The sequence below is a fragment of the Mobula birostris genome, chromosome 10 (assembly GCF_030028105.1).
Source record: "Mobula birostris isolate sMobBir1 chromosome 10, sMobBir1.hap1, whole genome shotgun sequence".
NCBI lineage: Eukaryota > Metazoa > Chordata > Chondrichthyes > Myliobatiformes > Myliobatidae > Mobula > Mobula birostris.
Window position 1 is genome coordinate 20,034,377 of NC_092379.1, and position 144,179 is coordinate 20,178,555.

Genomic DNA, 144,179 nt, shown 5'->3' on the forward strand with positions numbered 1-144,179 from the left:
GGGGAAAAGCGGGGAAAGAAATTCAGAAGTTTTGCATGGACTATTGGAGGGAAAGCAGAAAGGACAGGAATTAGTAACAAGGCAGCGAGTGATACAGTACCTTTTCCTGGGCTGACTCCATGACTGTGTGAAGCACCAGAGGTGGATCATAAAGTATTCAAAAAGAGACAGGAAAATAAAGAAGTGAGCTTAAATCACGATATTGTTGAATGTTAAGTAAATAATAATTATTATGGATATTTACAAAAAGGATCACAGGATTATTGCTTTAAATATATAGTGCAGTTCCTTAAGAACTCAGGTCCTTTTTTTCATATTTGATACAAATATAAATATGGGGTCAAGATATGTTGACCCAAACTCCAGTCAGAAGGTGGTGGTAATGCATCTTAAAGCTGTTTGATGACTGCCATCAAACCTTAGAAACCTATCAACTATGGAAAGGCCCAGATGGAGTTCATGTGGAGAGGGTGTTTGCGAGAGTGTAGGGATGTAAACATACACAGGCCATTTCCATCCTGCTGAAGGATCTCAGCCCTAAACATCGACTGTACTCTTTTCCATTGATGTTTCCTGGCCTGCTGAGATCCTCCAACACTTTGTGTGTGTTCCCACCATAGGCTGTTTGCTGAAGGAAGACAGAGAAGGAAAACATCAGAGTAAAAGTCAGGCAGACACAGTAAAACAGACCTTCCATGTACCTGTTCTATCCCTGCCGTCATTGTTTAAAGGGCCTGCCGGACCTCCCACCTGTCTTTCATCTGGTTAGAGAACCATACAGATGGCCTGTCTCAATTGGTTGGAGGTCTGCATGTTCCCACCCTCCCTTTATATCTCCATTGGTTTGTGCATAGGGACGTCATATGTATTGCCCTACCATTGGTCAAGATTTTTTTAGTCATGGTGGGGGTTGAAGAGCATGAAAATCTTTCAGAAAGGTCCATTTGGTTCAAAAGATTAAAGTTGATGTTTCAGCAAAGCTGAAAAATTGTCAAGGGAAATATTTTTAAGATTAAACACAGAAAACCAAGCAACACACACACAATGCTAGAGGAACTCAGCAGGCCAGGTAGCATCTATGGAAAAGAATACAATCGACATTTCAGGCCGAGATGAAGTGAGGCCTCAACAGTGCTTTATAAAGTCTCAACATTACATCCTTGCTTTAATATTCCAGTCCTCTGGAAATGAATGCTAACATCGCATGTGTCTTCCTCACCACAGGCTCAACCTGCAAATTAACCAACACAAGGTCTTCCAAATCCCTTTCTGCCTCAGAGTTTTGTATTTTCTCTCCATTTAGAAAATAGTTAACCCTTTCATTTCTTCTACCAAATGGTATGACAATACACTTCCAAACATTGTGTACCATCTACCACTTCTTTGCCCATTCTCCAAATCTGTCTAAACCTTTCTGTAGCATCTCTATTTCCTCAAAATTACCTGCCCATCCACTTATTTTCGTATCTTCTGCAAAGTTTGCAAAAACACCATCAATTCCAACATTCAGATCATTGGCAAATAACGTAAAAAGAATTCGTCCCATCACAGACCCACATGGAACACCACTAGTCACCAGCTCACTTTATTTCCTCTCTTTGCCTCCTGCCAATCAGTCATTGTTTTATATATACTAGGATCTTTCCTGTAATACCATGGCTCATAAAATGTTAGGCAACCTCATGTGTGGCACCTTGTCAAAGGCCTTCTGAAAATCCAAGTACACAACATCAACTGATTCTCCTTTGTCTATCCTGCTTGTTATTTCTTCAAAGAGTTCCAATGGATTTGTCAGGAAAGGTTTTCCCTTGAGGAAACCATGTTAACTTCTGCCCATTTTATCATGTGCCTCCAAGTACAGTACCCCAAAACCACATCCTTGTAAATTAAGTCCAACATCTTCCCAAACACTGAGGTCAGACTAACTGGCCTATAATTTCCTTTCTTCTGCCTCTTTCCCTTCTTGAAGAGTGGAATGACATTTGCAATTTTCCAGTCTTCCGGAACCATTCTGGAATCTATTGATTTTATAAAGATCATTAGTAATACCTCCACAATCTCTTCAGCCACCTCTTTCTGAATGTTGTGGCATACACCGTTTGGTCCAGGTGACTTATCTACCTTCAGAACTTGCAGTCTCTCAAGAATCTTCTCTGTAGTAATGGTAGCTTCACACATTTCATGACCTCTGACACCTGGAACTTCTACCAAATTGCTAGTGTCTTCCTCAGTGAAGACTGATGAAAAATATATTTATTCAGTTCATCTGCCATTTCCTTGTCCCCATTACTACCTTTCCAGCATCATTGTCCAGTGGTCCGATATCCACATTCTCCTCTGTTTTACACCTCATGTTTCAGAAGACACTTTTGATGTCCTATTTAATATTATTGGCAAGCTTACTTTCATATTCCATCTTAACCTTCTTACTGACTTTTTTAGTTGCCTCGTTGGTTTTTAAAAGCTTCCCAATCCCAGTTTCAGGTGAATTTGATCATATTGTGATCACTTACCTTGAAGGATTCTTTTACCTTAAGCTCTCCAATCAATTCCAGTTCATTGTACAACACCTAATCGAGAACAGTCAATCTGCCTGCAAGGATATTGGACCCCTTCTGGTCACCTGTCCCTTTTGTACATGTCATACCTTCTCTAGAAGAGATCCCAAAGATCCATATATCTGAACCTCTGCCCCCTGCTCCAGTTCCTCAGCCAAGTATTCACCTGCCAAGTCACCTTATTCTTACCCTTACTGGCATGTGGCACAGGCAGCGATCTGGAGTTTACTCCCCTGGAGGTCCTGTTTCTCAGCTTTCTCCCTTGAAACCTAAAATCTTTCCTTCAGGACCTCCTCACCTTGATAACCTATGTCACTGGTGCCAGTATATACCAAGACTGTTAGAAGAGTCCTTGATGAGGATGGTTTGGACCCAATTGCTTGGCTATCCAAAGCAAAGTTTGAGACACAGTATCAAATCAGATCTGAGCACAAAACCAACACTAGACGATATCAAGAGTAGGTTGATGATTGAGCACCGAACTTCTGTTCAGCTGTTCCTTAAGTACTCAATTCTTGGTGCCCAAAACTTGATTCCCAATTTGCGGGACTATCCTGAACCCTTAAAGGGTCTATCTGTACTCTGTCTTGTAACGGGCACCCCTCCACAATGGCTGTCTGCTGATGGCCATGGCTGCTCGGAGAGGTATGATGATAGTCATGGATGAGGGCCGAATCTAAGATGTCTCTATCAGGCACCCAGCACCTATCCTCAGCTCTGAATCCTTCCCAGTCCATGAGGTATTTCCGAAGACCCCAAACAGTATACGAATCCAAAAGTCTACTCACTGTGAAGACCTGTTCCCCCTCAATAAACCTGGGTGGCAGTGGGGCTGATGATGCTGGGGATAAGGGGGTTGATGCAGACAGGGTTTAATTTAGGGATGTGGAAGGTGGGATTGACCTTTCGGGTCTTGGAGAGCTGCAAGGTATAAGCCACCGGGTTTACTTTCCTCAGGAATTTGAAGGGTCCAACGAACTTGGGCACCAACTTTCTAGATTCCACCTGGAGATGCAAATCATGAGTGGACAGTCAGACCTGTTCTCCAGGCTGTAAAGCGGGTCCCTGTCTTCTCCTTCGGTTCAACTTGGTCTCCGCCCTCTGGGTAAAGACGAGCAAAATTTCTCTTTCCCTAATCCATCTCTCCTTTCAGCGTTGGATAAAATATCCATCTGCAGGGATCTCAACCCCGTCTTCCTGTTCTGGAAAGACAGGCAGAGGATAACGAAACTGGCACTTGAACGATGACATTCCATGCACTGAATGCTGTAAAGTGTTGTGGGCAAACTCTGCCCATGTCAAATGGTCACACCTCTCATTAGGTCTTTCTGAGGCCAGGCATCTTAGGGTATGTTCTAAATCTTTGTTGGTCCTCTCCGTCTGAGCATTGGATTGTGGATGAAACCCAAAGGAAAGGCTTGCTCTTGCCCCTGTCTGTTTACAGAATGCCTTCCAGAAATATGATGTGAATTGTGAACCACAATCTGAGACAGTGTCCACCAGGAACCTGGATCCGGAATACCTGGTCCAGGACAATTTCAGCCGTCTCCACTGCAGATGGTAGCTTCTCCAATGCAATGAACTTGCAGGCTTTTGTAAACCGATTGATAATTACCATGATGACCGACTTCCCTTTAGATGGCGGGAGACCCGTGACAAAGTCCATGTAGATGTGCGCTCAAGGTCTTCCAGGACAGGTAGGGGATGGAGGGGCCCTTGAGATCAGATTCGGGGCTCCTTGTTCTGGTTGCACAGCCCATATGCCTGCAGGTACTGCCAAAGCTCTTCCATCATTCCAGCCACTAATACCTTCTCTTGATAAACTTGAGGGTCCTACCAATCCTTGGGTGTGTGGTCATTCTCGACGAATGTCCCCATTGGAGTACCTGGGACTGGACGGAACTTGGGACAAAGAGCTGACCCGGAGGGCCATTCTTCGAAATCCCCCCTTGCGCTTAGGCCTTGTGGACAAGAGTGTCGATTCCCCAACAAATTGACGCAACCACCCTGACTTGGGGCAAAATGGTGGTCGGCTGCTCCTCTCGTTCCGTTTCATCAAACTTGCGAACAGGGCATCTGGCTTCTGGTTCTTTTACCCCAGTCGAAAGGTCAGGATGAATTCAAAATGGTTAAAGAACAAAGACCACCTGGCCTGCCTGGAATTCAGCCTCTTGACCTCCTGAATATAAGCCATGTTCTGGTGGTCAGTCCAAACAATAGAAGAGTCCCTAGCCCCCTCGAGCCAGTGACACCATTTCTCCAAAGCTAACAACTGCAGGGAGCCTCTTGATTCCTTTTGCCATAGTTCCCCTCTGCCAGGGATAGCTTCCTGTGGAAGAATGCACATGGGTGCAGTTTACTGTCTGAAGGCGATCGTTGAGACAGGACAGTATCCACTCCGATGGCTGAGGCGTCACTTCCATGAGAAGGGGAGTTCTGTGTTAGGAGAAATCAAGATGAGAGCTGCTGTGAAGCTCTGTTAGGGCCAACAAAAGCAGCCTCTGCTTCAGCAGTCCAGGCAAAAGGGCCCGTAAAATTCTTAGTCAGTGACATCAGCGGAGCTGCCACAGAGCGAAATTCCTGTTGAACTTCTGGTTGAAGTTTGCAGATCCGAAGAATCGCTGGACTCCTTTAATTCTAGATGTTGGTGGCCAATCTCTGACTACACGGGTCTTGGTAGGTCCATCTTGAGATTGTCGTTGGAGATGATGAATGCCAAAAATGAAACAGCCGTAATGTGAAACTTGGACCTCCAACTTGAAATAAATCCATTCTCGAAAAGCCTTTTTAAAATGTCTCTGATGTGAATGGCATTTTCCACCATGGGCTTTGAGAAGATTGGGATATCATCCATGTAGATGAAGGAATACTTATGGAGAGTATCTCGGAGCATGTTGTTTATAAAGGCCTGGAAAATGGCTGGAGCCTTCACAAGGCTGAAAGGCAAAACCAGGTACTGGTAGTGCCCCGTCAGTGTATTGAATGCAGTCTTCCACTCATCACCTTCCCTTATATAGACCAGATTGTCTGCACACCGTCATTCCAGATTTGTGAATACGCTCACTCTTGGAGCATCTCGGACGTATTTGTGAGTGGTAGGGGGTTGCGATATTTGGCCTTCATGTGATTTAATCCCCTATAATCAATGCATGGCCGTAGGCTCTCATCCATCCCTCCCCCTCCTGTCTTCTCCTGTCATTTTGGATCTCCCCCTCCCCCTCCCACTTTCAAATCTCTTACTAACTCTTCCTTCAGTTAGTCCTGACGAAGGGTCTCGGCCTGAAACGTCGACTGTACCTCTTCCTAGAGATGCTGCCTGGCCTGCTGCATTCACCAGCAACTTTGATGTGTGTTGCTTGAATTTCCAGCATCTGCAGAATTCCTGTTGATCTCATCCTTCTGTTGTACAAAGAAGAAGCCTGAACAGCAGGGGAGTTGGAGGGTTGAGTGAAGCCCGTGGCAAGAGCCTCCTTAATATACTCTTCCATTACGCTACTCTCTGGGCCTTAAAGCATGTACAGTCAAACTTGTAGGGGAAAAGTACTGGGCTGCAGGTCTACAGACAGTTGTATGGTTGGTGCGGTGGTAGAGTCAAGGCCTTTTCCTTGCTGAAGAAGTCCTTCAAGTCCTTGTAGATGGAAGGGAATTTGACCAGTTTGGGTGTTGCTATCTCCGTCTGACCTTCTTTCAGGGATGACCCCTGAGGTTTTTTAGGCAGCAGGAGGGATTCAGCCAACCTCAGAGTCCGCTCCCTAGGCTTACAAAGCTCATTCATGGAAATGGGCCAATTCAGAGTTCAAATCCCTGTCAGAATCCTCAGGCGATGCAACAAAGTATTACAGAGGGTTCTTTGTCTCCTGAAAATAGGCTTGAAGGTTCAGTGTGAGGGAGTGTTTTCCCTTCCTTGATAACTGGTGGCTGGATTCCTTAAGCTTGTCTGCAAGTTCCCCAGACTGTTCAGGCATCTCCTTGGTCCTCTCCTGAACTAGAGATTCCTTCTCTCTAGTTCCTGTGGGATCCTGACTAGATCGTGTCCCATTGGCTGGAACCGGCTTGTCCGTCCCTGAGGGCAGGAATAGTTCTCCAGACAATCTCAGGTTACCTCACACTGAAAGCTGCCCAGTCTTTCAATGACTGGACCAAGCAATGATTCCCCACATCCCCAGTCTATGGATGGGTTATGCTGGGACAGCCAAAGGTACCCGAAGATCAGGGGTATGAGTGGAGAGTCAATAATGTAGAAACTAATGTCGTCCACATGATCCCCGATCCTCATCTGCAAATCCACAGTCTGTTGCTGGATCTGTCCGGAACCTAGTGGGTGAACAGTCAAGACATTTGTGAGCATGGGTTGCCCCAGAGTTCACAGAAGCCCTCACCTGCCTTAAGTTCTTACCCCAGGTAAACTCTGCCTTCAGCACAAACCCAGAATCAGTGGGATTGGGAATAGTGGCTGCTACCATCACGGTCCTCTCGATACTGGCTGGTCTTAGCAGTCCTAATGATTGCAGCCTGGGTCTGTCAGCTCACCGGTGACATAATCCCCTACAGTCAAAGCAGCGACCTTGATTCCTACCTCAAGAGAGTCTAGTGCAACCGACCTGCATGGGTTTGACTGGATCTTGAGCAGGTGATGGGCTGGTTATGGTTCGAGATTGTGGAGAGGAACTGTGAGACATAGGGACCGGGCTTGGATTGGCTCTCTTTGATCTCCTGAAGTGGTCCTACTTTTGCTATGCCAGATGATTATCAAGACGGATGGACTGGTCAGTCAGAACCTCAAAGTTTTCTGCTGTCTCAGCCACAGCGAGGGCATTCTTCAGTTCATCTCAAAGTCCAAGGTGGTATAGCAGGGCTAAGGCCTCCCCATTCCAACCACTCTCTTGGGGCAAGGTCCAAATTTCGATCGTGTAGTCAGCCACGGACCATCTCCCTTGCTGAACCTTCATTAGGCGATCTGAGGGTCGGCTGGCTTTGGCAGGTTGATGGAACACCTTCCTCATGGGGACCATGAACTCCTACGAATCCAAACAGATCTCTGACCTATGTTCCCAGTGCGCAGTAGCCATGCCAGGGCTCTTCCAGGTAGGAGAGAGATAACGAAGGCCACTTTTCCACACTCTGAAGGGAACCGGGATGGCTGTAATTCAAACACTAATGAGTATTGGGTGAGGACACCGTGGCAAGAATCCGGGTCACCATCGAACCTCTCCGAGGCTGGAAGATGTGCTGGCTCCCCTGAGCGACCTTGGCTTGCTTCTTGTGAAAGTTGATGAACAGGTACCTAGAGGTCGTGAATCTCCAGGCCTCATCTGGAAAACCTTTCACTGTGGCTGGCCACAGCAGACAAAAAATTCTGATATCCTGCTGGGTCCATGTTGGCTCAATCGTACTGTGACGACAATCCTTGATAAGGATGGCTTGGACCCAATTGTTGGGGTAAACGAGGCAAGTTTCTAAACATGGTATCAAACTTGATCTGAGCACAAACAAACGCTAGATGATATCACTAGTAGGTTTATCATTGAACACCAAACTTCTGTTCAGCTGTTCCTTAAATACTCAATTCTTGGTGCCCAAAACATGATTACCAATCAGTGGAACCATCCTGAACCTTTAAAGGGTCTGCACCAGCTATCTGTACCCCCGGAAAGTTCGAGTATCTAAAACCCAGAAGCCGGTGCAGTTGGGTGTGTCTCATAACAAAGATTTCTGGCTGCTCACCCTCACTATTGAGAATTCCATGGACACAATCTGTGACATCCCTGTTCTTGGCAGCAGGGATGCAACATACCATCTGTGTGTCTCTATCGAGCCCACAGAACCTCGTCCCTGTTCCTCTGACTAAGGAACCTCCTATCATCACTGCATTCCTCTTCACCTCTCTCCTCTTCTGAGTCACATCACCAGACTTAGTGCCAGAGACCCGGTCACTCTGGCTCCCCTTCAATATTATCTAAAGTTAAATACTTATTATTGAGGGGAACAGCCACAGGTGTTCTCTGCACTGGCTGTGCATTTCCCCTCCTTCTCCTGACAGTCACCCAGTTACCTGCAACTTTGGGGTAACTACCTACCTGTAGCTTCTGTCTCTTACCTCCTCATTCTCCCGTATGAGTTAAAGGTCATCGAGCTGCAGCTCCAGTTCCTTAATAAATTCTCTCAGTTGCTGCAACTCAGTGCACCTGGTACAGATGTGTTCACCTGGGAGACTGGGGTCTCCCAGACTTCCCACATCCCACACAGAGTGCAAAACACTGCCCCTGGAGCCCTAATAGATGAGGAATGAACAAATATGAACAGAAAGAGAGAAATGTTATGATCTTATGGAAGGTGGATCAGGGACTAAACAGAGGAAATTCATGAGACATTATCTCCCACACAGAGAGCCTTGCTCACTAATCCTAATCTACACCAGTTTTCTGAAATAGCTCTTAACCCTCAGAACTCCTCCATTAAGACCATAAGAGATTGGAGCAGAATTAAGCCATTTGGCCTATTAAGTTTGCTCTACCATTTCATCATGGCTGATCCATTTTCTCTCTTTGCCCCAATCTCCTGCCTTCTCTCTGTATCTCTTCATGCCCTGACTAATCAAGGATCTATCAACCTCTGCCTTGAATATATCTAAAGACTTGGTCTACGGCCACTTGGTGCAACAAATTCCACAGATTCACCACTCTCTGCCGAAAGAAATTTGACCTCATCTCCATTCTGAAAGGACACCCTCTATTCTGAGGCTGTGTCCTCTGGTCTTAGATTCTCCCACCACAGGAAACACCCTCTCCACATCCACTCTATTGAGGCCTTTCAATATTCCAGTGGTTTCAATGGGGTCTCCCCTCATTCTTCTGAATTCTGGTGAGCATAGTCACAAAGGCATCAAACGCTCTTCATATGACAAGCCTTTAAATCCCAGAATCATTTTTTGTGAATCTCCTTTGAACCCTCTCCAATGTTAGCACATTCCTTCTGAGATAAGAGGCCCAAAACTGCTCACAGTACTCCAAGTGAGGATATTGTATAGAATTGTTTCCATGGAAATTCCATTGACAAGTTGTTTCTGTTTGTATAAAACCACATGTGATAGAATTCCCTCAGATAGGGTATTGGGAGTGACTCTGCCAATAATTGTATTGGTCAGTCCTGCTTACACATGCACTCCAGGTTATGGGCATGGGGAATCTCCACAGGATCTGGTCCCAAGTTGTCACCTGTTCCTGCGATAATTTCCTCAGTATCTGATTCAGTGCCATGCCCCTCATGACCTGCTCTGCACTCCAGGTTATGGCACTCTCCTCCAATCTGTGATTTTGAGTGCAGTCTCCAAAATCTGCTCCATATGTATTTTCCCATATGACTGAACATGGTGCATTCCTGAGATGTGAGGCTGGGAATCTGATTTTCGGATTCTTCCAAATAACTAATTTTAAATTGTTTCTCATACATGGGAATCACAACCTTCCCTAAGATCAATCGTGCATTCCCAAGCTCTGTCATATTCCCTCATAAATGACATTGAGAATTAACCACAATTTCTGGTCCTGTGAAGGGGTATTTTTCCCATTGTCTGGTCCTTCACAGTTTTCCCCAATGTCTATTCCTGGAGTATATTCCTTCAATGTCTGGTCCTGTGTGCCTTCCTCCAATGTCTGTCCCTTGGGCTTGCTCTGCTCAAATCAGGTGCTGGTGCCCATCACCCAAACCCCTGTTGTATTCTATTCTATTCTCGGTTTGCATTCATCTAGTACCCGTTTATGTTTTCTACTCCTATTGTGTTTTACCCTAGTATCTGGTGTATTTTCTTGCACTGCCATATTTTCTAAAATTGTTCTGTCTTGCTGACATCACATTAAAACACTTACATGGTTGATATCCAGTTCTGTCTCAGCTTTACTTGTACCAACAGCTCCACACTCTCTGATGGGGGATGCTGCAGGATGCACAAAGTTTCCTTCAGCTAAGCACTGGGAAAAGCAAAAGCTTTGGGCCCCACAGTGAGTTCTGTTTCAGGGCACTGATGCTGTTGTCCGTTTTCAGTGACCTGAGAACAGAAATTCAGGCTGACTTGACTGTTCACTGTAGTACAGAGGGACAAAGGTACTACCTTTCAGCTGAGACATTGAGGGAGATTGTGTGTATAATGGAGAAGCTCCTGTACCGACGGTTTTATAGGACATGGAGTGTGGAGAATTCGGATAACGTATTAAAATATGGATTGGGACACTCATTAGGAAACATTCCACCAATATCTGGCTCTGGGATGTATAACAGGTTTCTGAGAAACTCTTCCAATGAGCCCCTGTGTTTTCCTGAATATTTTTCTCGGGGTGCAGCACCCGAGTATTCCCACTGTGGGAAATCCCCCATGAACATGATCAGTATGTGTGGGGCTACACTCATATATTACAGGCTGGAAATCTCTCTGATATTTGTCCTGGGATGCATTACCCACTCGTTGTACGTGGAGGCAGGTGAAGTCACTGCAGTGATGAGGGAACAAAGATGGGCAACTCCAGACACTTCATTTTCTTTTTCTCTTTGTTTTTAATGAATACAATTTCAAATCATGACATAAACTCTAGCAGAAAATTGAAAGAAAAGCTACAGGCAATGGTTTCCACAACATCTGATTTACAAAATATGACAGAGCAAGATCCCAAAACCACTTTCTACCACACTCCCCCTCCCCACGTCACCTTCTTGCTCCATAACAATAATAACCACTTCCTCACCTCCCACCTCTCCATCACAAACTACTCCCCCATCCTCTGCTCCCCATTCCCAAGCCTTAATCTTGCCTTCCTCTCCCCTCCTGTATACCCCCTCCAGTGTCACATATCCTGCCATTTTCCCAATGTATCATCCACTGCTGTCCCTCCGCCCACCGAACCGGCTCTGTGCCCCCATTTCCCATCAGGCATCCCCGGTACATTTAGAGGTTTATTTTCTGAAATGAGCAGTTGCAGTGCAGTAGCCTCAGATTGCCGAGTGAGTGAGATGGAGACTCCATTTCCAAACATCGCAGCCACAGGAGGATTTCTTCATTGAACGTGGGGCGCGTATCTGCTGGTCACTGCTGAGCCTGAAATATAGACAGGAGAGTATGATATTGTGTGTGACAAGGTGCAGCACAGACCTTAACCTGTGAGGACAGGTGAACTAAATAACAGACGGTCTGTCCTCATTCCAGGAGATGGAACCCCATGACGAGGTGTCTGTCAGTATTCTCCAAGGTCACCTCAGAACAAGAATCTGAATACCTGTTCAAACCTTTAGGATGATCCATAGATGGGCTAATGTTTTCGGTCCTGAATAAGACCAGAAGATGAGATATAGAAGCAAAATTAGGCCACTTGGCCCGTCGAGTCTGCTCCAGCATTTCATCATGGCTGATCCATTTTCCTCTCAGCTCCAATCTCTTGCCTTCTCTGAGTATCACTTCATGTCCTGACTAATCTAGAATCTATCAACCTCTTCCTTAAATATATCCAATGACTTGGCTTCCATTGCTGACTGTGGCAATGATTTCCACAGATTTACCACTCTCTGGATGAATAAATCCTCCTCATCTCCATTCAAAATGGACGACCCTCTATACTGAGGTTTGAAATCATCCTCTCCACATCCACTCTGTCGAGGCATTTCAACATAGTATAGGTTTCAATGAGATCCTCCACTCATCCTTTAGAATTTCAGTGAGTACAGGCCCAGAGCCATTAAACATTCCTCATATGATCAGCCTTTCAATCCTGGAATCATTTTTGTGAGCCACCTTTGGTCCCTCTCCAATGTCAGCACATGCTTTCTTAGAAAAAGGGCCCAATACTGTTCCTAGTGCTCAAAGTGAGGCCTCACCAGGGCTTGAGAATGTCTCAATATTATATCCTTGCTTTTATCTTCAAGTCCTCTCGAACTGAATGCTGACATCGCATTTGCCTTCCTCACCACTGACTTAACCTGCAAATTAACCTTTCGGGAGTCCTGCATGGGGACTCCTGAGATCCTTTGGACCTCAAATTTTTGAATTTTCTTTCCATTTAGAAAATACTCTTTGCTTTTACTTATTCTACTAAAGTTCATGACCGTACACTTCCCGACACTGTATTCCATCTGCCACTTCTTTGCCCGTTCTCCTAATCTGTTTAAGTCCTTCTGTAGCCTCTCTGCTTCCTCAACTCTATCTATCTTCATATCGTCTGCAAAGTTGACAACAAAGTCATCAATTCTGTCATCCAAATCACTGACAAATAACAGAAAAATCAGTCCCAATAAATGCTCTTTTCATGCTGGTATCTTTCCTGTAATGCCATGGGCTCTTAAGCAGCCTCATATGTGGCACCTTCTCAAAGGTCTTCAATTCTGCTTTGTCTATCCTGCTTGTTATTTTTTCGAAGAATTCCAACAGATTTGTCAGGCAAGGCTGTCCTTTCAGGAAACCATGCTGGCTTCGGCCTATTTTGTCATGTGCCTCCAAGTACCCCAAAACCCCATCTTTAAAATCTTCCCAACCACTGAGGTCAAGTTAATTGGATGATAATTTCCTTTTGTCTGCCTCTTTCCCTTCTTGAAGAATGGCGTGACAATTACAATTTTCCAGTCCTTCAGAACCATGCCAGAATCTCGTGATTCCTGAAAGATCATTACTAATGCCTTCATATTCTCTTCAGCCACCTCTTTCAGAACCCTGGAGTGTAGACCATCTGATCCAAGTGACTTATCTACCTTCAGACCTTTCAGTTTCCAAAGCACCTTCTCCCTGTGAATAACAACTTCACTCCCTTCTTCTCCCTGACACTCTCGAGTTTCCATCATGCTGCTAGTGTCTTACCCAGTGAAGTCTGATGCAAAGTACTTATTCAGTTCATCCACCATTTCCTTGTCCCCCATTACTACCTCTCCAGCATCATTTTCCAGCACTCCAATATCTCCTCTCACCTCTCTTTTACACTTTACATATCCGAAGAATCTTTTGGTGTCCTCTTTAATATTATTGGCTAGCTTACATCTTTTTATTTCTAACTTCTTTAGTTGTCTTCTGTTGATTTTTAAAAGCTTCCCAATCCTTTAACTTCCTACTAATTTTTGCTCTATTATATGCCCGTCGTTTGGCTTTTATGTTGGCTTTGACTTCTCTTATCTGTCACGGTTGCGACATCCTGGATTTTGAATACTTCTTCTTCGGGATGTATCTATCTTGTGGTTTCTGAATTGCTCCCAGAAGCTCCAGCCATTGCTGCTCTGCTGTTGTCCCTGCCAGTGTCCCCTTCCAATCAATTTTGTCCAGCTCCTTTCTCATGCCTCTATAATTCCCTTTATTCCACTGTAATACTGATACATCTGACTCTAGCTACTCCTTCTCAATTTGCAGAGTGAGTTCTATCATATTATGATCACTGGACCCTCAGGGTTTCTTTACCTTAAGCTCTCTAATCAATTCCAGTTCATTGCGTAACACCCAGTCCAGAATAACTAATCCCCTGATGTGCTCGACAATGACTTGCTTTAAAAAGCCATCTTGTAGGCATTCTACAAATTTCCACTCTTGAGATCCAGCACCAACTTGTTACTCCCAATCTGCCTGCATATTGAGATTCCCCCATGACTATTGTAACATTGCCCTTTTGATGTGCATTTTCTTTCTCCTGTTGTAGTTAGTAGACCACATCGTTGCTACTGTTTATCGGGTCTTTTTTTATCCTTGCAACTCCTTAACTCTACCCACAATGATTCTACACCTTCTGATCCTATATCATCTCTTTCTGTTGATTCGATTTCATTTTTTTTACCAACATAGCCAACCCACCCCTCTACCTACCTGCCTGTCCTTTTGATACAATGGATACCTTTGGATATTAAGCTCCTAGCTGTAATCTTCAGCTATGATTCAGTGATGCCACAACATCATGCATTCCAATCTGTAGCTGTGCCACAGGTTCATCTACGTTATTCCATATACTGTGTGCATTGAAATGTTACACCTTCACTTTTGTATTCATCACCCTTTTCTATTTTGTCCTCCTTTTACATTGCAATTCATCCCACTGACTGCAATTTTGCCCTATCATCATCCCCTGCTTGCTGGTAGTCTCACCACACACTGTTTCTGTTAGTAAACCAATGACTCAATCCTCCGCCCTATCACTCCATTTCCCATGCCCCTCCCAAATTAGTTTAAACCCTCCTGAACAGCTCTAGCAAACCTGCCCATAAAGATATTTGTCCCCCTCAGGTTCAGGTGTTATCCATCTCTTTTGTACAGGTCACACCTTCCCCAGAGGTGATCACAGTGATCCAGAAATCTGACCCCCTGCCCCCTACACCAGTTCCTCAGCTATGCAATCATCTGCCAAATCATCCTCTTCTTACCCTTACCCTGCTGTTCTCTCAATACAACTCATGCTTGATTTCCTTGTTTAAATTCAGGATTATTGCCCCAAATACCCTTTCACATTCTGCCACCTCCTGCAAGTTTGCACCTTAACAGGTGGGGGACCAGCATTCTGGCAGGCAGGTTTGCCATTGCTACACGGGTGTGTTTAAACTAAGTAGTGGAGGGAAGGAGAGGAAATATAAGGATGGAGTTAAAGGGAAAGAGAAAATAAGGAAAGTTAAGAAAGACAACAGAATTAACGGGGCAGGAAGCTCAGGAAGTGATCGGAGAGTATGGCCAAGTGCAACAGGAATCGATGTGAAAGGTGAGGGGAGTAATGGATTAAAAGTATTATATATGAATGCATGAAGTATAAGAAATAAAGTGGATGAGCTTCAGGCACAGTTGGAAATCGGCAAGTATGATGTTGTAGGAATAACAGAGACATGGCTGCAAGAGGACCAGGACTGGGAAATGAATATTCAAGGTATACGTCCTATCGAAAGGACAGACAGGTGGGCAGAGCGGTTGGGGTGTCTCTGTTGGTGAGGAATGAAATTCAATCCCTTGCGAGGGGCGACATAGAATCAGGAGATGTAGAGTCAGTATGGGTAGAGTTGAGAAATTGTAAGGGCAAAAAGACCCTGATGGGAGTTATCTACAGACCCCCAAACAGTAGTCTGTATTTAGGGTCCAAGTTGAATCAAGAGTTAAAATTGGCATGTCACAAAGATAATGCTATGGTTGTTATGGGGGATTTCAAAATGCAGGTAGACTGTGAAAATCGGGTTGGTACTGGACCCCTAGAAAGGGAGCTTGTGGAGTGCCTCCGAGATGGATTCTTAGAGCAGCTTGTACTGGAGCCTACCAGAGAGAAGGCAATTCTGGATTTAGTGTTGTGTAATGAGCCAGATTTGATAAGGGAACTCGAAGAAAAGGAGCCATTAGGAAGTAGTGACCGTAATATGAAAAGTTTTAGTCTACAATTTGAGAGGGAGAAGCAAAAATCAGAAGTGTCAATATTACAGTTGAACAAAGAGGTCTATGGAGCCGTGAGGGAGGAGCTGGCCAAAATTGACTGGAAAGATACCCTAGCAGGGATGACAGTGGAACAACAATGGCAGGTATCTCTGGGAATAATACAGAAGGTACAGGATCAGTTCATTCCAAAGAGGAAGAAAGATTCTAAGGGGAGTAAGGGGCGACCGTGGCTGACAAGGGAAGTCAAAGACAGTATAAAAATAAAAGAGAAGAAGTATAACATAACAAAGATGAGTGGGAAGCCGGAGGGTTGGGAAACTGTTAAAGAGCAACAGAAGTTAACTAAAAAGGCAATACGAGGAGAAAAGATGAGATACGAAGGTAAGCTAGCCAGGAATATAAGGGAGGATAGTAAAAGCTTCTTCAGGTATGTGAAGAGGAAAAAATTAGTTAAGACCAAAGTTGGGCCCTTGAAGACAGAAACGGGTGAATTTATTATGGGGAATAAGGAAATGGCAAACAAGTTGAACAGGTACATTGGATCTGTCTACACTTGGGAAGACACCAACAATCTCCCAGATGTAATAGTAGCTGGAGGACCCAGGGTAACGGAGGAACTGAAGGGGATTCACGTTAGGCAGAAAATGATGTTGGATAGACTGATGGGACTGAAACCATAGAAACTACAGCACAGAAACAGGCCGTTTGGCCCTTCTTGGCTGTGCCGAACCATTTTCTGCCTAGTCCCACTGACCTGCACACGGACCATATCCCTCCAAACACCTCCCATCCATGTATCTGTCCAATTTATTCTTAAATGTTAAAAAAGAACCCGCATTTACCACCTCGTCTGGCAGCTCATTCCATACTCCCACCACTCTCTGTGTGAAGAAGCCCCCCATAATGTTCCCTTTAATCTTTTCCCCCCTCACCCTTAACCCATGTCCTCTGGTTTTTTTTCTCCCCTTGCCTCAGTGGAAAAAGTCTGCTTGCATTCTCTCTATCTATACCCATCATAATTTTATATACCTCTATCAAATCTCCCCTCATTCTTCTATGCTCCAGGGAATAAAGTCCTAACCTATTCAACCTTTCTCTGTAACTGAGTTTCTCAAGTCCCGGCAACATCCTTGTAAACCTTCTCTGCACTCTTTCAACCTTATTTATATCCTTCCTGTAATTTGGTGACCAAAACTGAACACAATACTCCAGATTCGGCCTCACCAATGCCTTATACAACCTCATCATAACATTCCAGCTCTTATACTCAACACTTTGATTAATAAAGGCCAATGTACCAAAAGCTCTCTTTACGACCCTACCTACCTGTGACGCCACTTTTAGGGAATTTTGTATCTGTATTCCCAGGTCCCTCTGTTCCACTGCACTCCTCACTGCCTTACCATTAACCCTGTATGTTCTACGTTGGTTTGTCCTTCCAACGTGCAGTACCTCACACTTGTCAGTATTAAACTCCATCTGCCATTTTTCAGCCCATTTTTCCAGCTGGTCCAAGTCCCTCTGCAGGCTCTGAAAACCTTCCTCACTGTCTACCACACCTCCAATCTTTGTATCATCAGCAAACTTGCTGATCCAATTTACCACATTATCATCCAGATCATTGATATAGGCTAATAAATTCCCAGATCCTGATGGTCTGCATCTCAGGGTACTTAAGGAGGTGGCTCTAGAAATCGTGGACGCATTGGTAATCATTTTCCAATGTTCTATAGATTCAGGATCAGTTCCTGCAGATTGGAGGGTTTCTAATGTTATCCCACTTTTTAAGAAAGGAGGGAGAGAGAAAACAGGCAATTATAGACCAGTTAGTCTGACATCAGTGGTGGAGAAAATGCTGGAATCAATTATAAAATATGAAATAGCAGCACATTTGGATAGCAGTGGCAGGATAGGTCCAAGTCAGCATGGATTTACGAAGGGGAAATCATGCTTGACTAATCTTCTGGAATTTTTTGAGAATGTAACTATGAAAATGGACATGGGAAAGCCAGTGGATGTAATGTACCTGGACTTTCAGAAAGCCTCTGATAAGGTCCCACATAGGAAGTTAGTGTGCAAAATTAGAGCAAGTAGTATTGGGGGTAGGGTAGAAAATTGGTTGGCAGACAGGAAACAAAGATTAGTGATTAATGGGTCCTTTTCAGAATGGCAGGCAGTGACTAGTGGGGTACCGCAAGGCTCGGTGCTGGGACCGCAGCTATTTACAATGTACATTAATGATTTAGATGAAGGGATTAAAAGTAACATTAGCAAATTTGCAGATGACACAAAGCTGGGTCGCAGTGTGAAATGTGAGGAAGGTGTTATGAGAATGTAGGGTGACTACCCTCCAATCCGCAGGAACTGATCCTGAATCTATAGAGCATTGGAAAATGATTACCAATGCATCCACGATTTCTAGAGCCACCTCCTTACCCTGGGATGCAGACCATCAGGCCCTGGGGATTTATCAACCTTCAGTCCCATCAGTTTACCCAACACCATTTCCTTCAGTTCCTCTGTTACCCTAGGTCCTCTGTCCACTATTACATCTGGGAGATTGTTTGTGTCTTCCCTAGTAAAGACAGATCCAAAGTACCTGTTCAGCTCGTCTGCCATTTCCTTGTTCCCCATAACAATTTCACCCGTTTCTGTCTTCAAGGGCCCAACTTTGGTCTTAACTAATTTTTTCCTCTTCACATACCTGAAGAAGCTTTTACTATCCTGCTTTATATTTTTGGCTAGCTTACCTTTGTACCTCATCTTTTCCCCCCATATTGCCTTTTTCGTTATCTTCTGTTGCTCCTTAAAAGTCTCCCAATCCTCTGGCTTCCCACTCATGCTTGCTATGTTATACTTCCTCTCTTTTATATTTATACTGTCCTTGACTTCCCTTGTCATCCACGGTCGCCCCTTACTCCCCTTAGAACCTTTCTTCCTCTTTGTAATGAACTGATCCTGCACCTTCTGTATTTTTCCCAGAAGTACCTGCCATTATTGTTCCACTGTCATTGCTGCTGGGGTATCTTTCCAGTCAGCTTTTGCCAGCTTCTCCCATCATGTGTCCATAGTCCCCTTTGTTCAACTGTAATACTGACACTTCCGATCTTCCCTTCTCCCTCTCAAATTGTAGATTAAAACTTATCATATTATGGTCACTACCTCCTAATGGCTCCTTTACCTCGAGTTCCCTTATCAAATCTGGCTCATTACACAACACTAAATCCAGAACTGCCTTCTCCCTGGTAGGCTCTAATACAAGCTGCTCTAAGAATCCATCTCTGAGGCATTCCACAAACACCCTTTCCTGGGGTCCAGTACCAACCTGATTTTCCCAGTCTACCTGCATCTTAAAATCCCCCATAAAAACCATAGAATTACCTTTGCGACATGCCAATTTTAACTCTTGATTTAGCTTACACCCTATATCCAGGCTACTGTTTGGGGGCCTATAGATAACTCCCATCAGGGTCTTTTTGCCCTTACAGTTTCTCAGTTCTATCCATACTGACTCTACATCTCCCGATTCTATGTCCCCCCTCGCAAGTGACTGAATTTCATTCCTCACCAACACAGCCACCCCACCCCCTCTGCCAACCTGTCTGTCCTTTTGATAAGATGTATAACCCTGAATATTCATTTCCCAGCCCTGGTCCTTTTGCAGCCATGTCTCTGTTATTCCCACAACATCATACTTGCCAATTTCCAACTGAGTCTCAAGCTCATCCATTTTATTTCTTATACTCCGTGCATTCATATACAAATGTATAGTACTTTTGATCCATTTAAAGTAATACTTTTACTCCTCTCACCTATCACATTGATTCCTATTGCACTTGCCCATACTCTCCGATCCCTTCCTGATCTTTCTGCCCCTTTAATTCTGTTGTCTTTCTTAACTTTTCTTATTCTCTCATTCCCTTATTCCCTTTAACTCCATTCTAATATTTCCGGTTCATCCCCTCCCCCCCACGACTTAGTTTAAACACACCCGTGTAGCAGTGGCAAACTTGCCTGCCAGAACGCTGGTCCCCCGTCTGTTAAGGTGCAACCCGTCCCTTCTGTACAATTCATCCTTACCCCAAAACAGATCCCAGTGGTCCAAGAATCTAAATTCTTGCTCCCCACACCAGCTCCTCAGCCACACATTCAGATCCCCTATCTCCCTGTTCATGTCCTCTCCAGCACAAGGAACTGGAAGCAAACCCGAGATAACCACCCTGGAGGTCCTGCTTTTCAGCCTTCTTCTGAGTTCTCTGAAGTCACGCTGCAAAAGGCCACAGTTTGAGAATAAGGGGTAGGCCATTTAGAAAAGAGTTGAGGAAAAACTTTTTCACCCAGAGAGTTGTGAATCAGTGGAATGCTGTGCCTCAGAAGGCAGTCGAGGCCAATTCTCTGGATACTTTCAAGAAAGAGTTAGATAGAGCTCTTAAAGATAGCGGAGTGAAGGGATATGGGGAGAAGGCAGGCACGGGGTACTGATTGTGGATGATCAGCCATGATCACAGTGAATGGCGGTGCTGGCTTGAAGGGCTGAATGGCCTACTCCTGCACCTATTGTCTATTGCTTACCAAGGCTCAGAGGCTAGGAGTAAAGAGGATAGGTGTAAAGTCCCAGGGGTTGTGAAGGGCCTCAGACTGCATTGTCTGGTGATTGTGTTGTCGTTGGGATTGCAGTGTCAGAATGCAATGTGGTGAGATGGAAGGTGAAAGTTGGGCTTTATGGGATGCTTCTGTTAGTCAATTAGTTACCTTGACAATGGTGACGAAGGTGCTGTAGAGGAAACTGATGATGAACAGAATGGCAAAGGCAACAACTGTAAGCACATTGTCATCTCCATCCACGTGTCCCTGATCTTCCTTCCCCTCCTCTCCTGTCAAGTCTGTGCAGATTTCTGAAAAAAATGAGAAAGTGAGGCGGTTAGTTTCTTGTTGATGTTTCCTGAAGATCAACAACATCCCAATCACGTGAAGACAACAGGAGGACAGAAACACAGGAGACCTGAGCCAGTTCCACTATTCAATGATATTATAGTTAGTCTATGACTGACTGCATTGACCTGACTTTTCCCCAGATCCATTAATCCCTGGGATTGTCAAAACCATTCAATCTCATGTTTAAAATGACCTTCAGACCTGACACTGTAGCAGACTGTTCCAAACTTCCATGAACCTCTTCAAGTTGAGTGTCTGTATTTCTTTGCAGTAATGTCTTGTTTTGCACTGTCTTTTTTCCCTCTTCATTGTCTTGTATGATTTATGTAAAATTAGGATTTAGTGTGTTGTCTGAAGCTACATGCCTGTGATGCTGCAAGCAAGTTTCTGATTTTACCTGCACATCAAGGTACTTGTGCACATGACAATAAACACGACTTAACTTGGTGATTAGAGTCATGTTTCCTTACAGCATATCATGTGTAACTTGGGAGCCCCTGGGCAGAAATAAATGAACTAGATTCTCCAAATCGACTATGTTCACTCCGCCAAAAATATTGACCAGATCTTCCCTTAGCATTCTTCATTACAGATGCTACACTCTCATTTAACATCATCCCATCTTGTAATTTGCACTGGGGAGTGCACGTATGTTCAGCACCCCCTCCAAACAGTATGCCCTTTCCTGGATGTGGTCGCAAGCCCTTGAATTGGTTCTTGCCAATTCATTTCGATTATTATCTCTGTAGTTAAAACCTTACAGATTGCTGATAGATTTGCCAGCCTTGTGTGAGTGGCAAAGTTGTCACGTGGGTATCTGCCCAATATCAGCGCCGACTGCCTGTCTTTTGATCGCTGCTGGAGATGGATTCTGTGAGCAGCCTGTTGCTGTGTGTCTCGCTGTGACAAGCGGGTCGGCCTCTCTGCCTCGTGTGGTGTCCCTCTCCTCTCTTTCAATGAATGTTGGTGATATCGGAGATGGTATCGTGGTTCAATATTTATGGATTGGACGATTGTGTTTATGGACTGTGGACGTTTTCAGGTTTATGGTTTTTATATTCTGTATTTTTAAACGCCTGTTCCTTTTCAGTTTTGTTGTGCGAGGGGAGAGTGTTTGGGAGTCGGTGTTCTGTTAGTTTTTTGTGCGGGGAGGGGTTACTTTTTGGTGGTCGATGTTTCTGTTCCATTTTGTGTGGGGGAGGGTGTTTTTGGGGGGGGTTGATGATCGGGTGCTGTTCTTTTTCATACAGGAGGTGGGTTTGCTGTCTCTTTGAATGACTCATATTCTTTCTTTGTTTTCATGGCTATCTGGAGAATCAAATTTCAGAGTTGTATATGGATATATGCTTTGATAATAAATGAATCTTTGAACCCTTGATCTAGTGAATCACTTTGGCACTGAACATATTGCTGTAGGTCACAGGGGGTCACTGCCTACATATCGTCCCTTCTTTCTGTAACTCTCCACTTTCAAAATGAGTTCACCAAATGTTATCACAAAGTTGATAAAATACCTTTCTCTGTCAATTAACTTTGTATATATGAAATTGTGGACCAATCTGGAATGTTCTATTATTTGCACAGTGGAAACTATAATGCACATATACATATATATATATATATATATATAATGTATACACACAAACGCATACACATATACCTCCCTGCTCACTGCAAAAACGGAGACACCTCCTTCTCCCTTATTAGGAAGAGAGAGAACCTATGGTATGTCGAATGCTGGGTGAAATGCCAAGTCTTTGGGGTAACTGCAAGCCTGTGTCTTTGCTACTGCTTTACTCATGCTTGAGTGCTCGGTGGCGGGTGCCGAGGTGCTTTTTTTGCTGGTGGGGGGAGGGGGGATTGTTGCTTGCTGCCGCTTATGTGTGGGAGGGGAGAGCTGGAGGGACTTTGGAGTTCTAACATTTGACTGTTGTTCATTCGTTGGGGCACTCCTCTGTTTTTGTGAATGGTTGCAAAGAAAAAGCATTTCAGGATGTATATTGTATACATTTCTCTGGCATTAAGTTTGACATTTGAACCTTCGATATCTACTTGAATGTCTGTCTGTCCATACAATGAAGGACAGAACCAACCAGGCAACACTTCCCACCACTCATGTTTAAGTCACACACATGTATCCCAAAACATACCGGCACAGAATACTGGCAGCCGAAAGCTTTCCATACCTTCTTTATTGGAACTTTGATTACACAAACACAGGCTGACATGTAACCTGTCAAGTAGTCTACACAAGTTTCCAACAGGATCAGACCTGACACAAGGAAGTTTTAACAAGAACTGCAGGATCTCAGAAATGTTAGTAACTTATTTCTAATTTATGCCTGCTTTGTTGCCGCTGCTACTGTGCGATCGAGAATCTCTGGAGGGGAAGGCCCCAGATCCTCAGCTTTGCTGATTGCCTGTTGCCGGGGCTGGGGTTGAAGCGCTCAGCAGAGATGGTGCTTGGTGCTAGGTGTTGGAGGGCTGGTCGGAGGCTCGAAGTTCTCGGACGGACTCAAGAGTCGGCTGCGGTCAGGTGCTTCCAGGGTGCTGCATCGGCAAGTTTGCGGCGCTGGAAGTTCATGGCAGGGAGAGTTTTTCTTCCTTCTACCGTCTGCGTGAGATGATGGGACTTTCAAGAGACTTTGAGACTTTTTTTTACAGTGCCCATGGTCTGTTCTTTATCAAGCTACGGTATTGCTTTGCATTGTTGTAACTATATGTTATAATTATGTGGTTTTTGTCAGTTTTTTTAGTCTTGGTTTGTCTTGTGTTTCTGTGATATCATACTGGAGGAACATTGTATCATTTCTTAATGCATGCATTACTAAATGACAATAAAAGAGGACTGCGTGTCCTCATAATCTAATCTAATTTTTGTATTTAATCCTGAAATATGTATTTCCATTTTGAGCTTATGAGAAAGGACTTGCAGGTAATCTTGCTTGTTTCAGTGACGTAAACCACACTGTTGTTGGATCAACCATCAATTGAAGGTTGACAATTGGAGTTGTTGGCCACTCTGTCCATGGGAATCTCTGCTGCAGAGAACCCAGTGACACAACTTCTTTCCATCTCACCTGGTGAGGAAGGGTAACTTTAGAGGGTTCCTACTGGGACTTTTTTATTCAGATGACGTTTACCTGGAATATTCTGCTCTTACACCATCCAGCCCAAACTTTACACCACTAGTAATCTCTCCACATGTAAAAGGCAAAAGATTTTTATTTTTCGAAAGGAAACAGAAAATGTAGAAAGTGTTCAGCATGCTAGAGAACACTCGTGAACAGAGAAAGGGATAACATTGAGATAGCATCACAAGTGTACTCTGTACCATTGCTTCAGCACTAGTTCTGTGCCTGGCTGAGTACTGTGCATCTCTCTGGTTTACTGGAATGCAACAACTGTCTGATGTCCAGTTACATTCCACAATGCCTGCTCCAGTGGAACTGAGTTCCTCCAGTTCTGCTGACAGACAGACTTGCTTCATGTTTCTGAGACGCTGGTGTGAGAACATTGACCCTGCAGTCATTATTTCATCATTCCCTCACTGACAAGGCCGGCATTCCTTGCACTGCTCCAGCAGGCCCATCACAGAGCAGTGAAGAGTTTGGTGTGGGACTGATGGATACAGGTAAACAGGGTAGGAAGTTCCGCCAGTGTCCTTCACCAAAGAACATCAGTGAAATAGTTTGTAATCTAAAACTAGCTTGAAGCATTGAATGAACTCTGATTCTTTCCCACTCTCTGCCTCTGCATTATTAATCCACTCACACAACTACAACAATGCCAGACTTGCCGTTACCTATTGACCTTGCTTGTCCCTGGGTTGTGACTGTGGCAGAGGATGTCAACAGTGGAGTGAATCTCAGAATCATACCTTGAATGTTTTTCACATCCTGCCTGACACTGGTGTTGGAGGGGGGATGAGACACTGTGCATCTGAAAACTGAGCCTTCCTTCCACTCCTCTGTGCTCACGCTCAGGACGTAGCTGGCAATGAAAGTCCCTGCCTGTTCCAGAGCAGTTGGTCTCACACTGGTGCTGGAAGAGATCAGAGAGTCCCCTTTCTCCCAGGTGACGGTTATTTGTTCCGGGTAGAATCCAGAGGCAACACACTCGAGGGTGACCGTGTTCCCACTCTTGGTCTCTCCCTCTGGCGGCAGTAACAGTCTGTCTTTGGGACTTTTTATCTCCACTGGAACAGATAGGCAAACAATGGAAATATCACACATTTTTACTGAGGTAATCAATGTTGTCCATTTTAATTGCTGACCTCTTGCCCACCTTTGGTACTTTTTGTTCGTGCTGATACTGGTGAGGTTGAAGAAGGTTGATGGGCAGAGCAAGTGTACTCCACCCCACTGGTCCACTCCTCCACACTGATCTGGAGTTGGCTGATCGCTGTGTCTTGGGTTCCTTCCTCTCTTGCTTTTTTGGTCACATTTGCTTTGACTTTCTCCCTCTCGTTCACCTGCCAGTGGATTTGGACCTGGCTCAGATCAGTACCCACAATCATACACACCAGAGTAGCGGTCTGGTTGATCCACATCTCTTCAATGGAGGGATTTTGGATAAAGACAGACAACTCTAGATTCGAAACAGAAAACTTACAAACTGGACAATATCTATTGTCAGCTGGCTTGACAACTTCAGCTCAGACTTATCCTGTGCAGAATTGTACAACGGAATGAAATCAGGTTTGTTTACAGAGTGGGTTGCTCATCTCTGCTTACAACCTCTGACTGAGAAAACAAAATCAAACATCAAGGAGCTTATTTCCTTGGGACCAAGTCGGGTCACAGCAGGGACTACAGGACAGTCCTCCAGCTACATCACATTTAGCTGCTGTAAAGCCAATAAAATACACTATTTGAGCTGCAAATTGTGAGAAGAGATGCAGTTTCTGATCAAAGGCAACATTTCCTGAAATCTTCCTGTCTCAGGAAGGGAATTTGTGGGAAGACACACCAGTCTTCATTGAGGGATCAGCAGTGGAAAGGCTGAGCAGTTTCCAGTTCCTGGGTGTTAATATCTCTGAAGATCTATCCTGAGTCAACATATTGATGCAATAACAAAGAAGGCACGACAGTGGCTGCATTTCATTTGGAGATTGAGTACGTTGGTATGTCGGTAAAGACTCTCTCAGATCTCTACAGGTGTACCATGGATAAAATTCTAACTGTTTCACAATCGGAAAAAGCTGCAGGAGGTTGTAAACTCAGCCAGCTCCATCATGGGCACCAACCACCCCAGTGTTGATGACATCTTCAACAGGCGATGCCTCAGGAAGGAGGTGTGGTGTATTTGCAACCTATCTTAGTATTAATTAGACAGTGCATATATCGATGCTTTATGCTCTTGACCTGTATTTATTCTCATTCTCGCTTCCATGCTCCCTCAGTCATGTGTTGTTCTGTCCCAGACTGATGACCGAACTTGGCAAGTGTCAAAACTACATTAACTGACCTTACCATTTCAATACATGATATTGCTCCTTTCCTGAGAAATGAACTGCAGTGTTTTAGAACACATTCAACTCACAGATTTAATTATTTCAATTCAGCAGTATTCTCTGATATGCATGACTATAACCAACACATTTTCTGTTTCAACCTAATGATAACTCTGGAACTGAAAACTTCATTTTTAACTTACAACTGTTTACGTTGTTTCAAACCCACAACTTAAAGCTCTACTTCAATCCAAAATCGTTAAACTTCAGTGGTTGTTTCCTAACCCTTTGAGGTTTCTCTTTGCTTTCAATGTCTTGTAATGACTTTTGCTCACGGTGAAGCTATACTTGTCTGTAACTGTCCATCATTTTGTCCTCCTGTCTCGGTACCTCATTGTGAAATCCTTGAATTTTCTCCTTTTTGCCAAAAGTCTATCTTGTGTTGAACTTTTTCACGTATTCTGTTCCTTGCATACTGCACTCCAATGGGAAATTCAACTACCTTTTGAGTTCCTGTTCTCCTCATCACCCTGTGATGTGTGCTGTTGAACGGTGCGCTGAATTTCTCCACTTTTTCTTGCTGGATAAGCACAGTGTCCCCAACTTTTGCAGTAGACTCCTGTGCTCCTCTGTGGTCGTCTGCATACAGCTTGTACTTTCCTTTCTGTTCTGCATCTTGATCTCCAACTTCCAGTTCTGCTGTCTGTACCTCCTTGATGTCTGGTAACCCATCTCTGCAGCATTCTACTAGTCACAGGTCTCCAGTCAGAGAGGTAACCATCTACAACCAGTCTCTGGCTTCTCTCACAAAGCCAAAATCTAATCCAATTTACTACCTTATCTTCAATGCTGAGCAGCTGACCTTTCCTGACCATCCTTCCATGGGGTGCAGATGTAGATGTAGATACACCCTATCCTTGTTATATGTGGGGGATACGTTCCTCGCAGTCGATGCGTAATATGAATAATTATTTAAATAGAGAAAATAGGGATGCGTTCCAGAGGGCTTCCTAAATATGTTTTATCTGTAATTTGTTCACATCTTCATACTAATAAAACACAAAAGCAGTACCAGAAGGCAACATTTGTATTATATTTCATCAGTTTAAGGTAATATTCAGTGTAATAAATCACAGAAAGTTAACATCCTAGGGTGTACAGTACTCACCAACAGTGGCAGGTGTGTTCGCTCCAGGAGATGAGTGGTTGTTGTGGTGTCGGGCAGCTTTACATAGATAAGGTGGATGGCTGCGGTCGTCAGGATCATATCAAGCACCGCAAGGGGTGAAGGAAGACTCACAGAACTCTTAGAACTGCTGGCAGCAGGAGATGACACCGATTTGAAGAAAGTGGTGAGGGCTGTTTTTCAGCTTAAATTTGCTTTTAGGGAAGAAGGGTTCACGGCAGGGAATGGCTGAAATGCTGACTCTGTTCTAAACTTGGGTCCATGTCCATTGCCATTTGTGCCAAGTGTTCCGACTTCCACCATTCCCTCACTGTTGGTAAAGTCTCAGGATTTTCAAAATCATCTGTAGCTTGCAGCATCTGAGAGATAGTTCGCCGTAACAAAAAAACACCTTGAATGTGGATCACACCTTGGTCGAGTGGTTGAATCAGCGATGTTGTGTTAGGCGGCAGGAAATGCACTGTTATGTTAGGATGAATGTTGTCCAAATGTTTAGGATGGGCTGGCACATTGTCAAGCAACAAAAGAACTTTAAAGGCAAGATTCTGTTCCTGGCAGTAGCGTCCCAGATCTGTGTTACCCTCAGCTGATGCTGTGCTGTTTATAATTTCCAACTTTTTTCCAAGTGTTAAAGCGGTTCTCTGCCGTGTGGCTGATGGCCTAGGACATGACATCGGACGCTTTGGAAGCATAGTTAAATATTTCAAGTACAAAATCACTGCACCATAGATAAAAGAAACAAAAGTTTAAGAGCACAAGATCACGCATCCACACCTTGCCAAAACCAATGCGAGAGTGGCGGGAGTGAGATTGTGAAGCACGCGGACCTGACTTGTATTGGCGGGAAAGCGGTGCTTCTCATCCCAACAGTGAGACTGTGAGATGTGCACACGTGTCTTGTATTGGTGGGAAGGCAGTGCTCCTCGCACAACTGTGAGCTTTGGACGCATATAAGGAGACGTTGGTAGAAACAGGTTCCTCGCATAACTGTGAATCCGCATTGTCTGAAGATGCATATAACGAGGATAGGGTGTACATACAGTCCATGTAGATAACTTCTACTATCTTCCCTTCATCAAATTTCCTGGTAACTTCCTCAAAAAACTCTATAATGTTGACTATACTTAATCAGTCCATGTCTATCCACATACTCAGATATCCGGCCCCTTAGAATACCTTCCAATAACTTTCACACTACAGATGTCAGGCTCACTGGCCTATAATTTCCTGGTTTACTTTTTCAGTCTTTTTTAAACAGTGGAACAACAACAGCTATCCTACAATCAGCTGGGCTGTCAGCTGCCGCTAAAGATGTTTTAAATATCATTGCTAGGGCCCCTGCAATTTTTGCATTTCCTCCCACAAATTACACCCTAATTTGCCTCAAGACAGCAAACACCTTCTCCTCTGTAATGTGTATCAGGAGCATGTTCACGCTGCTGCTTTGCCTCACTTCAATGGACTGTCCATCTCCCAAGTAAATACAGATACAAAAAATCCATTTAAGATCTTCTCAAACACGAGGAAATCTGCAAATGCTGGAAATTCAAACAACACACACAAAAAATGCTGGTAAACGCAGCAGGCAAGGCAGCATCTATAAGAAGAGGTACAGTCGATGTTTCGGGCCGAGGCCCTTCATCAGGAAGATTTAATACATTGTGCAGTCCTACACAGGGTTGAAATCCATTCAAACGTGGCAGAAGAAGGTCTGAGAATGTACACACAAACTCAGAGATTTGTGGTGAATCATGTTTGTAGTTTAATTTGGTTCTTGATCTTAATTTCATTTTTAATTATTTTAAAAGGTCCAGGCTTTTATCATGTTTTAATCAGTTAAATAATCCTCTGTGGTAGTTAATAATCATAAAGCTAACAAAAGTAGGGTTTCATGGATTGAATCACACAGTATTGCACACAAGATTTAAAACTATCGGTCAGAACGAGTGAGACATTGACCAGGGTGGGTTTACTGTGAGATTTATTGATGCTTCGGAACAGGTTGGTTGTGAGCGACTCATGACCCACCACACAGGAGAAAGTGGTGCCGCTATTCCACTCCTCAGGAGAAACCTTCAGCTGACTGGTCATTATGTTCCAGCCTTTTCTGGGGTCCTTGGTCACTGGCTGGTTCACAAACCCTGTCTTCAGAAGGGTGTCATTGGCCATCTAGGCCACATAGATCTCTGCGGGAGAGAACTTGGTGACCAGGCACATCAAGGTCACAGTCTGATCAGTGACTACCTCATTCAATGAAGGGGGAAGGAGGATGAGTCACAACACCACCTGGAACAGAGAGAATCTCAGTTAGAATGAATCTTCCAATAATTCCTTACTTACCCAACAGATTCTGGTCTTGCACCAATATGAACAGTTTCGAAATCTGAGAGGCTTCACTTTATCTGAAACTAAAGGCTTTTCCCTTTCTGCTCATTGTTGGGATTGGTGGAGCGGAAATCTTGAATCTTTCTTTATCAATCTCTTTATTGATTTAAAAAGAGCACATATACAAACAAGTGGAGAATTATCTCAAAAATATATATCTCTAACAATACAAACAGAAAGTGAAATAAACATTATCAAAATCATACATTGTATTAAGCTAATATGTAGTATATAATAAAAAAGAGGACAGCTAATTCTCCTGTTATCAGTTCATAAAGAGAGAAAAAGAAACTTTAAATTTTAATAAAAAGAAAAAAAACACTGCATTATGTGAAAAAAGGAAAAAAAAAAAAGGGGGACTGGGCAGTCCATTCTGAGGATACGACCAAAAAAAAAGGAAAGACTTTCTGATCAAATCTAGAACTTTGAAAATAAATAATTGGAAGAGTAATAAATCAAATCAAATGAAAATATTGAATAAAAGGTCACTAGATTTGCTCAAATTTAAAGGATCTATCTAAATGTCCGACTTCTTATTTTCTCTAAACTTAAACAGGACATAATGGAGGAAAGCCAATAAAAGACAGTAGGTCGATTAGAACCCTTCCACTTCAATAAAGTGGCTCTACTAGCTAATAAAGTTGAAGAGGCTATCATACGTTGAGCGGAAACAGGAACATTTCCTGCTTCCGATGGGATAATCCCAAAGATTGCCTTAGGTAAATTAGGTTGTAGGTCCAGATCCAAGACTCTTGATAGCGTTTTAAAAACATCTGTCCAAAACTTGTCTCGCTTTATGCAAGATCAAAAGATATGAGTTCAAGTGGCCACCTCAATATTACATCTGTCACAAATAGGATTGATGTTGGAAAAAAATCGTGCTTGTTTATCCTTTGACATATGGGCCCAATGCACTAACTTGAATGGTACCAAGGAATGGTGGGCACAAATAGATGAGTTATTAACGAAATGAAAAATTTTATTCCATTGATTATCTGAAAATGACTGTTGAAATTCCAATTCCCAAGCATGTTTAATTTTATCATTAGATATCATTGGTAAATTCAATAACTATTTATAAATGATAGCTATCAACCCTTTTTGGAGTGGTTTAAACTGAAAGAGAGCATCTGTCATATTAGGTGGATAAGCAGAAGGGTAATTTGGCAGCAAACCATGTAAAAAATTCCTAATTTGTAAATATTTAAAAAAGTGTACATTAGATAAGTCATATTTATCCACTAACTGAGAAAAAGACATTAAACAACCTCCCAAAAACAAATCTGAAAAAGTTATTATTCCCCTGGTTTTCCAAGTTAAAAAGGCCCTATCCAAAATTGATGGTTTAAAAAAATAATTGAAGTGGATATTACTAGAAAGAACAAAATTATTTAACTCAAAAAATCTACGAAACTGAAATGTCTGTTGCAAAAATGCCATCCCCTTCTAGCAATTCCTCCATCTCTGCCACATCTGCTCTCAGGATGAGGCCTTTCATTCCAGGAAGAAGGAGATGTCCTCCTTTTTTAAAGAAAGGGGCTTCCTTTCCTTCACCATCCACTCTGCTCTCAAAAGCATCTCTCCCATTTCACACACATCTGCTCTCACTCCATCCTCCCGCCACCCCACAAGGAATAGGGTTCCCCTTGTCCTCACCTACCACCCCGCCAGCCTCCGGGTCCAACATATTATTCTCCGTACTTCCACTACCTCCAACAGGATCCCACCACTAAGCACATCTTTCCCTCCCCTCTCTCTGCTTTCTGCAGGGATTGCTCCCTACGTGACTCCCTTGTCCATTCGTTCCCCCATCCCTTGCCACCGATCTCTCTCCTGGCACTTATCCTTGTATGTGGAACAAGTGCTACACATGCCCTTACACTTCCTCCCTCACCACCATTCAGGGCCCCAGACAGTCCTTCCAGGTGAGGCGATACTTCACCTGTGAGTTGACTGGGGTGATATACTGCGTCCGGTGCTCCCGATGCGGCCTTCTATATATTGGCGAGACCTGACACAGGCTGGGAGACCATTTCACTGAACACCTACGCTCTGTCTGCCAGAGATAGCAGGATGTTCTACGAGTCTGTGATGACCAGTGCTATCATATTTGCTGTTGTGTGCTGGGGCAGCAGGCTGAGGGTGGTAGACACCAACAGAATCAACAAACTCATTCGTAAGGCCAGGGATGTGTGGGGATGGAACTGGACTCTCTCATGGTGGTGTCTGAAAAGAGGATGCTGTCTAAGTTGCATGCCATCTTGGTCAATGTCTCCGATCCACTACATAATGTACTGGGTGAGCACAGGAGTACATTCAGCCAGAGACTCATTCCACCGAGATGCAGCACTGAGCGTCATAGGAAGTCATTCCTGCCTGTGGCCATCAAACTTTACAACTCCCCCCTTGGAGGGTCAGACATCCTGAGCTAATAGGCTGGTCCTGGACTTATTTCATAATTTACTGGCATAATTTACATATTACTATTTAACTATTTATGGTTCTATTACTATTTATTATTTATGGAGCAACTGTAACGAAAACCAATTTCCCCCGGGATCAATAAAGTATGACTATGACTATGACTATGACTATCTCCCAGTGACCATACATTTTAATTCCATATCCCATTCCCATTCTGAAATGTCTATCCACAGCCTCCTCTACTGTCAAGATGAAGCCACACTCAGTTTGGAAGGACTACACCTTATATTCTGGATAGCCTCCAACCTGATGGCATGAACATTGACTTCTCTAACTTCCGTTAATGCCCCACCTCCCCTTCGTACCCCATCTGTTATTTATTTATCTTTTATTATTATATATATATTTTTTTCTCTCTCCTTTTTCTCCCTCTGTCTCTCTCACTGTACATCTTGCCCATCCTCTGGGCTTTCCCCTCCCCCTTTCTTTCTCCCTTGGCCTCCCGTCCGTCCCATGATCCTCTCATATCCCTTCTGCCAATCAACTTTCCAGCTCTTAGCTCCATCCCTTCCCCCTCCTGTCTTCTCCTATCATTTCGGTTCTCCCCCTCCCCCTCCCATTTTCAAATCTCTTACTATCTCTTCTTTCAGTTAGTCCTGACGAAGGGTCTCGGCCTGAAACGTCAACTGTACCTCTTCCTATAGATGCTGCCTGGCCTGTTGCGTTCACCAGCAATTTTTATGTGTGTTGCTCCAAATTCTTAACGTATGTTTAACAATGGAATTAAAGTCTTGTCTACTAATCTTAGAAAACAAAAAGGGAAGAGGAGCTTCCAGTAAAGAGGCCAAAGAGAACCTCTTCACTGAGTTTTCCTCCAAATCCAACCATGAAGGACATTTGAATAATGAATCCAAAATTAATATATCTAATATTAATTGCCCAATAATACATTCTAAAATTTGGCAAAACCATACTACCATCCTTTTTTATTTTCTGCAATACAGCTTTACTCAATCTAGGATTTTTATTATTCCAAATATACGATAAGATTATCGAGTCTATTCTGTCAAAAAATATTTTAGGACCAAAGGAAGGAAATATATATAAAAATTTCGGTAGAACTATCATTTTAATAGCATTAATTCGACCTATTAATGAGAATGTCATAGGTGACTATTTAGAAAGCATTTGTCGGGTGTAATCAATTAATGGGAGAAAATTATATTTATACAGGTCCTTTAAAATTTTTAGTAATTTTAATACCAAGATAAATAAAGTAATATTTAGCAATACTAAAAGGTACTTGATGTTATTGATCCGTGTAACTATTAATGGGAAATAACTCACTTTTATGTAAATTTAATTTATATCCAGAAAAACTACTGAATTCAGAAAATATAGACAACATAGAAGGAATAGATTTCCTAGGATCTGAAATATAAACTAACAGGTCATCTGTATACAACGAAACCTTGTGTACTTTGTCCCCTCTCTTAATACCCGGAACAGTATTGGAATCTCTAAGAGCAATAGCAAGGGGTTCTAAAGCCAAGTTAAATAATAAAGGGCTTAGAGGACATCCCTGCCGAGTGCCTCTGTATAATCTAAAGTAAGGAGAGTTTTGATTATTGGTTATAACTGCAGCCATAGGGGCTTGATAGATCAATTTGATTCAGGAAATAAATCGTAGACCAAAATTAAATCTTTCCAAAACCTCAAGTAAGTAAGACCACTCCACCCTATCCAAGGCTTTCTCTGCATCAAGAGAAACAATACATTCAGATTCTTTTGATGAAAAAGAGTGAATAATGTTTAATAATCTTCCAATGTTAAAATGTGAATATCTATTTTTAATAAATCCAGTTTGATTATTGGAAATAACACTAGGTAAAATACTCTGAAGTCTATTGGCCAAGATCTTAGAAAGAATTTTAAAATCCACATTCAGTGGAGTGATTGGTCTACAGGAAGCGCATTCAGATAAATCTTTTTCTTTGGGGGGAATTAATGAGATTGATGCTTCATAAAAAGTTTTCGGGAGATTCCCAGAGATATAGAATCAGTGAAAATTTGACATAAATCAGATGAAAGTATTTCAGTGAAAGTCTTATAAAATTCCACTGTATATCCATCTGGTCCCGGAGCCTTACCTGGTTGGGAAGAGGATATAGCTCTTGCTATTTCCTCTTGTTTAATAGGTGCATCTAATGTATTCATATCTTGGATAGAAATTTTAGGTATATTCATTTTTTGCAAAAATCTATTCATAAAAGTAATATTGCCTGAAAATTCAGATTTATAAAGGTTAGAGTTGAAATCCATAAATACCTTATTAATTTCATAAGGATCTACCATTTCGGTTCTATCAGGTCTTCGTATTTTCAGGATCTGTCTTCTAGCTATATTTGCTTTTAATTGACCAGCCAATAATTTGTCTGACCTGTCCCCATGTATATTAAATTGACTTTTAGATTTAAGAAGTTGTTGCTCAATAGGAAAAGTCAAAAGAAAATCATGCTGTGTTTGGAGTTCCACCCTTTCCTTAAATAGATCTTCACTAGGCATTACTGAATAAACTTCATCTATTTCTTTAATCCTATTAGTAATCACTAGAAGTTCAGCCTTGGTTTTCCTTCTTAAACCTACTGAGTATGAAATTATCTGCCCCCTAAGAAAAGATTTCATCATATCCCAAATAACCAAATTTGACATTCCTTCAGTTGTATTTAAGTCAAAAAATAGAGAAATTTGCTCTTTAATAAAATTTACAAAGGTTGAATCTTGTAACAATGTAGCATTAAATCTCCACTGAGGTATCTTCAGAATATTATCAGAAAACTTCAAAGTTAATTTCATGGGTGCATGATCCGACAATGCAATCACATCATATGCACAATCAGCAACAGAGGGCACCAATCGCATGTCCAGCAAAAAAAAAAAATCAATTCTTGAGTATTTATGGTATACATGTGAAAAAAAGAAAAATCCTTATCTTTAGGATATCTAAATCTCCAAATATCAACCAACCCATATTCTAATAAAAAAGAATTTATACAAGTCGCAACTTTATTAGGAACATATAGAACATAGAATAGTACAGCACAGTACAGGCCCTTCGATCCACAATGTTGTGCCGACCCTTAGACCCTGCCTGCCATATAACCCCCCACCTTAATTCCTCCATATACCTGTCTAGTTATCTCTTAAACTTCTCTAGTGTATCTGCCTCCACCACTGACTCAGGCAGTGCATTCCACGCACAAACCACTCTCTGAGTAAAAAACCTTCATCTGATATCCCCCTTGAACTTTTCACCCCTTACCTTAAAGCCATGCCCTCTTGTATTGAGCCGTGGTGCCCTGGGGAAGAGGTGCTGACTGTCCACTCTATCTATTCCTCTTATTATCTTGTACACCTCTATCATGTCTCCTCTCATACTCCTTCTCTCCAAAGAGTAAAGCCCTAGCTCCTTTAATCTCTGATCATAATGCATACTCTCTAAACCAGACAGCATCCTGGTAAACCTCCTCTGTAGCCTTTCCAATGCTTCCACATCTTTCCTATAGTGAGGCGACCAGAACTGGACACAGTACTCCAAGTGTGGCCTAACCAGAGTTTTATAGAGCTGCATCATTACATCGCGGCTCTTAAACTCTATCCCTCGACTTATGAAAGCTAACACCCCATAAGCTTTCTTAACTACCCTATCCACCTGTGAGGCAACTTTCAGGGATCTGTGGACATGTACCCCCAGATCCCTCTGCTCCTCCAGACTACCAAGTATCCTGCCATTTACTTTGTACTCTGCCTTGGAGTTTGTCCCTCCAAAATGTACCACCTCACACTTCTCCGGTTTGAACTCCATCTGCCACTTCTCAGCCCACTTCTGCATCCTATCAATGTCTCTCTGCAATCCTTGACAATCCTCTACACTATCTACAACACCACCAACCTTTGTGTGGTCTGCGAACTTGCCAACTCACCCTTCTACCCCCACATCCAGGTCGTTAATAAAAATCACAAAAAGTAGAGGTCCCAGAACAGATCCGTGTGGGATACCACTAGTGACAATCCTCCAATCTGAATGTACTCCCTCGACCATGACCCTCTGCCTTCTGCAGGCAAGCCAGTTCTGAATCCACCTGGCCAAATTTCCCTGGATCCCATGCCTTCTGACTTTCTGAATAAGCCTACCATGTGGAACCTTGTCAAATGCCTTACTAAAATCCATATAGATCACATCCACTGCACTACCCTCATCTAAATGCCTGGTCACCTCCTCAAGCGACAGATTGGTGGACGATCTGTCAATCGACGGATTGAGACAGCAGTTGAAGTCACCGCCCATAATCAACTTATATTCATTTAAATTTGGCAGCACAGAAAATAGCTTCTTAAAAAATTCAGGGCTATCTATATTAGGTGCATAAACACACACCAAAGCCACCTTTTGACCAAATAACAGACCAGTAACAATTAAATATCTTCCAATTAAATTAGTAACAGTATTAAAATGTACAAAAGGGATTTTAGAATTAATAAAAATAGATACCCCTCTTATTTTATTTACTGATAAATAATGAAATAAGGGTTCCTTCCAAAATTAAATAAACGATTTTCATCCTGCCTATGGATATGAGTCTCCTGCGCAAAAATAATATCTGCATGAAGTGTTTTTAGTTTCTTAAAAATCTTTCTGCATTTAATAGGTTGGTTCATACCATTCAGATTCCAAGATATTATGTTAATTTTATTAAGATCCATATTTAAAGTTTAATTTAAAATTTTATAAAGTAAGCTAATCTGCAGGCGCAGACTAAATCCGAAGAAAGGACAAAGCATGACTCGATCAGAAAGAAAACCAAGATAATTGACAAAAAAACCTCTCAGGACTGCCCAGCTGAAAAAAAACTCTAATCTAATAGACCCACCCCCCCTCCCCCAGAGACCTCGAAACCGTCCAATAGGCAGGCAGTATGCCACTCTAATGACCCTTGACACGGTCTCTAGTTAGCAGCCCGTTTACAAAGTAATACGTTACCACCACCAAAAAGACATAACAAAGGATACATAAAAAAAAAAGTTCCAAATATTTTCGTATTACGTCTAACCATAGTTAACACCTTACTAACAACGGCCATCTAAAAGTCATTTAAAATACGTGACCATGTATTCAAAAAAAGATAAATCCAACCAACTAATATACTACAACTAATGTTAAAGACTTACAAATCAAAGAAAAAATAAGTAAATATATATAATCCAAACTATATTAACTACTAAAGCAAACAACAACAAATCTAAGTAAGTCAACCAAGTCCATGTCTGGGGACTCATAAAATGTGGAGCAGACTTTCATCGAAGCCGTTACAAACAGCTCCCAGCTAAGGATTAACTTTTCAAATTGCTTGTGAAATAGGCTTAAACTCCTTTATAAATTTCCAACCGTCTTCTGGGGAGTCAACCCGTTTTGGACGAGTATTAGGTGGAGTAATTATCAGTTGAGCCGGAAAGCGCAGAGAGGGACAACAGTTAATCTTACAAAGTTCAGCCACGACTTCCCGATATTTAATTCTTTCAGCATAAATCTCTGGGGTAAAATCTTCAACTGTACGAATCTTTACGTCGTTATATATTAGCTTATCCCTTTTGCTTACATCCTAGACAATAGCTTCTTTGGTTGTAAAATAATGTGAGCACAATATCACAGGACGTAGTTTCATTTCAGCTGAAGGCTTAGGACGTCGAATTCGGTGGGCTCTGTCCAGTATCGGACAGGCTTCAAGAATAGCACTAAAAAGTGAATGTAACAAGTTCGAAAAAAACTTTAATGGCTCATTGGTTTCCGTATTTTCAGGCAAGTCCAGTATGCATAAATTCATCCTGTGACCTCTGCTTTCCAGATCGATCGTTTTCTTCTTAATTCTTGATAACTCCGAAGTAACCTCATTAATTTTCTTTTCCATAAGAGACATCTTCAATTCTTGTTCTTTAATAGTTTGACTTATTGACTCCTGTTCTCTTTCCATTCTATGAGTGCTCTGTTCAAGCATCTGATATTGAACTTCCAGATTCTTCAAAGATTCCTGAACAGCGAAAGTGATTTTTTCAAACTTTTCATTAGCGTTCATCAACTTATCGATTTTGGTGTCCACCGTACCGATATTCGCATTAATAGCTTCTATTAAAGACAGCATTCTTTCTGAAGTAGAGACTTCCTCTGATTTCTTTGTTTGTTCAACTTCAGGAAGAGTTTTGCCACCTCTTAATTCGATTCCAGCTCGAGTATCAGCCATTGTAATTAAATTGTAAATCCTTCAGCAAAAGTAATAAATCTTCAAACTTTAAATTAATCTAACAGTAAGTTGTGAAAGATGGACCCGCGACAAATACGTCTTACTCCATGAGCTGTCAAGAGGAGACTGGAAATCTTGAATCTGCTGCATTTTATAGCTTCCAGTGACGTTAATCTATTCAGTTTAATCAATGAGAGTCGCTGAACACAGCAACTCGACAGAAAGTGGAACCCAGTCCCTGGACTTGCATCATCCTGTGCTGTTTGTTCCATCTCCCCTGGAGCAGGGGGTGGCAGTCTAAGCTGTGTACGTGTGAGAGGGGGTGAGAACCTGTGGAACTCTCTCCCACAGAAAGCACTTGAAGAATTATCACCTAATATTCAAGAATGGGTTGTATATACTTCTTCGGGTGAATGGGACAAAGGATATCCGGAGAAAGCAGGAACAGGAATTGAATTTGGATGATCAGCCGAGACCAGATAGAATGGTTGAGCAGATCGAGAGACCCAGTGACCTGCTCCTGTTCCCATTTTCTATAGTCTATCACAGTGCTGGATGGTGATAAATCTGTCCAATTTCTAAGATCAGACTCACACTAAATTCTGTTCACACGTACCTTTGTTCTTCCTGATGGATTTCTTCACCGGTGTTGGCAAACTCTTGTCCTCTATCACACACGAGTACTCAGCCCCACTGTTCCACTCTGCAGCAAGGACTGTCAGACTGCTGTTGATCACCTCTTCACCTCCGTTGCTGTCTTGACCCAGAGTCCTCACCCCATCTTCCTTCTTCCTTCCGTCCATCTCTCAGGTGACACTGAATCCCTGTAAATCACTGTGAACCACCTCACACAGAATGGTCATTGCCTCTTTGTTCAGATCTCTTTGAAGGAAGATATGCTTAAAGTGACTGAGGGTGGGTATCTGAACAGTCATCTGGGAGAAACATCACAATCTCTGGTCAATTATTTTCCAGTCCCATTAAGATAGATGAGACCTATCTACACTGGTAAAGAAAGGAATCTCGCCTATTGAGCAGACAGGGTGAACACCCTGAATGAAGATAAATAAACAAGATTTCCCTTACATTGCTTTTGCAGTTTCATGGTCTCCTAAACTGTACAAATATAGAAAATACCCAGCCTTTCAAAGTGTGTCTGTGGAACGGGAAACAGAGCCAAGACTAACTTGAAAATATTCCAGAAAATACACATCATATTTCAAAACTTAAATATCAGAAATATTTAGTTTTTGTCACAATTATTTAAATGCACTTTTTTTCTCTATGAGATGTAACTAAAATTAGCCAGTGCTTTGTCAGAATATTGTGTGTTCAGCCTGCCCTCCAGAGGCTTCTACACATTGTACAGGCTGACTATTCCCACACAGGAGCAGAAGGAGAGCTGCTCTGCTGGAAATTCAGTCACATCTGAGGCTGGGATATTGTTCAAACGCAGAGGGAGACAGCATTTTGAACAGATCTCCAGAGTGCCTCTCCAGTGAAATAGTCTGGATTCCTTTCAAGTTATCAACGTATTTTCTGAGATAAAATTATCTCTACGGTGAAGCTTCTGGATTATGCGGGTTGAGAGCGAAAAACAAATGGATCATTGGCCGATTTAAGTGCCATTCTAGATTAGAAAGATTAAGACGAGAAGAACTAAAGAGAAGGCCGAACCAACAATTGGCCAATTTAAGTGCTAATTGAGATTAAAAGGATTAAGGCGTTGAGGGTGAAGGTGAAGTAGGAACCAGTATTCAGCTCACGACTCTATGAGGCTTCACTCGCCTCAGTACTGAACTGACTCTGCAGCTGCGGCCTGCAGCCATCGGCACTCACCTCAGCACTGAGCCTGGCTCCACGGCCGTGGCCTGCAGCCATCGGTCTCCTGGACCGGTTGCAGTGCTGAACTGGCACCTGGCTGTGGATTTACTTCAGGGGGCTCTGCAGTTCAGTTTCTGTGGGTTGTTTGTTTGAAATTTTTTATTGTTTGCACAATTTGTTCTTTCCTTTTCACACACTGAATGTTTGACTCTGAATTCTATTGTGTTTCTTTGTTTTGTGGCTGCCTGCAAGAAGAGAATCTCAAGGTTGTGTATGGTGCACATACTTTGATAATAAATGTACTTCGAACTTTACCAGTTCAGTCACATAACTAAACCAGGGCTACACTGTGACTTCGTGCTGACCTTGAATTCATAGCACAATGTAAACAATTTCAATAATGGGTTGAGTCCCAGGACCCTACCGTGGACATTCTTCACTTGCTTCTTGATACTGCTGTTGGAGGGGGGATGAATCACTGTACAGCTGAAGCCTGATTCTGACTTCCACTCCTGTAAACTCACGGTCAGGAAGTGTCTGGCACTGAAAGTCCACCCCTGCTCCAGAGCGGTCGGTGTTGCGCTGGTGTTGGAGGTGATCACGGTGCTGCCTTTCTCCCAGGTGACATTTATTTGGTCCGGGTAGAATCCAGAGACCACACACTCCAGTGTGGCCGTTTTCCAATTCTTGGTCTCTTCCTGTGATGGAGGCAGCAGACTGACCTTAGGATATTTTATCTCGACTGGAGCAGACAAGAAAACAAAGGAAATATCAAACATTTTGACTCAGGTAACTAATGTTGGCCATTTAATCGCTGGTCTCTTACCCACCTTTGGTACTATTGGTCCGTGCTGACACTCGGGAAGATGAAGGAGATTCCTGAGCGGAGCACTCATACTCCACCCCACTGAACCACTCCTCCACACTGATCTGGAGTTCACTGAGCACTCTGTATCGGGACCCGTCCATCTCCGCTTGATGGGTGTCAATTCCTTCAGTTTTCTCCTTCCCGCCCACGTGCCAAGAGATGTGGATATCTTTAGGATCTGTACAGATAACCGTGCACTTTACAATAGCAGTCTTGTCGATCCACATCTCTTCATTGTCGGGATTTTGAATAAAGACAGACAATTCTGTGGATAAGAAATAGAAATCTTCAGAATATTCCTGGAGATATTTCCATTGGTTGTGTTAGGTCAAGACAGATTATAAGTACAGTTAATGCATACAGAATAACAGAAACATCCAGGGCTGAATCATGTACGTATATTCCTGTTAGATTTGATTGAGAAAAGAAAATCAGAACAAGTGATCTGCTGACTAGGTTTCGATTCTCTTTCTAATAACTGTACCAATTTTTTCACTGTGAGGCAGAGAAGCATACAGGTTTCTCAGTGGAGACACAGCTCAGTATATTCTTTGCTTGGAGACTCAGTGCCATTGATTAGTAATGAGCACTGCGAATCAATGAGATTCCCTTTCTCCATCTGGGCGGATCCTGGGATTCACTCAGTTTAATAACTTCACATCCCGACATTCCAGTCTCACTGTGGCTGTGGCTCTCCTCATCTCCGTAACCTTCACCACCCACACAAACTTCAGAAAAGATCATGTTGTTTCAACTCTGCTCACTCATACACCTGCACTACTTCTGCTGGTGCCTGTGGTTTTAGCATTCTTGCTGACAGACACTGAAGCCTCTGTCTCACTTGAAATGAGCAGCCATGGTCAGAGTGTATCCATAAGTTAGGGACTGATGAACTGGCAACATGGGTTCAAATCCCAACCCGGTGGATGGGAGTTTAAATTCAATTCATCAATGCATTTTGGAATAAGAAGAAGACTACGGAGGGATTTATAGTGTTATTCTCTGTGGTAACTTCCGGAGAGAAGTCTGGTCTGGTCTGGCTGGTTTGTGACTCCAGACTTGCAGCAACACAGCTGGAGCTGAATCACCATCAGGAATGAGGCAGCAAGTCCCTCAGTTCCAGAGAGATCAGTGATTGACGGGAAATGATAAATGAATAAAACAGCTCTTTGATCAAGTGTTGGGTCACCTGTCCTCTGGGTCGGAGTCAGGTTTGTGTGATTGCACTCAAGTGACGTTGTTGAGGTCATCTCCCAAAGCACTGTTTTCCAGAAAGAACTACAGTCTATAGATCAGTGAATTTGGATGAATCAGGCACAGTGGAAGCAAACAGAACAATTGTCTTTGTTCTTGCCATGTGGGCGAAGGTATGGAGGCTGCCACTTTATCAAGAGACTCTGTGACTTCCATTTTGTGAGATGAAGTTGCTTGGCATGATCAGTGTTTTGAAGGAGACAAAATGATGCTCCAGCTAATCTGCTGGACCAGGGGTCATTTCCAAATAATAAGATATATGTGAGATGTTCTCTGGTTGGACATAACTTGCAGATTTGTGACTGTTGGGGTCTGTCTCTGCCCTGCGTGATCAGGCTGGTTGCTGATTGAGAACTATGAGCCATAGATTACCAGTTGTTATTTCTTGATCAGAGCCAGTAAGTAGGTGTTAGAGGTCATTCTGTTGACTATAGCCAATAACACTGGACTGTAACATTTGAATTGGTAAGGAATGAAATTAAAAGCAGATGCTTCAAGTGTGCTGGCAGCAATGGCTCTGTTGGAGATTCACAACTGCAGATATGAGGTGCCTCATGGATGTGGAGATTTTAAACGGGGATACGAGGAACATGTGGCCAGCAGTAAAGTCTCCTTTTTAACTGGTATAATCTTTTCAATCTTTGACTGTTCGTGGAAGGTCAGGAAAACTCAGCAGTTGTGCACACCGGTATTGGTTGTTTAAGTTCACATGTTCTTACATTGAGACAATAAAGGTACTTGTCGGTAAATAGAGAGTCTCCCTGGGCCTCGCTGATCATTAATAAAAGGGGTGATACTTATAACATCATTATCATCAGTTCATTTACATTGCAGCTCTCTGCACTTTGTGTTATTTACACACATTTAGACACTCGGTCACCTTCAGGCATGTGGGGTGTTTTTGCTCTTTGACATTTAGTGTGGAGGCTGATTGTGTTTGTGTCATGGTTGAGTCCTTCAATGAGACTGTGAGTCAGTGTCTTTGTCTGAAAAAGGAGCAGATGTAACACATACGGTTCCAGTCTGACTGGGACAGATCATCTGACAAAGTGTGATGTGGATTTCTTAACCTTTCCCATTTCAGTAAGATCATGAGCAATTTTCTTTTAAAACAGAAAGTCTGTGGAAGTAGTCTAGATGATCATTGTTGTCATGTAATATCACAAATATGCAAACCTAGATGTACACTGAAGGGTCACTAAATTGTGAATCTCGGTTTAATCAGCACTGTGATGTTGTTAAACATGTTTTCTGCAGGTTTCTCAGTTATGTCCCATATCAGCCTGGTCTGGATGTTCAGCAGTCCCTGGGAAATGCGATCCCCTCATAAAACCTGACATATTCAGGATCGCTCCCCTTATTGCTGAATGCTGGTGCTATTCCACAAGAAGCATATAATTCTCTCAATGCTTGGGTAGTTCTAACAAAACATTCTCCTTTCTGACATTCCTTGGGATCATTGAGTTTCTCTCTTGGACTGAATTCAGTGTCTGGCAGGTGGATCAATGTAACTTTAGCAATTTGTCTGATCCAGGATTTACACACAAAACATGTCAGGTTGGGCATGAGATTGGTTAGACCCCTGTGTCTTGTCTCACCAATTTGTCTTGTGCCCAACATTATCAAAGGGTCATCCATCCTTTGACTGAGTCAATTTGGAAATTCAGCCCCGTTCACCTTCATCACCTCGTGCCTCACGGCCATTGGGTAAAAAACATGTTCCAGTTCTTTCTGACTGGAGTCAGTCAGGTGGGAATCTGGCCAAGGAAACTGGAATTGGGATCTGAGTCACACTGAAGCAACAATGTACACAAATGAATGAGTGTATGGACAACCAGAAACACAAGAGTTTATGCAGATGCTGGAAATCGTGAACACGTACAAAACGCTGGAGTGACTTAACAAGTCAGGCAGCATCTTTGGAGAGGAATAAGCAGTCGATCTTTCAGGCCAGGAGACATCACTGGTACTGGAATGGAAGTGGGCAGAAGCCAGAATAAGAAGGTGGGTGGAGTCGAGAGGAATATGTACATGGAGTTTAGGAAAATAGAGGGCTATGGGTAACCCTAGGTTCAGTACAGCTTTGTGGGCCGAAGGGCTTGTATTGTGCTGCAGGTTTTCTCTGTTTCTTCTATGCTTCTATGAATACATTCCATCAGATGAGAGGTGAGACCAGGTGAGGGGGAAAGTGTGTGGATGGGGGAGGGGTATGAATTAAGAAGCTGGTAGGGGACAAGTGGAAGAGATAAATGGCTGAAACAGAAGGAATCTGATCGGACAGTAGACCATGGAGGAAAGTGCAGGAGGAGGGGAGACAAATGGGCAGGTGAGAAGAAGTGAAGGGATGTGAGGATTAGAAAAGAAATAATAAAGGAGCAGGGATTGGGGGAGATTACTGGGAGTTATAGAAATCAGTACTCATGACATCAGATTTGCAGATATCTGGAAAGAATATGAGGTGTTACTGCTCTAATCTGACGTTAGCCTCACCATGGCCATGAGGCCATGGACAGAAATGTCAGAAATAGGAATGGAAAGTCAAATTGAAATATGTGGCCACGTGGATAATAAAAAATCAAATTGAAATGTGGAGGGGAGAGATAGTTAGTTTGCATCACATGTTTTCCTCTCTCTGTGTTAAACCCAAGTCAGAGACATGTCTGGAATGCAGTAAATGGATTGTAATAAAATTCAATGACAAATTGTATACACAGCCAATCACTTTATTTCACACGTTCCTGCTGAGCAATGATACTGTCGGATTGAACCATCTGAGAATGTTGCATTGAAATTACTCATGAGAAATAGCATTGGCACACACTTCGAAAAACAGCGGGGACATTTTCCACCTGGAAATAGAAGATTCATAGATTTAAGCTTGGAAAAAAGGGAGCCCCACATATTCCCATTCTCTATCCTCTGTACATCACATCCTATCGGGATGAGGTTATGTCAGCCATGATAAATGCAGGTGCTCTCTGAACCTGGTCGAGGATCTGAGGACACAAGGTCACAACATTCACTCGAGGATTGGGCATTAATTCAAAAATAATCTCGGCACCTACATTTCAGTGAGTGGACAATCGACAGAAGAGTCTCTCAGGAAACACTGGAAACAGGCTCTGGAGACTGAAGCAAATACAACATTGCTGAGATATTTTTTGAGGAACTAACACTGAGAAGACAGTGAAAAGGAGAAGGGGAGATTTTCTCCAGATGGTAAAGCATGGGATGTGAGCTTTGCTCACTAACTTATTTTCATTATAACTGCAAACAGAGACAACTAAAATTACTTAGGACAGAATGGACAGGTGACATAATCTTACACCTTCCTGCCCAGTAGATGGGGTTAAAGCTGCTGGTGATCTGAATTGATTCAAAGTGTAAAGATCATCTGTACATCACTCAACAAGATTGACCGTAGGGACAGGAGTTGGGTGGGAGTATCAGTTAAGTAGTCTAGTACTGTAGTAAATTAATTATTCTTCAGACATCACTCTCCCTCTTGATATGTCATGTTGACCTCGCTATAAAACAGGAAGGTGCGTTTTGGTCTATTCCAGCCAGGCACTGTCAGGCAAGTGATTGTTTCAAATCCACCATCAGATCCCTGAGTGGAAGGGAGAACGGTGTCTTCTTGGGCAGATCCATTGTGGAAGAGATGTGGATTGACAAGACCTCTATTTTGAAGTGTACAGTCATCTGTACTGATCCAGGAGATATCCACATCTCTTGGCCTGTGGGTGGAAAGGAGAAAACTAAAGGACCTGTCACCCATTAACTGGAGTTGGATGGGTCCCGATACAGAGTGCTCAGTGAACCACAGGCTATGGTGGAGGAGTGCTACAGTGGGGTGGAGTTTGAGTGCTCTGCTTAGAAATCTCCTTCATCTTCCCAAGTGTCAGAAATGACCAATAGTACCAAAGTTCGGGAACAGACCAGCGATTAAATGGCCAGCTTTAGTTACTAGAGTCAAAATGTTTGACATTTCTTTTGTTTTCTTGGTCTAGAATCCTTTTCTAATAACTGTACCAATGGGTTCACTGTGAGACAGAGAAGCATGCAGATTTCTCAGCAGAGACACAGCGCAGTATATTCTTTGCCTGGAGACTCGGTGCCATTGTTTAGTAACAATGAACACTGTGAATCAATGAGAATCCCTTCCTCCATCTGGGCTGAGCCTGGGATTCACTCAGTTTAATAACTTCACATCCCAACATTCTACTCTTACTGTGGCTGTGCCTCTCCCTGTCTCTGCAACCTTCACCACCCACACAAACTTCAGAAAACATCGTATTCTTTCAACTCTGCTCACTCATACACCTGCACTACTTCTGCTGGTGCCTGTGGTTTTAGCATTCTTGCTTACAAACACTGAAGCCTCTGTCTCTCTTAAAATGAGCAGCCATGAGTGTATCCTTCAGTTAGGGACTGATGATCTGGCAAAATGGGTTCAAATCCCAACCAAGCGAATGGGAGTTTAAATTCAATTCATATATGCTTTCCGGAATGAAAAGAAGGAAATGGAAGGATTTGGAGTGGTATTTGTACCTTCGGGGAAAAGAATCAATCATCCATATCAGGCCTGGCTGGTATGTGACTCCAGACCTGCAGCAATACAGCTGAACCTTAATCATCATCAGGAATGAGGTGACAAGTCCCTCAGCTCTAGAGCGATCAGTGATTGATAGGAAATGATAAACGTATAAAACAGCTCTTTGATCAATGTTTGTGGCACCTGTCCTCTGGGTTGGTGTCACTTTTGTGTGACTGCACTAGGTGAAGTTGTTGAGGTCGTCTCCCGATGCACGATTATCAGTTCACTTACATTGCTGCTCTCTGCACTTAATGTGCACCAGTGATTCCCAGCTGCAGCAGAACTGTGCCAAAAGGGGGGCAGGAACATGTCCTAAGGGGGCATTTAGGGAAATAGAAGTCATCAGGTGTTCAAGATTCTTTGGGGCACCGATAAGCTAACTAAGGCACAAGAACTGACTGACCATTAGTAGAGCAGGCACTTCAAAAGAAAAGATGAAGCACTGGAACACAGGAAGAACCATAGCTCTGCAGGCAGTGAACACTCATCATCACAACGTGTTTGAAACTCAGCAATCTCATCATCCTTACCAGCCAAACAGATATTATTGGGGATGCATAAATTAGCAACCAAGGTTCCCAACAGTTCTGCTTGACTTGCAGTATGGAACAAGTTCAGGCTATTTAGTAGTTCAGGTACACACTCTCAACTTTGTCCACAGATGTACGGAAAACAGGTCGTGCAACTAAACAGTGCTGGCTGGAACCAAGTGGTGAAATAGAGCCAGTCAGTGAACCTGCTGACCCCAAATAGCATATGTACTATTTATCAAAAATGGAAAAGTTTATCAAGAGTTTCTCTTTTGTAAAAAGCTACAAACAAATTCAATGAAGGATCAATCTACTGTGAGCTCAAAATGTATATTGAGGATAAAAGGTATTCTGATTGGGAACATAATTTTTGTGCAACAGATGGAGCACCATATATGACAGGTCACCATGCTGGTTTAATGGAAAAAAAATTCCAAGTCTGTTTGCAATCCATTGTGCAATTCATCGTCAATATCTTGCAGCCAACAACTTCAGCCAGCGACTTTTTACAAGCATGACTCTTGGTAATATCTGCTATCAACAAACTTAAAGCTCATCCATTAAAATAGCAGAATATTTTGCCAGTTAAGTCAAGAAATGATGAAGAATTTGAACGCTTGCTTCTTCACACTGAGGTGCATCGGCTGTCAAAAGGCTGTTGCTTAAAAGTTTTCCTTGAGCTTTTTGACACTGTGGTTGAATTTTTGCCCAAATTCGACAACAGCTTAGGAAACAAGATTGAACTTCTATGTGGAGATGTGGCATACCTAGCTGATCTGTATGACAAAATGAACGTTCTAAATATGAAACTGCAGGGTGAGAATTTCAACTTGATGCAGGCAAAAGTGCAGTGTCCACTTATATCGGCAAATTGGAACTATATAAGCAAAACATTGGGAGGAAAATGTTCTCACAGTTTCCCCACAAAGAAAGTATGGCACTCTCTATCACAGATGGTGATTTGCAAGAGTACCGCTTACACCTGAAGTCACCGAAGAAAGATTTTCAGATTGATTCGAGGATTTGAATGATCCAGAAATTCCAGACTGGGTAATTAACCTAATTCTTTGCAAGGTGGGAGAACAGGAAGAGAGCTTGCAAGAAGGAACTATCAAAATCCAGAATGATGAAGAGGCAAAAATGCTTTTCAAAACTGTCGGGTTTTGTGGTATGTGGCTGCGCTGTCATAAGAGATTTCTTGGTCTTTGGAGAAGAGCCAATCTGCTTTTCATTACATTTCCATCCACCTACCTTGCTGAAAAAGGCTTCAGTGCAGTGAACCACATACTCAGAAAAACAGAAACCACTTGGACATTGTTACATATGGGAGCCTAAGGTTTTTGCTGTCATGCCTTGAACTAGATATTTCAACTCTTGCTAAAAGCCATCATACTCAAGGATCACATTGATATTGAAGCTGCTGTATGGCGCACAGGTACTGTGTAAGCTAGGATTTAAGACAAATAAAAATTTAAAGCAGAATAATTTTTCTCATGTTAACACATGGTAGACATATTTTTACACTCTGGGGGTGCCAGAAAGTATATTATGCTTAACAGGGGCATTGGCAAGTATGAAGGTGTTTTAGAGAGGCATTGGCAAGTATGAATGTGCTTTGGGGGCAATGCACTAAAAAGGTTGGGAAACTCTGGTATACACCATTTATACACTCAGTCACCTTCAGGCATGTGGGGTTTTTCCTCTTTGACACTTAGTGTGGAGACTTATTGTGTTGTGTCACAGACGAGGCCTTCAATGAGACTGAGTCAATGTCTTTGTCTGAAGAAAGAGCAGATGTAACACTCACAGTTCCAGTCTGAACGGGCCGGATCATCTGACAAAGTGTGATGTGGACTTCTCAACATCTCTCATTTCAGAAATATTATGAGCAATTTTCTTTGAAAGTAGAAAGTCCGTGGGTGTAGTCCAGGTGATCATTGTTGTCGTGTAATATCACAAATATGCAAACCTACATGTACACTGTAGGGACACTGAATTGTGAATCTCAGTTTAATCAGCACTGTGATGTTGCTAAACATGTTTTCTGCAGGTTTCTCAGTTATGTCCCATATCAGCCTGGTCTTGATGTTCAGCAGTCCCTGGGAAATGCGATCCCCTCATAAAACCTGACAGATTCAGGATCGCTCCCCTTATTGCTGAATGCTGGTGTTATTCCACAAGAAGCATATAATTCTGTCAATGCTTGGGTAATTCTAACAAAGCATTCTCCTTTCTGACATTCCTTGGAATCACTGAGTTTTCCTCTTGGACTGAATTCAGTGTCCAGCACATGGATCAATGTAACTTTAGCAGTTTGTCTGATCCAGGATCTATACACGAAGCATGACAGATTGGACAGGAGAGTCATTAGACCCCTGTGTCTCATCTCACCAATTTGTCTTATGCCCAACATTACCAAAGGGTCATCCATCATTTGACTGAGTCAATTTGGAATTTCAGCCCCGTTCACCTTCATCACCTCGTGCCTCACAGCCATTGGGTAAAAAACAGGTTCCAGTTCTTGCTGACTGGTGTCAGACAGGAGGGAATCTGGCCAAGGAAACTGGAATTGGGATCTGAGTCTCACTGAAGCAACAATGTACACAAATGAATGAGTGTATGGACAACCAGAAACACAAGAGATTCTACAGATGCTGGAAATCTTGAACAACACACACAACGAGCTGGCGGAACTCGGCAAGTCAGGCAGCATCTATGGAGGAAAATAACAGTTGATCTTTCAGGCCAAGTGGCTTCACTGGTACTGGAAAGGAAGTGGGCAGAAGCCAGAATAAGAAGGTGGGAGGAGCAGAGAGGAATACATTCTGTCAGATGAGAGGTGAGACCAGGTGAGGTGGAAAGTTTGTGGATAGGAGAGGAGGTATGAAGTAAGAAGCTGGTAGGGGATAAGTGGAAGAGATAAATGGCTGAAGCAGAAGGAATCTATCAGGGCAGTAGACCATGGAGGAAAGTGCAGGAGAAGGGGAACAAACTGGAGATGATGGACAGGTGAGGAGAAGTGAAGGGATGAGGGGATTACAAAAGAAAGAATAAAGGAGTGGGGATTGGGGGATATTACTGTCAGTTGTAGAAATCAGTACTCATGACATCAGATTGGCAGATACCTGGACAGTTTCTTCCTTCTGCCGCCTGCTATCGGGTACTTTCGGGAGTCAATTGGAACTTTGAGACTCTTTTTACCATTCCCATGGTCTGCTCTTTATCAAATTATGGTATTGCTTTGCCCTGCTGTAACTATATGATATAATTATGTGGTCTTGTCAGTGCTAGTCTTTGGTTTGTCCTTTTTTTTTGTGATATCACCCTGGAGGAACATTGTATCATTTCTTAATGCATGCATGCATTTCTAAATGACAATAAACAAGGAATGAGTGTCCTCATAATTTAATCTAATCTAAGAATATGAGGTGTTGCTGCTCCAATCTGACATTGGCCTCACCAATGGCAGTAGAGGAGGCCATGGACAAACATGTCAGAATGGGAATGGGAAGTCAAATTGAAATAGTTGGTGACAAGGATAACAGGAAGTCAAATTGAAATGTAGAGGAGAGAGGAAGTCATTTTGAATCACATGTTTCCCTCTCTCTCTGTTAAACCCATCCCAATGGATACCAGAGACAGATCTGGAATCCAGCAAATGAATTGTAATAAAATAGGTAAAAAATGAAAATAAAGGAGTTAGGAGAGATTACTCAAAGTTGTAGTAAAAAAGATTCCTGCCTTTAGATTGGTAGATATCGGAATGGTTCATGTTCAGTGGATTCGTTGTAGGAAATTGTTAATGTCTGCACAAATTGTTCTTTATTTTCTGCACATTGGATTTTTAACTCTGAATTCCACTGAGTTTCCTTTGTGGCTGGCTGGAACAGGAGAATCTCAAGGTTGTATATGGTGCAGATACTTTGATATTAAATCTACTTCGTACTTTGAAATTTATCAGTTTACTCACATAACTAAACTAAGGTTGCACTATGATTTCGTATTGAATTCATCGCACGATGTAAATAATATCAATAATGGACTGAGTCGCAGGACCCTACCTTGGATGTTCTTCACTTGCTTCTTGATACTGCTGTTGGAGGGTGGATGAGTCACTGTACAGCTGAAGACTGATTCTGACTTCCACTCCTGTAAGCTCACGGTCAGGAAGTGTCTGGCACTGAAAGTCCATCCCTGCTCCAGAGTGGTTGGTGTAGCGCTGGTGTTGGAGGCGACCACAGTGCTGTCTTTCTCCCAGGTGACATTTATTTGGTCCGGGTAGAATCCAGAGACCATACACTCCAGTGTGGCCATTTTCCTATTGTTGGTCTCTTCCTGAGGTGGAGGCAGCAGTCTGACTTTGGGACTTTTTATCTCGACTGGAATAGAAAAGAAAACAAAGGAAATGTCAAACATTTTGACTCAGCTAACTAATGCTGGCCATTTAATAGCTGGTCTCTTACCCACCTTTGGTACTATTGGTCCGTGCTGACACTCGGGAAGATGAAGGAGATTCCTGAGCAGAGCACTCGTACTCCACCCCACTGAACCACTCCTCCACACTGATCTGGAGTTCGCTGAGCACTCTGTATCGGGACCCGTCCCTCTGCGCTTGATGGATGACATGCTCATTAGTTTTCTCCTTCCCACCCACGTGCCAAGAGATGTGGATATCTTCGGGATCTGTACAGATAACTGTGCACTTCACGGTAGCAGTCTTGTCGATCCACATCTCTTCAATGTCGGGATTTTGAATAAAGACAGACAATTCTGTGGATTAGAAATGGAAATGCTCAGAATCTTACTGGTTGTGTTAGGTCAAGAGAGATCATCAGTACATGACAGATGCATTTAATGCAAACAGAAAAACAGAAACACCCAGGGCTGATTTGTGTGTCAGACTGCTCATGATCATGTTTTCACCTCTGTTGTTTTCTCGACCTAGAGTCATCATTCCATCTTCCCTTTTCCTTCCATCCACCTGTCAGGTTACACTGAATCCCTCTAAATCACTGTGACCACCTCACACAGAATAGTCACTGAGCTCTTTTCTCTTGATCTCTTTGAAGGAAGGTTTGCTTAAAGTGACTGAGGGGCGGGTATCTGAACAGTAATCTGGGAGAAATGCTACAATTATTATTTCACTATTCCCCAATGGACGAGTTTGTCACTGACAAGACCAGCATTTCTGTTCATCTCTGGTCAATGATTTGCCTGTCCCATCAAGATAGATGACAGCAAACTACATTGAAGAAGAAAGGAATCTCCCCTACTGATCAGACAGGGTAATCTCCCTGAGAGAAAGTAAATGAACAAGATTTGTCCTTACATTGTTTTTGCAGTTCCGTGGTCACTTAAACTGTTACCAGTCATTTATTAAAACAAATACAGAAAATACCCAGCATTTCAGAGTGTGTCTGTGGAATGGGAAATGGAGAAAACATTTCACAGAAAAATATTTCAGTAAATGTGGATTAAATTTTAAAACTTACACCACATATATTTCTTTTATTGACACAAATATTTAAATACACCCTTTTCTGTGTAAAGTGTAAAGAAACTGCAGCTTTGTCAGAATGTTGTGTGTTCAAACTGCACTACAGAGGCTTCTACACATTGTCCAGGCTGACAATTCCCACACGGGCAGAGGGAGAGCTGCTCTGCTGGAAATTCAGTCACAACTGAAGCACTCATCGGAGGCTCGGATCATGTTGGTTGAGAGCAGAGAACAAATCAAAGATCGGCTGATTTTATCACTGAGCCAGATTAAAAAGATTAAGATATTGTCACCAAAGGCGAAGGAAGATCCAGTTTTCAGCTCACTTCTCGACGAGGTTTCACTTGCCTCAGCACTGAACTGACTCTGCAGCTGCAGCCTGCAGCCATCGGCACTCACCTCAGCACTGAGCCTGGCTCCACGTCCGTGGCCTGCAGCCATCGGTCTCCTGGACCGGTTGCAGTGCTGAACTGGCAACGTGGCTGTGGATTTACTTTTGGGGGGCTCTGTGGTTCAGTTTCTGTGGATTGCTTGTTTGAATTTTTTTATTGTTTGCACAATTTGTTTTTTTCACACATTGGATGTTTGACTCTGAATTCTATTGTATTTCTTTGTTTTGTGGTTGCCTGCAAGAAGAGAATCTCAAGGTTGTATATGGTACACATACTTTGATAATAAATGTACTTTGTACTTTGAACTTTATCAGTTCACTCACATAACTAAACTAGAGCTACACCATGATTCAGTGTTGACCTTGAATTCATAGCACAATGTAAACAATTTCAATAATGGGATGCATCCCAGGACCCTACCTTGGACGTTCTTCACTTGCTTCTTGATACGGGTGTTGGAGGGGGGATGAGTCACTGTACAGCTGAAGACTGATTCTGACTTCCACTCCTGTAAACTCACAGTCAGGAAGTGTCTGGCACTGAAGGTCCACCCCTGCTCCAGAGCGGTCGGTGTCGCGCTGGTGTTGGAGGTGATCACGGTGCTGCCTTTCTCCCAGGTGACATTTATTTGGTCCGGGTAGAATCCAGACACCACACACTCCAGTGTGGCTGTTTTCCAATTCTTGGTCTCTTCCTGAGGTGGAGGCAGCAGTCTGACCTTGGGGCTTCTTATTTCGACTGGAATAGACAAGTAAACAAAGGAAATGTCAAACATTTTGACTCAGGTAAAATGCTGGCCATCTAATTGATGGTCTCTTGCCCACCTTTGGTACTATTGGTCCGTGCTGACACTTGGGAAGATGAAGGAGATTCCTGAGCAGAGCACTCGTACTCCACTCCACTGAACCACTCCTCCACACTGATCTGGAGTTCACTGAGCACTCTGTATCGGGACCCGTCCCTCTCCGCTCGATGGATGACATGTTCTTTAGTTTTCTCCTTCCCGCCCACGTGCCAAGTGATGTGGATATCTTCGGGATCTGTACAGACAACCGTGCACTTCATGGTAGAAGTCTTATTGATCCACATCTCTTCAATGTCGGGATTTTGAATAAACACAGACAATTCTGTGGATTAGAAATGGAAATCTTCAGAATCGGACTGGAGATATTTCTACTGGTTGTGTTAGGTCAAGACGGAATTATCAGTACATGAGAGCTGCATTTAATACAAACAGAATAACAGTAACAACCAGGGCTGAATCACATGTCTCATGTCCCCGTAAGTTTTAGTTGAGAAAAAGAACTCAGGACGAAGTATGTGCTGGACTGAATCACGTGTCAGTCTGCTGATGATCATGCCTTCACCTCTGTCACTGTCTGGACTGAGTCCTCACCCCATCTTCCCTCTTCCTTCCTGCCAGGTGACACTGAATCCCTGTAAATCACTGTGAACTGCCTCTGCGTCCAGAGCTCTTGGAAGGAAGGTTTGCTTAAAGTGACTGAGGGGCGGGTATCTGGGAGAAATGTGACAATTATTATTTCACCATTCCCCAATGAACGAGTTTGTCACTGACAAGATCAGCATTTCCTGTTCAACTCTGGTCAATGGTTTGCCAGTCCCTTCAAGGTGGGCCGGCTGGCGGTGTAGTGGCATCAGCACTGGGCTTCAAGGCAGATGGTCGTGAGTTCAAACCCAACCGGGTCCCAAACTGGGCAGCAGCAGCATCTGCGTGGAAGAAAGGTCCGGCAATCTACTTCCGTATCTTGCCGTGAAAAATCTATGGATCCTAAGGGCCATGAGAAAAAAAAGAGTCAGACTCAACTAAATGAACAACAGCAAACCTCCGTTCTAAAAGTTCGCCCCTCATTTTTGGGCGGAACTGAATGCACTGGTGAGGTCCACGTACCAGAATTTCAACAACCGGCTGCTGGAGGACGGCCGGTTCTGGAATTCGTTCCAGCTGTTCTGAGAGTCCTCACGCGAGGAGCAGGGCAGTTTCCCCTCCCTGCGGTTCTGGTGGGACATGGGCAAGATTCACGTCAGTCTTTTCTGCCAGGAATATGTGTGCGGCTCAATGTCCGGGATCGATCGGCTCGAGAGGGAGCTAGTCAGGGCTGGAGCCGACCGATTGGGACAAGTCCCTCTTAGATGAGTACCAGCGAATGAAGGAAGCGCTGAGGCACCTGCAGCTGGAGAGGTCCCGAGGCGCTTACATGAGGTCGCGGGTCCAGATGCTGCAGGATTTGGACCACACCTCGCCCTTCTGCTACTCTTTCGAGAGTGGGAGGGGTGTCCGCAGGCAGTTAGTGGAATTGTTGGCAGAGGATGGCTCTTCTCTTCTCTTCTCGCCAGACCCGTGCAGTGAGGATGCGGGAGGACTAGCCGAAGGTCACCCCTGGGGTTGCTGAGGGGCTCAATGCACCTCTATCTTTAGTGGAGCTGACCAGTGCCCTCAGACAGCTGAAGAGAGGCAAGTCCCCAGGACTAGATGGGTTACCGGTAAAGATTCTCTGGGCCTTCTAGGGCATCCTAGGGGCTGATTATGTGAGGGTATTGGGAGAGTGCATGGCGACAGGCGACAGATCAGATGCTCCTTTCTTGGCGCAGAGCAGTCGTGGCCCTGATGCCTAAGAAGGGGGATCTCCATAGCCTGCGCCCAGTAGCGCTCCTCAGCGCGAATTACAAGTCTTTGCCCGGGTAATGGCTGATTGTCTGGGCACTGTACTGGCGGAAGTGGTCCACCCTTACCAGTCTTACATGGTCCCGGTACGGTCGATCCAGGACAATATCTACCTTGTCCGGGATCTGATCTACCCGTGCCAGGAGGCTGGCCTATCGGGCGCCTTTCTCTCTCTCGACCAAGAGAAGGCGTTCGATAGGGTGAACCATAGGTACCTTTTTGGGACTCTGCGTGCATTTGGGCTCGGCTAACGTCCAACTGCTGTAGGCCACCGCGGAGTGCCAGGTGAAAGTGAAAGGGTCCCTGACAGCGCACTGGTGCTTTGCGGGGAGGGGGTGCACCAGGGATGCCCCATGTTGGGACAGCTGTGTTCATTTTGCGTGGAATCATTCCTGTGCCTTCTCTGCAGGAGGTTAACGGGGTTGGTTCTGCACGAACCGGACATGGAGTTCGTCCTGTCGGCCAACGCCGACAACATCCTCCCTATGGTCACCAACCCAGTTGACATGCAGAGGATGGGAGACTGCTAGCAGGTTTTCTTGGCCGCGTCTTCTGCAAGGATCAACTGGGAGAAGAGCGCGGGCCTCTTGGTGGTGAGATGGTAGGTGGACATCCTACTGGAGGGGTTGAGGCTATTTGCGTGGAGCACCACGCACCTCCCCTGCTTGTGAGTCCACCTGAGCACGACGGAGGAAGCCTCGCCGGCGAACTGGCGGGAGTTAGAGGTGACGATCTCTGCCCGGCTGGGGCGCTGGTCGGACCTCCTTGCTGCGGTCTCGTACCAAGAGAGGGCTTTACTGGTCAATCAGCTGGACACCTGCAGGCTGTGGTACCGGCTATCTGCATTGGTCCCACCCATAGCGTTTATGTCCAGGATCTGGAGGGGGCTGGTGGCCTTATTCTGGGGAAATAGGAGACATTGGGACTCTGCAGCGGTCCTGAGTCTTCCGATTGTGAAGGGCGGTTAGTCCTCGGTGTGTGTTTGCACCCAGCTGTTGCTCTCCACCTCTGGGCCCTGCAGAGATCCCTGTACTGTGACCACCCTCTGACATGGCACGCACTGGTAATGCATTTTCTCCGCGGGGGACACTGCCGACAGGAGGATACGTGGATCCCGGCAGACGGCGTCGGCCGTGCCACTCTGAGGGATCTACCCTGCTTCTTTCGGGAACTGTGGAGGGTGTGGGGTCTGCCTCATCCAGGTAAGGTGCTCCTGCGCCGTTGGGGAACGGCGCTCTAGCTGCTAGGGGGCTGGTTGTGAACCTAGTGCAGTGGGTGTCGTGAGGGCACGGGGTAATGGAGAGGTTCCAGCTGCACTAACACCCGATGCCCAGGTCTCGGTAGACCACGCGGGAGAGGGTCCCGCATAACGTGAGCCGCCTCGCGGGGATGCCCAGCGTGCCCTTCCGCGACGCTCCGAAGCGCTTCTTGTCCGGGCTGCTCCTGCACTCCTTCCATGTCTTCGCCTTCGTCTGCAGCCCAGACACGCCTTGGCATGCCACCATACGGCAGCGGAGGAGGTCCCCAATATAAATCTCTTTACGGAGGGGTGCTTCCCCTGTACATTGGGGAGCTGGGGTGGAAGGTGTTGCATCGGGCAGTCCCGTATAACAGATTCCTGAGCATGTTCACTGACACCCCATCCAGCTATCCATTCTGCGGGCGGGAGGAGTCGGTGAACCACGCATACACGGAATGCGAGAGGGTGCAGCCGCTTTTTGTGTTTCTAAAGGGGTTGCTGCTGAGGTTCTGGCTGCACTTTACTCCCCCACTCCTCAGATACCGGCACCCAGTTAGGAAAGAGGCGGGCGAGAGGAGGATCTCCTGGTGGGCTTGGTTCTGGGCCTGGCCAAGATGGCCATTCACAAGTCTAGGTAGCAGAAGGTGGGGGGCGCTGCCCGGGCCATCTGCCTACCCCTTTTCCGAGGATACGCCTGTGCCTGACTGTCCTTGCAGAGGGAGCACGCGATTGCGGCAGACACACGGGGGGATTTCCATGAGCGGTGGGCCCCCTGCGGTATAGACTGTTTTATACATGGTGGTAACCATATTGTAATGTGAGTATAAATACAGTCCTGGAAAGATTGATTGTCTTGTTTCTATGTGTGTAAAAAAGGAATCTCCCCTCCCCTACTGAGCAGACAGGGTAAACACCCTGAGGGAACGTAAATGAACACGATTGGCCCTTATATTGTTTTTGCAGTTTCGTGGTCACTTAAACAGTTACCAGCCACTTATTAAAACAAATGCAGAAAATACCCAGCATTTCAGAGAGTGTCTGTGGAACGGGAAATGGAGAAAACATTTCACAGGAAAATATTTCAGTAAATGTGGATTAAATTTTAAAATTAACACCACATATATTTATTTTATTGACACAAATATTTAAATACACCCTTTTCTGTGTAAAGTGTAAAGAAACTGCAGCTTTGTCAGAATGTTGTGTGTTCAAACTGCACTACAGAGGCTTCTACACATTGTCCAGGCTGACAATTCCCACACGGGCAGAGGGAGAGCTGCTCTGCTGGAAATTCAGTCACAACTGAAGCACTCATCGGAGGCTCGGATCATGTTGGTTGAGAGCAGAGAACAAATCAAAGATCGGCTGATCTTATCACTGAGCCAGATTAAAAAGATTAAGATGTTGTCACGAAAGGCGAGGGAAGATCCAGTTTTCAGCTCACTTCTCGATGAGGCTTCACTTGCCTCAGCACTGAACTGACTCTGCAGCTGCGGCCTGCAGCCATCGGCACTCACCTCAGCACTGAGCCTGGCTCCACGGCCGTGGCCTGCAGCCATCGGACTCCTGGACCGGTTGCAGTGCTGAACTGACGTCGTGGCTGTGGATTTACTTCAGGGGGCTCTGCGGTTCAGGTTCTGTGGATTGTTTGTTTGAATTTTTTATTGTTTGCACAATTTGTTCTTTCTTTTTCACACACTGGATGTTTGACTCTGAATTCTATTGTGTTTCTTTGTTTTGTGGCCGCCTGCAAGAAGAGAATCTCAAGGTTGTATGTGGTGCACATACTTTGATAATAAATGTACTTTGTACTTTGAACTTTATCAGTTCACTCACAAAACTAAACCAGGACTGCACCGTGATTCGGTGTTTATCTTGAATTCATAGCACAATGTAAACAATTTCAATAATGGGATGAGTCCCAGGACCCTACCTTGGACGTTCTTCACTTGCTTCTTGATACTGCTGTTGGAGGGGGGATGAATCACTGTACAGCTGAAGACTGATTCTGTCTTCCACTCCTGTAAACTCACGGTCAGGAAGTGTCTGGCACTGAAAGTCCACCCCTGCTCCAGAGCGGTCGGTGTAGCCCTGGTGTTGGAGGTGATCACGGTGCTACCTTTCTCCCAGATGACATTTATTTGGTCCGGGTAGAATTCGGAGACCACACACTCCAGTGTGACCATTTTCCTATTCTTGATCTCTTCCTGAGGTGGAGGCAGCAGACTGACATTGGGACTTTTTATTTCAACTGGAATAGACAAGAAAACAAAGGAAATGTCAAACATTTTGACTCAGGTAACTAATGCTGACCCTTTAATCGCTGGTCTCTTGCCCACCTTTGGTACTATTGGTCCGTGCTGACCCTCGGGAAGATGAAGAAGATTCCTGAGCAGAGCACTCGTACTCCACCCCACTGAACCACTCCTCCACATTGATCTGGAGTTCACTGAGCACTCTGTATCGGGACCCGTCCATCTCCACTTGACGCCTGACAGGTCCATTTGTTTTCTCCTTCCCGCCCACGTGCCAAGAGATGCGGATATCTTCGGGATCTGTACAGATAACTGTGCACTTCACGGTCGCAGTCTTGTCAATCCACATCTCTTCAATGTTGGGATTTTGAATAAAGACAGACAATTCTGTGGATTAGAAATGGAATATTTCTATGGGTTGTGTTAGGACAATATAGATCATCAGTAAATGACAGGTGCATTTAATGCAAACAGAATAACAGAAACACCCAGGGCCGAATCGTCAGTCAGTCTGTTGATGATCATGTCTTCACCTCTGTTGCTGTTTGGACCCAGAATCCTCACCCCATCTTCCCTCTTCCTCTGTCCATCTGTCAGGTTACACTGAATCCCTGTACTTCACTATGTACCACTTCACGCAGAATGGTCGTTCAGATCTGTTCGATGGAAGGTTTGTTTAAAGTCACTGAGGAGCGGGTATCTGAACAGTCATCTGGGTGAAGTGTCACAATTATTATTTCACTATTCCCCGATAGATGAGTCGTGACTGACAAGATCTCTCATTGATGATTTGCCAGACTGATCAAGAAGAGGTGAGACGTATCTACATTGGTGAAGAAAGGAATCTCTCCTTGTGATCAGATAGGCTAAAACCCCTGAGAAAACGTAAATGAACAAGATTGGCCCTTAAATTCTTTTTGTAGTTTCATGGTCACTTAAACTGTTACCATCCACTTATTAAAACAAATACAGAAAATACTCAGCATTTCAGAGTGTGTGTGTGGAATGCAGAACAGATCAAAGTTGCAGATACAAATCTTCCAGAAGATACAATCATATTTCAAAATGTGTTAGAAATATTCAGTCTCTGTCACAAATTTTTAACTGTACTTGTTTCCTCTATTAGGTGAAACTAAAATTTGCTGCTGCTTTGTCAGAATATTGTGTGTTCAAGCTGCCCTCCAGAGGCTTCTGCACATTGTCCAGGCTGACTTTCCCACACTGGAGCAGAGGGAGAGCTGCTCACCTGGAAATTCAGTCACAACTGAGGCACTAATTGGAGGCTGGGATATTGTTCAGAGGCAGAGGGAGAGAACATTTTGAAGACAAGTATCAGGGATCTCCAGAGTACCTGTCGGATGAAATGGTCTGGATTCTCCTCAAGTTATGAAAGCATGATCTTAGATACAATAATTTCTATAGTGAAGCTTTTGGATTATCTTGGTTGAGAGCAGAGAACGAATCAAAGATTGGCTGATTTTATCACTGAGCCAGATTAAAAAGATTAAGATATTGTCACCAAAGGCAAAGGACAATCTGGTTTTCAGCTCACTTCTCGACGAGGCTTCACTCGCTTCAGCACTGAACTGACTCTGCAGCTGCGGCCTGCAGCCATCGGCACTCACCTCAGCACTGAGCCTGGCTCCACGGCCGTGGCCTGCAGCCATCGGTCTCCTGGACCGGTTGCAGTGCTGAACTGGCAACGTGGCTGTGGATTTACTTCAGGGGGCTCTGCGGTTCAGTTTCTGTGGATTGTTTGTTTGAATTTTTTTATTATTTTCACAATTTGTTTTTTTTTCACACATTGGATGTTTGACTCTGAATTCTATTGTGTTTCTTTGTTCCGTGGCTGCCTACAAGAAGAGAATCTCAAGGTTGTATACGGTGCACATACTTTGATAATAAATGTACTTTGTTCTTTGAACTTTATCAGTTCACTCACGTTATTAAACCAGGACTGCACCATGATTAAGTGTTTACCTTGAATTCAAAGTACAATGTAAACAATTTCTATAATAAGACCTTTAGACATAGGAGCCGAATTGGGCCATTTGGCTCACTGAGTCTGCTCTGCCATTTAACCATCCCTGATCCTTTTTTCCCCTCCTCAGACCCACTCCAAAGCCTTCTCCCCAGAACCTCTGATGCCATGTCCAATCAAGGACCTATCAAGCTCTGCCTTAGATATACCCAGCGACCTATCTCCCACAACTGTTGTAATAAATTCCACATATTTACCACCCTTTAGCTAAAGAAATTTCTCTACATCTCCTTTTTAAATTGATGCCCCTCTATCCTGAAGCTGTGCCCTCTTGTCCTGGACTCCACCGCCAAGGGAAAATTTCATTCCACATCTACTCTCTGTAGGGATTTCAACATTCGAAAGGTTTCAATGAGATCCCTCCCCATGCATCATTTAAAATTTGAATGTGTATTGACTCAGATCTATCAAATGTTCCTGGTAATGATAACTCTTTCAGTCCCTGCATCATCCTTGCGAACCTCCTCTGAACCAATTCCAGCACACCTTTTCTAAGATGAGGAGCCCAAAACTGTTTACAATACTCAAGGTGAGGTCTCACCAGTGCCTAATAAAGCATCACATCCCTGTTCTTGTATTCTAGACCAGGAGTCCCCAACCTTTTTTGTACTGCGGACCGGTTTAATGTTGGCAATGTCCTTGCGGACCGGCCGACCCGGAGGGGGGCGGGGGGTGTAGAGTTGCCAACGGACAAGAGTAGCAGTCAAATACGTTGCGTTTACCCAGAGGAAGACTACAATGACCATGAAGCCTTGCACAGGCACCAGTATGCATGCATGACCTGCCCATGTGTGTACCTGCCAATTTTTTTCCCTGCAAATCATTTTTGGCAATCCTGCTCGGCGGGGTGGGGGGTGTGGTTGTTAATCACGACCGGAATATAGGTGAGAAGTCGGTAATACACTCAATTTCGTTTGTAAAAGAGTTTACCTAACGAATTTAATATTAAACACAGTGCATATTTTCCTCGCATGAATATAGTGATAAGTCAATTATCAGCAGAGGACAGGGGAGCTTGAAGTAAGTATTGAACGAACTTCCAGTAGAAGTGGCAGAAGCAGGTTCGATATTATCATTTAAAGAAAAATTGGATAGGTATATGGACAGGAAAGGAATGGAGGGTCACGGGCAGAGTGCAGGTCGGTGGGACTCGGTGAGAGTAGCGTTCAGCACGGACTAGAAGGGCCGAGATGGCCTGTTTCTGTGCTGTAATTGTTATATGGTTATATAAGTAAGTCAATAGCATCATAACATTTTAAGTAACGTTTGTACATTAAACACACAGCACATATTTTCCCCATGTGAACATATAAAATCATTGCAACGCACCAATATTGCTGAATCAGTGGGAGTCCTGGGCTTGTTTCCCCGCAACAAGACGGTCCTATCGAGGGGTGATTAGCCACAGCGATACTCAAAGCGGGTTCCTTATGTCCAGTCTATTCCGCAATTTAGTTTTCGTTGCATTCATTGTGGAAAACTCCGCTTCGCAGAAAAATGTTGGAAATGGAAGCAACGTTTTCAGTGCTTTTGCGGCTATCTCAGGATGTTCAGCCTTGACTTTGATCCAGAATGTCGGCAGAGATGTTATGTCAAACATACTTTTCAGCCCACCATCATGTGCAAGGTTGAGGAGTTGATCTCCTTCCCGCGCTGACATGGATGTTGCACGGGTAATGACCTCGCATGTGTAGTGGCTCAACAGTGGCCGTGACAGGGAATGAGGAAAGATTTCCTCGCAGCCCGGCAGGGAATGAGGAAAGGTGCCGCTGACAGAGAAAGGTGCTGCCCGTGACACGGAATGAGGAAAGGTGCAGCTGACTCATATCGCCAAATTATATAGTTTCCTCGCGGCCTGGTAGCAAATGCTTTGCTGCCCGGTACTGGTCCACGGCCCGGTGGTTGGGGACTGCTCGGGGACTCCATAGTGAGAGGTAAATAAATAAAGACATCCGTTAGTCTTGCGAGACCATGGATTTGCGCCTGGAAAGTCTTCACTCTCCAGGGCACAGGCCTGGGCAAGGTTGTTTGGAAGACCAGCAGTTGCCCATGCTGCAAGTCTCCCCTCTCCACAACACCAATGTTGTCCAAGGGAAGGGCATTACGACCCATACAGCTTGGCACCAGTGTCGTCGTAGAGCAATGTGTGATTAAGTGCCTTGCTCAAGGACACAACATGTTCCCTCGTCTGGGGCTCGAACTCACGACCTTCAGGTCGCTAGTCCAATGCCTTAACCACTTGGCCACGTGCCCACACTAGTGAGAGGTACAGATAGGGGTTTCTGCAGCAACAGGCGGGATTTAAGGATGGTGTGTTGCCTCCCTGGTGCCAGGATCCAGGACATCACGGACCAATTGCAGGGCATCCTCAAGGGAGAAGGTGATCAGCCGGAGGTGGCGGTGCATGTCGGCACAAGTGACGTCGGGAAGAAGATGAGAGACATTTTGCAGTGTGACTTCAAATAACTCGGAAGAAGGCTGAAAAGCAGGTCCTCCAGGGTGGTTATCTCGGGTTTGCTTCCAGTTCCTTGTGCTGGAGAGGACAGAAACAGGGAGATAGTGGATCTGAATGTGTGGCTGAGGAACTGGTGCGGGAATAAGGGATTTAGATTCTTGGACCACTGGGATCTGTTTTGGGGTAAGGATGAATTGTGCAGAAGGGACAGGTTGCATCTTAACAGATGGGGGACCAGCATTCTGGCAGGCAGGTTTGCCACTGCTGCACGGGTGTGTTTAAACTAAGTAGTGGGGGGGGAAGGGATGAACTGGAAATATAAGAATGGAGTTCAGGGAATCAGAGAATAAGAAAAGTTAGGAAAGACAACAGAACTAAAGGGGCAGAAAGATCAGGAAGGGATCGGAGAGTATGGGCAAGTGGAATAGGAATCGATGTGAAAGGTGAGGGGAGTAAAAGTATTACTTTAAAAGGATTTAAAGTATTATATATGAATGCACAGGGTATAAGAAATAAAGTGGATGAGCTTGAGGCTCAGTTGGAAATTGGCAAATATGATGTTGTGGGAATAACAGAGACATGGCTGCAAGAGGACCAGGGCTGGGAAATGAATATTCAGGGTTATACATCCTATCGAAAGAACAGACAGGTTGGCAGAGGGGGTGGGGTGGCTGTGTTGGTGAGGAATGAAATTCAGTCACTTGCGAGGGGGGACATAGAATCGGGAGACGTAGAGTCAGTATGGATAGAGCTGAGAAACTGTAAGGGCAAAAAGACCCTGATGGGAGTTATCTACAGGCCCCCAAACAGTAGCCTGGATATAGGGTGCAAGCTAAATCAAGAGTTAAAATTGGCTTGTCGCAAAGGTAATTCTACGGTTGTTATGGGGGATTTCAACATGCAGGTAGACTGGGAAAATCAGGTTCGTACTGGACCCCAGGAAAGAGTACTTGTGGAATGCCTCAGAGATGGATTCTGAGAGCAGCTTGTATTAGAATCTACCAGGGAGAACGCAATTCTGGATTTAGTGTTGTGTAATGAGCCAGATTTGATAAGGGAACACGCGGTAAAGGAGCCATTAGGAGGAAGTGACCATAATATGATAAGTTTTAATCTACAGTTTGAGAGGAAGAAGGGAAGATCGGAAGTGTCAGTATTACAGTTGAACAAAGGGGACTATGGACCCACGAGAGAGGAGCTGGCCAAATTTGACTGGAAAGATACCCTAGCAGGGATAACAGTGGAACAACAATGGCAGGTATTTCTGGGAATAACACAGAAGGTGCAGGATCAGTTCATTTCAAAGAGGAGGAAATATTCTAAGGAGAGGAAGGGGTGACCATGGATGACAAGGGAAGTCAAGGACAGTATAAAAATAAAAGAGGGGAAGTATAACATAGCAAGGGTGAGTGGGAAGCCAGAGTTTTGGGAGAATTTTAAGGAGCAACAGAAGATAACTAAAAAGGCAATACGGGGGGAAAAGATGAGGTACGAAGGTAAGCTAGCCAAGAATATAAAGGAGGATAGAAAAAGCTTCTTTAGGTGTGTGAAGAGGAAAAAATTAATTAAGACCAAAGTTGAGCCCTTGAAGACAGAAACAGTTGAAATGATTATGGGGAACAAGGAAATGGCAGAAGAGCTGAACAGGTACTTTGGATTTGTCTTCACTAGGGCAGACACAAACAATCTCCCTGATGTAATAGTGGCCAGAGGACCTAGGGTAACAGAAGAACTGAAGGAAATTCGCATCAGGCACAAAATTGTGTTGGGTAAACTGATGGGACTGAAGGTTGATAAATCCCTGATGGTCTGCATCCCAGGGTACTTAAGGAGGTGGCTCTAGAAATCATGGATGCATTGGTAATCATTTTCCAATGTTCTATAGATTCAGGATCAGTTCCTGCAGCTTGGAGGGTAGCTAATGTTATCCCACTTTTTAAGAAAGGAGGGAGAGAGAAAACAGGCAGTTATAGACCAGTTCATCTGACATCAGTGGTGGAGAAGATGCTGGAATCAATTATAAAATATGAAATAGTGGCACATTTGGATAGCAGTGGCAGGATAGGTCCAAGTCAGCATGGATTTACGAAGGGGAAATCACGCTTGACTAATCTTCTGGAATTTTTTGAGAATGGGACTATGAAAATGGACATGGGAAAGCCAGTGGATGTCGTGTACCTGGACTCTCAGAAAGCCTATGATAAGGTCCCACATAGGAGGTCAGTGTGCAAAATTAGAGCAAATAGTATTGGGGGTCAGGGTACCGACATGGATAGAAAATTGGTTGGCAGACAGGAAACAAAGAGTAGGGATTAATGGGTCCTTTTCAGAATGTCAGGCAGTGACTAGTGGGGTACCGCAAGGCTTGGTGCTGGGACTGCAGCTATTTACAATATGCGTTAATGATAAGATGAAGGGATTAAAAGTAACATTAGCAAATTTGCAGATGACACAAGGCTGGGTGGCAGTGTGAAATGTGAGGAAGATGTTATGAAAATGCAGGGTGACTTGGACAGGTTGGGTGAGTGTGCAGATGCATGACAGATGCAGTTTAATTTGGATAAATGTGAGGTTATCCACTTCAGTGGCAAGAACAGGAAGGCAGATTACTATCTGAATGGTGTCAAGTTAGGAAAAGGGGAGGTACAATGAGATCTAGACGTCCTTGTTCATCAGTCACTGAAAGTAAGCATACAGGTACAGCAGGCAGTGAAGAAAGCTCATGGCATTTTGGCCTTCATAACAAGGAGAGTTGAGTATAGAAGCAAAGAGGTCCTTCTGCAGTTGCACAGGGCCCTGGCGAGACCAATACCTGGAGTATTGTGTAGTGTTTTGGTCTCCAAATTTGAGGAAGGACATTCTAGCTATTGAGGGAGTGCAGCGTAGATTCACGGGGTTAACTCTTGGGATGGTGAGGCTGTCATATGTTGAAAGATTGGAGCGACTGAGCTTGTATACACTGGAATTTAGAAGGATGAGAGTGGATCTGATTGAAACATATAAGATCATTAAGGGATTAGACATGCTAGAGGCAGGAAACATGTTCCCGATGTTGGGGCAGTCCAGAACCAGAGGCCACAGTTTAAGAATAAGGGGTAGACAATTTAGAACGGAGTTGAGGAAAAACTTTTTCACACAGAGGGTTGTGGTTCTGTGGAATGCTCTGCCTCAGAAGGCAGTGGAGGCCAATTCTCTGGATTCTTTCTAGAAAGAGTTAGATAGAGCTCTTAAAGATAGTGGAGTGAAGGGATATGGGGAGAAGGTAGGAAAAGGGTACTGATTGTGGATGATCAGCCATGATCACAGTGAATGGTGGTTCTGGCTTGAAGGGCTGAATGGCTTACTCCTGCACCTATTGTCTATTGTCTATTGTCTATTGCCTGTCCAGTGAAATGGTCTGGATTCTCCTCAAGTTGTGAAAGCATTATCTCAGATACAATAATTTTTATGGTGAAGCTTTTGGATTATGTTGGTTGAGAGCAGAGAACAAATCAAAGATTGGCTGATTTTTATCACCGAGCCAGATTAAAAAGATTAAGATTTTGTCACCAAAGGCGAAGGATGATCCAGTTTTCAGCTCACTACTCCATGAGGCTTCACTCGCCTCAGCACTGAACTGACTCTGCAGCTGCGGCCTGCGGCCATCGGCACTCACCTCAGCACTGAGCCTGGCTCCACGGCCGTGGCCTGCAGCCGTCGGTCTCCTGCACCGGTTGCAGTGCTGAACTGGCAACGTGGCTGTGGATTTACTTCAGGGGGCTCTGCGGTTCAGTTTCTGTGGATTGTTTGTTTGCATTTTTTTATTGTTTGCACAATTTGTTCTTTCTTTTTCATACATTGGATATTTGATTCTGAATTCTATTGTGTTCTTTTGTTTTGTGACTGCCTGCAAGAGAATCTCAAGGTTGTATATGGTGCACATACTTTGATAATAAATGTACTTTGTACTTTGAACTTTATCAGTTCACTCACATAACTAAACCAGGGCTGCACCATGAATAGGTGTTTACCTTGAATTCATAGCACAATGTAAACAATTTCAATAATGGGATGAGTCCCAGGACCCTACCTTGGACATTCTTCACTTGCTTCTTGATACGGGTGTTGGAGGGGGGATGAGTCACTGTACAGCTGAAGACCGATTCTGACTTCCACTCCTGTAAACTCACGGTCAGGAAGTGTCTGGCACTGAAAGTCCTCCCCTGCTCCAGAGCGGTCGGTGTAGCGCTGGTGCCAGAGGTGATCACAGTGCTGCCTTTCTTCCAGATGACATTTATTTGGTTCGGGTAGAATCCAGACACCACACACTCCAGTGTGACCACCTTCCTATTCTTGATCTCTTCCTGAGGTGGAAGCAGCAGACTGACCTTGGGACTTTTTATTTCGACTGGAATAGACAAGAAAACAAAAGAAATGTCAAACATTTTGACTCAAGTAACTACTGCCGGCTATTTAATCACTGGTCTGTTACCCACCTTTGGTGCCTTTAGTTCGTGCTGACACTAGGGAAGAAGAAGAAGAAGATTCCTGAGCGGAGCACTCGTACTCCACCCCACTGAACCACTCCTCCAAACTGATCCGGATTTCGCTGAGCACTCTGTATCGGGTCCCATCCCTCTGTGGTTGATGTCTGACAGTTCCTGCATTTTTCACCCTCCTGCCCACGTACCAAGAGACGCGTAATTTTCCTGGATCCGTACAGATAACTGTGCACTTCACAGTAGCAGTCTTGTGGATCCACATCTCTTCAATGTAGGGATTTTGAATAAAGACATACAAATCTGTGGATTAGAAATGGAAATCTTCAAAATCTTACTGGAGATATTTCTATTGGTTGTGTTGGGTCAAAACAGATCATCAGTACATGACAGCTGCATTTAATGCAAACAGAATAACAGAAACTCCCAGGGCTGAATCACGTGTCTCATATTCCTGTTAATTTTGATTGAGAAAAGAAAATCAGAACAAAGGATGTGCTAACTAGTTTTAGAATCCCCTTCTAATAACTGTACCTGTGAGACGGAGCTCTGTGAGACAGAGAAGCATGCAGATTTCTCAGCAGAGACACAGCTCAGTATATTCTTTGCTTGGAGACTCAGTGCCATTGATTAGTAACAATGAACACTGTGAATCAATGAGAATCCCTTTCTCCATCTGGGCTGAGCCTGGGATTCACTCAGTTTAATAACTTCACATCCCAACATTCCAGTCTTACTGTGGCTGTGCCTCTCCCCATCTCTGCAACCTTCAGCACCCACACAAACTTCAGAAAACTTCGTATTCTTTCAACTCTGCTCACTCATACACCTGCACTACTTCTGCTGGCGCCTGTGGTTTTAGCATTCTTGCTGACAAACACTGAAGCCTCTGTCTCACTTGAAATGAGCAGCCATGGTCAGAGTGTATCCATAAGTTAGGGACTGATGAACTGGCAACATGGGTTCAAATCCCAACCTGGTGTTTGGGAGATTAAATTCAATTCGTCAATGCTTTTTGGATTAAACAGAATATCTTGGAAGTATTGGCAAATTATTCTTTGTTGAACCTTCTAGCAGCAACAGGGATTGAACGTTAATCACCATCAGGAATGAGGCAGAAAGTCCCTCAGTTCTAGAGCAATCAGTGATTTTTAGGAAATGCTAAGTGTATAAGACAGCTCTTTGATCAATTTTTGGGTCACCTGTCCTTTGGGTTAATGTCAGGTTTGTGTGATTGCACTCGTGAAGTTATTGAGGCCACCTCCCAATGCACTATCATGAGATAGCAGAGGTAGTTAATGCATACTTTGCTTCAGTATTCACTACAGAAAAGGATCTTGATGATTGTATGGATGACTTGCAGCGGACTGAAAAGCTTGAGCATGTAGATATTAAGGAAGAGGATGTGCTAGAGCTTTTGGAAAGCATCAAGTTGGATAAGTCACCGGTACCGGACGGGATGTACCCTGGGCTACTGTGGGAAGAGAGGGAGGAGATTGCTGAGCTTCTGGTGATGATCTTTGCATCGCCAATGAGGACGGGAGATGTCCGGAGGATTGGAGGGATGCAGATGTTGTTCCCTTATTCAAGAAAGGAAGTAGGGATAGCCCAGGAAATTGTAGACCAGTGAGTCTTACTTCAGTGGTTGGTAAGTTGATGAAGAAGATCCTGAGAGGCAGGATTCATGAACATTTGGAGAGGCATAATATGATTAGGAATAGTCAGCTTGGCTTTGTCAAAGGCAGGTCGTGCCTTATGAGCCTGACTGAATTTTTTGAGGATGTGACTGAACACATTGATGAGGGTAGAGCCATAGATGTAGTGTATATGTATTTTAGCAAGGCATTTGATAAGGTACCCCATGTAAGGCTTATTGAGAAAGTAAGGAGGAATGGGATCCAAGGGGACATTGCTTTGTGGATCTAGAACTGGCTTGCCCACAGAAGGCAAAGAGTGGTTGTAGATGAGTCATATTATGCATGGAGGTTGGTCACCAGTGGTGTACCTCTGGGATCTGTTCTGGGCCCCTACTCTTTGTGATTTTTATTAATGACCTGGATGAGGAAGTGGAGGGATGGGTTAGTGAATTTGCTGATGACACAAAGGTTGGGGGCCTTGTGGATAGTGTGGTGGGCTGTCAGAGGTTACAGCGGGACATTGATAGGATACAAAACTGGGCTGAGAAGTGGCAGATTGAGTTCAACCTGGATAAGTGTGAGGTGGTTAATTTTGGTAGGTCAGATATGATGGCAGAATATAGCATTAATGGCAAGACTCTTGGCAGTGTGGAGGATCAGAGGAATCTTGGGGTCCTTGTCCATAGCACACTCAAAGCTGCTATGCAGGTTGACTCTGTGGTTAAGAAAGAATATGGTGTACAGTATTGGCCTTCATCAATCGTGGGATTACGTTTAAGAGCCGAGAGGTAATGTTGCAGCTATATAGGACCCTAGTCAGATACTACTTGGAGTACTGTGCTCAGTTCTGGTTGCCTCACTACAGGAAGGACGTGGAAACCATAGAAAGGGTGCAGAGGAGATTTAAAAGGATGTTGCCTGGATTGAAGAGCATGCCTTATGAGAATAGGTTGAGTGAATTCGGCCTTTTCTCCTTGGAGCAACGAGTATGAGAGGTGACCTGATAGAGGTGTACAAGACAATGAGAGGCATTAATTGTGTGGATAGTCAAAGGCTTTTTCCCAGGGCTGAAATGGCTAGCATGAGAGGGCATAGTTATAAGGTGCTTGCAAGCAGGTTCAAAGGAGATGTCAGGGGTACATTTTTTTTTTTACACAGAGAGTGGTGAGTGCGTGGAATGGGCTGCCGGTGGCGGTGGTGGAGGTGGAAACGATAGGGTCTTTTAAGAGACTCCTGGATGGATGCATGGAGCTTTGAAAAATAGAGGGCTATGGGTAAACCTAGGTAGTTCTATGGTAAAGACATGTTTGGCACAACTTTGTGGGCTGAAAAGCCTGTATTGTGCTGTAGGTTTTCTATGTTCTATCATCAGTTCACTTACATTGCAGCTCTCTGCACTTTGTGTACACCATTTATACACTCAGTCACCTTCAGGCATGTGGGGTGTTTTTGCTCTTTGACATTTAGTGTGGAGGCTGATTGTGTTTATGTCATGGTTGAGACCTTCAATGAGACTGTGAGTCAGTGTCTTTGTCTGAAGAAAGAGCAGATGTAACACACACGGTTCCAGTCTGACTGGGACAGATCATCTGATGCGCATTTCTTAACCTTTCCCACTTCAGTAAGATTATGAGCAATTTTCTTTTAAAATAGAAAGACCCTGAAGAAGTCTAGATGACCATTGTTTTTGTGTAATATCATAAATATGCAAACCTAGGTGTACAATGGAGGGTCACTGAATTGTGAATCTTAGTTTAATCAGCACTGTGATGTTGTTAAACATGTTTTCTGCAGGTTTCCCAGTTATGTCTCATCTCAGCATGGTCTTGATGTTCAGCAGTCCCTGGGAAATGCGATCCCCACATAAAATCTGACAGAGTCAGGATCGCTCCCCTTGTTTCTGAATGCTGGTGTTATTCCACAAGAAGCATATAATTCTGTCAATGCGTGGGTAATTCTACCAAAATATTCTCTGCTGTGACATTCCTTGGGATCACTGAGTTTCCCTCTTGGCCAAGGAAACTGGAATTGGGATCTGAGTCACACTGAAGCAACAATGTACACAAATGAATGAGTGTATGGACAACCAGAAACACAAGAGATTCTACAGATGCTGGAAATCTTGAACAACACACACAAAGTGCTGGAGGAATTCGGCAAGTCAGGCAGCATCTATGAAGGGGAATAAACAGTCTATCTTTCGAGCCGAGAGCCTTCCCTGATACTGGGAAGGAAGTGGGCAGAAGCCAGAATAAGAAGGTGGGTGGAGTAGAGAGGAATACATTCTGTCAGATGAGAGGTGAGACCAGGTGGGGGGGAAAGTGTGTAGATGGGGGAGGGGGTATGAATTAAGAAGCTGGTAGGGGATCAGTGAAAGAGATAAATGGCTGAAACAGAAGGAATCTGACAGGACAGTGGACCATGGAGGAAAGTGTTCAGGAGGAGGGGAACCAAATGGAGATGATGAACAGGTGAGGAGAAGTGAAGGGATGAGGGTGTACCTAGTATGGGGAAGAGAAAAAAAGAGAATAAAGGAGTGGGAGGGGGAGGGGTTGGTGAGATTACAGAATTTTGCAGAAATAAGTATTCGCATCATCAAGTTGGCAGATATCTGGATAGAATATGAAGTGTTGCTACTCCAACCTGACTTTGGCCTCTCTGGAGCAGTGGAGGAGGCCATGGACAGCCATGTCAGAATGGGAATGGGTAGACAAACTGACCAGAAGGATAATGGAAAGTTGAAATGTGGAGGGGCGAGGTAGTTAGTTTGAATCATGTGTATTCTTCTCTCTCTGTAAAACCTCAATCCCAATGGATACCAGGGCCAGCTCTGGAACCCAGTAAATGGATTGTAGTAAAATTCATTGATGAATTGTATGCACGTGTTCCGCTTGCAAGGATAAGTGCCAGGAGAGAGATCAGTGGGGAGGGACGAATGGATAAGGGAGTCGTGTAGGGTGCAATCCCTGTGGAAAGCAGAAAGTGGGTGGGTGGGGGGGGGGGTGGAAGGAATGATGTGCTTGGTGGTGGGATCCTGGTAGACGTGGCAGAAATTACAGAAAATTATGTGCTGGATGCAGAGTCTGGTGGGGTGGTAGGTGATGACAAGAGGAACCCTATCGCTGGTCAGGTACTGGGAGGATGGGTTAAGAGCAGACGTGCATGACATAGAAGCAGTGCAGTTGAGGACAGCGTTGATGATGGAGGAGAGGAAGCCCCTTTGAAAAAGGAGGACATCTCTTTCGTTCTGGAATGAAACACCTCACACTGAGAGCAGATGCAGGGGAGATGGAGGAATTGAGAGAAGGGGATGGCGTTTTTACAAGTAACAGGGTGGGAAGAGGTATAGTCCAGATAGCTGTGAGAGTCTGTGGGTTGATAATAGACAACGGTGGATAAGCTGTCTCCAGAGATCGAGAAAGTGGAAGGAGGTGTCAGAAATCGACCAGGTAAATTTGAGGTCTGGGTGGAAGTTGGAGGCAAAGTGGATGAATTTGAAGAGTTCAGCATGGGTGCAGAAGCAGCACCAATGTAGTCATCGATGTCGTGTAGAAGAAGTACGGGACGGTCACTAGTGTAGGCTTGGAACAAAGACTGCTCGACATAGCCGACAAACAGGCGGGCATGGCTGGGACCCATGCGAGTGCCCATGGCTACCTCTGCCCATCGTGTACAAGTGCTGCCTCCTCCCTCACTACCATTTATGGCCGTAAACAGTCCTTCTAGGTGAGGTGACACTTTACCTGTGAGTCTGTTGGGGTCAAATACTGTGTTTAGTGTTCCCAGTGTGGCCTCCTTTATATCGGTGAGACCCGACGTAGATTGGAAGACTGCTTCGCTGAGCACCCATGTTCCGTCCACCAGAAAAAGCGAGATCTTCCAGTGGCCACCCATTTTAATTCCACTTCCCATTCCCATTCCGATATGTCAATCCATGGCCTTCTCCACTGTCGTGATCAGGCCATACTTAGGTTGGAGGAATAACACTTTTTATTCCGTCTGGGTAGCCTCCAACCTGACGGCATGAGCATTGATTTCTCAAACACCTGGTAATGCCCCCACCAACCCCCTTTCACCATTTCTCAACCTCTTTTCCCTCCCTCACCTTATCTCTTTGCCTACCCATCACATCTCTCTGGTGCTCCTCCCCCCTTTTCTTTCTTCCATGGACTTCTGTCTCTTTCACTGATCAATTTCCCAGCTCTTTACTTCATCCTTCCCCCTCCAGGTTTCACCTATCACCTTGTGTTTCTCTCTCCCCTTCCCCCAGCTATTAAATCTGCTCCTCAGCCTTTTTTCTCTAGTCCTGCTGAAAGGTTTCAGCCCAAAATATTGACTGCACTGTTTTCCATAGATGCTGCCTGGTCTGCTGAGTTCCTCCAGCATTTTGCGTGTTTTGCTCGGATTTCCAGCATCTGCAGATTTTCTCTTATTTGTGATATCTTACCTTTTGTTTAAAATAATAAACCTGTATTACACTTAAAACATGATTCACAACCAGAAATAACTCGTAATTAATTACCTTCCTGACACACCAGTCAGATGAATGGGAAATGTGATCCTTTGTCAGGTCCGGACTGTGAGGGGAATGTGGAGGTGGATTTCCCGTGTTACCCTGGGAATTCCAGTAGGACCCGGTGTCATGTGGTAGAGTGTGGTAACAGCTCTGGGGGTAACTGTCACTCAGTAAATCCTGGGATACGGTGGTCTGTGGAACTCTGGGACTGACTCCAGTGTAACTGGCTGAACACTGGTTATCACCTTCAGACTGCCAGCCACAACCAGCACCATTTCACCCACAGTATCATAAGACCATAAAACCATAAGACAAAGGAGCAGAAGTAGGCCATTCGGCCCATCGAGTCTGCTCCGCCATTTTATCATGAGCTGATCCATTCTCCTATTTAGTCCCACTCCCCCACCTTCTCACCATAACCTTTGATGCCCTGGCTACTCAGATACCTATCAATCTCTGCCTTAAATACACCCAATGACTTGGCCTCCACTGCTGCCCGTGGCAACAAATTCCATAGATTCACCACCCTCTGACTAAAAAAATTTCTTCACATTTCTGTTCTGAATAGGCGCCCTTGAATCCTTAAGTCATGCCCTCTCGTACTAGACTCCCCCATCATGGGAAACAACTTTGCCGCATCCACTCTGTCCATGCCTTTCAACATTCGAAATGTTTCTATGAGGTCTCCCCTCATTCTTCTAAACTCCAAGGAATACAGTCCAAGAGCAGACAAACGTTCCTCATATGTTAACCCTCTCATTCCCAGAATCATTCTAGTGAATCTTCTCTGTACCCTCTCCAACGTCAGCACATCCCTTCTTAAATAAGTAGACCAAAACTGCCCACAGTACTCCAAGTGAGGTCTCACCAGCGCCTTATAGAGCCTCAACATCACATCCCTGCTCCTATACTCTATTCCTCTAGAAATGAATGCCAACATTGCATGCGCCTTCTTCACTACTGACTCAACCTGGAGGTTAACTTTAAGGGTATCCTGTACGAGGACCCCCAAGTCCCGTTGCATCTCAGAACTTTGAATTCTTTCCCCATTTAAATAATAGTCTGCCCATTTATTTTTTCTGCCAAAGTGCATAACCATACACTTTCCAACATTGTACTTCATTTGTCACTTCTCTGCCCATTCTTCCAATCTATCCAAGTCTCTCTACAGACTCTCTGTTTCCTCAGCACTACTGGCCCCTCCACCTATCTTCGTATCATCAGCAAACTTAGCCACAAATCCATCTATTCCATAATCCAAATTGTTGATGTACAATGTAAAAAGAAGCAGCCCCAACACTGACCCCTGTGGAACACCACTGGTAACCGGCAGCCAACCAGAATAGGATCCCTTTATTCCCACTCTCTGTTTCCTGCCAATCAACCAACGCTCTATCCACGTATGTAACTTTCCCGTAATTCCATGGGCTCTTATCTTGTTAAGTAGCCTCATGTGTGGCACCTTGTCTAAGGCCTTCTGAAAATCCAAATATACAACATCCCCTGCATCTCCCTTGTCTAGCCTACTGGTAATTTCCTCAAAAAATTGTAATAGGTTTGTCAGGCAGGATTTTCCTTTAAGGAATCCATGCTGAGTTCTGCCTATCTTGTCATATGCCTCCGGGTACTCTGTAACCTCATCCTTGACAATCGACTCCAACAACTTCCCAACCACTGATGTTAAGCTAGCAGGTCTATAATTTCCTTTTTGCTTCCTTGCCCCCTTCTTAAATAACGGAGTGACATTTGCAATCTTCCAGTCTTCCGGAACCATGCCAGAATCTATCGACTTTTGAAAGATCATCACTAATGCCTCCGCAATCTCCACAGCTACTTCCTTCAGAACACGAGGGTGCATTCCATCTGGTCCAGGAGATTTATCTACCTTTAGACTATTCAGCTTCCTGAGTACTTTCTCTGTGGTAATTGTGACTGTGCACACTTCTCTTCCCTGCCACCCTTGAGAGTCCGGTATACTGCTGATGTCTTCCTCAGTGATGACTGATGCAAAATACTCGTTCAGTTCCTCTGCCATCTTCTTATCTCCCATTACAATTTCTCCAGCATCATTTTCTATCGGTCCTATATCTACTCTCACCTGTCTTTTACTCTTTATATACTTGAAAAAGCTTTTAGTATCCTCTTTGATATTATTTGCTAGCTTCCTTTCATAGTTAATCTTTTCTCTCTTAATGACCGTCCTGGTTTCCTTTTGTAAGGTTTTAAAAACTTCCCAATCCTCTGTCTTCCCACTAATTTTTGCTTCCTTGTATGCCCTCTCTTTTGCTTTAACTTTGGCTATGACTTCTCTTGTCAACCACGGTTGCATCCTTTTTCCACTCGAAAATTTCTTCTTCTTTGGAATATACCTGTCTTGCACCTTCCTCATTTCTCGCAAAAAAACTCCAGCCACTGCTGCCCTGCTGTCTTTCCCACTAGTGTCCCTCTCCAGTCAACTTTGGCCAGTTCCTCTCTCATGCCATTGTAATTTCCTTTACTCCACTGAAATACCGACACATCAGATTTTGGCTTCTCTTTTTCTAATTTCACAGTGAACTCAATCATGTTATGATTACTGCCTCCTAAACAGTGTAGTTGCCAGAAATCAGAGTGACGGAGTCTGGTGAAAGGTCACTGATTTGAAACATTAACTCTGTTTCTCACCCACAGATGTTCCCTCTGAGCTGCTCAGTGTTGGCAGTGCAGGAGGCACAATAATGTCAGTCGGTGAGATTTGCAGCTGAGCATCTTTTACATCCCGAGACCAGCAGGTGGTAAGTACAGTTCTGTCTGGATCAGTGTTCCTCTGGGTCTTTATAAAAACACCCATCAAACTGACAGCAGGGTGCTGGGGTGAAGAGGGGAACTGGATCTGGGTGGGTCACAGGGTGCTGGTGTGAAGAAGGGAACTGGATCTGGGTGGGTCACAGGGTGCTGGGGTGAAGAGGGGAACTGGATCTGGGTGGGTCACAGGGTGCTGGGGTGAAGAGGGGAACTGGATCTGGGTGGGTCACAGGGTGCTGAGATGAAGAGGGGAACTGGATCTGGGTGGATCAGCTCAGAAGAAATTTGCAATGAGATAACACTTGGGTTGACATTTTGATCTATCTAGGGCAACCAACAGACTCTACCTAAATTGATGCAGCCCTTTGAACAATATGACCAATTATCAGGATACAAGATCAACATAGGTAAAACCCAGCTACTCTCATATAACTATAGCCCAAGAGAAATTGAAAGTAGATATCCTTGGGCATGGCAAACAGAGTCTGTCAAATATTTGGGCATCATTATGCCAAAAGATTTGGCAAAATTATCAGAATGCAATTATCAGCCTTTATATAAAAAATTAGTGAAGGTATAACAAGATGGAACCTAATTCCTTTTCTTGTTCTCAGTTCAAGGATCGAATTTATTAAAATTTTAAAGAGCAAAAGTTTAGGGGTAATATGAGGGGGAACTTCTTTACTCAGAGCTGTGTGGAATGAGCTTCCAGCAGAAATGGTTGAGGCAGGTTCAATGTTGTCGTTTAAAGTTAAATTGGACAGCTATATAGACAGGAAAGGATTGGAGGGTTATGGGCTGAGTGTAGGTTGGTGGGACTAGGTGAGAGTAAGAGCTTGGCTCGGACTAGAAGAGCTGAGATGGCCTGTTTCCATGCTGTAATTGTTATATGGTTATATAAAATGAATATACTGCCCAGACTACTATATCTCTTTCAGACCCTACCAATAGAGATTAACCAAAATCAATTCAATGAATGCAACAAGATGCTATCAAGATATATATGGCAAGGTAAAAGGCCTAGGGTTCATCTCAAAATTTTGCAATTAGCCAAGGAAAAGGGGGGATGGGGCCTACCTTCTCTTAGAGATTATTATTTTGCGGCACAGTTGAGAGCTGTGATATGCTGGTGCAACCTATCATATGACACTTAATGGGAAAACATTGAGGAGAGGATACTTTCCATCCCCATACAGGCAATTTTGGCTGATAACAACCTACAAAGTTACATAAATACTATTGATGATCTGTGGGTGAAATGGACTCTTAAAATATGGAAAACTATTATAAAAGAGTATAAACTAGGGAGAGACATTGCAATTCTTAAATGGTGTGCATATGACTCAGATTTTATGCTGAATAAACTGGATGCTAGATTTTAGGACTGGACAGCTAGAGGAATAACAGCTACTTGCAATATAATGAAAGAAGGAATACTATTCAGTTTTGAAATGCTCAAAGAGAAACACTTATTAGAAAAAGAAGACTTTTACCAGTATTTACAAATGTGACGGTATGTTAATAGGATGGTTAAAAATGTAATCAAGGCAAGTACATGTCTGATAGACCTATTTAGGAAAACATAATTTAGACAAAGGTAGTAGAATAATTTCAAGCATGTATAAGGGTTTGTCAAATCTTAAAACACATTCAGCTTCATACATTAAAACAGAATGGGAGAAGGAAGGAGAGATAATAATATCTGAGAAAGACTGGACAATTACATGGAGGTATCAATGGAAGTGTACCAGTTCACAGAAGTAGAGGGAGTTCGGGTGGAAAAACTTAATAAGATATTTTATTACACCCTCTCAGAAATTCTATTATGATAGTAACCCCCTGTTTGCCGGAGAAATTGTGGAAATCAAAATGGCTTATCAAAATGCAAACCATTATCATATATTCTGGGAATGCCCCGTTATCAAAGACCATTGGAGTGGGATACATAATGCCCTACAAGACATCTTTGAATGTGAAATACCCTGAGACAGTAATACCATATATTTTGGGTGTATACCTCAAGAATGGTTGAAAAGAGATAAATATTTAATGAATGTACTGCTGGTGCTGGTAAAAAGACCCTTACCAGGAAATGGTTATCACAGGGGAGCCCAACTTTAAATGTATGGATGGAAATTACAATGGACATTTACAAAATGGAGAAGATAACAGCATCTGTTAATCATAATTTGGAACAATTTTATTCATACTGGAAAAAATAGTTTAACTACATAACACCTCGTAGGCCTGATTTCATTCTCACAAGTCAATGAATATGTTGTAAAAAAAAGATCACTCCCTACTTTGTACATAGTTTTCTTCTTTTGATTTTTCTTTCTTTCCTATCCTTTCTATAAGTGTATACCTCAGATAAATATTATGTGGAGATTTGTGACAAATATGACTATATGGTATATATGGTACAGTATCTTATGGAAAGTTTTGTTTGATGATGAAGTTCAATAAAAATAAATTACAAAAAGAAAAGAAATAACACTTGGTTATTTGTACAAAATGATCAATGGTGAATCAGCAGATCGGGGAGACTTTGTCGGATTTTAGTCTATATTGTAGTAAGTGGATTGAACATCAGGTAGTATGAACAACTGGTAGGCAATTTGTTTATTCACCCTTTGGGATCTGGGCTTTACCAGTAAAGTCTGAATGAATTACACATATGAGCTGCCATGCAGAGGGCATTTGGAGACAAGCACATTGATGGGTCAGGAGTCATAAATAGGCTCAATGGGTAAGGATGAGAGATCTCCTTCCCTGAGGGACATCAGTAAAACTGAAGGGTCATCATTACTAATGACTAGATTTAAAACCAATACCAATTACTAAGATGTTGGAAATCTGACCACAGATCCAAATCTGCTGCAGATTATTATGAACTGAGTTTAAATTTGTCAGTTTTGTTGTGGTGGTATCCGTGGACTGTTCATCCATCCCTCTGCACTACTCATCTGCTTTGATGTACTGGCAACACATATCAAAGTTGCTGGTGAACGCAGCAGGCCAGGCAGCATCTCTAGGAAGAGGTGCAGTCGACGTTTCAGGCCGAGACCCTTCGTCAGGACTAACTGAAGGAAGAGCGAGTAAGGGATTTGGAAGTTGACTGCACCTCTTCCTAGAGATGCTGCCTGGCCTGCTGCGTTCACCAGCAACTTTGATGTGTGTTGCTAGAATTTCCAGCATCTGCAGAATTCCTGTTGTTTGCTTTGATGTACTGCCCTGTTTCCCATCACTCCGAATCCAACCTTGTGCCTGTCCATTGGATCACTGTGTTCACGGTGTCCTGGACAATATTTCTCCTTCAATGACATCACCAGAACAGACTGTCTGATCGTTCTCACCTTGTAGTTTGTGGATTCTGCTGTGTGCAGAGTGGCTCCACATTCCCGACTCTACAACAGGGCTGTACTTTGAAACTACTTCATTGCCTGTGAGGATCTCGGGGACACCATGAAAGCTGCTCTGTGAATGTCAGCACTTTATCTCACAACCACTTTTACTGAATCACCAGCAACACTGGTTAATGTAGGAAAGCACTTGTTAAACAAACCCAGTCGGGGGATGGAGGAGGGCAAGAAATTAGATGAGTTGCTCTGTCTGTGAACTGAGAATAAGCAGTTCATTTGAACAGTAAAGTTCAACTCGTGTCCCGTGAGTGTGTGATGGGACAAGTTGGGGGAAGTTTCACTCTGTGTCTAACCTCTGCTGCCCCTGCACTGGGAGGGATGGGACAGTGCAGAAGGATATTTATGTCTAATCCATGGCTGCCAGCACAGGACATGGGAGCTGTAATCTGTATTTAACTCATGCTCTGTGTACTCTGGGGTGCTTGTTGGAATCCTTTGAGGAAGAATTTCCCAGATTTACAAGATAAATACTGATTCCATTGAATGACAGAGCAGAGAGTGAGGCCATTCATTCGATAGTGTCTGTGCTTCCCTTTAGCTGAGCAAACCCAATAAACCCATTGGTCTCTCTGCTCTTCCCTGTATCCCGACAAAAGGCGGATCTCCTCCTGTTCCCTCTCTACACTCACTATTGGCCACCACCATCATTCAGGCAGTGTGTTCCAGATCACAAACGTTCATCAACAAACCTTCCCTTAAATACTCCCCTATTACACATTATTGACTTGAACGCTTCCCTCCCCACCCCACCTGCACCACTCCCCACTCCCCCACCCACCAATGCAAGGCTGCCCGGAATGTGTGAAGGATTGTGATTTCAATTCCCTGCCTTACCTTTCCTGCACCACTTCCCCACTGCCTTCCCAACTCCAAAATTCTTCCCCACCATACCCCAGCTCCTCACCCATCAGGGAATAAAGCTAAAACCTTCATGCCATCAATTAATCTGGGATATCGCCGATACTTTTGCTGTCGCGGGATGGACCTCAGGCCGGACATTACATGATGGGACTGACACCCACCTGTACCCTGGAGATATTGAGCCATCAACCAGGTCATACATGTGTACACCATTCCCTCAGATTATGTCTGAATCCCATTTCCTTCAACATGAAAGCAGCCGACAGTAAAACCCGATCCCAATAACTGGACACTGAACAGATCCATTGTTGTCACTGACAGGGAACATGTTCAACTGCATTGAAACACTCAGCCCCTGAACGTGGCTTCAGTTGGTGCTGAGGATCAGAAGCCAGACTTGAACCAAACACTGAGCTCACTCAGCACAATCGGCCGGTGTCGAGGCACAGTCTGGCGACAAGATCCGACCCCATTCCCCTGAGCCTGTTCCCGGTCTGTGGACAGTTCACTGGTGGGTGGGGTATGTACCCTTGTACTGTTACTGGGCTCTAGAGAAACCCGCCGGTTCGGGGAGATTCATGTACTTGCTCTAAATATCTCACTGATTTCAGATGAATCATCGAATTCGCCAAACCCGTAAATAAATAAAATACTAGCGCGTGAAGATACGATTGAGAAGTTGGTCTTACCTGAAGTCACTGTCAGCGATGTTCCTCCGCCCCAGCAGATATGATTGTCACAGTTGCCACAGTGATACACCGCCGTACCGCAACCACCGCCCCTCTCACAACCCTCTCTGGCTGTCCTTGGAAGAGGTGAATCGGCTCTGGTCTCCAGGCGCGTAGTACATGTAACTTTCTATTCTATACGCTAGCAACCACCCCAGCCCTTTCCCGGGACCTGTTTCACCCAGCTCATGTAGTAGTTGTTGATGTCGAACCCACTGACCGCACAGGTCAGTCTGTGGGAATGTCCGGGCTTTACCACCGCTGACTCGGGCTGTGTCAGCACGATGTCGGACCGCACGCCTGTCAATAAAAAAAGAGCAGAAATTAATAAAATGTTCCACGGGCAGAGGTTCACAAAGCCTCCGAGAAACAGCCGGTCCCGGGATGGCGACAAGCCGCGGGACACCCACCTGCCAGACAAGACAGGAGGAGACTGATGAGGAATGACCCCCATCGCCCTGAGAACTGAGCCGGACTTGGACGCTGTTGAGATTAGCGGCTTCAGCTCAGGCCGACTTTCGGGGTAAAGGCCGGTGGAAGCGCCCGAAGAGCCCAATTCCAAGAGTTTTGTGCGGTTAGGTTTGTGTATGGAGGGATCCGCCATCTGCCACACTGTGCCATCCCAACCATCACATCCCATAGTATAGCGCCTACGGTAACTCTGTATACTCTCGTATACATCGTAATAGCAGCCTTTCACACAGTAGTAGGTAGCCGTGTCGTCCAGTCTCAGGTTGTTCATTTGCAGATAGAAGTTGCTGCTGCCCTTGGAAGCGGTGAACCGGCTCTGGATTCCAGGCGCGTAGTACTTGTAACTTTCACTATAATACGATACCAACCACTCCAGCCCTTTCCCGGGGACCTGTTTCACCCAGTACATGTAGCGGCTGCTGATATCGAACCCACTGACCGCACAGGTCAGTCTGTGGGAATGTCCGGGCTTTGCCACCACTGACTCGGGCTGTGTCAGCACGATGTCGGACCGCACGCCTGTCAATAAAAAAGAGCAAAATTAATAAAAATGTTCCACGGTTAGAGGTTCACAAAGCCTCCGAGAAACAGCCGGTCCCGGGAGGGCGACAAGCCGCGGGACACCCACCTGCCAGACAAGACAGGAGGAGACAGAGATAAGGAACGACCCCCATCGCCCTGAGCACTGAGCCGGACTTGGACACTTTTGAGATCGGCGGCTTCAGCTCAGGCCGGCTTCGTCCGGAGCCAGTGAGCGCTGTTTAAATAGGGACGTGGGCTGTGAGTGAGAGAGGGAGCCGCGGTTTGAACAGACTCTCACACACTGAAACCAGAGGCGCAGCTTCCTGTCCCCACCCACAGCAGCGATTTCAATTCCCTAAAAGATGTTTGTCTCTGCAACAGGCGGCAGGTCAGCGGCCGTGACCAGATTCGGATTAAAGATCTGTCACACTCTGCTCGATTCAACAATTTCAGCGATGAACAGTTTGTGTAAATTGAAACACAGAATCCCAGCGAGGGACAATGAGAAACACTAGCCAGTTCACAGGTATCCCTCTGTAGATAGCGATCGAGAGACACCGGTCAGTGGACAGATACACACTTTACAGACAGAGACGGCAAGACACGAGTCGATGGAAAGATAACTCCCTGAGAGACAGGGACTGAGGGAAACCAGTCAGTGGACAGATATCCCCGAGAGAAGGACTGAGAGATACCAGTCAGTGGACAGATGTTCTCCTGAGAGACACCAGTCAGTGGACAGATACCCCTCAGTTAAAGGGCAAATATACTCCTTAGTGACGGTCTGAGAGAGACTGGTCTGTGCAGGAAAATGTATTAAGCAACAAAAAAGTGTTACCACAAAATCTTCTGACTGCACCCAATCCACAAGAATCAATGTTAAACAGGGATCCCTGGTGGAAATGGTTGGAATCTACACTGACTGATCAGAAAATTTCTCTTTCACACTTGACAACATGAATTTCAGTGCCAGGTTCTTCTCTGCAAAGGGGACATCTGACCACAGACTGGTGTTTCTGAGTCCATGTCTCTAAGGGGAATATCTGTCAGTCGACAAGATCAACACAATGTGGAAGCAGATGGCGTCAATGTTCAAGGAGATCAGTGAGGCTTGTCTACATTGCAGGGTTGGAAAGAAAAACAAAGAATGGATACAGTAGGAAACACGGACAGCTTTAGAAGAAAGATGGAAAATTAGGAAGAAAGTGTTCTAAATTGTAAAAACAAACTCTACTAGTGTGAATCTTAACTTGACTAACCCAAAGGTATTGGAATGGCAGGATTTGTGAACATTTGGAGAGGTATAATACGATTAGGAATAGTCAGCATGGCTTTGTCAAGGGTAGGTCATGCCTTACGAGACTGATTGAATTTTTTGAGGATATGAGTAAACACATTGATGAAGGAAGAGCAGTAGATGTAGTGTATACGGATTTCAGCAAGGGATTTGATAAGGTACCCCATGCAAGATTTATTGAGAAAGTAAGGAGGCATGGGATGCAAGGGAACATTGCTTTGTGGATCCAGAAATGGCTTGCCCACAGAAGGCAGAGAGTGGTTGTAGATGAGTCATATTCTGCTTGGAGGTCGGTGACCAGTGGTGTGCCTCAGGGATCTGTTCTGGGACCCTTACTCTTCGTGCTTTTTATAAATGACCTGGATGAGGAAGTGGAGAGATGGGTTAGTACGTTTGCTTTTGACACAAAGTTGGATGTGTTGTGGATAGTGTGGAGGGCTGTCAGAGGTTACAGCGGACATTGATAGGAAGCAAAACTGGGCTGAGAAGTGGCAGATGGAGTTCAATCCAGGTAAGTGTGAAGTGGTTAATTTTGGGAGGTTAAATATGATGGCAGAATATAGTATTAATGGTAAGACTCTTGGCAGTGTGGAAGATCAGAGGGATCTTGGGGTCCAAGTCCATAGGACACTCAAAGCAGCTGTGCAGGTTGACTCTGTGTTAAGCAGGCATATGGTGTATTGGCCTTCATTAATTGGGGAATTGAATTTAGAAACCGAGAGGTAATGTTGCAGCTATGTAGGACTCTGGTCAGACCCCACTTGGAGTACTGTGCTCAGTGCTGTTTGCCTCACTACAGGACAGATGTGGAAGCCATAGAAAGGGTGCAGAGGAGATTTACAAGGATGTTGCCTGGATTGAGGAGCATGCCTTATGAAAACAGGTTGAGTGAACTCGTTTTTTTCTCCTTGGAATGACGGAGGATGAGAGGTGACCTGATAGATGTGTATAAGATGATGAGAGACATTGATCATGTGGATAGTCAGAGGCTTTTTCCCAGGGCTGTAATGGTTGCCACAAGAGGACACAGGTTTAAAGTGCTGGGGAGTAGGTACAGAGCAGATGTCAGGAGTAAGTTTTTTATGCAGAGAGTGGTGAGTGCGTAGAATGGGCTGCCAGCAACGGTGGTGGAGGCAGATACGATAGGGTCTTTTAAGAGATTTTTAGATACGTACGTGGAGCTTAGAAAAATAGAGTGCAATGGGTAAGCCTAGTAATTTCTAAGGTAGAGACAGATTCGGCACAACTTTGTGGGCCGAAGGAACTGTATTGTGCTGTAGGTTTTTTATGTTTCTATGTTTCAATGCAAAGTCAACATGAATTAAGGTGAAACTTCAATTGGCATTCACTGAAGCTAACAAAAAAGCGAAGAGTTTTGAAGAATGGATAAGAGAGTCTACATGGAAGACCTTGCATGGCAGCTACAGCAGCAGCCAGTCAACATGATCAGGAAAATATATACAAGATTTCAAAATTGGTATGCAAGAAGTTCCAAGCCAGATCCAGTAGTCCTATGAGAGGTAAGAACTGTCTGCTTTAGACAAGAGCATGAAGCACGATGGACAGGGTATTTCAGAGATTTACTGAGTAGACGCAGAGGACCTTGACATCAATGCAGATCCACCCAAGAAAGAAGAGATTGTTACTGTGATTAAATCACGAAGAAACAGCAAAGCTCCAGAACATGACAATTTGAAAGCAGAACTGTTCAAAGCTGAACCAAAAGTTGCAGCAGTCATCCTGCAACCACTGTTCATTATAATCTGGGAATGGGGACAAGTGCCCACGGACTGGACAAAGGGAGTTAGGATCCCCTAGAAAGGAGCAATAAGTGATTGCAACAACCGGTGCAGCAAAACACTTTTGTCCGACCAAAGTCACTGTCCAATGGATTATATCCAATGTGTGATTGAAGAAGGAGCAAGTTGGTTTCAGGAGGAATAGAGGCTCTGTCAACCGGATCTTCATGCTGTGTAACATCACAGAGCAGTGCACAGAGTGGCAGAGACAACTGTACATAAATTTCATGGACTTTGAGAAGGTTTTTGACAGCACTCACGGGGAGAGCCTCTGCTGAATACTCAGATCATATGGGATCCCTTCCAAAATTGTTCAGCTTATCTTGAGTTTGTGTGCTAATTTCATGTTTAGAGCAGGTAAAGTTCTAGCCATTGCATTACAGGAATGATGTGGATTCTTTGGAAAAGGTGAAGAGTAGATTCAGTTGAGTGTTGTTTGGATCGGAACTTATCAGGTGTCAGGAGAGGTTAGATAAACTTGGACTGTTTTTGCTGGAGCTTTGGAGACAGTGGGATGGACTGACAGAAGCATATAAATTTATGAGGAGCATTAATGGTCACAGACTTTTTTCCAGAGTAGAAACATTAAATGCCAAGAGAGCAGAGGTTTCAGGTGAGGGGGGAAAGTATAAATGAGATTTATGACGCAAAATTGTAGTCAGTACCTGGAATGTGTTGCCAGAGGAATTGATAGCAACAGACAAAACAAGATTGATCACTGAAGAACCAAGTGGTACCAGCAACACCTAAACTAGTCACTGTTGATTAGGTTATTCAGTGAGTAAGTGCCACTTCCCAACACTGTCAAATATGGCTCGCATCACTTTACTAAAGTGATAGACGAATTGGGCAATTATTGTCTAATTAAGTCTGTCCTGTATTTCGAGAATGGACATACTGGGCAATTTTTCCCATTCTTATGCAGATGTCAGTGTTATATCTGTACTGGAGCAGTTTAGTTGAAAGCATCATAATAATGGCATTGGGCCAGAGCACAAATTTCCTGCTTGTAGCGTAAATAATCTGAGCCAATCTCTGTTTTCTTTCCATCGGACCCAATATTTAAATTTGGTTCAAGTGAGCTTTATATTGTTACTTCTCAGAGGACAGATGTCTCCATACTTACATGGATGTCTTCTCCCTTCAGACTTTCAGTCCCATTAGTCTATCCTCTTTTCAGTAATACAAGAATTGTTTATTAGTATTGGTCCCTGAATCAAAAAAGTATTTCCATGCCTTGAGCAGCGAACTTATTCTTTCTACAAACATTTGTAGTAAGCCTACTTCCCCTGGAAGGTCCCCTGTTCAGATTAAGTCAAGCCACATCTCCGACAGGAAGCTGAGAAGGAAATATCCCCGATATCACTGCCCAGTTTCACCCACCTGTCAAGAATGAAAATATGAAATGTGTTTCTGGTAAATCAACAGCTGCACACAGAGATTCTGTTCAAATTTATCCCATGCACTGAGTGTCAGAAGGAGGTTGTTCAGCCCTCCAGTCTATGCCCTCTTAATCTGACCTGTGTCCGAGCTCCATTTACCCTCCTTGGCTCCACATATTTTAATAACTGAACTCAAACAACATTCTACTAATTTTGAAGTTTCAACTGACACCTCCCACCCCTACCTCCCCAGTCTTGACCACTGCCCAGGGAGAGTTCCAGATTTCCAGTGCCCTGTATATCCTGAAGTAACAGATTCTTTGTGTTATTCTTCTGTGCCATTCCTGAATATTTTTAAACTCCTCAATTACACTGGCCTTCAATTTTCCACAATTCAGGGAACAAGAGACCTCACCGGATATTCTATCCCAGTCCCAGTGGCACTTCACTGGCCCTTGTCCACAGAAACCCCTCTCCAAGGAAGACATATCCTTCCTGAGGGTGGATGCTAAGACTCACAGCCAGTGCTCCAGATGTGGTCTAATTAGATTTCTACTCCACAGCAGCATAATATCCACCCCTTGTATCCCTGTTTCCCCCATTAACTGCAGCACATTGAGACCTTTGGCTGAAATTCATCCTCAAGATCAATTAGAACCCAAACCTGCCAGGGGTCTCTCACCCAAAGTGAACCTTTCACATTCCCTCTCTGTCCACTGGGATTGGTTGTTCCCTTATGGAATCTGCGTCACTCAGCTGACACAGCAGAAACAAGACCTCTCTTGAAACACGAGCTCACCAAACAACAACCTCTGTGTCTGTGGGCAGCTTACCTCCTTATGTTTCTCACCACATCTGAGTATTTTCATATGTACCTGCCTCGACCAACCATTGGCTTGTATTCATTACAGATTGTTTAAAACTTTCTAGGCTTACAGCTGTAAGTTAAAAATCTCACAGCTGGCTATCCCATTCCAGATCCCACTGCCTCTTTGTCCCATTCTGAATTGAGATATGGGACATGCTCCACTCTACTCTCTCTACACCCATGACTGTGTGGCTTGGCACAGCTCAAATGCCATCTTCACATTTGTCTGTTGTTGGCAGAATCTCAGATGGTGACGAGGAGGGGTACAGAAGTGAGATCGATTGGCTGGTTGAGTGGTGACACACCAATGACCTTCACTCAATGTCAGTAAGAATAATGAATCGATTGTGGCCTTCGGGAAGAGAACGTGGGGGGAAGACACACCAGGTATCATTGAGGGATCAGCAGTGGAAAGGGTGAGCAGTTTCAAGTTCCTGACTGTCAACATCGCTAAAGATCCATCTTGGGTCCAACTTATTGATGAAATGACAAAGAAAGAATATTAGAGGTTAAATTTCATTGGGAGTTTGAGATGACTTGGTATGTCACCAGATACTCTAGCAAATTTCTACAGATGTACTATGGAGAGCATTCGATGTGGTTGCATCACCATCTGGTACAGACAGGCCACTGCACAGGATCAGAAAAAGCTGCAGAGAGTTGCAAACTCAGCCAGCTCCATCACGGGCACCATCTTCCCCAGCACTGAGGACATCTTCAAAAGGCAATGCCTCAAAAAGCCACATCCATCATTAAAGACCCACATCATACCGGACATGTTCTCCTCTTATTACTACCATCAGAGAGGAGGTACAGGAGCCTGGAGACACACACTCAACATTTCAGGAAAAGCTTCTTCCCCTCTGCCATCAGGTTTCCCAACAGGCAATGAACCAACTTATGAACATGAACTCATATTTTTGCTCTTGATCTGCATGAGTTATGTATACATGTTCTTATTGTAATTGATGATTTTACATGTTGCACTGTACTGCTACCACAACACAACAAATTTCACTACATATGTCAGTGCTATCAAACGTGCTTCTGATATTGACGGGGGTGAAGGCAGAAACTAGTTGAGTCTGACGATCTGATATACCTGACCGTAGGTGACCGGTCTGGGCCCAACTGCTACCACTGGGAAATAACAGTTCCTGAGAAAGAGTTTGGGATTGGGTGATGGACAGAAAAGCGAAGGGAAAATAAAGAGCAAGGAACATACAGAGGAAGGAGGAAGAGGATAAGAGACAAGAAGTGGGAAAGAATGAAATGGGGAGGAAGTGATGAAAGGGTGACAGAAAGGGGAAAGAGGAAATGAGAGAGAAACGATGTGGATATGCAGTGAGTGTGGGGAGAACAGGAGAGTGAAAGTCCCAGGAAGAGATAAAGGGAGTGGGATGATTAGTGATTATTTACAATAGCTTTAATCCCTCTGAAGAATGAACCACCTTTCTCCTCCACACTATCAGGTATTTTAATCATCTGTGACGTGGAAATATGCTTTACCCTTCAACCTTCTCATGACCCTCCTTTCCAGGGTGTATTTGAGCAGCTAAAACATTCACATATTACTAATGAGGTCAAAATGTCCCCCTGTTTTCACAGGAAAGAGCCCAAAAATTGAATCCAGTACATTCCAGCATCAAGGAGACAGTGAGTGTCCCTGTTGGGAGAATTTCATGGGACCGGGTAAAAGGAGTGTGCAGATTGCTTTTTGTCCAAGTTAAACATAGGTTTTCATGCCTACATTAACCTGGGTGAAACTTCTTGAACCCTCAGTTCTGGTTGCTCCATTGTAAGGATGTGGAGGCTTTGGAGAGGGTGAACGAGGTGTCCACGAGCACATTGCCTGGATTAGAGAATATTAGTTGTAAGGAGTGGTTGAACAATCTTTGACTGTTTACTCTGGAGCGTAGGCTGAGAGGCAACCTGAAAGAGGCTTATAGAAGTATAAGGGTCATCGATAAGTTTGACAGTCAGAGTCATTTTCTCAGGGTAAATCGTCATATTCAAAAGGACAGAGATTTAAGGTGAGGGGTATAACATTCAAACGAGATCTGTGGGTTGTATTTTTTACACAGAGTGATAGCTGCCTGGAATGCACTGGCAGGAGTGGTGGTGAATCAGCATGATAGGACAGTTGAGATACATTTGAAAAAGCATGTGACCGTTCAGGATATGGAGGGATATGGATTCTGTGCAGATAGTTCAGTTTAGATTAATTTGGTGTTGTGGTTGTCACAGTCATCATGGGCTGAAGGGCCTGTTCCTGTGCTGTACTGCTCTGTGTTGTAGGTTTACTTGAAGCTCAGTAACTATTTGTTATTAATAGCTGACAGATGTCTGAAACTCTGCGATAACATTAGCACTCAGTCCTTACACTTCCTCTCAGGTTTCACAGGCAGGTTTAATTTGAGCAGGGGGCCCTCCCAGTGGAGCTGTGTTACTAAAACGAATAAACACACTACTTTACATATGGAAATACAATTCTAATGTTGTGCTTTGCACCAACCAACAGGTTCACGTTTACCACACAGAATGAGACAAAATGAATCAAAACCAAAGGTCAAAAGACACAGAGACAGCAAGCCCCTCTCCTTGTTACAGAGCATTTGTCTCGAGTCAGAAACAGGCTCACTGTAATGATGATTGACTGTTACTGATTGATTTATTGATTATGTTATGGGAATGAGCAGTTCAAATGTATGTACACCTGCATTTCATGTTCTGGAGCAGTTGGAAGACTCCCACCAACAACTGAAAGTGTGTTTGCTCAAACTCAGCACAGAAGTTCATCCTGATGACTGTAGTTCAGGTGATCAGATAATTCTGAATTGGCAGCAATAAAGTGGAAAATAAAGAGAAACTAAAAGGTGCCTTGTCAACATTACATCGATGGGTGGGCAGAGTCCCGGTGTGACATGCTGGAGCTGATGTTTGTTGATGAGAGCGAAGGCTGCCCGGTGAATCAACTTTAGACTGAAACAGCAACACAGATCACAATCACTATGGATCACTGTGGGAGTTGGGGGTTATCATTGGCCTGGAAGCTCTCAGGGTCTGAAGATCAAGGATAACAAACTTGTGTATTCAGAGAGAATCAATAATCTGCCATTGAAAGGTTGTCAGCTGATGAGGTCTGCAAGTTTAGATATCTACTAAACCTTTCTTTCTGGCATCTGGACAGCAAATTGTGTAGTTCTACTCCTGTAAGAGCCCTGGGCCTGTAGATTGCTGTTTGATTTTTGAGTTCACCTTGATTAAAATAACATCACCTGAACTGGAATTGTGCCCTTAAACTCTGAATCTATTCTGGTAAGAACAGATTGATAGATTTCACAATACCTGAAAATAACTACCCTGAGGAAGTTTCTGGGATGATGCTACCTTATTATTTTGGGAATTTTGCCCTTTCAGGTGTTGGATTGGACTACATAATTGTTATTTTCATTGTAGTTTAACTTTCTTGTGTTTGTGTTTTTAAATAATTACCTGTATACATGTAATTGTTCAGTGGGTTGCCATTGCCTGTGTATCACCTGGAATCTCCCAGTTTCAGTGGTGGGTATCACATTACTCGAATAGGTCAATATCTTATTGGTTAATTTCAGCAATGGAATTTGAATGGAATGTCTGCTACCAGTATTCAGCGGTCATAAGCAATGGGTTTTAATGCCCCTTCTTGACTTCTGAAGAACTTTAGGTTGCAAAACCATCAGGATCCAATACAAGTTTAAGTTTTGATCAACAAACCCAGCATTTGGGGCGGCATAGTAGTGCCGTGGTTAGCAGAATGTTTTACAGTGCAGGCGACCTAGGGTTCAATTTCTGCTGCTGCCTGTAAGGAATTTGTAATTACTCCCCGAGAATGTGTGGGTTTCCATCGGGTACTCCGGTTGCCTCTCACAGTCCAAAAACATACCAGATGGTAACTGGTCATTGTAAATTGTCCTGTGATTAGACTAGGATTAAATCAGGGGATTCCTGGGCAGTGTGGCTCGAAGGGACTATTCCATGCTGTATGCCAATAAATAAATGAATGAAATAATTTACATGTACTTCACTGAATTTTTTTTACTATGAATCCATTCTAAAATGATTCCTGAGTTTCCTCTTACCCTCCTCCATATGGAAGTCCAGTCCTATTGTCAATTACTCTGTCTGAGGAGCTTCCTCAAAGTTCACAGCTTCATTCAAATTATTTTAAACCTGCAGTACTGTGTCTTTCTCTTCCTCTTTAATTTAAATCCATCTTATGGATGTCATTTCATTCTCTTCATTCTTCCATCACTCTGTGTCTGACATCTCAGTGAGTGAGTAAATTGTGGTGCAAACCATTTCAGCACATCATCCCGTTGGACTGAGGCATTGCTTCCAGATTCCTCCTCTGACCAGACACTTCCTCACTTGCCATTCCCTCTCCTTCTATGACCTGACGTCTGATTTATGCTCCTGTGAAACACCTTCTGATGATTTCCTATATTAAAGCCACGCTGTAAATAACAACACCTTATATTCTGTCTGGGTAGCCTCCAATCTGATGGCATGAACATCGACTTCTCTAACTTCCGCTAATGCCCCACCTCTCCCTCGTACCCCATCTGTTATTTATTTTTATACACACATTCTTTCTCTCACTCTCCTTTTTCTCCCTCTGTCCCTCTCACCATACCCCTTGCCCATCCTCTGGGTTCCCCCCACCCCTTTGTCTTTCTCCCTGGGCCTCCTGTCCCATGATCCTCTTGTATCCCTTTTGCCAATCACCTGTCCAGCTCCTGGCTCCATCCCTCCCCCTCTTGTCTTCTCCTATCATTTTGGATCTCCCCACCCCCTCCCACTTTCAAATCTCTTTCTAACTCTTCCTTCAGTTAGTCCTGACGAAGGGTCTCGGCCTGAAACGTCGACTGTACCTCTTCCTAGAGAGGCTGCCTGGCCTGCTGCGTTCACCAGCAACTTTGATGTGTGTTGCTGTAAATGCAAGTGGTTTCTTTTGGGGAAAATTGTCCAATTATTTTGCATTACAGACCAACCATGTCCACATAAGTTCTTGATGATGAACGGGGGCTGAGTCCCAAGGAAGTCACATTTTCTATTAGAATCTGCATCTTCATAAAAAATATGAAAACAGTGAGGTAGGCAGTGTCTGGGAAAGAATATTAATCACTGATGATTCAGATCTGCATCCCCCTTCAGACTGCAGTGGGGTCACACTTACCTCTTTTGATGGTTAGTCCAGGGAACACTTACAAGGGCTTCTGTACTCAGTCTGTACTGTTTCCTGTACAGAGAGAGAGATACAGCACAGAAACAGGCCCATCATCCCACTGAGTCTACACTAACCATTAACCACTGAGTCTGCACTAACCATTAACCACTGAGCCTGCACTAACCATTAACCAGTTAGTCTGTACTAACAATTATTCACTACTGAGTCTGCACTAACTGTTAACCACCTGGCCTATAATTTCTTTTCTTCCGCCTCTGTCCCTTCTGTAAAAGTGGAGTGACATTTGCAATTTTTCAGTCCTCTGGAACCATTTCAGAATCTAGTGATTGTTGAAAGATCATTACTAACGCCTCCATGGTCTCTTCAGCTACCTCGCTCAGAGCCCTGAGGTGTCATCCATGGAGTCCAGGTGACTTTAGTGCCTTCAGACTTTTCAGCATCCCAAGCACCTTCTCCTTAGTAATAGAAATGACATTCACTTCTGCCCCCTGACACTCTTACTTTTATGGCATTCTGCTGGTGTGTTCCATAGTGAAGACTGACACACAAAATATTTACCAAGTTCACCTGCCATTTCTTTGTCCCACATTGCTACCTCTCCAGCATAATTTTCCAGTGGTCCGATATCCACTCTGGTCTCTCATTTACTTGATATATATCTGAAAAAACTTTTGGTGTCCTCTTTTATCTTATTGGCTAGCTTACCTTCATATTTCATCTCTTCTCTCTTTATGTCTTTTTTAGTTGTCTTCAAGTTTAAGTTCAACCAGGTATGAATGCCCATGAATACAGACAAACAAAGCAACTTTTCTCCAGGGACAGGGTGAAAAACACTGTACCAACAGTCATACAGAGCTACATATAGCACATACTAGATAGCAAGCCTTCTGTTAGTTTTTGCTATATTATATGCCCTTTTACTTCCTTTGTGCTGTCTTTGAATTCCTTTGATAGATATGCTTGTTTCATCCTCCCTTCAGAATACGTCTTCACCTTTGGGATGCATCTTTCCCATGCCTTCCAAATTTCTCCCAGAAACTCCAGCCTTTTCTGTTCTGCCATCATTCCTGTTACTGACCCCTTCTAATCAACTGTAGTCAGCTCCTCTCTCATGTTTCTGTAATTCCGTTACTCCACTGTAATACTGATACATCTGATTTTAGCTTCTCCTTCTGAAAATGCAGGGTGAATTTTATTATATTATGATCACTTCTCATAAGGGTTCCTTTACCTTAAGCTCCTAATTCAAATTTGTTCCTTACCTTACACTCAATCCAGAATTACTGTTCCACTTTTGGACTCAACCAAAAGCTGCTCTAAAACCAATCTCATAGGCATTCTACAAATTTCTTCTATTGGGATCCAGCACCAACTTTATCTTCCCAATCTATCTACATATTGAAATCCCCATGTGTATTGTTACTTTCCCATTTTTACATGCCCTTCCTATCTCCCATTGTAATTTCTAGTCCTCATCCTGGCCATTGTTCAGAGTCTTGTATATAACTCCCATCAAGATGTTTTCTTTTCCAATATTTTTCCAAGATGTTTTGACCCTTGCAGTTTCTTAACTCTGCCTACAATGATACTACATCTTCCGATACTATGTCACCTCTTTCTAAGGATTTGATTTCATTTTTCACCAAAAGAGCCACCTCATTCCCTCTGCCTACCTGCCTATCTTTTCAATACTATGTGCATCTTTGGATGTTAAGCTCCCAGCTATTATCTTTCAGCCACGACTCAGTGATGCTCACGTCATACCTGCCAATCTCTAACTGCGCCACAAGATCTTATTCCATATACTGTGTGCATTCCAATATAAGGTATAGAGGGAGATAATCCAATAGAATTTTTTCAAAGATGGATCCTGGAAAATTTGCAAATGGAAGAGGGAGATCGGTCAATTTAATAAAATGTTTAAGATTTCAAGACAAAGAAAGGACTCTACAGGCGGCTGCCCAAGCTGCCAAGAATAGAAAAGGGCCATTGATGATAGAAGGGAACAAATTTTTTTCTACCCTGACATACGTTATGAACTTTTGAAGAGAAGGAAGAAGTGAAAAGAGTCCTATGGGATCATGGTTATCAATTTACACTGCGCTATCCTACAACCTTGAAGATTTTTTTGGCTGGCGGAGAAAAAAGATTTTTTTAATGATTACCGGATGGCAGAGGAGTTTGTGCGAGAATCTTTGAATATTCACCAAGCACAAAAAGAAATCTAGGGGAGCGAGATAGATTAAAGATGAAGACTAGGACAGGGAATAGACTTTGTGGATTTTTAAAGGTGGAAGAATATACAAATATATTCTTAATTATATGATAGAGGAGAAGAAATGTAAAAGCTTGAGGAATATTAGTTGGGAATAGTGACATTAAATTATATATATGTGTGTGTATATATACATATATACACACACACACATACATACATATATACATATATAATTTAATGTCACTATAATGTACCCCGTGACAGGGATAAAGAACCAGCAGAGATGGAAAACACTTTGGAGTCTCCTATTGCTGTAAACTAAGAATATTTATTAGTAACTATGCATTACAGTAATATAAATGTAGATAAATCAAACAGGTTAGCAATGATTATATATAAAGGCAAGTGTGGAATATACATGTATGAAAAAACCAAGCTTCTTTAAGTCTAGGGGTAAAAAGATACAGTCTTACGATGTTGAGTAAAGTTCAGTTCAGTTCGTGGTATTTAGTTGAGTACTGATGGAGAGAGAGAGAGAGAGAGAGAGAGAGTGAGTTGAGTCTTCAGGTGAGCTGATGCCGTCGACCTTCTCGTCATCCTCCGAAATCCTTTACAAGTCACCGACTGTGACTTTAACCAGGGGGACTGGTCTTCTGTGGTGGAGCTATCACCCAGGCGAGGGTGGACACATAGACACCTCCCCACCAGTCAACCCCTTCTCCTCAAACTGGAATAGCAACTTCGATCAATCCGCCTGATCGATCCTCCAAAACCCACTTTCTCTGCGGGCACAACCATGCTCATTCAGTGTCCAGATCATGTGTCCTGAGGTCTGTATCATCTGACCTCCCATTTATTTCACCAGGCTGAGCATCACTTGTCATTCAAAGAGTCCCTCCTTCCTTTGTCTGCAAAGAAGTACACAAGCAGGCAACAAGTCCTTGAATGTAACATCAACAATCTGCCTTTGGTCACCATAGCAATCTTCGAGCTGCTCGGTGCCGTCTCCAACTCCAAACTCAGTAAAAATCCAAAGTTACTTCCAATGCCTTAAAGTGACAGTCCAACTGTTAATCTTCGTCTCTCTCTCTCTCTTTTCAAAAAGCAACATATAGTGGGTAAATAACTCTGTCTCTCTGTCCTTTCCAAACAAACCATCAATGATGAATGTCTCTCTCTGTCTCTCTTCAATCAGTTAATAGGGGCACTCCTGGATCCCCTCACTATATATATAATATATATGTGTGTGTGTGTGTAATTTTTTTTTGTTACGGGGGAGCGGGAAGAAATACCGACCAATCACTACAGGATTCATGTGTGCAATCGTAGCAACAGCCATGACACGCAAAATGGAGGGGGGTAATGTTGTGGTTTTTTTCATTCACAACATTAGTAGGGGTGTATTTTGTTATTTTTCTTTTTATATTTTATCTATCTTTTATTTCTTTCTTTTTGCCTGGATGATTGGGAGGGAAACACAGTGAAGCAACATGGTGAAGTTTAAGGAGATTCCCCAAGGAACTATGAGAGTTGAGATGTTAAGTAATCTTTTAGATTGGAGTAATTTTGTTAAGAATAAAGACTAACTTATTGAATTTTTTAAGTTTTAATGTTAATGGGCTTAACGGACCAGTGAAAAGAAAAAGAATTCTAACACACATTAAGAAAATGAAGGTAGATATAGCCTTCTTGCAGGAAACACACTTAACAGAAACAGAACATCAGAAATTAGAGACTGGGTGGGAAGTGTTGTTGCAGCTTCATTTAATTCAAAAGCGAGGGGAATTGCAATTTTGATCAATAAAACGTTACCAATTAGAATACAAAACGTAATAACTAATTCTGTGGGGTGATATGCGATTATACACTGCCAACTCTTTCCGAATTAAGGACTGTCATGAATATTTATGCACCAAGTGAAAATGATGCAATATTTATACAAGAAGCCTTTTTGAATTTCGCTGATATACATGATAAAACATTAATAGGTGGAGACTTTAACTTTTATCTAGACCCAGTCTTAGATAGATCAACCAAGGCTGTTACAAAATCGAAAGCAGTAAAACTAACCTTAGGATTGATGAAAGATTTAAATTTGATTGACATATGGAGAAGAATTAACCTCAAAGAAAGAGACTATTCATTCTATTCTAATAGACATAAAACTTACTCAAGGATAGATTTTTTTCTATTATCAGTGAATATTCAAGACAGAGTGAAAAATATGGAATACAAAGCAGGAATATTGTCAGATCATTCTCCTTTATAGTCATAGTCATACTTTATTCATCCCGGGGGAAATTGGGTTTCGTTACAGTTGCACCAACCAAGACAATGATAATAATGACGGATAAGGAAGAAGCGACTTATAGATGGAGATTTAATTCAATATTATTAAAACGTCAAGATTTTTGTGATTTTATGAAAAAAACAGATCCAATTTTTTTTTGGATACAAACTCTCATTCAGTTGATGATAAATTTGTATTATGGGATGTGATGAAGGCATATTTGAGGGGTCAGATAATAAGTTATACTTCTAAAATTAAGAAGGAATATATGGTAGAACTAGACCAATTGGAAAAAGAGATTACAAAATTAGAAAAAGAATCTCAAAGACATATGATAGAAGAAAAATGAAGACAACTTGTCAGTAAGAAGCTACAATATAATACGCTTCAGACATATCGAGCAGAAAAAGCAATCATGAGAACTAAGCAAAGGTATTATGAGTTAGGTGAGAGATCACACAAAATTCTTGCTTGGCAGTTGAAAACAGAACAGGCTTCCAAAACGATAAATGCAATGAGAACAAGTGCAAATAAAATTACTTATAAACCTTTAGAAATTAATGAAACCTTTAAAAGTTTCTACTCTGAATTATATCAATCAGAATCACAAAACGACGTTAATGAGATAGAAAGATTTCTATCACAAATAACTCTTCCAAAATTGAATTTGGAAGAACAGAAGGGATTAGATATGCCTTTTACATTAAAAGAGGTTGAAGAAGCTTTAGGATCACTTCCAAGTAATAAATCTCCAGGAGAGGATGGTTTTCCACCTGAATTTTATAAAAAGTTTAAAGATTTATTAATTTCTCCTTTTATGGAGTTAATACGTCAAGCAGAAAAAACACATAAACATCCAGAATCTTTTTTGACAGCAATTGTAATAGTATTGCCAAAAAAGGATAGAGATCCCTTAAAACCAGCATCATATAGGCCTATTTCTTTGTTGAAGACAGATTATAAAATAATAGCAAAAATTTTATCTAGTAGATTATCTAAATATTTACCAAAATAATACATATGGTTCAAACAGGATTTATTAAAAATAGACAATCGGCAGATAATGTAAATCGGCTACTTAGTATAATTCATTTGGCACAAAAGAGGGAGAAAGTGAGTATAGTAGTAGCCTTGGATGCAGAAAAAGCATTTGATAGATTGGATTGGGATTTTTTATTTAAAGTATTAGAAAAATATGGGTTAGGAGTACCATTTATAAACTGGATTAAAACCTTAAACACTAATCCTAACGCTAAAGTAGTGACAAATAGTCAAATTTCAACACCATTCCAGTTGAAAAGGTCAACTAGACAAGGTTGTCCATTATCACCTGTTTTATTTGTACTGGCGATAGAACCATTAGCAGAATTAATTAGAATTGATTCAAATATTAAGGGTTTTAGAGTTAATCAGGAGGAATATAAGATTAATTTATTTGCTGATTATGTTTTGATTTATTTAACAAACCCACTGCATTCGTTATGTAAACTATCTTCTAGATTGGTAGAATATGGGAAAGTATCAGGGTATAAAATAAATCGGGATAAAAGTGAAATCTTACCTCTTACTAAGGGAGACTATAGTCAATGTCGTCTAGCAACCCAATTTAGATGGCCGATAAATGGTATAAAGTATTTAGGTATAAGACTTGATAATGATATAAAGAATTTATGTAAATTTAATTAATTACCACTATTGAAAAAAAAATTCAAGAAGATCTTGACACATGGATGATGTTACCAATAACATTAGTGGGTAGAGTCAATGCTGTAAAAATGAATATATTTCCTAGATTACAGTATTTATTTCAAACACTACCAATACAACTACCACAGAAAGTTTTTCAAGAGTTAAATAAATGTGTGAGGAAATTTCTTTGGAAAGGTAAGATGTCAAGAACATCGTTGGAAACATTGATATGGAAATTTGAGTTAGGAGGATTACAACTTCCAAATTTTAGGAATTATTATAAAGTAAATCAACTTAGATTTATTGCACCTTTTCTTGATGAATGAAAACCGGCATTGATTAGAATGGAATTAGATAAGATAGGAGAAAATACACCCGAAGATTTTATATATAAATGGGAATCTAAATGGATACAGGAAAAGAAAGAATCTCCTATATTAAAACATTTGATTGATCTATGGAATAAGATAAATGTTGATGATGAAGTAAAGAAATCTTTATTAGCAAGGAGACCTTTGATTCAAAACAGACTTATTCATTTTACAATGGATAATCAACTTTTATATAATTGGTACCAAAAAGTGATTAGATGTATAGGAGACTGTTATGAAGGAGGTATATTGATGTCATTTGAACAATTAAAGAATAAATATAAAATATCAAATAACACTTTCTTTGTTACCTTCAATTAAGGGCTTATTTAAGAGATAAACTGGATCAAACAATGTTTTTGCTGAAACCTGATGAAATTGAAACTTTAATTCAAAAAGGAAAAATTTAAAAAAAAATTTCTTTTATGTATAATCTGATTCAAAAACAGACACTTAAACAAGGAATCCACAAGTCAAGACAAAAATGCGAAACAGATTTGAGTATTAATATTGATGAAACAAATTGGTCAAGTCTATGTCTTGACAGTATGACAAATGCAATAAATGTTCGACTCAGATTAGTACAATATAATTTTTATACCAATTATATATTACACCGCAAAAAAAAGATTAAATTCAAACTTATCTGATCAATGTTTTCGGTGTAATCAAGAAATTGGTACTTTTTTACATTCTACTTGGTCCTGTTCCAAAATTCAACCTTTTTAGATAAATTAAGATTAATTTTTTAATTAAGACCTTTTTTAAAAATTAAAAATTTAAAAATTTAAAGATTAATTAAGACCTTTTTAGATAAATTTAGATAAATTAATAAAGCGTTTTATTGGAACAAATTACTGGAACTCAACTTCCACATAACTCTATATTATTTTTATTAGGTGACATTGAAGGTATAAAACCGAAACTTAAATTGAATAAATACCAGAAAGAATTTATAAAAATTGCATTGGCAGTAGCCAAGAAGGCTATTGCAGTTACTTGGAAATCGGATTCGTATTTAAGTATGGATTGTTGGCATAATGTAATTTTTAGCTGTATTCCACTTGAAAAAAATACTTATAATTTAAGAGATAAATATGTTACATTTTTGAATATTTGGTGTCCTTATTTACAAAAGATAGGATAGTATATTGTGACGAGAATACACATAAATTAAGATGTTTGCTGGCCTGGGCTAGCACCAGTGGCATCAGCAGTTGGTCTGCCACCTGTCCTCAGGGGAGGGAGAGATAAGGAACAATGAAGCAGCATTTGGAGATGTTAATGAAGGAGCCATCAGTCTGGGTATTGTCAAGATCGGCTCCCCCTTTGAACCCTGAACTGTTTGAAGTGATGGACAGGCGATACCCCAGCAGGGGGATAAAAAGGGACAGGTTCGCTAAGGCAAGACACACACGACACTCGAGGTAACGAGACCCTGGAAGTGGTGTGCCTCTCACGAGTCGGTGGGGAGTACCGGGCCACAAACGCACAGGGTGGAAAGGTACGATCAGCGGGAACCCGGTGTGTGTCCGCCATTGCTTGGGTGCTGGGTTCACTGCAGAGGATCGACCGCATCTGGAGGAGGGGTCACAGTCGGTAACCCCAGGTGACATCACAAAGGACTCGCCCGAAAGCTGCTTGTGAGCAATATCGCAGGTCTGTGAGTGGAAGCCGTTTTTGAATGATCATTCTCGTTCTCTCTCTCCTTCCCCCCACATTGTCCATCGCCATGGCAACGATTACTGCGAACTGAACTAAATTGAACTGGACTTTGTGTCACTTTGAAATTGGTCATTTACCCCTAGACAACGATAGAGCTTGACTGATCCTGTTATCTTAACTCTGTGCACATGTGTGTTTATCATTGCTGAACTGTTGCATTTATTATCCTTTCGATTACTGTGTTGCTTATTTCTTTAATAAAACTTTCTTAGATCTAGTAATCCAGACTCCAACTGAGTGATCCATTTCTACTGGTTTGGCAACCCAGTTACGGAGTACGTAACAATATATAGGGTGCTCCGATGATGAAGGTGTTGGTCCTTTGGGGTAAGAAACAAATAAATATATTAAATTTATTTCGAATCCCACGGAGCATGTGGAGACCTTCCAATATCCAGGCAGTCTTTCTTTTTTCCTTTTTCTTTCTTTTCTTTTAGGTAGGGGTATGTATTGGGGGGAAGGGTTAAGGGGAGGGAGGAGGGTAGATATTATTATTCCATGTAACCAAGTTATAAAAAATAGGTGACATAAGATTGCAAGATGTAAGATCTTTGTGGGTAGAGTTAATAAACTGCAAGAGTAAAAAGACCCTGAATGGAGTTATATACAGGTCTCCAAACAACATCCAGGATGTGAGCTACAAAATACAATGGAAGATAGAAAACACAAGTCAAAAGAGCAAAGTTATGATAGTCATGGAGGATTTCAATATGCAGGTAGTTTGGGAAAATAATATTTGTTGCTGATTTGGATTCCAAGAGAGAGAATTTGTGGAATGCCTGTGAGATGGATTTTTAGAGCAGTTTGTGCTTGAGTCTACTGGGGGATAAACTATTTTGGATCGGGTATTGTGTAATGAACCAGATTTGATTTGGAACCTTAAGGTAATGGGACCATTAGGAGTCATTTATCAAATTATGATAGAATTCAGCCCGCAATTTGAAAAGGAGAAGCTAAAGTCAGATTTATCAAAAACTTAGAACGGTACAGCACAAGCACAGACCCTTCAGCTTACAATATTGTGCTGAACCAGCTAAAAAGTAAATTAAAAATCCCTTAAAATGAATCCCTCATACCTACACAATGTCCATATCCATCCATTTTCTGTCTCGGTCCCGACCATTAATTCCCCATTTTCTACTAATTCCCTTTGATGGCGACACACGTGATTCTCATCAAGACCCGCAGATTAAAAACCCCGGCTTTGCACCCACTCCTTGCCAGATCGTTGTTTTAGCTAGTGTGGTAATTAACATTCCCGGAGACTCCGCCTTCGGACATGTAAGACACAGTGTCTTTCTGTCTGCCTTTAATTTCTCCCTTTCCCGACTTAAACTTTGAAATTTTAACTTTATTCAGTCAGATCTGTTAAAGTGATAATTCTCATGGCTACCTTGAGAAGCACTAAAAATATTCCCGATATAGATAATGGTAAAGCTAAAAAAATTGACAAAACTTCTGAAGAGCCAGCCTGGGTTAATAGATTAGAGACTCGAATGAGCTCTATTGTCGCTGGATTAACTCAACTAAATGAAAGTCTTCTTCCTTTGGAGGGAAAAATTGATTCTTTGAGCTTGGATCTTAAAGAAGTAACTCGTAACGCGGCTGATATTCCCTCTCGTTTGGAAAAAGCACAACGTTGGATTGTTGATTTGGGAACTCGTTCTCGTCATTATAATATTAGAATTGTTGGATTGAAAAAGCAATCAGAATCTGCCGATATACTGGACTATTTCGCTAAGATGTTTCAATCTCTATTTCCTGAGGCATTTGCACAATTGCCCCACAGGATTGGAACTCCGAAAGAAGGTAAAAACAGACATGTTATTGTGCGCTTCCTCCGTATTCGAGACAAAGACGGTAATATTAAACTGGCAAGGAAGCAAAGGCTGTTTAAATTTCAAGGCTCTTTCTTTCAAGATTTTCCACGTGAAGTTGTTCAGCAACGTTCTGGATTCGCGACTGTAATGCGAATGGCCTTTCAAAAACAGATCTATCCCTCCCTTCTTTATCCAGCTAAATTAAGGCTTTTCACTAAAGACTCCGGGGTTCGTATTTTTGAGGATCCAGCCGATGCACTGCGCTTTATTAATTCTCTCTCGGATGAGTCCGAAACCTGTAGTTTAAAAGACTTACAATTATTCGATCGTTTTGCGATATAAGGAATGATGAGATCGGAAGAATTGAGAAGTATAGAAAGTCTTGCTATTAAAAAGTAGCTTTATCTTTGAAATAGACTGGTTTGGATGGTTTTAACTTTAGAAGATATTTTATGGGATCTTTGGAAGACTGTAGAAATTTTAAACAATTTAGAATTTCTTTCTGTTTGCTACATACATGAATTAATTGTTTCTCTTTGTATGGTTTTGTTAAAAACTTTTAACTACTATTCAGTGTTTTTTACGTTTTATAGATAGATGTAAAAATTTTAAAGACGGCGATGTTTTCTTCTGTGAAAATATTTCAAGAATTTGTTTTGGAAGTGTTTTTTTTCTTATCTAATGTTCTGAAGGTTACTTTCTAAATTGAAGGCCGTTTCTGTTAACTGTTTTTTTCTAATTTAATTTTAATGGGTTGTATGTCGACTGTAATGAGTAGTATACCCGGGAGAGGGAGACAGATTACTTTTTTTTATTTGTACCTTTTACGTAGGCAGGTGGAGTTCAGAATTGCTTCTATGCATTTCTTGGGGCTTGCATCGATTAATATCGACTTATTTCTGGGCTTTGTAGGTAGTTTTTTTCTTTTTTTATTTCTATTTTTATTCCCATTATGGAATTCCGGAGCTTACGCAAATTGTTATCATTGTTGTTTATCACCACCATTTAAAATTTCTTTATCCTGACATGTGTTTAATTGTTTTCTTTAGATATAAAGTTTCATGATGTTAGTTAAACAGTTAAATGCTTTAAGTTGGAATGTCCGTGGTTGGAATCATCCTATTAAGTGTATGAAAACATTTAAAATTATTAATCAATTCCAACCTGATATAATCTTTGTACAAGAGGCACATGTCAGGTTATGTGATAACAATTGATTTTTTAAATTTTGGAAGGACCCTCAGATTCACGCAAACTCCCAAAGTAAAATTAGGGGTGTTTCCATTTTTATTGATTCCAATATTCCCTTTAATCAGGAGGATATTATATCTGATATTAATGGTAGATTTTGATTGTTAAAGGAACAATTTACAATAAGAAAATGGTTTTGGTTAATATATATGGACCAAATGCTGATGGTCCTTCCTTTTTTTAAAAGATATTTTTGCTCTATTACTTGATTTAAATGAATGTTATTAATGGGTGGAGATTTTAATATTTGCTTAAATCCCTTGTTAGATTCCTCTAAAATGAAAGCTTTTTTTATATGAGATTAAATTTCCTCAAATTACTGCTGAAGATCAACAGATCCTCGATACTCCAATTGTTCAGCATGGAATTCAGAAAGCTATATGGTCAATGCAATCAGGTAATGCTCCTGGACTCGATGGTTATTCGGCAGGATTTTACAAAAAATTTGAAAAATTACTTTCTCCATACCTTTTGGAAATATTTCATGATTCTTTTGAGAAAGGTAATTTACCTTTTTTTTTAATGAAGCTTCTGTTTCTTTAATCCTTAAGAAAGATAAACATCCTACTGAATGCTCATCTTATAGACCTATTTTGCTATTAAATGTGGATGCTAAAATTCTTTCCAAGATAATGGCTGATCATGTGGAAAACATTTTATCTAAAATTATCTCTATGGATCAAATAGGCTTAATTAAAGGCCGTTGCTCTTTCTCTAATGTTCGGAGATAATGAATAATTATATTCACCATTATCCAAAACACCCCAATGTGTTATTTCTTTGAATGCAGAAAAGGCATTTGATAGTGTTGAATGGACTTATTTGTTTAATGTATTGGAGAGATTTGGCTTTGGTAATAATTTTAATAAGTGGATTCAAATATCTATAAGAACCCTATCGCTACCATTATTACTAATAATCTTGGGTCTCCCTTTTTTTACTTTCACGTGGTACTCAACAAGGGTGTCTATTTAGTCCTTTAATATTTAATCTCGCACTGGAGCCTTTGGCTATAACAATCTGCAAAGCTAAAAATATTCATAGTATCTCTATAAGTGGGACTGCACATAAGATTTCTCTTTATGCAGATGATCTTTTGGTTTCTATCTCAAATCCTGAAGATTCTATTCCTAATCTTTTGGAATTATTAAATGATTTTGGAAAATTTTCAGGATATAAACTTAATTTAAATAAAAGTGAATTGTTCCCTTTAAATGTTCCTGTTTTGAAATATAAGGATATTCCATTTAGAATTGTGAATTCTTTTAAATATTTGGGTATTATCATTACAAAAAATATAAGGATCTTAACAAAATTAATGTAGTTCCTCTATTGGATTCTATGAAACAATTATTTTCTAGATGGAATCCTCTTACACTTTCTTTAATAGGTCGTATTCATGCTGTGAAAATGATGATTTTACCTAGATTTTTATATTTTTCAAAATATAAAAATTTTTCATATCTATCTTTCTAACCAAAATTTTTTTTGATCAAATTGATTCTACTATTTCGTCCTTTATTTGGAATAATAAAAAAACAAGAGTTAACAAGTTTCATTTACAAAAATCTAAAAAAGATGGTGGACTCACGTTACCTAATTTAAGATTTTATTATTGGGCTGTTAATATTTGACAATTATGTTTTTGGTTACATTGGCTTGATAGAACCAAAAACCAGCCTGCATTGATTTGGAATTTAAAGCTATTAATCAATTTTATTTAACTTCACTATTAGGAGCTCCATTACCTTTACAACTTGCTAAGATTTCCAATTTGAATTTCTATCCTGTTATGAAACAGTCCTTACGGATTTGGTTTCAGTTTTGCAACTCAAATCAACATGTAATTTCATTCATTACATTGTTGGCAAGAAGAGCTATTTTATTGAAGTGGAAAGATACCTCTGCTCCTACACTAACTCAGTGGTTTTCCCAAGTAATATTATGTCTCAGTTTGGAAAAATCAGGAGTAGAACTTTTGATCCCCGATTTGATTTTGACAGAAGGTGGAGCTCTTTTGCTAAATATTATCATTTAATTTGAATCAATTTACATTGTTTCCTTCCAATTTTATTTTATATAAATATGATTTGGCAGTTGTTGCTTTTTCTTCTTGTATATGATTTGTAAGACTTATTGCTCCAGGAGTTAGTTCCTAATGGTTTTTTTCTCTCTTTTTTTGTTTTGTAGTTAGTGGGGTTTTTTTAGTTAGCTGGGGTTCTCTTTTTTTCTTTTCCTTTTATAATATTTTTTATTAGCATACAAGTTTTTTCTTCAGCTTTACTAATTGTATACATACTAATTTGTTGAATTTTGGTATTTTATAGCTGTAGAAGATTATATATTAATAAAAAGATTTAAAAATGAAAAGAAATGAACATTCCCGGCCGTCTAGGATTGCGTATTCTCAGTTTTTTCTTCAGTACAGAGGTTTACCTGTGAAACTCTGTCTCTCTGTCTCAGGATAAGTATTCTTTTTCAATATTACATGTTTCCAGGATCTGTTTGTGGGGGAAGTCTTTCTTCATTCGAACAACTGTCAACTAAATATAGTTTAGCAAAAACCCACTTTTTTTGCTACTTACGAATTAGAGACTTTCTGCGATCTCAATTATATACATCTCTTAATAGTCCTGATAAGAACTTGTTAGATGAAATTCTTAATATGAAACCTTTTTATAATGGTTCAATATCCAATATTTTTGATGTGTTGATGGGAATGAGAAATGATTCTTTAGAGAAAATCAAAAATCTTTGGGAACAAGATTTACAGACTTCAATTTCTGAAGAAACTTGAAATGAAATTCATAAATTGGTTCGTACTTCATCGTTCTGTGTCTGTCATTCCCTCCTACAATTTAAAGTGGTCCATAGGGTTTATATAACCAAGGATAAGTTATCTCATTTTTATATGGATGTATCTCCCTACTGTGATAGGTGTAACAATGGAGAAGCTTCATTTATCCATCTGTTTTCGACATGCCCAAGTCTTGAAAAATATTGGAAGGAAGTATTCCAAGCCTTTTCTGTATTCTTTAAAGTAAATTTTAAGCCTACAGCTCTGCCTTTAATACCATCATTCCAAATGAACTAATTCCTAAGCTCCGGAACCTGGGCCTTAGCACTCAGATCTGCAGATGGATCTTCAATTTCCTTACAGACAGGACCCAGGCTGTAAAAATAGGGGACAAGCTCTCCTCTACAATCACTCTGAGCACCGGTCCCCACAAGGCTGTGTACTCAGCCCCCTGCTGTACTCACTGTACACCCATGATTGTGCAGCTAAGTTTCCATCAAACTCAATATATAAGTTTGCTGATGACACAACAATTGTAGGCCGTATCTCAAATAATGATGAGTTTGAGTACAGAGAGGAAATTAAGAACCTGGTGGCACAGTGCAAAGAAAATAACCTATCCCTCAACGTCAGCAAGACAAAGGAATTGGTTGTTGACTTCAGAAGGAGTATCAGACCACACAACCTCATTTACATCGGTGGTGTGCAAGTGGGACAGGTCAAAAGCCTTAAGTTCCTCGGGGTCAATATCACAAATGACCTGACTTGGTCTAATCAAGCAGGGTGCACTTCCAAGAAGGCCCACCAGCGTCTTTACTTCCTGAGAAAACTAAAGAAATTTGGCCTGTCCCCTAAAACCCTCACTAATTTTTATAGATGCACCGTAGAAAGCATTCTTCCAGGGTGCATCACAACCTGGTATGGAAGTTGTCCTGTCCAAGACGGAAAGAATCTGCAGCAGATCGTGAACACAGCGCAGCACATCACACAAACCAATCTTCTGTCCTTGGACTCACTTTACACAGCACGCTGTCGAAGCAGTGCTGCCAGGATAATCAAGGACACGACCCACCCAGCCAACACACTTTTCGTCCCTCTTCCCTCCGGGAGAAGGCTCAGGAACTTGAAGACTCGTACGGCCAGATTTGGGAACAGCTTCTTTCCATCTGTGATAAGACTGCTGAACGGATCCTGACCCCGATCTGGGCCGTACCCTCCAAATATCCGGACCTGCCTCTCGGTTTTTTTGCACTACCTTACTTTCTAGTTTTCTATTTTCTATTTATGATTTATAAATTAAATTTTTAATATTTACTATTGATTTGTAATCCAGCAGGAAGTGCAGAATCAAATATCGCTGTGATGATTGTACGTTCTAGTATCAATTGTTTGGCGACAATAACGTATAATCCTTTGACCACCCTATTTGGTATTGTTGGAGGGAAAGATATCATTTTGAACACATCTGATTTGCACATTCTGGCTTTTATCTCTCTTATGGCTGGGAGGGCACTTTTGCTTAAATGGAAGGATGCTGTTCCGCCTAACCACGCTCAGTGGTTATGAGACGTTATGGCATGCTTAAATTTAGAAATGATTCGTTGTTCAATTTCTGAATCTAAACCATGATTTTCAAAATCAGTGGGAGCCGTTTTTAAATAATTTTCAAAATCTTTGATTTCCTTTTAAAGTACAGAAGCTGGTTAATAGCATATTTCATTATCTGATAAGGTTATTTTTTTCTTTTTTTCTTTACCAAACAGTTTCGACTTTGGTCGAGCGTATAGATTTTTTATATAAAATTGTTCATGTTCTAACATACGAATTAATCTAATCTATATGAATATAGAGTAAGGAGTTCATTAATGTGATTCAATATAATGTATCTGGTATTATTATATTTTTACTTTTGTTTTATAATATGTATTTTCTTGGACTCTGTATTCTTCTATGTAGAAATTGACAAAAATATTGAACAAGTATTTTAAGTTTACTTCAGTATCAAGGTTTACCTGTGAAACTCTGTCTCTCCATGTCAAGATAAGTATTCTACGTTTTACTTCAGTACCAAGGTTTCCTGTGTAACTCCGTCTGTCCGTGTTAAGAAAAGTATTGTCTGCCGCTTGCCTTCCTACGCTCCGTGTCAAGATGAATTTTGCCTGCCGCCTGTCTCCTGTTTGCCATTCAGCCCCTGCAATGCCCTGAGCCAAGAGAAGTTCCACCTGCCTCCTGCCTTCCTGTTCACCCTCCTGTTTGCCGTTCAGCTCCAGCCATGATCACATCTTCGTCTGCATCCTAACTCAATCTCCGTGCCAGTGTCCTGCGTTTGGGTTCGCCCTGTTCTTTACAACATTTTCCTCATATTCATGTACCTATCCACATGTCTATTAAAAGTTCCTAATGTATTTGTCTCTACCACCATATCAGGCAGCACATTCCAGGCATCCACTACTCTGAGTGAAAACCTTACCCCTCACATCCCCTTTGAACCTATCTCATCTCACCTTCAATACATGCCCTCTGGTATTTGAAAATTCTACTCTGGGTAAAAGATACCCCATCGACTCTACCTATGCCTCTCAATCTTTTAAGCCACTTTCAGACCTTCCCTCAGCCTCTGCCACTCCAAAGAAAACAGCCCAAGTTTGTTTAGCCTCTCATTCCCTCAAAAACAGACAGCAACCTGTTAAACCTCTTCTGACCCTCTTCAAAGTCTCAACATCCTTCCTATAGTGGGGTTACCAGAACTGAATCCAATCCTCCAGATCTGGCCTAACCAGAATTTCATAAAATTGCAACATAACCCCTTGACTTTTGAACTCAATGCCTGAACTAATAAAAGCAAGCATTCCATAAGCCTTCTTAACTGCACTGTCGACCTGTGTCACCGCTTTCAAGGAACTATGAAAGTGGACCCCAAGATCTCTCTACTCAGCAACATTGTAAAGGACCTTGCATTTGCCCTACCAGGTGCAACACCTCACATTTATCTGGGTTAAACTCCATCTGCAATTTCTCTGCCTATATCTGCAACTGATGTCCATCGTGCTGTATTCTTTGCCAGGCTTCTGCAGTATTCGCAACTCCGCCAATCTTGGTATCATCTGCAAATTTTCAACCCACCCATCTACATTTTCATCCAGGTCAGTTATATACATCACAAACAGCAGAAGTACCAGCACAGATCCCTGTGAAACACCACGAATTACAGACTTCCAGATCAAATAAGTCCCCTTGACCACTACCAACAACCTCCACAGAGCAACCTAGTTCTGAATCGAAGCACACAATTCACCATGGACCCCATGCATCCTAATCTTCTGGATTAGTCTCCCAGGAGGGACTTTGTCAAATGCCTTACTAAAATCCATGTGGACAACATACACTTCCCTACACTCATCAATCTGTCTCATCACATTTTCAGAAAACTGAATCAAGTTGGTAAGGCACGACCTGCCATGCACAAAGCCTGCTGGCTCTCCCTAGGATGGCCATGGGTTTCCAGATGCTCATCTCTCTTTCTTTTCAATTTTTTATTGATTATTTGCATTGACTAATACAAAATATATTATAATATTATGGAACAAGAAACAAGATTGAATTGCTCCAAATCTATTAATAACCATAATATTGAAATGGTATATTTATTGTAATCTAAATCAAAATCCCATAACAAACAGAAAAAAAGAGGAAAAAAAGAGAAAAAAGAAACAGCTGTTTGGTTAAAAGAAAAAACATCTCTGACATGAAGTCATAAATTTGAACATATAATAGCCATCATCATTGCTGACCAAATCGAAAATTGTGAAAGTAATTCCAAGAAGGTCCCATAATGTGAAAAAATCTTATCTAGGTATAGAAATAGAACACCTAATCTTCTTTAGATTTAAACATGACATAACATCAATTAACCAACGGGCATGAGTAGGTGGAGTGGCATCATTCCATTTAAGCAACAAAACTCTTCTGGCTAAAAGAGAAATAAAAGCCAAAATATGTAAATCATTCAGCTTAAGAGTAAAATTATTTCCTCCAACAATGCCAAACAAGGCAGTCAGAGTTTAAGGTTTACTTTAAAAAGCTCCGAAAGTGTTTGAAATATTTCTTTCCAAAATTTATCAAGCTGTGGGCAGGACGAAAACATATGAATTAGAGAGGCCTCTTCGACATTACACCTATTACAGTATGGAGAAATATCTGAGTGATAACGAGATAGCTTATCTTCAGTCATATAGGCTCTATGAAACACTTTAAATTGTAAAAGAGAGTGACATGCACATAATGAAGAGGTGTGAACCAGTTTAAAAATTTCATTCCAAGTATCCTCATCAATTGAAATCTGCAGGTCATGTTCCCAGAGGGTTTTAATTTTAGCTAACGGAATATTTCTCAATGCCAACAACATATTATAGATATTAGAAATAGTTCCATCATGAAAAGGTTTCAAAGTAAAAATTTTATCAATTAAGTTCTTATCTGGATACTTAGGAAATGTATAAAGTTGAGAACGCAAAAGTCTCTAATTTGTAAATATCTAAAAAAGTGAGCTTTACAAAGATTATATTAATAGATAGTTGATCAAATGAAGAAAGACTTTCTCCAACAAACATATCCTGAAACCATTTAATACCCAGTCTATTCCACTCTTTAAAAACTACATCAGTCAAAGGTTAAAAAAAATAATTAGAAAAAATGGGACTAGAGAGTGAAAAACCAAATAACCCAAAGAATTTCCTAAATTGTAACCAAATCCTCAAAGAATGTTTAACTACAAAATTATCAGTTAAATTACTTAAGGATAGAGGAATTGAACAACCAAAAAGAGAAATAATAGAACATTTATTAACAGAATTATCTTCTGAAGAAACCCAAACCGGACAGTCTTCACGATTAATGTAGTATATACAAAACGTAAGGTAACGTATATTGACTGCCCAGTAGTAAAACCTAAAATTGGGTAGGGCTAATCCCCCATTTTTTAGCTTTCTGAAGATGAACTTTGTTTAATCAGGAGGTTTTATTCTTCCATAAGTAAGAAGATATAACCGAGTCTAAAGAGTCGAGAAAGGATTTAGGAATAAAAACAGGTAGGGCTTGAAATAGATATAACATTTAGGCAAAATGTTCATTTTAATAGAATTAATCCATCCAATCAGCAATAAAGAAAGGGGAGACCAATTTGATAGTACCTTCTTAACATATTCCAAAAGAGTGATAAAGTTTTCTTTAAAAAGAAATTTATAATTCTTAGTAATTGTTATACCCAAATACGTAAATTGATTTCTTACAATTTTAAAAGGAAGGTCAGAGTTGACTGATAAAGTTCACTCTTATGAAGATTAAGTTTATATCTTGAGAACTGACTAAATTCAGAAAGTAAAGTGAGTATTGAGGGTAGAGAGCACTCCAGATTAGAAATGTAGAGCAAAAGCTCATCAGCATAAAGCGACACCTGATGAGTGATACCCTTCCTTAAAATACCCGAGATGTCAACAGGTTCACGAAACGCGATGGCTAATGGCTCTAAAGCCAGATCAAAAAGCAAAGGACTCAAAGGACAATCTTGTCTGGTTCCATGTTGAAGATTAAATGGTTTAGAACTTTGAGAGTTGGTAAGAACCTGTGCAGTGGGAGATGAATAAAGTAATATAATCCATTGAATAAAATCGGAGCCAAATTTATATTTTTCTAATATTTTAAATAATGAATTCCATTCAACCCGGTCAAAGGTTTTCTCAGCATCCAAAGAAATCACACATTCAAAATTTTATTTAGAGGGAGAATAAATAACATCCAGTAAATGACAAATGTTAAAATGAAAATAACAATTTTTATAAATCCGGTCTGGTCATCAGAGATAATAAAAGGCAGGATGTTTTCCATCCTATGAGCCAAAAATTTAGATAAAATATTAGCCTCAATGTTAAGTAAAGAAATAGGTCAGTAGGAAGAACAATCAGTTGGATCTTAATTCTTTTTGCAAATAAGTGAAATAGAGGCATCATAAAAAGATTGTGGCAATCTACCTAATTTAAAAGAGTCAGAAAGAACAGAAAGTAAGTGAGGAATAAGCAAAGGGGCAAAAGCCCTGTAGAACTCTCCAGATAATCCCTCAGTGCCGGGTGCCTTCCCCGAACTCAGAGAGTGGACAACCCGGGCAATTTCCTCAGAAGAAAAAGATTGATCTAACCATCTTTGATTAATCTCAGAAAGTGAGGGAATGTTTAAAACGATCTAGAAAATTATTCATAGCAAAATTGGCTTTTAGGGGAATCTGAACTATACAGTTTAGAGTAAAATTCTCTAAAAGTATCGTCTATTTCTAATTGATCAGAAGTTTTATCACCATTCGCTTTGGAGATTTCCTTAATTTGACGTTTAATTGTTAAAGTTGATTAAGTTTGCCTGTTTTATAACCATGAATATAAAATTGACTTTTATATTTTAAAAGTTGAGTTTCAACAGGGTAAGTTAAAACAGATCATATTTAGTTTTAACTTCCACACGTCTTTTATACAAAATGGGATCCGGATCAGAAGCATATTTTTGATCTAAATGATTCAGCTGATTGGCTAAATCAGTTCTCTCCTTGTTCGTTTTTTTTTTCTTAATACTTGCTGTATTGGAAATAACTTGGCCTTTAATATAAGCCTTGAAAGCATCCCAAAGTAATAAGGTTAGAAGTGCCATCTAGCGTAAACTTCTCAAAGAAAAAAGTAATTTGATTCTCTAAAAATTGTAAAAAAAAAAGCCTTATCCTATAGTAAAATTGAATTAAAACACCAAAATCTGTTTGATCGAGAAACACTCGGAAGATTTAAGGATAAAAAGAAGGGGGCATGATCTGAAACAGCAATTTCTTTGTAATCACAGGATCGAATAGAGGGTATCAAGTGACTATCGACGAAAAAATAATCAATCTTAGGTATGAGGAACATGAGAAAAAAGGAATATTCTCTACTTGATGGATGTAAAAAACGCCATACATCAATAATGCCACATTTCATTAGAAATGATTGGTTATAGGAGGCAGCTCTACTAATATTCAATGGTTTCGAAGATGAATGGTCAAAAACAGGGTCAAGACAACAGTTAAAATCCCCTCCCAAAATTAAAGAGTACAAATGTAAGTCTGGTAAAAAGGGGGAAAAAAAAATTCAGAAAAGCCAGGACCGTCTATATTCGGAGCATAGGGATTAGCAACAACCATTATTTTGTTATCTAGTTTCCCTGAAACTATAACAAACCGCCCATTGGGGTCAGACACTACATCATGTTCAACAAAGCAACTGAATTGTCAATCAAAATTGAAGTACCTCTGGCCTTGGCTTGAAAAGAAGAGTGAAAAGCTAGACCATTCCAACATTTGAACAAACGCCCGCAGTCAGATCTGCGAACATGTGTCTCTTGTAAAAAGAAATAATTGAGGCATTCAATTTCTTAACATAAGTAAAGATCTTATTGCATTTCACAGGGTGGTTTAAATCTTTCACGTTTAAACTAAGAAAATTAATATTGTAAACCATTTGATTAAGTTTAAAACAGAGGGTAAACATATAAACCACTGGAATGTACCAAACCTCCAAGCCTTAAAATTCAAAATACTTGACCAAGCAATAGATGAGGCAGGGATTACCAAACAGCTGGTAAAAGGGAAAAAGATTTTAAAAAAACAGCCCATTCCCATCCACCTACCTCCCAAGGAAAAAAATCATCCAAGCGAGGGCGAAAGCTAATCTACTGGTAAATCCCTCCCCAGCATCCCACTGGCAAAGCTGCAAGAGAAGAAAAAATTAGTACAAAATGAATTCAAACCTAAACTAACTAACCTTCAAAAGAACTAAAAAATATCAAAACATATTTGCAAAAAATAATTACAAAGAGAACTTACTGAAGTTAAGTCTGTTAATTTCTTAAACAGAAAAAATAAAAAGAGAAGAAAAAGAAGAAATATTTATGAAAATATATCGAAAGAAAGAATTATTCAAAGAAAAAGTAAAAAACAAATAAACTACGCAAAAGCAATGAATTACTCAGTCAAACTGCAGGAACAAGATTATATGAAGCAGAAATAAACATTTAAACTTCTGGAGTTGATAGACTAAATATTATTCCCAAGAACTGAAGGAGAACTCAAAACACCATGTTGAAAAAAAGTTAACTCAGCAAAAAAATACAATAAGAACAGAAACTAATTAGAAGAGTATAAGAGAAAAGAAGAGAGAATTGCTCAAAACAAAAAGAAAAAAAACAAAAAAGAGAAGAAAAAGAAGAATTATTTATGAGAATAAATCAAAAAATAGAATTATTCAAAGAAAACAGTAAGAAACAAATAAACTATAGAATTGCAACGAATTAATCAGTCAAACTCAGGGAACCAGGTTATATGAAGCAGAAATAAACATTTAAACTTCTGGAGTTGATAAACTAAATATTATTCCAAAGAGCTAATATCTCTATCGATAAGAATTTTATCCAGCAATTTCCCTACAACTGATGTGAGTCTGTCCATTCTAGAGTTCTCAGGATTTTCCCTTGTTCCCTTCTTAAATAGAGGTACAACATTAGCTAATTGCCAGTCACCTGGGACCTTGCCTGTGCCTAGAGAGGAAACAAAGATACCAGTTTAGGGCCCAGCAATCTTGTCTTTTGCCTCCTTCAATAACCTGGGGTAAATCCCATCAGACCCTGGGGACATCCACTGTAATACTCATTTGGAGATCCAACACTTCCTTCTCCTTAACCTCTAAACATCCTAACATATCTCTGCACTCAGCTATGATCTCCTACTCCTCCAAGTCATTTTCTTTGGGAAATACTGAAGCAAAGTGTTCATTAAGTACCTCACTCACCTTCTCCGCATCCAAGCAAATGTTTCCCTCTTTATCCTTGAGTAGCCCTACCTTATCCCTAGTTATCCTCTTGTTCTTGATGTATGTGTAGAATACCTTGGGATTCAGCTTAATCCAACTTCCCAAGGGCTTTTCATAGCCCCTCCTGGCTTTCCTAATTCCTTTCTTTACTTCTTTTCTGGTTTATTTATACTCCTCATTCGCTTCGTTTGATTCTAACTTCCAAAGCTTTGCATGCTTTTCCTTTTTCTTCTTGACAAAATTCATCACCTCTCTGGACATCCAAAGTTCTTTCATCATTCCATCCCTGTCTTTCCTTCTAACAGGAATCTACTTTACGATACTCTGAGCAATTGATTTTTAAACACCTTCCACAAGATTGATATGGAATTGCCAGAAAAAAGGTTTTCCCAATTAACTCTTCTGAGTTCCTTCCTAATGCCCTCAGAATTTGCACTTATCAAATTTAAGAATCTCCTGCAATGTTCATACCTGTCCTTATCTATAGCTATCCTGAAAGTTAAGGAGTTGTGGTCACTGTTCCCTAACTGCTCATCCACTAAGAGGTTGATCACCTGGCCAGGCTCATTACCCAACACCAGGACCAGTACAGCTCCTCCTCCTGTTGGACCGCCTACATATTGATTTAAGAAACCTCCCTGCTGGTCACCCATCTACTGTGTGAAGCTTGTATTCTGGGTGTGACCACCTCCAATTCTGAATGAAACCACCAATTCTCCAGAACCTGGGCCTCTGTACATCTATCTGCAAATGAATCCTCAATTTCCTAATCAGCAATCTACAAACCGTGTGGATTGGTCATAACATCTTCTACTTGCTGATGATCAACACTGGTATACAACAGGGATGGGCACTTAACCCACTGCTCTACTCTCTCTACACCCATGACTGTGTGCTTAGATACAGGTCAAATGTCATCTATAAATTTGCTTATGATAGAACCATTGTTGGCAGAATCGTAGAAGGAGATGAGGGGGTGTGCAGGAGTTAGATATAAGAGCTAGTTGGATGGTGTTGCAGCAATAACCTTGCACTCAAGAGCTGATTGTGAACTTCAGAAAGTGTAAGACAAGGGAACAGGAACCAATTCTCATAGTGGTATTAGAAGTGGAGAGAGTGAGCAGTTTCAAGTTCCTGGGTGTCAAGATCTCTGAGGATCTAACCTGGTCCCAACATATTGATGCAGTAATATAGAAGTCAAGACAGTGAGTATGTTTCATTTGGAGTTTGAGGAGATTTGGTTTGTCATCTAGAACACTTGAAAATTTCTACAGATGTACTGTGGAGAGCATTCTGACAGACTGCATCACTGTCTTGTATGCAGAGTCCACTGCAAAGGATCAGAGCAAGCTACAGAATATTGTAAAATTAGTCATCTCCATCATAGGTACTAGCCTCCGTAGTATCCAAGACATCTTCAAGGAGCAATCCCTCAGAAATGATCTCAGACATATGCTGGTGATATTAAACCAGATTCTGATTCTAACTGCATGATCCTCGACTCTCTGATTCTACAAACACGTGCAATTTACAGTGGCCAATTAACCCACAAACAAGCATGTATTTGGGATGTGGAAGGAGACATATTTCAACATGGTGATGTCATCTGAGGAGCTCCTGCAGACTCGGGAACTCCTGATGCTCCGGAATCCACCCACACCATCCAGCAGAGTCTCTGTGCCTGACTGTTACCCTGACACCCAGAGACTGTCGGTTACTATTACAGCAGCTAGTTTAACTAAAGGCTCACTATCTGGAGGTGTTCCTCTGACCCCTATTGGTTGTAGTTATTATTCCAGGGTAACAAATTGTTCAAATCAAATCTGCTTCAGTCAAAATTGGTGTCTCAACAACAGGAAGAATGTGATCATCACTGACGGACAAATAACTACATGTGTTGCAAATAAGAGATAAAAACTACTGAAATTACAGGACAGCCACTAACTGTGGAGAGAGCAACAAACTAATATCGCAAGCCTTTCACCAGAGCTGAGGAAATTAGACATTTTAAGGTTGAAAGCTAAGTACAGTATCATAAAAAATTCCATCTCACTCTGACCTTCACTCTCCACGATAAGCAAAACACCATGGTACTGCTGCTTGGTCTCTCTTAAAATGTACTTGGCAGAAGTAAACAATTTCCCTGTGGTGTCATTGGAGATGTGGAGTTTGGAAAGAGCGATGTGTATGAGAGGATCTGGGCTTATCAGGATGAGAGAGAAAAGGGGACAGAGGAGGAGAAGTTGACCCGAAATTGGTGAATCCAATATTTGTAATATCAGACTGTCAATAACTCAATTGGAGAATGAGGGTCTATTCCTCTAACTTGCTTTTAGCCTCACCATGACACTGAATGACGCCGAGATCAGACGGTTTACTGTGGCAATGGGGAGGGGAATTAAAATGGCTTCCAAGTGGGAGCTATAGGTGGCCATGGTGCCTGAAGTGCAGATGTTTGCTAAGGTGGTTCCCTCGTCATCAGTTGGGTCACTTTGAGAGCACTGAATTCAATAGTCAACAATGGATGAAGATGTGAAGGCTGAAGGCTGGTGACATGAAAGGGAACTATCACCAAGTTTTATCTGAGGGAGATGTATTCAGTATAGAGTTGTTGGAAATGGAGATTTGGGTCAGGTCTCTATCGATTGTAGCAGGAGATTGAATTGGAGGTTGCTGCTCTTTCTGAAAACCCGATATTTTAGATGTCCTGTATTGGAAGGCCACCTCTCAAGAACAGATGCCACAGAAATGGAGAAACGGAGAGGAAGGAATGGCACACTTACATGGAAGAATTTGATGGGAAGGTTAGTCCTGGTAGCTATGGGAATTAGTGGGCTTGCGGTCATTGACGGTGGACCTAGAAATGGGAAAGTTGGTGTTGGAAATAGTCCAAGTGAATCTGACATTTTGGAGGGAAATGGCTAATCAATATTTGGGTGAAGGCCGTTTATCTTAACTGAAAGAGTAGAACAGAGATCACCACTATAAAGAGGTGGGTGAGTGGGCTGGGACAAGAGCTAGTTGTATTTTTATTTCCTTTAGTGGCACCTGAGGTCCCAGATGTCTGCAAAATTGCTAATGTTTTTCTTTGTAGAAGGGCAATTGTGGTTATTCACCAAATTATAGATCAGTGAGCATCACATGAAATGTAGGGAAATGATGAGAAAAGATTCACAGGGATAGAGTTCACTCACATTTGAGTGACAATCAGCTCGGCTTTGTGCAACAGAATTCCTGCCTTATGAACACCAGCTATTTCCTTAGGGCTCGTCCCTTCAATACAATTCTGCTTTTTTTCTGTCCATGCTTGGAACAAAGCCCTCATGAGAACAGGAGCAGAGTGGTATGAAGAAAACTGAAGCTGAACATCAGTAAACAGGTTCTTAATGAGCAAGTCCTATTTTAGAGCACCACAGGTGACAGTTTCCATTTTCATACCAATGGCTGACAGTCAGCTGATCATGTCACAGTGGGAAGAACAAGGATCTGACAAACCCTCTGGCTAGGCATCTCTTTTTTATTTCTTAATTCTTCATATAATTTATCTCCCTCCCTCTCTCCCTCTATGCACCAGATTCACATTTATCTTCCTCTATCAGCTGCCTCTAAAATCTTTACATTAACATGCCAATTTGTATCTACCATTGCTGACTAAATGAAGTGACATGAAATAGTTGTCAACAGCAGGATGGCAAATTCAAGTCATCTGTCTCTCACCATTTCTCTGTGTTTTATCAGCTGATTGCAACCTTGGTTAAGGATGTGTGTTTTATGGAACAGCTTTTCAGAGAGGGAACAATTATGGCAGAAGATGCCAGTGCCGACAGCCTAAGTGGTTGAAACTATGGCTGTAGAGGAGGGTGCAGGAGATGTAAGAATAGGTAGGGGATCTGAGTTGAGGACATTTGCAGTAAAAAGACAATTTGTGCTTTTGCAGCATCTTTGTCAATCTCAGGACACTGACAGTCAAACATAGTTTTTTTTTTCTTCTGACATCTCTTGCAAGACCAGAGCAAGAAGGACTCACACTTTCCCCTCCCTGAATGAAAGAATGGAACTGATAGATTATAACAATTCAGCAGTTTCACATCATCTTTTCCCTCAATTCATGGTATGTGAATTCCAGGTTCCTTTAATGTACTGAAGCAAATTGCTCTCAGTTATGCTGGGTTTGTAGTCTGTTTCTCTAGATCACTTTGCCACCCTCTCTATAACTGTTGCAAACTCAGAACAAAAGTATCACAAAAAAAAATATTCACAGCAATTTCAAATCAACTGGAAAAACATGCAACAGTGAAGTGTTATTTTCAACCTAATGAACACAGAGACACTGTGTACAAAGCCACCCATTGGTGAGGGGTTAACGTACACACATTGAAGGATCAGTCCAGGTATGTTGTGAAAGTCAGTGGTGCCCTAGCAAGTTGCACAGAATCCCCTCACTTGACCTGATGGAGAGTGTCCTGAGGAGGAAGTCCAAGAACTCCAAAGCTTTTAGGGAATGGAGGCACATAATCTGTTTGTAATCCTGACAAATCAATAAGCAACACACACAAAATGCTGGAGGAACTCAGTGTCATGGTCCGGTCCGTTCAATCCTTATTTCTGTTAATGTCCTTTTCCCCGTGTTTTACCGGGCTCCTTGATTAAGGCACCTGATTCTCATCTGAACCGGCAGCATAAAGACTCCGGCTTACATCTACTCGGGGTTGGATTGTCACCTCACCCAGCGCGACAATGCACGTTCCGGGCCGCCAAGAATAGTGTACTCTAAGTTGCTTCGGTTAACTCTCAGATCACCTTTTAATCTCTGCCCTCTTTTCTTCTATTTGTACTCTCCTGTGTTGGACTCCCAATCATGAGGAAAAGCCAATGACCATCCAGCATTCCATACCCATCATGATTTTACAAACTTCAGAGGTCACGAGGAGGAAACCAGAAGTCCAAGAGTCCTCATCAGGGGATCAGAGGTGGAGAGGTTCAGCAACTTTAAATTCCTCAGTGTCAGTGTCATTACAAAGAAAGCACGGTAACGTCTCTACCTTCTTACCAATTTGCCAAGACTTGGCATGACATCCAAAACTTTGACAAATTTCAACAGATGTGTGGTGGAGAGTATATTGACTGGTTGCATCATGGCCTGGTATGGAAACACCAATGCCCTTGAATGGAAAAGCCCAGTCCATTATGGGTAAAGCCCTCCCTACCACTGAGCACATATACAAGGAATGCTGTCACAGAAAAGCAGCCTCCATAATTGAGGGCCCACATCATCCAGCCAATGCTCTATTCTCAGCAAAGAAAAGCAGGAACCTCAGGATCCACACCACCAGGTTCAGGAATAGTTATTAACACTCAACCATCAGACTCTTGAATCAGAGGGAATATCTTCACTTAACTTCTCTTGTCCCATCACTGAACTGTTCCCCAAATTTGGACTGACTTTCAAGGACTCTTAGAAACCACAGAAAAACTACAGCACAGAAACAGGCCTTTTGGCCCTTCTTGGCTGTGCCAAACCATTTTCTGCGTAGTCCCACTGACCTGCAAATGGACCACATCCCTCCATACACCACCCATTCATGTATCTGTCCAATTTATTCTGAAATGTTAAAAAATAACCCACATTTACCACCTCATCTGGCAGCTCATTCCACACTCCCACCACTCTCTGTGTGAATAAGCCCCACCTAATGTTCCCTTTAAACTCCCCCCACCCCACCCTTAACCCATGTCCTCTGTTTTTTTTCTCCCCTTGCCTTAGTGGAAAAAGCTTGCTTGCATTCGCTCTATCTATACCCATCATAATTTTATATACCTCTATCAAATCTCCCCTCATTCTTCTACGCTCCAGGGAATAAAGTCCTAACCTATTCAACTTTTCTCTGTAACTGAGATTCTCAAGTCCCGGCAACATCCTTGTAAACCTTCTCTGCACTCTTTCAACCTTATTAATATCCTTCCTGTAATTTGGTGACCAAAACTGAACACAATACTCCAGATTCTGCCTCACCAATGCCTTATACAACCTCATCATAACATGTCAGCTCTTATACACAATACTTTGATTAATAAAGGCTAATGTACCAAAAGCTCTCTTTACGACCCTATCTACCTGTGACGCCACTTTTAGGGAATTTTGTATCTGTATTCCCAGATCCCTCTGTTTCACTGCACTCCTCGGTGCCTTACCATTTACCCTGTATGTTCTACCTTGGTTTGTCCTTCCAAAGTGCAATACCTCACACTTGTCTGTATTAAACTCCATCTGCCATTTTTCAGCCCATTTTTTCAGCTGGTCCAAATCCCTCTGCAAGCTTTGAAAACCTTCCTCCGTGTCCACTACACCTCCAATCCTTGTATCATCAGCAAATTTGCTGATCCAATTTACCACATTATCATCCAGATCATTGATATAGATGACAAATAACAATGGACCCAGCACTGATCCTTATCGCACACCACTAGTCACAGGCCTCCACTCTGAGAAGCAATCCTCTACTACCACTCTTTGGCTTCTTCCATTGAGCCAATGTCTAATCCAATTTACCACCTCTCCATGTATACCTAGCGACTGAATTTTCCTAACTAACCTCCCATGCGGGACCTTGCCAAAGGCCTTACTGAAGTCCATGTAGACAACATCCACTTCCTTCCCTTCATCCACTTCTCTGGTAACCTCCTCGAAAAGCTCCAATAGATTGGTCAAACACGACCTACCACGCACAAAGCCATGTTGATTCTCTAATAAGTCCCTGTCTATCAAAATGCTTGTGATTTTGTCTCTTAGTACTCCTTCCAGTAACTTACCCACTAACGACGTCAAACTTACCGGCCTATAATTTCCCGGATTACTTTTCAATCCTTTTTTAAACAACTGAACAACATGAGCCATTCTCCAATCCTCCAGCACCTCACCCATAGACACCGACATTTTAAATATATCTGCCAGGACCCTTGCAATTTCAACACCAGTCTCCTTCAAGGTCCGAAGGAATACCCTGTCATCTCCTAGAGATTTATCCACTTCAATTTTCCTCAAGATAGCAAGCACCTCCTCCTTTTCACTCTGTACAGTTTCCATGATCTCACTACTTGTTTCCCTTAATTCCATAGACTTCATGCTAGTTTCCTTAGTAAATACAGATGCAAAAAACCCACTTAAGATCTCCCCCATTTCTTTTGGTTCCGCACATAGCCGAACACTTTGATCTTCAAGAGGACCAATTTTATCCCTTACAATCCTTTTACTCTTAATATACCTGTAAAAGCTCTTTGCATTATCCTTCACTTTGACTGCCAAGGCAACCTCATGTCTTCTTTTAGCCCTCCTGATTTCCTTCTTAAGTATTTTCTTGCACTTTTTATACTCCTCAAGCACCTTATTTATTCCCTGTTTCTTATTCATGTCATACAACTCTCTCTTCTTCTTTATCAGCGTTGCAATATCCCTTGAGAAACAGGGTTCCTTATTCCTATTCACTTTGCCTTTAATCCTGACAGGAACATACAAGCTCTGCACTCTCAAAATTTCTCCTTTGAACGCTTCCCACTTACCGATCACATCCTTGCCGGAGAACAACCTGTCCCAATCCACGCTTTTTAGATCCTTACTCATTTCTTCATATTTGGCCTTCTTCCAGTTTAGAACCTCAACCCTAGGACCAGATCTATCTTTATCCATGATCAAATTGAAACTAATGGTGTTATGATCACTGGAACCAAAGTGCTCCCCTACACACACTTCTGTCACTTGTCCTAACTTATTTCCTAATAGGAGATCTAATATTGCATCCCCTCTAGTTGGTACCTCTATATATTGATTTAGAAAACTTTCCTGAACACATTTTACAAACTCTAACCCATCTAGACCCCTAACAGTATGGGAGTCCCAATCAATATGAGGAAAATTAAAATTCCCTACCACCACAACTTTATGTTTCCTGCAGTTGCCTGCTATCTCTCTGCAGATTTGCTCCTCCAATTCTTGCTGACTATTGGGTGGTCTATAATACAACCCCACTAATGTGGCCATACCTTTCCTGTTTCTCAGCTCCACCCATAAGGAATCAGTAGACAAGCCCTCTAATCTGTCCTGCCTGAGCACTGCTGTAACATTTTTCCCTGACAAGCAATGCTACCCGCGCCCCCCCCCACTTTCATTCCTCTGCCTTTATCACATCTGACAAACATCGGAACCCTGGAATATTAAGATGCCAGTCCTGCCCCTCCTGTAGCCAAGTTTCACTAATTGCTATAACGTTATAATTCCACGTCTCAATCCACGCCCTCAACTCGTCTGCCTTCCCCACAATACTCCTAGCATTGACATATATACATCTCAGAAGATTTTTACCACCACTCACAACCTTTCTATTTGCGGCTTTGCTTGAACTTTTAACATCATTTATTTTCACCCCAGTCTCACTGTCAGCTCTGGCACTCTGGTGCCCATCTCCCTGCAAATCTACAGACGTTTGTAGTTTAAAGCCTCTCCAATAGCAATAACAAACCTCCCTGAAAGGATATTGGTCCCCTTGTAGAGCATGTGTAACCTGTCTCTCTTGTACAGGTCCCACCTGCCCCAGAAGAGGTCCCAATGATCCTGAAATCTGAAACCCTGCCCCCTACACCAGTTCCTCAGCCACTTGTTCATCCTCCAGAGCATCCTATTCTTACCCTCACTGGCACGCAGCACAGGTAGCAATCCTGAGATTACCACCCTTGAGGTCCTGCTTTTCAACTTCCTACCAAGCTCTCTATACTCACTCTCCAGGACCTCCTCACTCTTCCTTGCTACGTCATTGGTACCGATGTGCACCATGACATCTGGCTGATCACCCTCCCACTTCAGAATGTCATGCAAGCGATCAGAGACATCCTTGACCCTTCACATCCTTGACTCTTCATCTTATGTTTCAATATTTATTGCTTATTTATTATTATTATTAATATTTCCTTTTTATTTCCGTATTCGCACACTTATCTTTAGCACATTGGTTGTTCATCTGTCCTGTTGGATGCAGTCTTTTATGGATTCTGTTTTGTTTCCTGTATTTATTGTGAGTGCCCAGAAGATAATGAATCTCAGGGTGGTATATTGTGACATCTATGTATGTAGTTTGATAATAAATTTACTTTGAACTTTGAACTTGTACAGCTGATTTCAGTGAATTGTGTACTTGGGACTGGAAGGTCTCTCTGTTCCACAGTACTCATCAGTACCCTGCCACTTACTGTATGTACTTCCCTGTTTTGACTGTCTAAAAAAACATCATCTCACTTTGATCTAATTTGCTATTCTTTAGTTCTTCTCTTGAACAGATCAAGATCTTTTGGCAAATCAATGTAACCTCCTTCCTATCAACAAGACCACCTCATTTAGTATCATCAGCAAACTTGCGAATTGTGCCTTGTACACTCACATTCCAAATAATTTACTCAAATCACGAATAACAGAGGTCCCAACACTGACCACTGGTGACCACTAGTCACTATCCTCCAGTCAGAGAATTGACCTTCAACCACCACCCTCTGCTTCCTTGAATCATTAAACACACAAATTATCAAGATGGCCTTTCAAAGGAAACAGTCTCTCCATAGACAACCTTTTACTGTGAAGGTAGCTAATGAACCTTGCCTGCCAAATCTATCTCATATCCTCTTTTTGCCCTCCTGATTTCCCTCTTAAGCCTGGATTTAAACTTTTTATATTCATCGAGGGATTCCTTCACATCCAGCTGCCTAAACACATTGTACACTTTCTTCTTTTTCTTTACCATAGTCTTGATATCTTTTGAAAACCAGGGTTTCCTGAACTGGGTACGTCTACCATTCACACTAACAGGAACGTGCTGTCCCCTGGACTCTTGATTCACCCTTTTAAAAACCTCTCACTTGCCAAATATTTCTTTATCTTTAAATAGAGTCACTCAGTCAAACAAAGCTAGATCCAGCCTAATTCCTTGAGTTGGCCTTGCTGTAGTTAAGGACTTTACCACATGGACCTATCAAATAGGAAAATGATAGCTCCTGTGGTTCTCTCTTTTTTTCCCGTTACTACTTTAAAACTATAATTGTAGAACTGTGGTCACTAGACTCCCCATCTTACACTTCTGTTACTTGGCCATCCTTTTGCCTAAGAGGAGGTTCAGTAGCACTCCTTCCCAAATAGTTTCCTCTATATAATATGCGAGGACATTGTCTTGAACACTCCACACAAATTCTTCCCCATCCAGGCCCATTGCTCTCTGAGTGACCCAGGTGACACCAGGAAATTTGATATTTCCTTTGAGCACTTCTCTACTGTTCTCACAACTATGTGCAATTTCTCTACATGCCTGCTCCCCCAGTTACCACTGACTACTGGGGGAATCTGTAATTAGCCAGACCAAGGTGACCATCCCCTTCGTATTCCTAAGTTCAACCCCAAAGCCCTCACGAGATGACCCCTCAAGAATGTCCTCTCTAAGCACTCCATTATCAATAGGGCAACACCCTCCCCAGTCTTATCTCTTCCTGCCATGCCTAAAGCAAGTATCCCTGACCACTACACTGTCCCTCCCTCAGCCACTTTTCTGTTATGGCCACAATATTCCATTTACTAGAAACAATCCACAATCCTCTCATTTCATGCAACCTACCTGTTAACATAAGTATATGTAACGAGATATAATTTAAATCAGTGGTCTTAACTGCAACTTCACTGTAAACATGGCTATGCTGATTGCTGGGTGAACACTCTTGGGTTGCTGAATATAACCCTGTCTTCTCACTGACTTCACACTCTCGTGTCCCACTACTTTGCCAATCTAGTTTAAACCCTCCCTTGTTGTCACCACATACTACCCCGAAATTCATTTTCTTGAGGCATCAGAGTAAATACAAAGAAACACTATCATGTCAATGAAAAAACACACACATGCCAATCAAGCAACCAATGAACAAAAGACAACAAACCGCAAATACTAAATTAAAAAAGAAACAAACAAAATAATAACAATAAATAAATAAGCAATAAATATCAAGAACATGAGATGAACAGTTGTCGGTAGCGGGAACAGTTCATGAACAGTCACGAAGAAGTTATAGCATAGGTTGCAGGAAGTTCCGTGTTGGGGTGAGTGAAGTTATCTCATCTGGTTCAAGAGCCTGATGGTTGAGGGGTAATAACTGTTCCTAAACCTAGTGGTGTGGGTCCTGCGGCTCCTGTACTTCCTTCCAAAGAAGAGAACATGGCCGGGATGGAGTAGGAACTTGATAATTGCACTGCTTTCCTGTGACAGTGCTCCTTGTAGACGTGCTCAATGGTGGAGAGGGCTTTACCCACAATGGGCCTGGTTGTATCCACTACCTCCTTCAGGTTTTTCTGTTCAAGGGTATTGGTCATGATGCAACCAGTCAGTGTTGTCTCCACAGCGCAGCTATAGAAGTTTGACAATGTTTCAGATGACACTGAGTTTTCACAAATTTCTAAGATACTTCTAAGTCCATTGAGTCATCTGTCATGATGACCAGTATGCCTGCATGCTCACTCTCTGAGCCTAAGAGCCAGTCACAGAGTCAAAGATCTGACAATGTCTGCTAGCCCTTGAGCGAACATCGCCCTCGACAGTATCCAAAGACATGTACTTGTTAGACGGGGGAATGACCACAGGGGACCCTTGCACGAATTGCATTCCCCCCGTCCTCCCCCATATATCTGAAATGTGCACTTTAGTTGTGAACACATCAGTAAAGGTCTCATCTCTAAAGCCATCAGCTTCCCAGATGATCCCAAGTGCCTGCAGGTCCAGCCCCAGTTCCTTGACCCAGTATGCAAGGGTGAACTGTCGACACATGTAAACCATGAGGTTCCCTGAATTCCTACGTCTTTTTAGGAGGAACATTCCACTGCCTAACCACTATCCTGCATTGACTGAATCAAGGACTGAGGATGAACAACAAAATATAACCTTACCTGTGCATTCTCAGTGAAGCCTTTTTAGAAAATTATCCTTATTCCCCAAATCTGAGCCACATACACCACTTCTTCATATCAAAGGCTGTTGAGTCAAAGTTTCTGCTCTCCTCCAGTCTACTGGCCCACTGTCACAAAGGCAACTCTGCCTGATCCTAATTTCTTGTATTGGCTCCTGTTAATTAGATCATAACTAACCAATTATTAACCTACTAATTGTAAACGCTGCACTTTTGGAGCCTGTTAAATGAAACTCACCAGAAGGTCATGGGACCTACCTGCTTTAGACTCTCTTACCTCTTGCGCCAAGTCCCGGCTCATGGTAAGTGAAACTCACCCAATTCCTTTCTGCATTTTGATCACTAATGATAACTGAGTGCTCCTGTGTGATCTGTATAGCCAGGAAGATCAGGTTTTCATGAGTACGACAGGTGAATTGTGGGTCAGACTCACTGAGTTTGAAGAAGAGTAAGAAGATTGTAACCCTTGAGTTCTGAGAACATGAAGAATGTAAGAGTGAACAACAGAAAACAATCAGACCTTATCACATTTTCTGTATTGAATTAATATAAATGCAAACGAAAACAAAAGGAATTATCCATCAAAATATTGTTGTAGAGATGTTGGGATTAGGCAGGGACAGTTGATGCACTTCCCTGATGTCACCTTTCCACCAAGAGTCTGAAATGGACGCATGTTGTACTGGGAACACATTCTCAGAGCTTGGTTTCGGTGAGATGGTTGTGAGCTAACATGGCCAGGGGTTTGATGCCCATTCACAGAAGTTTATAGTAACATCAGACAAACCCCACATTTACCTGGCTACCCACCATGTAATCAACGTCCTGTCACCAACTTTATTGACTCTGTATACTCCACACGTCCAACAGTCACACAATGACATATCTCAGTTACACCCACCATGTCCGACTTATTATCTATACATTAAACAATCAGAATCACTCTCCAGAGTCCTTCCTGCACTACATCCACTATCCAGTGCCCGACCCATACTTCACCCGCCTTCCAGTCCTAACGTACATGCCACAGACATTGACACAATCACCATTGAGTTTCATCCCCACCACTGTCCCACCATTTATTCCAACAGAGTATGGCCCTATATACCCATCAGAGAGACAAAAAACAGTCAATCAGAGCCCAATGTCTGTCCCAGTGACATGCACAGAATACAGACATAACCAATCTAGTGTCAATTCCACCATTAAACCAGATTCAATCCTCCCTTTCTACTTGCTGAAAGGATCCCACTACATTCTGTTTCCCTGGGTCCACTGTATTTGATCCGATGGTACCTTCACATCACTGTTTACAAGGTGACCTTCTTTTCTCTAAAACATCCCTTCTCCTCCACCATAGTTGACCAAATCTCAACCATGTCTTTTCCACTTACAGCACTCCAGCTCTCACTCCATTATCACCTCCCACTCATCAGCAGGTCCACAAGTTCCCACAATTCATTAATCATTCTCCATCATTTCCATCACCTCCCAGGTAATGTCATTGACAGCGAAAATTTCCGCCCCTTCCATTTAACAATTGAGTTAGATTATCTCTTCCACACTTCACTCTTCTGCATTGATTTGCTGTGACTACATAACACTTGCTGTCCTCACAACTTTTGGAGATCAAACAACTGCCTTTTTAACTTGATCCCAACCCAACTCCCAGAGATGCAAAGGCTCCTTTCAGATCAGACCGTGCTTTATTTGCACATCTCTGAGTTACTGTAGTTGATCCCCTGCTCAGGATGTGGACGCCTCTACACTGGGAAACCACAAACCCAGTAACTGATTTCAAGAATTCTTTATTCTAACAGATCCCACTTTGTTCTCACATGAATTCAACACTCCACTCTGATCATCCTCACTTTGACAACTCAAGGTGAAGCTTGAGGAAGGGCATCATATCTCACAATTAAGCACATCACAAACCCTGTGCCTAAGAGATGACTCACAATCTCAGATAACCAGCCATTCCAATTTGTGACAGAACTGTTTAGCTCTGATGAAGAGCATCCACAAAAATGTAATATAAAACCATTTTCTCTATCTCTACAGATGCTGTCTGGCCTACTCTTCTCACTCTTATTGCCCTTTTCCATACCTGGCTGCATTCCAGCCATTGGCTATTTCACACATCACCACTCCCATCATGTGCTCCCTTACCTGCCCCTCCAGCTCAGATTGCTCATATACGCCTTGTGCCTGCAACATATTCCTCCACCCACAAGCACTGGTCAAACTGCTTAGTTTATCCAGCAGACTACTTGTTGCCCCAGGATTCCAGCATCTGCAGTCTCCCGTGTCTCCTGCTCACCCTTATGTTGATTCCTCGTTTCCTGCTCTTGTTCAGCTGGAGTCTGTGTTGGAGGGAACAGATTGATTGACCGTAAACCATGATCTCTCTTTGGGGGCTTTGCTTTTGTTTGCATGGTGGGTGGTAAGAATGCTGATGCTTTATGCTAAAATAAGTGGGGGAGGGGAGTGGGGTTGATGCTGTTTTGTACGTGAGGGGAGCAGGAGGCTTTGGGGTTTTTACGTTTTGTTCTGTCATTCATTCTTTGGGTAGTTTCTTCTGTTTCGGGGATGTCTCCAGAGAGTAAGAATTTCAGGTTGTATACTGTATACATTCTCTAATATTAAATGGAACCGTTGAAATATTGGTCTGATATACTAGGAAACCAACGAGCTTCACAGCTCTGCCTCTCCCCTTACCCTGCAATGTGTTGTCCCGTTGGCCGCTGATCTCCCCTCCGGTGAGGCCCAGCCTCAGGCTCCTCCACTCACGGACTGCGGACTACCGGACACGAAAGCTGAGCGCTGGCGCCTCCTTTCTCCCGCCGCTCGCGGTTGCGCTGTCGGAGGGATGCGCGCGCTCGACGCCTCGTCACGTGCGCTCACCCGTCAACCAATCGGAGCCTCATTTTCTCGCGCTCTCTTCCCGCGACCGGAGCCTTTAACGCGCGCTCGTCCCTCGCCAGTCGCGCGGGCACCGGGAGACTAATCAGCGCTCAAAGCCTCTGACAAGTGCGAGTCGGAGGAGGCCGTATGTCACCTTCTGTCCGTTCCTCCAGTCAGAACTTTTGCCGTATCGCTTGTTCCCCAACCCCACTCTCTCCCCGAATCACCTCTTGCCGGCTGTCCCGACCTCCGGTGAGAACCTCGACCAGCCCACACTCGGCCACCGACCATTGAGAATCAAATTCGCTGCTCGAACAGCTCCCGACCCCCCTCTCATCACGTGACGGCCGATCCTCCAATCACAGCTTGTCAATCTTCCCGCCCGCTCTTCGGCTGTTCGGTTTTGAATGTACAATCCTGTCCGAGGTCATAGAAAAGATCGGTCGGTATTTGGTTGGTGCTGCAGGGTCTGCGCTGATAGGACAGGCAGTGTCAGTAGTTCTGATATCCACAGATTTTCCAGTTGATTTACCGGAACAACTGCAATAATTCCTCAACGTTGTTGATAAAGACGTCATGAGTAGCTGTGTATATTTTCCAGTCCACTCCTTTGTCATGTCGGTGAGGCACCCCGCCATCAAACAACCCGCGGTATTAACCATGCCAACCTAAAAACAATCTCGCCTGAGTTCCACCAACATGTTGATTTTGCTTCCAGATGTGAAAGTACACTTGACCTGGTTTATACTAACATGCCAGTTGCGCATAACGCAGTGCCTCGACGCCACATTGACTCTTATACTAATACTAATTGCAGCATACAAACGGGGCAAACCAGTTCTAAAGGTGGTGAAAACCTGGTCTGAAGGTGCAATCTACCAATTGCAATCATGATAACATCAAGGAATATGTGGATTCTGTGACCAGCTACATACAGAAGTGTACTGAGGATGTCACCATCATGAAACGCATTCGGCTGTCAGTAAATCAGAAGCCATGTGTCAAGGCGCTGGAGCAGGGTCCCAATTGCATACCCAGTACTGTGCACACAGTGATATTAATTGAGTAACAAATCACGAGGTACAAACAAAGTCGGCGTCAAAGTTGATTCAGAGATGAAAACATCCAGAGGATGAAAGGGGTCTCCCGACCATCCATCGGGGGAATTTATCAGAAGTTCTGCATACACAGAGCCCTAAGTAGTATTAGGGATCCCACTCATCCATCCAGCATCCTCTTTGACTTTCTACCATCAGGAAGGAGGCGACAATGCAGAAAAACAAGAATGGTCAGGATCTGAAACAGTTTCTTCCCCAAGGCTATTCGGCTTCTGAACTCCCTGCCGCATCGAATTCGAAGTGTCACTGGTTAATCTGTTCCAGTACAATATTTAATATTAATGCACTTTAGTTTGTTGTTTATGTGTGATTCATCTGCAGATTTTCTCCTTACCTTCATAAATCATCGCGTGTTATGTGCACTACTGTGATTTACACCCTGGTACGGAGAAAAGTTGTCCCGATTCAATATACATTATTTGATTATATACGTTAACTACATGTATATAGTTAAACGACAATACACTTGACGTGACTTGATGAAGTGAAGTTGAGTCATTGGAATGTGAAAACCCTGGGAATCTCCAACAGTGAAAGATATGGGTGCCCCAGTGTTGTTTTAGTCTCGAACACGGACGTTGATATCGCCATCCTAGTGAGGGTTTCAGGAGAAAGTCAGCTGAAGGAACAAGGTAACAGGAACACATTATAGAAGGGTCATCTGGAAGGAAAACCTCTTCTTGGTTTAGAAACCTCTTTTGGGTTTGGGTTAGCTGTGGAAAATGAGATGTTTATCCCAGTGGGCGGTGTTAACAACGATGTCAATCTTGCTGAAAGGCAGCCAGTACAGAAACAGCAGCACCTCGAGAACTCCAAGGAACCGCAAAGTGATACTGACTCCAACAGATACCTCTAGTGGCTTAAGTGATGATGACAGTAATGAGGTAATTGGTCTGGCAGTCATGGCAGGACTTGTCCCAGTAAAAACTAAGAGAGGGAAAGCACACAAGACTGATGATGGAGAGTATGAAAGGAAACAGGAGATTTTTCATCAGCCACTAGATCCAGAAAAAATGATGAATGATGCAGGGAAGTTGTTGGGCTGAACTTCAATGAATAAGAATGTATACAAATTGCATCCATATGTGGGTATTCAAATTTTAGTTACCATGCTGATAACTCGGCAAATAAACCATTTGACACGGTGAGTTGAAGATCATATACGAAAGGAGAAGCAGAATTTACCTGCTGGTTGGGAAGCAATTAAGGCGTGGTTGGAGGGCAAGCCCCAAACCAGATTGACTGGAAGAAAGTGGTTAATTGCAAACAAAAGCCTCAGAGGCTGTTCCTGAATATAAAGACTGCCATAGGACAATTTGGCTCAGTTACTCAGGAGACCCAGGAAAATACGCAGATAATTTCGAAGGCGCTATATATGGCCCTCTCAAGTCGATTTTCGAGGATGTTTTGAAACCAGATGTTGCCAATATGGTGAAGCTAAAAAAAGCAAATTGGAGTGAAACTGCTGTTTTCTACAGTGAACTGGTACAAACTGATAAACAAGTGGAGTGGGATATTGACACCGGAATAAGATCGATACAGATGGATCAACAGTCTCCACCTGCTAACCAACAGAACAAATAGAATTTGATATGCAAGTCATATGGCAGAAGAGATCAAAGAACCAGATCCTGTTGCCATAAGAAATAAACTTCTCTACAAAGACAAAAACGACCTCGACAGCAAGCTCAACCCTGACCTCACAAGGGAAGGAAAACATTGATTGGACAGCACATCTTCAGGCTACAATTGCAGATGCAACAGGTATTTTGTCAAAGTTACAAAAATGACTAGGCCCAGCCCAACAGCTGTCATTTGCAGTGGCAGAGCAAACATCAGATGACTTAGCTACACTGTCGATGACCATGACTGTGCAAGAACAATAACATGCCAAGAAGATGCAAATTATTATTAAGAAGTGCCTCTGTTGAACCCAGATCTGGTTCTCTACACTGATGGCTCCTCAACAATTGAGGGAGGAATTTGATGGGAGAATGGAAGATCTGTCAGTGAACAGAATTATGTCTGAGTTATCAAGAGGAATACTGTGCAGGTCAAGACGAAGAAATATGGTGGCTTCCACTATCGTCACACAATCCTGTAAAAGTGCGTTATCCTCAGGCTTAGTTAATGGAAGAAAAGAAGCGGGGTTTAGTGCAGTGGCATGGGGAAGGAAAGATTGGGTTTAGAGAGTAACATGACCACATAACCTTTACACCTTACTGCTGTAAAATGCTTCGTGGCTGCTGAATTTAAGTCGCAAAACTGCATGGGAAGCCAAAACTGTACAAGGGTAATCCAATACTATCAGATTGGACTTCTCTTCCACAACTGCAGTGGTGGCAACAGACCTTAAACAACCAGGCATGCCTCTTACAACTAATGGTAATTGTACATGTACGCACTGTAAGGCTTCACTGCTAATGTAATGGTCTATCTGCAATGTTTCACTACTGAGGTAATAGTTTCACTGTAGCAGCGATGTTTGGGTTATGACTAGAGATAACAGCGGCTTTGGAATGTATGCTAGCCAATGAGAGGCATATTGTTCTTTTTTGTGGGTCAGAGAGCAGGGATTTCGCGGTCTTTTGTTGGCAAGAGATGAAGAGAGAAAACGTGAATGAAGAGAGTTGGTAGTCCATCGGACGGACTGGACTCGAAGCGAGGGTCTGACGGTCAGTGACACTCGGAGGGCTTGATGGGGGTCGAATGCATGATTCCATGAGCTCCAACATGCACTTTAGACTGTTTCCTTAAAATAGGCCCCTTTTCTTTTTATTTTCTTTACTAACCCTATAGTCAGATTAAGATTTATAATGTTCAATTGTTTATTGCATACAGTGTACTGACTGATGTCTGGGGTGTATGGGATGTTAGGGAGGGGTAGCACCTCTGATAGGGGAACATGTCGCGTCCTTTTCAGGGCGGTTAGTCCACCTTTGGTCCCCACCTGGCACTCAGCTCTCACCTGTGGCTCCCCGTAGCTGTTTGCATGCGACAGCGGCCACACCCCGGGCAATGGCTTCGACAAGCCGGCTAAACCAGATGAGGGTAGCCGACGGGTCTCAAACCCTCGGTGTGATAGGGAGTTGTCTATCCCAGCATGTGAAGACAGACTCCGGCGGATTGAGCGGACGAGACCAGTGGAAGGTCCAACAGTCAAGAAGGCGGTCTCTGCAAGCGTCGTGGAACATGTAGAGCAGGACAAGACACAAAAGACGTCCTGGTCATCCACTGCGCCTAGTCCCATCTCCAGCCGTCTAGACTCTGTCTTGCCACTGGATCCAGATGGGAATTGGGAAGAGAGAGTGAGGCTGACACTGCACAACTCTCCCTCACTTAAATCCAAATCACGCGCTAGTCTCGACTCCATCATAATGGTGTCGAGGTCCTCATTGACGTCAACGATGGATGAACAACTAACCAACTGACTGATATTTTGCGGTTCAGATTTGTAACTGGGCAACACATCACGCAGCATCCACACAAATGAGATTTCGCAGTTTGGCTGGGCCAGAGGCTGTCCTGCCCTGGACAAAGGTATGCTGGCCAAATCTCAGGGTTACATACAGTACAATATGCAATGGGTCATCTGAGGCCCCCATGTTGTTTTAAATGCCGCTCACAAACCCTTGCCATCATTAATAAGGAGCTGAAGAGTCAGGTATGCCCAAGGCTGGGGCAGTGGACAAAGCTGTTTTAAGAGCATTAAAGGCTGTGTTCATTTCCTGTATGCATTGTATTTCAGCAGACATGCTGGGTAAGGAGGTTGTCGAAGAGGAGCATCCATTGTTTGATATTTAGGATTCCAATGTCTACAGTAAGACTAGATGGAATACAGATTTTCAAATGTGTTCAGGAAAGTTTCCTTTTTCAGTACGTAGAAGCCCCATTGAGAAAGTGTGCAATACTAGTTTTGCCATTAGGGAATGAGACAAAGCAAGTGACAGAAGTTTGTGTTGGGGAACACTTTGCATCCAGTGACCGCAATGCTATTAGTTTCAACATAAATAGACAAAAATATAGGTCTTGTCCATGGATTGAGATTCTAAATTGGGGAAAAGCCAATCTGGCAATTGTGGATCGGGACAGGCTGTTTTCTGTCAGAGCTGTCCTTGGTAAGTGGGAAGCCTCCAAAAGTGAAATTTTGAGAGTACAACGCTTGTATGTGCTTGTCATAATAAAAGGTGAAGATAACAAAGTGTAGGGAACCTTGGTTTTCAAGAGCTATGAGGCCCAGATTAAGAGAAAAAAAAGGTGCACAGCATGTATAGGCAGGTAGGAACAAAGGAGGTGTTTATGGAGTATAAGAAATGCAAGAGAGCACTTTGGAAAGAAAGCAGGAGGGCTAAAAGAAGGCATGAAGTTGTTCTGGCAGAGAAGGCCAGACAGAATCCTCAGTGATTCTACAGAAATGTTAAGAGCAAAAGAATTGCAATGGACAAAATTGGTTCTCTGGAAGATCAGAATTATAATCCATGTGAGCAGCCACAACTGATGGGGGAGATCTTAATTTTTTTTTTTTTTTTGCATTTGTATTTACTCAGGAGATGGACACAGAATCTATAGAAGTGAGGCAAAGTGGCATCAACTTCACGGACCCTGTACAGGTTAATGTGAAGAGTTTGCTAGCAACCCTGAGACAAATCAGGGTGGATAGATCCCTGGGTCTGATAACATGTCCCCTCAGATCCTACGGGACCAAGTGCAGAAATTGCTGGGGACCAAGAAGAGATAGGAGAGGTACCCGAGGATTGGAGGATAGCCAGTGGTGTTTTGCTGTTTTAAAATGGCTCTAAACAGAAACCATGAAATTATAGGCCTGTGTGTCTGACATCATTTGTGGGAAAATTACAGGCAGGTATTCTGAGGGACCAGATATATATGTATATGTATTTGGATAGAGATAGACTGATTAAGCTTAGTCCCAACGGCAGAGCAGGTGGAAGAGGAGACATCTCCCAACGGCTGCAAAGGCGGATGAGGATGCCCAACAATGGGTAGGGAAGCTTGCGAGCACGCCGCAAGAACTGCCGTAGACCCACAACACTCAGGGCTTGTCTACCTAGCGTGTGAAGCCTGGATTCGGCGGACTGCGCGGAAGAAACCATCACTGGTTCAACGGAGGGAAAGGTGATTCTCAGCAATGCGTCTTGGAGCACTAAGAGGGCACAGTGAGACACACAGAACACTGCTGGCCATCCACTGCATCCTGACCTATCTCCAGCCATCTCGACTATGTCTTGCCACTGGGTCCAGATAGGCCGGGACGAGAGAGTGAGGTTGACGACCTGCGCAACTCTCCCTCACTTTAATCCAAGTCAAGCGCAAGTCATGACTTCAAACCCAACGCGGAAGAAAGTGATGGTGCTCAACCTTGGCACATGGAACGTGAGAACTCTGCGAGATAACATCAAGGCAGACAGACCAGAGAGAAGAACTGCACTGGTTGCAAAAGAGCTAGCTCGCTACAACGTGGACATAGCAGCTCTCAGCGAAACGCGCCTAGCAGACAAGGGCCAGCTGACAGAACGTAGTGGTGGATGCACGTTCTTCTGGAGCGGTCGCAGCAGCGCTGAACGACGAGAAGCAGGCGTGGGATTTGCCATCAATTCTAACCTCGCCCGTAAACTCACCAAGCACCCAGAGTGCATCAATGACCGCCTGATGACACTTCAGCTCCCACTTGCAAACAAGAGTGCTACGCTGATTAGTGCCTACGCTCCCACCATGACCAACCCAGATGACCAAACCTGGGAAGGGATCATTGGAAGACACGGCACTGGCAAGTGTAACAGCAACGGCCTTCTGCTCCTCAAGACATGTGCCACACACGACCTTGTCATCACCAACACCCTGTTCCGCTTACCCACCCGTAAGAAGACGTCATGGATGCACCCACGCTCGAAGCACTGGCATCTGATTGACTACATCATCACCAGGAAGAGGGACAGGATGGATGTCAAAGTGACGAGAGCCATGTGTGGTGCCGACTGCTGGACCGACCACCGCCTCATCGTGTCCAAGTTCAGGCTTCGCATTCTGCCCATGAGAAGACCACAAGGGCAGAAGACTGCAAAGAGGCTGAATGTCTCCAAGCTGAAAAGCAGCAGGGTTGCAGAAGAACTTGTCGATGACCTTGAAGGCAGACTGCCAGACACACCACAGGAAGACGGGACCAGCGTTGAGGAAAAGTGGACGGCCTTCAGAGACGCTGTCTACACTACCGCCCTCGAACATCTCGGACCAGCATCCCGAAGAAACCAAGACTGGTTCGATGAGAATGATGAAGAAATACAGGCACTACTAACGGAGAAACATCAACATTACAGAGCGCATCAGAACGACCCCACGTCGCTAGCCAAGAAAGATGCCTTTACCAACGCAAGAAGAAAGGTGCAGAAAAAACTTCGCGAGATGCAGGACAGCTGGTTCAGCAAGAAGGCGGATGAAATCCAGGGCTATGCAGACAGCCACGACATAAAGCGCTTCTACGATGCGCTTAAGGCTGTATACGGACCCCAGCCCTCCGGCTCCTCACCTCTCCTCAACTAAGATGAGACGCAGCTGCTGACAGAGAAGAAGCAGATTCTGGATCGATGGGCTGAGCACATTAACAACGTGCTTAACCGTCTTGCCGACATCAACGATGAGGCCATTGCCCGCCTGCCCCAGGTAGAGATCAACAAGAACCTCGACACCCTCCCCACAGTAGATGAAGTCAGGAAGGCAGTGAAGCAACTCTCCTGTGGCAAAGCGCCAGGACCCGATGCAATCCCTACTGAGGTATACAAAGCAGGAGGCCCTGTCATAATGCAAAAGCTGACTGTACTCTTCCAGTCCATGTGGAAAAAGGGACAGGTCCCGCAACAGCTGAAAGATGCCAGCATAGTCCACATCTACAAGAGGAAAGGCAACCGCCAGTCTTGCGACAACCACCGAGGCATCTCCCTCTTGTCCATTGCGGGGAAGATTCTGGCCCGCGTCCTGCTCAACCGCCTTCTCCAACATCTTGAGCAAGGTCTGCTCCCAGAAAGCCAGTGCGGCTTCCGTGCTGAACGTGGGACCGCGGACATGATTTTTGCTGCGCGCCAACTCCGGGAAAAATGCCAGGAGCAACACAGCGACCTCTTTGTGACCTTTGTCGATCTAACCAAGGCTTTCGGTACGGTCAGCGGAGAAGGCTTGTGGAAGATCATGGAGAAGTTTGGCTGCTCCAGCAAGTTCATCACAATCGTCCGGCAGTTCCAAGACGGTATGATGGTGAAAGTTCTGGATGACGGCGACGAGTCGGAGGCCTTCCCAGTGACAAATGGCGTCAAACAAGGCTGCGTTCTTGCCCCGACTCTGTTCAGTATGGTATTCTCTGCCATGCTGACAGATGCCTTCCGTAACTACGAAGAAAGAATCCGCGTCAGGTACAGGACTGACGGCAGGTTGTTCAACCTTAGGCGCCTGCAGGCAGTTAGAAAGGTGCGAGAGACTGTCATCGAAGACTTATTGTTTGCTGTTGACTGCGCACTCAACGCCAGCACAGAGCAGGAGATGCAGCGTGAAATGGACTGCTTCTCACAAGCCTGCGACAACTTCGGTCTCACTATCAGCACCAAAAAGACCGAAGTTATGTACCAGCCTGCCCCAGGAAAGCCATACCAGGAGCCACGCATCACGGTGAAGGGCCAGAACCTCCAGGCAGTCGACAACTTCACCTACCTGGGCAGCATACTCTCTCGCGCAGTGAACATAGACGCTGAGGTCAACAACAGGATTGCCAAAGCCAGCGCCGCCTTTGGGAGACTCCGTGAGAACGTCTGGGAGCGGAGAGGACTCAGCCTTACCACCAAGCTGAAGGTCTACTGTGCAGTGGTCCTTACCACCTTCCTTTACGCCAGCGAGACCTGGACTGTCTACAGCAGACACGCCAAACAGCTCAAGAACTTTCACCTGAGCTGTCTCCGCAGACTGCTCCACATCAGATGGCAGGACAAAGTCCCCGACACGGAAATCCTGGAACGAGCTGGGCTCTGCAGCGTCTACACCCTCCTGCTGAAAGCCCAAGCAAGGTGGGCTGGACATGTGGTCAGAATGCCAGACAGCCGATTGCCTAAGCAGCTGCTGTGCGGATAACTGTGTCAGGGCAAGCGCTCAGTCGAGGGGCAGAAGAAACGTTACGAAGACTGCCTCAAAGCGTCCCTCAAAGGCCTGGGTGTCGACATCAACATGTGGGAGACGCTTGCCCTCGACCGTCCAGCTTGGCGCAGCAAGATCACCGCAGGAGCCCATGCAGCTGAAGTCAGGCGCATCATCGAGGCGCAACGAAAGCGCGCTGTGCGCAAGGCCCGAGCAGCATCCACTGCCACGACAGCACTCACCCACTTGTGTCCCACATGTGGGCGAGCCTTCAGGGCCCGGATTGGCCTCATCAGTTACCTCCGGACCCACAGCCACCAATCTCCCATTTGACTTTGAAGCCATGGTCATCTTCGACTACGAAGGACGAACAACAACAACAACAACAACAACAAGGTTAGTCAGAGGGCCTTGTATGTAGCACATCATGTCAAACCAATCTCACAGAGCTTTTCGAGGAAGTTGTCAGGAAAGTGGATGAAGGCAAGGCAGTGGATATTGTCTACATAGACTTTAACAAGACAATTGACAAAGTTCTACATGGTAGGTTGGTCAAGAAGGTTCAATCGCTCGATATTCAGGATGGTGTAGTAAATTGGATTAGACATTGGCTTTGTGGGAGAAGCAAGAGAGGGATAGTAGATGATTGCCTTTGGCTGGATGCCTGTGACCAGTAGTACTGTGTCCTTTGTTGCTTCTCATTTTTATCAATGATCTGGATGATAATATGCTTAACTGGATCAGCAAATTTGCAGATGATACCAAGTTTGAGGTTGTGGTGGACAGCAAGGAAGGCTATCATGGATTCCAGGGGGATCAGCATCAGCTGGAAAAATGAGCTGAAAATGGCAGATGGAATTTAATACAGACAAGTGCAACGTTTTGCAGAGTGAACAGTAGGACACTGAGAAGTGTGATAGAACAAAGGGATCTGAAAATACAGGTCCATAATTTGTTGAAAGTGGGTTCATAGGTAAATAGGGTTGTAAATAAAGCTTTTGGCACATTGGCCTTCATAAATCAATGTACTGAGTGCAGGAAGCAACAGAAAATTGGCAGATGCTGTAAATCCAAGAAACCTACACAAAATTCTGGAGGAACTCAGCAGGCTAGGCAAAATCTATAGAAAAGAGTACGCAGTCGATGTTTCGGGCCGAGACCTATAATCAGGATTGGAGAAAAAACATGGAAGTCAAACGTTGTCATATAACCATAATCCCATGTAGGATCTGTCTCTGCTACCAGTCTCTTGTTTAAAATATCCATTTTTCTTTAAATCAAAAACCTCTCCCCCATAAGGCCACTGGTCACTTGGCCAACCACATATCGCTAGTAAAAGGAATCGCATACCTGCTATCTCTAATTTCCAAACATACCGTATCAGCAGGGGATAAATCTCCCAGAGATTTCTTCACTCGTACAGCCTTCTGGTGCTTCTTTCCCATTATCTTCTTTATCTTTATCGGGAACTCTCTCTCCCTCCCTCTCTCCACATTCCTCATCAATTTTACTATTACTCTTCCTATCCTCCTTCAATGTACTTACCCGGTCCAGCAAAAAATAAAGTCAGTCTTTAAATTTACGAGATGCTGCGGTTTTTCTTACTTGATCTTGCCGATCCCATCTTTCCTACCCGATCACGGGCCAAGATCAGAGGGGCTCAGAGCGGATCACGCATCAGTGGCGGTGAGGGGGGGGGCGGGGGCGGTAATTTTGGTAATTTTGTGTTGCTCGGATACTCCGGTGATCGAACCTGTTGTGTAGGGATTCTGCTACACGACACGAATGTCAGGGAACTTTAAAAATAAAGATTAATACCAGACTTCAAGTGAAAGCTTATTTTTTTAAAAGAAAGATATCATGGAGAGTCCACGTGTGGAACTCTGAGTTATGAGGAATCAGCTTATCTTTATATCTAGTAGCAGATAAGTGAGTGGAACCAACACTGCTCACCCCACCACCATTAGCAAGACAAATGTTGATTTGTGCCTCATCCATCAACCCCTATCTTGTGCAGCTATCCCTCTTATGAAGGCTTTTGGGCAGCATGATAATCCTGGTTATGCAGACTTGGAACTTAATTGGAAAACATGGCATGTCCACAAGGTCACAGAGCCTTAGCAACATACAGCTCTTAACCGTATGTTCAAAATTTTCTTCCACTTGGGGTCAGAAAAGATTTCTTCTGAAACTGGAGCAAATCCCAGTCAGAATTCAAATAAGAAACACTTTATTTATTTTTATTTTAATGTGAGAAGTAGAAAGGACAAAAACCTTCAGAAATGTGCGATGGACATGTAAGAAGTAAAGCCAACTTCAGTGGAATGATGTGGGACAAGAACACAGTGTCTGTCCTGATGCAGAGTGTCCAGTTAAAATGTTGTCCCTTCCTTTCTGTTCACAGATGTTGTATGACCTGTTGATCTCATCTGGCAGTTTGAGTTTTCCTCCAGATTCTTGCATCTACACTCTCTCGTGTCTTCAAGAGAACTGTTCCTGGTGAAATGCAAAGAATATGGACTCCTCACCATCAACAAACTACACTGGGAGAGTCAAGTGAAAGACCTCATGACAACATTTGATCCAAGTGCTGGCACCTGACAGATATCATTATTGTTGCGGCAAAGAACATTAAGGGTGTTGGAGTGATAGCAGGTGATGGCAGCTGGACAGACAGCTTTATCACAGAGAATCACAGATAGAACACTGTGGAAGCAAGTCAATTTGCCCATTAAGTTTATGATGGCTGTATTCAAGAGCAAACCATTATGTCTCCCTGTCTACTCTATT

General features: G+C 42.7%; 2 protein-coding genes and 1 long non-coding RNA gene across 3 annotated transcripts; all 3 read right to left on the bottom strand.

The window, feature by feature from the left end:
* Window positions 1-11,343: 11,343 nt before the first annotated feature.
* On the bottom strand, window positions 11,344-82,685 carry LOC140203888 (uncharacterized). Its single transcript, XM_072270037.1, has 13 exons — window positions 82,617-82,685; window positions 68,705-69,010; window positions 68,299-68,616; window positions 59,818-60,120; window positions 59,412-59,729; window positions 54,380-54,682; window positions 53,976-54,293; window positions 52,134-52,436; window positions 51,728-52,045; window positions 41,248-41,550; window positions 40,842-41,159; window positions 20,665-20,807; window positions 11,344-11,643 (listed from the first exon to the last, which is right to left on the bottom strand). The coding sequence occupies exons 2-13, from the start codon at window positions 68,970-68,972 to the stop codon at window positions 11,632-11,634; spliced, it is 3,225 nt and encodes a 1,074-aa protein (XP_072126138.1). The 5' UTR covers window positions 68,973-69,010; window positions 82,617-82,685; the 3' UTR covers window positions 11,344-11,631.
* Window positions 82,626-83,930, bottom strand: LOC140203889 (uncharacterized). The gene is made up of 3 exons (XM_072270038.1): window positions 83,755-83,930; window positions 83,066-83,645; window positions 82,626-82,955 (listed from the first exon to the last, which is right to left on the bottom strand). The coding sequence occupies exons 1-3, from the start codon at window positions 83,798-83,800 to the stop codon at window positions 82,712-82,714; spliced, it is 870 nt and encodes a 289-aa protein (XP_072126139.1). The 5' UTR covers window positions 83,801-83,930; the 3' UTR covers window positions 82,626-82,711.
* A 15,444-nt stretch (window positions 83,931-99,374) lies between these two features.
* Window positions 99,375-132,163, bottom strand: LOC140204453 (uncharacterized). The gene is made up of 4 exons (XR_011887619.1): window positions 131,956-132,163; window positions 129,515-129,710; window positions 116,081-116,160; window positions 99,375-99,505 (listed from the first exon to the last, which is right to left on the bottom strand). It is a non-coding gene; the product is annotated as an uncharacterized lncRNA (long non-coding RNA).
* Between the last annotated feature and the right edge of the window lie 12,016 nt (window positions 132,164-144,179).

Excerpts from the sequence above, each read along its gene's own strand:
- LOC140203888 (XM_072270037.1), bottom strand. The coding sequence starts at position 68,972 with ATGTGGATCCACAAGACTGCTACTGTGAAGTGCACAGTTATCTGTACG. Across the intron at positions 60,121-68,298 it reads GCAAGTGAAGAATGTCCAAG|AATTGTCTGTCTTTATTCAA; the intron begins GTAGGGTCCTGG and ends TCTAATCCACAG. Across the intron at positions 54,294-54,379 it reads ACGGACCAATAGTACCAAAG|TCGAAATAAGAAGCCCCAAG; the intron begins GTGGGCAAGAGA and ends TGTCTATTCCAG.
- LOC140203889 (XM_072270038.1), bottom strand. The coding sequence starts at position 83,800 with ATGGGGGTCGTTCCTTATCTCTGTCTCCTCCTGTCTTGTCTGGCAG. Across the intron at positions 83,646-83,754 it reads CCTCCTGTCTTGTCTGGCAG|GCGTGCGGTCCGACATCGTG; the intron begins GTGGGTGTCCCG and ends TTTTATTGACAG. Across the intron at positions 82,956-83,065 it reads CCTCCTGTCTTGTCTGGCAG|GCGTGCGGTCCGACATCGTG; the intron begins GTGGGTGTCCCG and ends TTTTATTGACAG.